The sequence below is a fragment of the Tinamus guttatus genome, unplaced genomic scaffold (assembly GCF_059628265.1).
Source record: "Tinamus guttatus ecotype Peru unplaced genomic scaffold, ASM5962826v1 Tinamus_guttatus_pri_ptg000281l, whole genome shotgun sequence".
Classification (NCBI taxonomy): Eukaryota; Metazoa; Chordata; class Aves; order Tinamiformes; family Tinamidae; genus Tinamus; species Tinamus guttatus.
In genome coordinates this window covers 671,323-815,501 of record NW_028288815.1, presented here as the reverse complement: position 1 = coordinate 815,501, position 144,179 = coordinate 671,323, and the positions used below count along the sequence as shown (strand labels likewise).

Genomic DNA, 144,179 nt, shown 5'->3' with positions numbered 1-144,179 from the left:
ACCAGGTAAGAAGTTTTGGCTTGATTTCCAGACTTATGCAGTGTTTAGAATGGTTACTTAAATCCCAGCTCTTTGGGGCAAAGCTGCACACTAAATGCAGTCTCACACTATGCCCTATTTTGAAGCAACACAGAATTATGTCCCATCATCAGAGCTTTCCACAATTGCTTTTACTGTGGTAATGCAAACACAAAACCTCTTTTCTTCTTAATTGCAACATTATTCTTTGTTCCAGATTAAGTAACGATACTTCTTTTTTTCTGGATGTGTAATTTGTAAAGGAACACTTATGCTACAGCGTTTTCCGTGAATTCATGAAAGAAGAAGTCTGCAGGGCTTAAATTCAACCAGAATTTAGCATTAAATGCAAGAGTAAACTTATCCCTTGCATCCTCTGAGAAAAGAATTAAGAGATTGCAAATGAGCTATAAATGGCTTTTTTTTCCCCAAACCATTTCAAAGTGGAAGTAAAATAAAACCTAGCCTACAGGTTTCTTAGTCTGTCAGACTAAACCAGATCTTTTTAATTCACAGACCATCCTCAGATTTAACCTGAATATACCTAACATAATGCAAATATATGAAGCATCAGTAATACATAAAAATTGTTCTTTACCCTCACTCCCCACAACTGCATAAAGGAGGAGAGGAATTAGTGGCAGTGCAGGAGAAATATATGCCCTTTCGCTAAAAGGAAGACCAAGTAGCATGTACAGCAACCTAGGCTGGTTGCCTGAGAAGTCCCAGCAAATGAGACCTAAGTGCTGTGAAACAACTGGTTACTCACTGGGCAACAGTGCTGACCAGCCAAGAGTCAGACTCGAAGCTGGATATTCCCCTCTTTCTCCACCACCAGCTTTTCATGGGTTTAACCATGCGTGTAAAGTGCTTTTCTAGGTGCTCTTTCCTCATTGGATTCACTTATCCCTTCTGCAGTGTCTCTAGTACTTTCTTTGCTTGGTTGGGATGGGGTCATATCCTGTTGGTAGCCTAGGTGCATTGCCATTCCAAGGCTGGAGGGTACAAGTTATTTTCCCTATAAGTAGAAATCCCCCTAATTTTCCTCAGGGAGATGAAAAGGGCTTTCCTGGTCCTTTTTTGGCTAAATAGAAGAAGCACTAGGTCCATAATCACTTTGCAAGCCAAGTACCAAACCACTTTGGGCCACTTCTGCCATCTCTCTGCTAGCCAACTTTCCTGGGGAGGATGTAAACTGCAAGGAAGGTGGATATAAGCCAGCCAGTCCCATTTGGCTTTGGATCAATCTCTGGCCCTTTTTAATTAAGCAATATAAATTCACTCCAAGGTTCGTGACAAGCATGGAAGACTAAGGTGGGGAAAGGTTTATTAATGCCAGACTCTCCACTCCTACTTGCCCTGTGTCAGAGAGGAGGAAAAGAGACTCTTCCCACTTCAAAGTTTCTTTCCAAGCTGCAGGGTAACCATCATGGTGGTTGACCAGCCCTGCATGACACCCAGCACTCCCAGCACTCTTGGCTTACTCAACTGTGCTCTGGAATATCCTACTGCAATAAAACCAGAAATGAATAGTGAACCTCTACTACCCCCTTCACACAGCCTAATGCTTACAGGTGTGCCAAAATGTCTGTGAAAGATTTAACCTGATGATAAAGATTAAAAGTCACTTGCTTCCAGTCGGTTATCTCTATAGTTTAAAAGCATTATTTCCTGAAGCTGGTTATTGCCTACAGCACAAGAGTACAATAAAAAAAAGTCTACAAAGCTTAAGATCAGTCGAAATGGATACAACACATGTTAAAATTTGCACTGTAAATCAATTTGGAGGGAGTACTAGTGGTACTGTGGCACCTACACTGCCAATCACTTGACAACCATCTTCATGACCACACTTGTGTAGCTTCGCCACTGGTAGCCTGTTGGCTTTAACCGGGAGCACACGTTGGGCTCCAGATGCTCCCATGGAGTACCTAAGCCCAGCCCACGACCGCAGGCAGGTGGGCAGGAGACACGAGACACTGAGCTGCAGGTCACACACAGGGCCGTCCCTTCAGAGCTGTGTGCCAATGGCTGGTTGACTCGGGAGAGTGTGGGAGCACCTTTGTTTATGAAAGCAAAGTGGTGCATGCAAGTGTATTTCATCTCTAGTGAGATAGCTCCCGCGGTAGAAATCGTGAGGAGCTACAATCTACCAAATGTAACTCTCTCAGATGTCTCTGATAAAGAGACATTCCTAGAAATAGATGCTTTCCATAAAAACTATCCATAAATTTCAAGAACATATCTGCTCTTCAGCTGTTAAGTAGCTTAAAGATTTTCTAAATCTATAGAATTCTATACCACTAACCTTTCTAAATGACTTCAGATACTTGAATCTTCTTATTATTTATTTTATAATTCCCTTTGTCATTCTGTTTTTTTTTCCATCTCCCTCTGAGAATAAGTGGGAGAAAGAGCGTCCCACACTATTCACGTATGATCCACACAGCACTGGAAAACATCTCACCTAATATATTAACATCACAGTCTGACTGACTTCTATTTGAACTTCATCAAGATCCACCCCCAAATTCTTATGCCCTATATGACTGCAAAAGATTAGTATTTATCTTTTCCTCATCTTCCATCTTAAATCTATTCACAGGAATACTTTTGGCAAGCAACCTAGACCATAATAACTTCAGCTGAAAGCCAAAGGCCTTTGCATACCTAATGAGTGCTCATACGACTGTTTTTTCCTGATATTATATTGAAAGGTTTCAACCTAGTCTGCACAACTAATAGTCTACTTCTGCTTTGGTTATAAGGTCTTAAGCTGATGTATTTTCATTCACTGGTACATCTGGGATAAAATAATTCTATTCTAGGATCTAAGAGGACATAAAGCTAAGTAATTATACAATGGAAATGCCACAATATTCATCACATATTCTTAGGTCCAGTTTAATTATCCTCATGCTTAAAGGCTTTTTTTTTTTTTTTTAACTCAGAGCCTCGTAACTACTTAGGCATCCTTCTCTGGAATTCCTTAAATAGTATTTATTTCCCTCATTGGTTTGTGGCAATTCTCAAAACTGGTGCATACTGTCAAAGGGCTAAATAAGCTAATGTCTTCCAAAATGTCTAATGTCTTAGACATTAGCTAAATAAGCTAATGTCTTCACTGAAAATGAGGCACAGCATCTTCTGACCCACAAATCACAGGATTCATCTCCATTTCACATCAGTGATACTCCTGATACGTCATCCCTTGTAAGCTGTAAAGACAAAACTGAAACAAGGCACTGGAACATAAAATCACAGTGAATCCATTCCTATAACCTTGACTCACAGTTCATCTACCATGTTGAAATTCATTGATCACACCCAGGTAAGATATAATCCTGGAAACTGCAAAAGCTTATTTTTTGCTTGTGTTACACTTCTACAACTCCACACACGTTATCAAGATTTGAAGTCTAAGACTAAAATAAAACAAGTCCTTTCAAAACGTGGAACTTCAACTCAAACCCCTACATAATGATCTCTTTGCTATAAACCACGCAATAGTTCTAGTAGGTGCTGTTCCACAGCAAAGAGTTAATGCCGTGAGTTTCAAAGGTAAGAGAATTAATTTTCAACATGTTTCAAAACTTTGCACTAACTGTCAGAGCTCAGGACTTCAGAATACAGCAAGAATCAGCAAAAGCCCTAGAGTATGTCACACCAAAATAGCACCTTACAATTCTCTCATCAGCAGCGAGCTCCCGTCAAGATCCAGACCACACACATGTTCCGTCTGTCCCTTGATGAAGGAAACTCCAGAGGCAGCTTCAGCAGGGTACTGTGGTCACAAGCTCTGAGGAGGCAGGTGGCCCGAGGCAAAGCTAGGACCTGGAACCAATTCTCTGGTCAAGACTGGTCAAGAAAGAAGAGCTCAACGATGTTATCTGGAAACTTTCCTGTAAGATGAAGTGTCCTGAATAACAGCAGAATCTTGTGTAAAGCATTTCATTCTCAAGCCACTAATATCCTCAAAAAATCCTCAAAACAATTGGAAGAGGCAGGATTTGTTCTTTGATCTTCAGAATCTTCATGCACGTTTTGTCTTTTCCTAATCAGTCACAGCTGCTTTACTACCTCTACAATTACATACTTCTACAGCTATTCTAAATTAGCAGAAAGTGGGAAAAGAATAATTCATACAGCTCGTGCCCAGTAAAACAGAGGACAACCCATCAGCCTGCCCTTCATCATCTTAAATATCTATTATATAATAATAATCTGTAAGGTAGCTCTGTTCACTGCCATTTGTTAATTATTCAAAGAAGTGGGCAGAACTTAAAAATATTGGAAAGAAATATAATTAAGGCTTAATTGTCCTCACATATTATGACCCAAAGTACAAAAGACAAATGTCTGCAGCAGCAGCAGGTGAAAGAATGTAAAGAAATATAAGCATACACACACACTACAATGTATGGGACAGGTCAAAGTTATGTGCATGGCAATAAAAGGGGTCTGAATAAAGCCAGGAAATCAACAAATTCTGGTACCGAAAGTTTGTGTAACCCTGTTTTTGAGGCAGATAGTCTTTTTTACATGGAGACAAAAAAAATGTAAAAAAAAGATTAACTCAGGCAGGGGGCTAGGAGGGTATTTCTAGGGGTCACAAAGTTCTCCAAATTCTAATCCACCTGTGAAAGGCATTTAAATATATGGATTTTATTAAAAGTTGACAGAGTCCAAGCAACAAAATCACACTGGAATTTTAAATAGCCTCAAGGTCAATCACACCTAAGATTTTGGGCTGATGCCTTAATGGGATAATCTGCCTAAATCACATTTAAGTTTTGTTTCTCAAGGACTGGTTGCCATATCTAGTTGCAGGAATATTTAAGGTTTTTTTATACCTTAAGTACTATATATTAATATGCCGTACTATTAATTTAACCCTTATTAAAATATTCCTGATAGGACACTATTTCATAGGATGCTTATGTCCTGATGATATCCCTGATTTTTTTTTAAAGTATTTCCCTATTCTCTGAGTTTTCCATGTATTTTGTCAGACTTTCTACTAAGTTTTGTCCTGTTAGTTCCTGTTCATTTTATTCGAAGTCAGTAAATTTACTTATATTAGCAATGAGTGATACACCTGGACATTACTGGGCAATGACAATCCTCCATAACACACTTCTCTAATGAAAAACATGAACTGGAAGCCCTTAATCTGGACATCATGTTCAAAGGTAGTAGGACATGCCTAGAAATACATTTACGGAAAGCGTAATAAGTCTGGCAAACTTGTTTTCTTTAAATTAACATTTTTGTCTCGAAAGCTCATTAAAAGACCATGAAAATCTTCTGTATTTTCTTTGCTAGCATGGGTGAGAATCAAGAGATTTATATGCAAACAGAAGCCTTTGCTATTATATGCAAGCTCACTCTCCTGTTTGAACCATTCCACAGCAGTACAAAATCCTCGTTTTCAGGTGACAGTAGAGTTCAGTTCTTCAAAAACTTGCTCAGGGGAGAAATATCCCCTCTTTTCCCTCATGAGAAGGGACTTTGTGATAAGATGTCCTTTGTAGGAGATACTTCCTTATCCCAATGACCAGAAAATCCATAGGAATGAGCCCCCTTCAGCAGGGTGGAAGCAGAGACAACCTGACAAGATGGGACTCGCTCCTCCCTATGGTACTACAGCTCTGTCAGCTTTTGAGCTATGGGGAAACTGTGGCAACAGTCCATGCACACTCCTCACACAACCAAACCCTCCTATGACTCCAGCATGCCCACAGCAGCAGATCCCTATGCACAGCTGCTCCTTCATCTTTGCTCTCCAAAGCCTGAAATGTCCTACGTACCTGGCAAAGGCAAGCTGAACTACATAGGACCACAGATGCTAGAACTACTACGTATTTTTGACAGTTTAAGGATGGAGAAGACATAATGTAGCAAATGCTCCTCACTTTATCTAATAGATGATAAATCCCCATAATGAGTAATCACAAATAAGGGGAAAGACCCAAGAACAAGGGAAGACCCAGTCAACACAAAGGCCTCCACACATCTTTTCTACACAGCACACAGCTAAGCTGCTGTCACATGAAGTTTTAGGTGCCAAAAATGGAAATTGTACATGACAAACTAAAGGGATATATCCCCTTGAGAGGTTACTAAGTATAGTATTCTGAAAGAGAACTCCTGTTTAAAACATTCCAATGATTGCTGAATACTGATAGGTAAGAAGAAAGAAAAAAAAAATGGAGTTGCCCGTTTCCTAATTTTTCTTATGCCACCTACTGCCCACTGATGGAGGCAGGATTTATTCAAGACCATAAGGCACAGGTCCTGTGCATTCTGCATCCTTAGTGTGTTCTGATCTTTCCAAATGACAAAGCTGCATGAAAAAGAAATGGGGATGGCATGATGCATCTTAAGAGAACAGCAAAGTTTATCCCCCAATGAGTTCATTGAAATATAGACCTTTCTGGAGTCTCCTTACAACAAAGTCTTCACAGAGGATTATGGCTTATTTCTACCGCTGTCTGATAGCTAAAGCAAGAAGCAGTACCAGCAGGATCAAAATATTTAACATTCGTATTCTGCTGTCAAATGGGATGTTTAATTTTAGTACCAAAAGAGTGATTGAACCAAATAATTTCCAAGATATTGCCTTCTATGTACAAGCATAAAAATGTTCAGCACGACTCCTCTTATTGTTTCTAGTTAAAAGTAAAATATTGTTTCTAGTTAAAAGTAAAACTACTTTTCTAGTAAAAAAGTAAAATACAAAAGTAAAACTTCGTCAGAATCAAAACTCCAAGTACGGACATTAAAATTGCACCATCAACTGTTTTCAACAAACAAGATATCATTTGCTGTCATTTACCATCACCAGCCGATATGAACAATCAAACTATTAACAACACAACATGTAACTAGAACTAGTGTATTTAATTTTACCACAGGAGATATTATACTGAATTCTCAATGCAGACTCATCAGCAACTACTTACTTCCACTGCTAGTATTTGATATGAGTGTTTTTAACAGGGTATGCTTCAGATACACAAAATAAAAGCATTCCATTTATCCATTAAAAAGATGTTCACTTAATGCTTTTGGAGGTTTTGCCCTCAAAGAGATCCTCTTCAAAGACATCATGTTCCTGATTTGGATAACAGCTTTGTTTGCTCTTCATATACCTTTGGTGCAGCGTAACTTAAAAAGAACATTATTTGCATATATTTTGTTCACTGTGGATTCAATCCATCATGGTGCCAAGCACCATCAGTTCCCTCTGCAATTATAATTTTCTGAGCACTTCTGAGTGGCTCAGAACCTCTCAGGATCCACTTTGAAAACATGATAAATAATTATTTTAGTATCCAGTCTGAAGATGAATATACTCATTTGAGCACTTCATCACATGGTCTCAGATAAAAATATTTTCTTCCCACTCACTTCATTTGTTCTGACAGTTGAAACACACTCTGTGCAAGAAGCAGGAGCTCTCTGAGCTAAACCTGGGCCCAGTCCTGCAAAGTTCCTTCCCAGGTACACTGCTTTACTACAGTATACAGTCCCGATGAACAGCAAGTAGCTTTCAGGCACATTATTTGTTCAAGTCTTGTGCTACACCACAAAAATATATTTTGCACAGCTCAGGTTTCAAAATTTTGAAATCAGTCTACATTTTATTACTCAGTGAGATGTTTAGTAAGCTAGCAAGTTGTCTTTGCAAAGCTATCGTTCACTGAAATGCAAAAAGCAGCTAAAACAGCTCATTTGTGCAATGCGCAGACATTGGCTGCAATTTCTAATGTGCAGGAGAGCAAGGCATGGGGAATTAAGAGCTTGTTCAAAATCACAACAGGGTTCTTAAACAGAATTAGGTAGGGAAACAAACCATTGCTCCCTAAGTAACAAGATCATCCTCGACTACATGAACCCTGCCCCTGTGCTCATAAGCATGTTTGGCTAATGTCTGCAGATAGCCAGCATAGTTTAATTTGCACATAGCCACCGCATTTACCCAACCACATTCCAGGATTGCCATGTTTCATTCTGCACCTTGAGTAATTATACAAAAAAAATCAGTAGAACAATTATACCAAAACCTTAATAGCAAGCTACAAAATGCCACCACAATGTTGGTGGAATGCACTGTTTTTATTTCTTCAAGTTTGCAAAGACCTTATGGAGAAAAAAAAAAAAAAAACTCATTTCCAGTTTCAAGCAGCTCCCCCTTTTCCAGATTTTGTTTTGACACACACTTAATTGGATAGAAAATCTCTGCAGAGGGCCAAATCTGAACTTCTAACTCCTCAGATTTCAAGTTAATGGAAGTTTAGCTCCACTGTATAGGAGTTTAGTTCCATTATATAGTTTGTATATCCAAACTGATATACTTAACATAAGTTGGCAAGTGGAATTAACATCGCCCTCAAATGAAAACTGCATAAACATAAATATTTAAGCCAATGATCTCTATAAATGTACTTTCCATATTTTCCCTCAGCATAAGATATCCTTTGCATACTTGAATTCATTTATAAATGGCCTGTCATTAGCTGACATTGAACTAGGTGTAAGCATTTTATCACAGTAGGGAGATTCATGAGCAGGAATAAATTTCACCCCTTAACAAGCAAAATATGCAATTTAATTTGATCAAGAATAATTAAATTTGTATAAATTCGGGCAGTGTATTCCACTGAGCACAAGACTTCAGTAGGTGAGATCCATGTAAACTGGCCATTTTAGTGCTGTCAGAGACAAATACACGGTGCCTCTAATAACAGTGTAGGAGGCTACGGTATTTAAGCAGTTCAAGCTGCTTTTCAGACCTGCAGGAAAAAACTTCACGGACCTGATCCTGCCGCTGTTACTGAAGCAAAACATCTTTGATCTTTTTGTGGGAGGTTTGTTTTCTGGGAGCAAGGAGCACAGCAGGTGACCCCAGGTCGGAATTCAAGTAGTGCTGCACAATATGTATTTTAGGGCAGAACCAAAGGCTCTGTTTTAAATGAATCCATTCTCACGTGCCAATGCTTGGAAACTTGCTCTGAATGATAAGCAACCATTAGGGAGCCACCTGACTGTTTTATGCAGAAGGAGTTTAGCAAGGCATGATACAGCGAGCCCAGTTTAGACCTGGACCTCATTTCAGATGTTCTTCTTTTTAAATAGACTTTGGGCCGGAGATTGATGCGGGATCGCTACTAACGGAAACTAAATTCCTCTATCAGCAACATATTAATAGTAATGCCAATTTCCATCTCTGCTCCTGTCAACACTCTTGCCTAAGTTGGAGAGATGCCTCAGTGGAGGTAAATGGAGAGGGAAATGTGATACATCCTCGGTCTGCTGGGCTGCCACCAGCAGTGAAATGTGACTGCAATCCCAGCCACGGGGGCACCCAGCATGCCGGCCAGCTAACTCATCTCCCACGGGCAACCAAACAGCTGCTATTTGGTAAAAAGTGCAGTCATTTCCTGTACTTGCTTCACAAAATACCTAGAGGTACTTCCCCATCCCCAGGTCCCCTCAAAGCTAAAATTGTCCCCAGGACTTAGCCCTTCCCTAACCGCACACACAGTTCTCTTCAGCGGGAAGCCACCAGGATGCCACCTTCCACCTTCCTGCCTCCTGCAGGCCCTGGTCCAGCCTGAGGCAATTTTTAACTCTTTGTGGCACTCAAAGTTCCTCACTTGGTGAAACCCTTTCCACAGGGACACCTGGCTGGAATGGTAGAGCTCAATAGAAATGACCATGTGCAACAGGGATCCCAACACACTGGCAGTATTTTCATGCTGGACCAGGGTGCCGAAGCTATATTATTCTGTTAATTCTTGTGTTATTCAATCAGGAAAATTTGAACAATTAAAATAACGTCAGCAAAACCACCCTGACTGAGCCTTAGAGTTTCTCTCCTCATGAAGAAATGTGAAGCAGGCACTTCGTTTGAGCAAGGAACAACAGCTCTTTCCAGGATCCCAAATTTGAAACTGAAAGGTTTTCTCAGCCAGACGCATTTCTGTCTGTGACAGAGAAAACTAAAGCCCATGACGCAACGTTGCCCATGACTCGTACGGCTCCCACCCGGCTCCCTGTCCTTCCTTGCCCTCCTCGCCCCCAGCTCTGGCCCTGCTCCATGCTCGTAGCCCTGGTAAGGCCACCCAGGACAGCAGAGGAGCCCTGGGAGGAAGGAGGAAAGCACAAGCGAGGGCTGCGGCCAGCACCGGAGCAGAAATGCAAAGCAGGGACTACCTGGAAACAAGCCACCCAGTCCCATTTCTGGAAGAAGACCAACTATTGAAAAAGACTTAGGAAAAAAAAAAAAAAGTGCGTCAGGCCAAGAATAACTAGCCACACTGAAATCAAAGGCAGTGCCTAACCTGCGCGGTTCCCTGCACTGTGCCGGCAGCCGCAGCTGCTTGTTTGTCTGGCACCTTTGCAAAGCCAAAGCTTCAGCTGCTCCCCAGAAGTCTTGCGGGGCGCCAGGGCAAGGGTAGAGCAGGGTGCCAGGGCTGGGCCTGGGCCACGCGGAGGGCCGTGGCACCCTGGCCCTTTGCCGTGTCGCAGAAGGGGTAAATATGGAAAAGCATGAGATCTTTTGCCCCCGAGCAACAAGCGCCCGTTATCGGCATCTCAGCTAATCCCGCCAAGCAGATTAGTGCTTATTAGCCTTTCCAAATAGTTAATCAGCGCTTAGGCGCCGCTCCGGAGAGGGGTTTTGGAAACGAGGGGAGTGCTCTGCCCCTGCGCCCGCTCCCCGGACCCCGCGACGCGGCGGCCGCGGGGGATCCGCTCCGTCCTTGCGGGGGGGACACGCTCCCCACGCGGGGCCGAAGGGGCCGAGGGGCGGGCCGGGCCTCCGAGGTCCCCACCGAGGCCTCCCCAAACGGGCCTGCGGCAGGATGCAAAGTGAAAGGTCTAGAAGCTTTCGCCGGCACCAGCCCCCGCGGGGAAAGGCATCTCGGAGCCTCCGCGCTGGCCCGAGGGTGGAGAGAGGCCGCCCGGGCCCATCCCGGTTTCACGAGCTGTTTCCCCCCAGAGGGGGGTCGCGAGGAGGCCGCTCGCTGCAGCGCCCAAGGGGGCAGTTTGCGAGAGGCATTTCGGCCTCTTCGGTATGCGGAGAAGTGGCCGCTGTTTTGCTGCAGCGGCAGCGACGAGGGGGAAAGGAGCCAAATGGAAACGGGAGAGGGGGGAGGAAGAAATAAATATATAAAACAAATCCGCCGAGGGGGGTGACCACCTGCACCCCGCGCGCTGAGCTGCGAGAAGCAGCAGCCGCTCGCTGGAGCCCGGGCCGAATCGGGGCTGCTGCTTGTTGGTGTTGGGGTGTCAGGGAGGCGACGGGAGCTTATGATCTACTACACTGCAGTGCCAGCGTCAGGAGCCTCCTGCTCCGGAGCTGCCACTGCAGGGCAGCCGCGCTCGCTCGCACACGGACACGCTCACACTCACACTCACGCACCGAGCATCCCCTCCGCACGGCCCCGGCTTGCGGACAACCGCGGGAGCCTGGGGGGTGGACGGGACACACAGCACGACGGCCAAAGCCCGCTACGCGGGGGCGGGCAGGGCCGGTATTTCCCCGCAAAGCTGCCGGGGAGCATCGCTTCCCTCCCGCCGGCTTCTGCAACGGCCGGGACCCCCGTCCCCGTCCCCGCCGGGGGCCGGGCGGCCCGGAGGAGCCGCATTTGCATTTCTTATGTAATGCAGCGCAAGTTTCCCCGCCGGAGCCCGGCGCATGGTGCCTGCTGCACGGCAGACAAGGAGACACTCGCAGGGACCCCGCCGTGGCCGCAGAGCGGACACCGGGCAGGGGGGCGGCTGCTGCTGCTGCTGGGCCATCTCCAGTGTCGCTGCCATCTAGGCACAAGCCCCCGAGGAAGGTGCCCACCCCCTTTCCTCAGCCCCCCTCGGCCCTCCCCACCTAGAGCAGGGGGGCGTGAGCGCTAACGGGGAGCCCCGGCCCGGCGGGTGCCGGCCTCGGCTCGCAGAAGCCCAACGAGACGCCCGTGTGTGCGGCGCGGAGGGGACGTCGGTTTTGCCAGCTAACCACAAAGTGCTGTGCAGGAGCGCGGCTCCGGCGCTCGGCACCGCAGCCGGGGCTCGCGGGGACCCGGGGGGCCCGCGGGGGCCCGGGGGGCCCGGGCTGCCCTGCCCCGAACCGACGGCCCCTCTGGGGGTGGGCACGGAGGGCTCGGCTCAGGGGCGGCAGAGGGTGGGCTCGGCACAGCCCTCCCGGCTTCCCCTTCTAAAGGCTAGCGATATAAAAGTTTTTTTTTTTCTCCTTGGAAATATCACGTAGAAACTAGGAGATGCAGACGGGGCTGGGGTCGCTTTTAATTACTGGTATTTTCTTTTTCCCCCGGTAGTGACAGTGGCCGAAGCTAATCCAAACTGCTCTTTGCTTATTAATACATGTACATACATGCATGTCCGTGTTGGCCTCGTTACACGTCCCCCCTTCTCCCCACGGTAGGATTGCAGATCTACCTCGGCGAGCAACAGACAGGGTAGCATAAAGGAAAAACAGCGCAATGCAATGGATTGCTTACCAGTTTGGTTCTTGTTTTTCTTAAGACTCTTGCCACAAAGACACTGCAGCATATGCGATCCTTTGCTGAAAATGTTCCAAAGAAACCACATTGATTTGGGCGAAAAGCAATCCAGCAGCTTATACACCCTGAGAAAGAAGAGATCCTTGTGGTTGCATAATAATAAATTGAGACCAGTTCTCCTGAAGAGGGGCACCAGTTTTATCATAGAAAAAGCAATTATATTCCGATCTTCTCCCAGTTTTTTTTCCTCACGTGGTATATTTCTTTGAGACTTTTCAATGGATGCCTTTTTTTCAGCCAGGCTGAACGGTTATTCCCCCCTAGATCAACATTGGATTATAACCAAAACCGTGGAGAGAGGAAGGGGAAAAAATCCTTTTTTTTTTTTTTCCTTTCTCTTGTTCTTTTTTTTTCCTCAGCAGCACGAAGCCAAACGAAAAGTAAGGTAGCGAAATCCCAGCCGAGGCCGCCAAAACCTCCTCAGAGACACCCCCGGCAAAACACGGACGATCCCCGGAGAGAAAACCATAGCCCGCTACTTGGCTGCTTAGGAGGATGGGTGGATCTGCAGAACAAAAGCCACGGCAGGATCCATCCTACTGCGCGACTGCCATTGTGCAGCCCCCGGGGCGGGAGAGCGCAACACCAGCAGCACCGGCGGCACCGGCGGCACCGGCACCAGCAGCGGCGGCGGCGGCACCGGCAGCGGCGGCGGCTCCCGCAGCGCGGCCAGGCGCAGGTCGCAGCGGTGCCGGCCGCGGGCGCGCACCCCCCCGCAGCCCTGCGGAGTCCCCGCCGCCCGCGCGGGCCGCTCGCCTCCCGGCCCGGCTGCCGCTGCGCCCCGCGCCGCCCGCTCCGCTCCGCGCCGCTCCGCGCCGGAGGCTGCCGCCCCCCCGCGCCGCCCGCCGCAGCCTCGGCGCCCAGTGGCCGGCGGGCGCCGGCGGAGGAGGAGCCGCCGGCCCCGGCCCTCACGTAGCCACGTGCGGCCCGGCTCGGCACGGCCCGGCCCGGCCCGGGGGCGGCGGGTGCCGCCGCGCACCCCCTGCCCACCTCGCCCCCCGCAGCCGCCCCTCGGCCGCCGGCCCCAGGGAGATGGCGGGCCCACACGCCGCGCAAATCAGCCTCAATGCGCTGTCCCTGTACCGAAAAAATACCCCAAAAGTATTTCGGCTGTGGCCCCTGGACGCTGGTTTGTGCCAGGACGGTTGGCGATGCGCTGGGGTTATTCACACCTGGGCTTCCCACACCCTGCAAATTGCCACCAAGACCATGCCAGGGCAGAATGTGGCAGAGCTCAGGAGCTGCCCTGTCCACCCATGGACACCACATCCCGCTGCAAATTCCCACCAGGGCCGTGTCAAGGTGGCCCTGAGCCTGTGCTCCGCTGCGCTGGGTGGACAGGGATGGACAGGGCAGCTCGTGAGCTCCACCAGGCTCTGCGCTGCGCAGTCCCGCGGAGGGAGCGCGGTCCCTTGCTCTGTCCTGGGTCACCACCGCACAGCCCCTCGAGGCCCATCAGCGCCAAGGCAGCCCCACGGATCCACGCGTGTGCACCCAAGTCTGGCTGGAGCCTGAGGCCCCTGTTCCCCGCTCCCCTTTTTGGTGCTCTGCTAGACAGGGCAGATGTTGGAAGGGGTTGGAAATGACAGGGCAGACAGTATGAGGAAATGACGGAAGAGATGATGAGGGGGCAGAAGGAAAACTGGAAAGAGGGTGTCAGGGGAAAACAGAAATACTGGAAGTGGGATAGGGAGCAGCTTTCTCTCCTCTCTTGCTCTGGCTCCCATAGCCAAAGTCTTCTACATCCCTCCTTCATCACCTTTAGCTTTCTGGACAAAGTTCTAGTCTTTCCCCATTGACTTTTTTCCTCTAACACTTTAAATTTGAAGTATAAAAGACTGAGAGAAGATTTGAGCAACATGTTCCAAGTACCTGAGGGGTTAATGGGGCCACATCCTTCTCCGTGGTGGCAGGTGACAGGATAAGGAGTAACAGGTGTAAGTAGAAACACAGGAAGTTCCACCTCCATGTGAGGAAGAACTTCTTTTCTGTGGGGGTGACACAGCCCTGGAACAGGCTGCCCAGAGAGGCTGTGGAGTCTCCTTCTCTGGAGATCTTCCAAACCCGCCTGGATGCCACCCTGTGCCACGTGCTCTAGGTGTCCCTGCTGGAGCAGGGGGGCTGGACTAGATGATCTCTAGAGGTCCCTTCCAATCTCAACCATTCTGGGATTCTGTGGTTTTTTTCACCTGTGACATTTTTCTTCACATTGGAGTTCATGCAGGCACAGTCAGAGGTTGTGTTTTCTCCGGAAGCCACGGCAGCTACCGCTGCTCCAAGAAATTTAAGGTTAGAGCATGAAAAAAAGCAGGGTTGGAGTAGTCACTTCCTTCCCCATGAGGATTTTTGTCTGGTTACCAACATTTGGGAAACTGTCGCAACTAATATTTAGCCAGCACACTAACAGAAGTGCTGGAAACTGAAAATTTACTGGTAATTTTGTGTTGATTCCAATGAGATTTTGTGTTTATACATACAGATTAACAGTTTTGGCTGCCAGATCTCTGTCTACATAATATTTAAATATTGTTACCCTATTTTATGGAGATGAAGAACAATGCACAGAAAAGAAGGACAATATTGTGAGAAGTGGTCTATGGAGTTTGCGGTACATTATATGTGTGCAGTAGGTGTCTTATCTCTAGGTAACCAAGCTCGGAAAAAGGAATCAAAGAAAATTTGAGTGATAAAATTTAAGAAAAATAAGAAGGTCACAGAACAAATCGGTGGTGAGGAGGGGCCTGATCCGTGTTCTTGTCTTCTTGCTTCTGCTGCCTGTTGAGCTCCTGAGCTGCCCTTCCCGGTGCCCCAAAGTTGCGCAGGCTGTTGGGAAGCAGAGCTGGCTCGGCCACCTGCAGCCAGCTGGCTGGGAGTTTGCAGCAGCCCTCGTGCTATTCATGGTTGCTCATATGTCACTGCTCCCTACAAACATAAAATTGATCTAGAGCCTTCCCAAAATATCAGAGATCTCTGTCTATCTTCCCTTGACCAAACCCGCCAACATTATGTGGCTCGGAACAATCTGTGTTCTGTACCAAACAAAAAGTCATCAGCAAGCCTTCTGCCCATGTAATTGGTTTATATACCTCCCTCGGGCTTGCATGTGACTCCCGACTCTTTAAATGAAAGCAAAACTTAACATCTCATCATCATTCAGAGATCAGGGATTGTGGCTACCGATCCAAAGGGGATGATTCTGATGGTATTATGTGATTTAAGGTTAACCAGAGTTTGAACAGAAGCAGAAATGCCGTATCTCTAATAACGCTGACCTTACATACCAGGTAATGTGCTCTGAGCCATGCGTATTTGAGCCTATCTGGTAACTGGCTTTCAGCAGGTCCCCAAAACAAGTCAGGTCTGCAGGGGAATGCTGCAATGCAAATACCTGAAAGGGCAAAAATTTGTTCAGAATCCCCTTTTATGCAAACTCAAAGTCATGAAAAGATTAGCCTTTGGAAAGTAGAGTTGACCTAATATGAATAAACAGAGCAAGTCTTTTTTTCTCTGGTGAAATGTGTTAACAACTCTAAAAAGTCTAAAACATATACTTAGCCCTATTTAGCCTAAGTATAAATTATCCTTTTCAACACCTTAATTAATTTATAAATGGTCTGCCATTAACTGACACTGAACTAGATATAGGCATTTTATCACAGTAGGAAGAATCATGAGCAAAAGTATGTTTTATACTTTATTATGTAGAATGTGCAAACAATCAAAAAAAAAAAAGACCTCAACAATAAGAAGAAAGCATCTCCTCAAGTGTTCCCATCTTTTTGGACCATGGAATAAGAAGAATTTACTTGGAAAAAAAATGAAGATGGAGGGAGCTGTTCTGTGAAAGAATTTCACGTTCCTCTTTTGGGGAAAGAGGGAAAGCACTGATGAAGTACTGTGGTTGTGCAGTTAGTACCAAGAAGGCTTCTGATTGCAGATTTCAGGAGAGAGGCCCCTTTCTTACTGTAAATTAAACAGCACAGCACCAAGAACCCTTGTCTTTTAGATCAAAGAAGAGGAGTCCCTACCTAGAGACTCCCATCTGGGAGGCCAGGGTGCTGGTGTGGACGGGATTCAAATATCATGTAATGCATCTTCATGTGGTGGTGGTGACAAGGACTCCATTTTATGAAGGAAAAAATTAGTAAAACCTTGTTTGGAAGTCCTTTTTTCCCAAATGTCAAAATACACCTACCATATAGGCAGCTTGTATATTAGTCAGTAAGAGGACTGAGGACAAAATATCGCCCTATACTTGAAGTTTCTGTGTACAGTGGTTACAACAGTAAGTTAGACAAGATTAGCTATTAAGACATACTCTATGAACTCCTGTGTCTTCTAAGCGAGTCTGTGTAATTCCTGTATAGTCCTGAAAGTGAAAAGTCTGTAGCTATTACTTAATGATTAAGGATGAGCTTTGGCTTGCAGCATAACACACCTATATTTAGATGTCTGCCTGTGAACTAGATGTTTATACTCCATAGAGATCTTGATTTGACTCCTGAAACTGAGATGTCGAAAGCCATTGAAGACTTCCTAGGTTATCCTGCTGCATGAGGCGTGGAAGCTATGATACTAAACCTATGGGAGACCCAAGTGTGCCTGGAGCTGCAGGTGGAAGCCATGCAATATATCTTAGAGTATTGTAAATCACAGATGTCTGGACTTTCTACATATCCATTGATTACCAAAAAGCCTATATACTCAACCTGCAGGTTAACATTACATGCAGATTCTTCAGTTTAGGCATCTTATCGAAAAGCTGTATCCACAAACTGCACATTTACAACTGTGGGCTGTTGCCACTCTACGAGGCAGCTAGTTCTGAAATCCTCTTCTCTTTCTCTTCTATTCTGGGAGTGGTTTCTGGACCATTAGACTGGTCTCAATTCTTTATTATACCTTCTTGTAGATTTTTGGACTAATAACTTGGAATGGGCATGAGAAGGAATTGCCCATGTATCAGAGCAATGCTCCTAGTAGGAAAGGGAAGGGGAAGGACTTGTCTTTCTCAAGCGATTCAGGATATGGGCATGCATCCAGAGAAGATGAAAGAGGTGAGTGTGAACGTGGGATGATTTTGCAGATCAGAACATGCTGATCCACCTATTCTAGTCCAGTGCCAGTTTCCGTAGGACCCCTTACGGGTCACATTTCTCATCTGAGAAAGGAAGGGAAGGAATGGTAAACAGACATGAGACCTGAATTGCTATGAGAGTGAAGGTGGACTAGGCAAGAAATAGTACTCCCTAAACTCCCCATGAGCAGATGCTCTCCAAACGCCCAAATATTAATTTTCTAAAAGAGGTAGAATATCTACAGGTTTTCCCTGTTGTTCCGAGGAGACGAAAAAGCTGCAGGGAGCTCCTGAGGCAACTAAGATGAATAGTACCCTGAACTCATGGTGCCTTGGTGCCCAGTACTGGTGTGTATATGGAGGTCCTGAGATTCTTTTGGTTTGCTAAATCAAGTGGATATTTTCATGTACATGAGTGGAGACACCCCTAATCTGGGCCCTGTTTTGAGCCTGCTATTCCATAGCAATACTGCATGTATGGGAAAGAAGGACTGAGTCAAATGGGAGGAAAAGGGTCCCTGAGCTCCCTGCTCTGCAGGGGTCTAAATAGGTCCTGATGTTTGGGAGGAGCAATTGTGGAATCTGTTTGTCTCCATACAACACAATAAGATTTCATGAGACACTACTCGGGTGGTGGGAGGCATGTGGGAATGGTGTGGACTTAGTGTTATATAAGCGGTCTGATACTAGGAAACCCTGATAAGTTGCTCCATTTTTGGACTGGATGCACATTGAAATGCTTTGTGGGGAGGTGCCAACATCACTTTACTGAACAATTTGTTATTGTTACTGTAATAATGCCATAAAGCTTGAGTTATGGATCAAGACCTCAGGATACTGGGGTCTGTAAAACACAAAGACTGTTCCTGGACTAATTCTACCTTTGCAGAAAATAATAATAATAATAATAATAATAATAATAATAATAATAATAATAATAATAAACAACTAACTTGGAAGTAACAGCTGGACTAGGACACCTCAGATAGATATTGTCCTGTGCTTGACAACACTGAATTCATTCACCAATCTGTAATAAGCATAATGTTCATAGAAGCACAGAAATTCTCCCAAGTGTCTTAACTATTTGAATATCCCCCCGACACATATGAAGTCCAATAACTATGTATCAATCCTTCGAGGTATGTATAACCTCCACTTTTTCCAAGTGAGAGACTGAGCACACTGTCCAGCAGAGCAGAGTCTGACTAATGCCATGATATAGGATGCAGGAGGAATCTCCCTAGGCTCCCACATAGGATCTGTCTTCAGGAAGCCTATTAAAATTCCCTGTGACAGATATGCCCAAGCAGGCAACTGCAGCCTGATTTATTTCTACCTAACCTGTGGCAATCAGATGACAGCAACTACCCTTAAGACACTCTGCAGGGGTCAGGGACAAGTGAGGGATACACGAGTTGCACTTTTGTGCCTGCAGCCATCTCCTGGCTGTGCCGGTGGGAGCTGCCCAGGTGCAGACTCCAGCCAGACTTCAGCACAAATCCTCTCTCTGCCAAGCAAAACTTTGGAGAGCAGAGCCCTGGCCACTCCACAACATGCAGACAGCTGTAAAACAGTTGTGATATGAGACTAGGCAGCATGCTTTATGAAATCACTGGACTAATGCTGCTGTGTTTTGCTCTGTGGAAACCGCAAGCCAGTCATTGCAAAGACCATAATTCATAGCAAGTGTGAGATCATTGCTGTAATACAAAAAAAAAAAAAAAAGGCAAAAGAAAAAAGAAGAAGATACAGCCACGAGTACTAGAGCACAAGGCATTCATTTTTAAAGAGACCTGATTCCAGCACTGCACGGCTTGCAAATGCATATTGCACCTTCTTTCCTTACTTTCAATAATAGAAGTTTCATAAAGTGCAAGAATGTATTACAGGGCAAAGAGTAGTAGTCTGAGAAGCATAAAAAATGAAGGCCATTACAGTTAAAATAAATGCACTGCAAGATGTGTCTCAAGGACTTAAAGACAATGGCATTGAGGAGCAATTAACTTTGATTCTAAGCAAATATTACAGATTTTAGGACAGAGGAGGGATTTGAAATAGTTTAGTTTAAGTTGCTTAGGTGATAAAAAAGTTTCGCATCTGTAGCTGCTTGATTTAATTCCAGATGCATGCATAGTCTAATTGCTATGAAGACTAGCCAGTGAAAATTTTGTAGTTCTTAAAGGGCAAAACATTTGAGCTAGAGCTCTTGTGGTTAAATTAAAAATTGTGTCAGTGAAGGACAGCAAAATGCTTCAAGTGGCTTAAGTGGAACAAAATAATTCTGCTTCAGCAGAGCTTCTGAATAGCTTTTATGCTTGTGTCTCAGCTTATATTTATTGTATTTGAAAGATGTGAAGAAATCAAATTATTAGAGAAAGCAGATAGCATACTGTTTTGTCACTGACCTGAGCAATAGGAGTAACAATGTTTCTGAAAGATGCTTGCAGTAGATAACCAGCATCTGCTGATGACAGTATAAATAAAGCATGATATCTTATATTTCATGCTACGATGCAAGAAGGAAGGATAAAATATATGTTGACCTAAATGAGAACGTAATTGATACAGAGAGCGGAGAGTCAGCTCCTGACGAGATAAGGAGAAGCGTGGCAGTGACAAGCCCGAACACATGTTTACAAACTGTTTATATTTGCCTTAGCACCATTTAGCAGAGCACCCTAGGGCAGCAGCTGCACAAGTTAAAGCGAGGGGCACAGAGGTGGCACAGGGGCTGCCGGGCTCTTCAGACAAACTGCAGTGAAATGCACAAAGAGAGCAGCACTGGGAATGCGAGATAGCTGGAGATAAGAATTAACACACCTACTTAGTTTTGCCTGACATAGGAACCATCTCACCGAACCTGTAGGCAGTCTGCACAATAAGCACGTCGTTAAAGCAAGCAAGAGTCTTTCCTCAGACTATCTTGTCACTAGATCCTCTCCTTAGATCACTAGATTTGCTGTTACCTGTAATGACAGGCCATGGTTCAGACATTTGCATTTGGAGTCCCAGATATAGCCACACATTTGAAGCCCCAGGCTAGATTCAGGCTTTCTTTTTCCTGGCGTGCCCACAAAACCTGTCAAGCTCAGGAGAGAGCTGGAGCTGATTTCTAATTTGCCTTTTGTTTTTCTGGTACGCTGAAGAAGACAGAGAGATTCCCAAGCTAGGTGCAAATGAGAAGTAGTAGCCTGGTGGAGAACCATGCAGATGTGACTGTATTTCTCACTTGAACCCGGAAGTCATCTGTTCACTCTCTGTCCAGATGTGAGGGAGGGAAGAGCTAGGAAAAGAACAGGCAGAGGGCTGAACTATCAATGAGAAAATAGATCAGGACACTAAACATAATTAAAGTTTTTTCCTAAGTCGTGACAGAGCAGTTCCCTCAGCAGCAGAAATAGAAAACCTTAGCAGATCCCGTTATCCTTTCCTTTCCTTGCTAACTTGAGCCTACTGGGTAGCTACCCAGGACAATGCTTGAGCCATATGATGTTTGCAGAAGCAAAAATTTCAGAACCAAGTAAGAATTCCTCTTTTTTTTTTGTTTCACTCTGATAATATCTCTTATGATCTCTCTCTAGCCAGTGTTTCACTATACCCTACTAGTTATTCTGTGATATGGATCTTTCCACTTACTGCCTTTGCTCCTTTTCCCTCTTCATCTCAATAATTAATCATTCCCTTTCTTTAGGTTGATGGGCCTACTTAAAATGCTTTCTCTTCTATCCAAATTGCAAAGTTAGCCAAGATCAAAACCTACTTCATGGAGAGGTTTGCTGTTTCCCTCCTTCTGCTCATGCAATACAAGATCAGTAGGATAGCTGAGCAGCCCCATCTACACATGCAGAACTCTACTGGACAGCTGGTTAAGTTCCTCTTTAGAGAGAGGAAGCCACACAGATTGGAGTCAATGCTCTATGCTAGTTTGTCCTTGTCTTTCTCCCTGTCGTTCCCGGCTTGGCCCTAAAAAAACATGAGAAATTTCTATGAAGTTGTTTTCATGAATATTTGGACAAAATAAATAAATAAATAAATAAAATTAATTTAAAGAAACATCCACAGAATTGCATGCTGGAAGAAGCTGTTAAGCCACTTCCTTACTCTTCTCATGACTATGGTTAGGTGGTAAGCCTAACCTGAAGGCTAAGCCTGAAGATATTTAGGTATTTTCTGCTGAGATCAATACTGTGAGGACTTCAACCAAGGTCACAATGCTAAGGTCAGGGACTGGAGCTTTTTCTCTGTGGTATACTATGCATATTTCAGATGCTATAAAATAAGTTTGTGAGTTACCCAGATGAATGAGGTGAGAACAGAAAGGACAAAATGATTTCAAAAGGTTACTAAGCAGAGACAGTGCCATTGGTGTTTTTTTTTTTTTTTCCAGTGAGAGCTCTGTATGTGCCAAATTTGATTATCACTAACCATTTCCACTGTAGTAATGACCTGGAAGAACAAGATTTTTTTTTTTTTCTAAACATTAAACTAACCAAGGGCTACCCAAGACAGAACTCATTCACATTTTGCTTGACATGCAACTACACTATGCGACTGAAGCAAAAATGAGATTTGGAAATCTGCCCTCCCAGGTGACCCACTTTGCTTTGTGTTCCTGCCTATGTAAAGGAAAGATCTTTTATTGGCACCAAGAAAACTGTTCATTCTTTAGTTCTGAAGTGGTCTTTTTTGCTTTAGCTGCAGTGTGAAAGTTTTCTTTATGCTCTGTTCTGAGATCTTATTAACAGATGATGCTAAAGACAATTGTAATAACATTCATTTTTTTTTTAACTTGGAATGTAATTACTCTACAATGGATGTATAAAGTGACTATTCAAGCCTAAATTCAAATGTTGGTGTCTCATGGTAGACAAAGTGAGCAGATTCTATTTCCCGCTTTGAGCAGCCTAAATATGTATGTGTACCTACACACAGCCTATTTGTGTCTACATGTGAGACAGGTGTCTCTGCTCCTATTATAATCAGTGAAGATTTCCTCAACATAGTCAATGAACACTAAAAACAACTACACTTTTTCAGCTCACCCTAAATCGGATAGCTGCGTCAAGCATCTGTAAAACACTCTTGATTTCACTGTCCTTATTGACTAGGTCTCCATAATGGGAATTACATTTTAAAATCTTAAAATCAACCTGAATTCCATTCTTTATTACATATGTATAATATGGCAATAAGGGGAAAGTGAATACTAGTTTAGTTATGTTTAAATTAAGATACTGGCAGGAAAGTGAGTAAAATAGTTTGTGGGTTAGACATCTACGGATCCTAAGTGTGAACATGCAGGTTTCTGCACATGCAAGTTAAGCTACATTGATCCAACTTTCTACTATGATCACCACCCACATAAACAGCTTGAACTTCAGAGGTTCTGTCTATTCATAGATTCTGGGGCCAAAAAAAGCTGCAACAGTACAGCAGTCTGAAAATTGGGTCATTTATTTAAATTGCTATGTGACAATGATGATTTAAATACCCAGCTGACATGGCTGTTGAGGAACAAAAGGAGGAGCTTAGCACAGCTTGTGTAAGGGCTCTTTATCCACTCCTGTGATTGCTATTCCACGTTTTTTTTTTTTTCCACTTAGCATACTTGTTCCCTCCAAGTTCAGCTGTAGTATTGTACTGATTGATACTAGTGATTGTCCCTCTGACATATGTCATTTCCAGCTCTTTTCTCAGTACCGCCGTTGCTGAAGGTAGAGATTTGAACCATGCAGAAGTCATATTCTCACAGGCCTCTCTCCTTGTGTTGTCATTTCTACAAAGAGTTGGAAGTGACTGGGTGCACAGAATGACAGAATGGTTGAGGGTGGAAGCCACCTCTAGAGATCATCTAGTCCAACGTCCCTGCTCCAGCAAGGACACGTAGAGCACGTTGCACAGGGTGGCATCCAGGCAGGTTTGGAAGATCTCCAAAGAAGGAGACTCCATGACCTGTCTGGGCAGCCTGTTCCAGGACTCTGTCACCCTCACAGGAAAGAAGTTCTTCCTCACATGGAGATGGAACTTCCTGTGTTTCAGTTTGTACCCATTATCCCTTGTCCTGTCACTGACCACCACAGAGAAGAGTTTGGCCCCATCCTCTTTACATCCTCCCTTCAGGTATTTGTACCTGTTGATCACATCTCTCAGTCTTCTCTTCTCCAGGCTAAACAGGCCCAGCTTGCTTAGGCTATCCTCAAAACATAAATGTCCAAGTCCCTCAAACATCTTTGTTGCTGTGCGCTGGTCCCTCCCTCTCCGGAAGCTCCATGTCCCTCTTGCTCTGGAGAGCCCACAACTGCACACAGTGCTCCAGCTGAGGCCTTGCCAGAGCTGAGTAGAGAGGCAGGATCCCCTCCCTTCTCCTGCTGGCAACACTCCTCCTCATGCAGGCCGGGATGCCATTGGCCTTCTTGGACAATTATATGTTTCTTTAGTTCTTCATATCAGTTTCGAGTAGATAGCTGTGCTGGACAAAGTAATACTCTGTAAAAGTCATTGAAGTGCTTTTTTAATGAAAGAAAAAGATTTTCTGTGAGTTCACACCTTTTTTTATTCTTTTCCCACCCAAATGATTCAGATCTGATTTGGACAGTTCACTAACTCTTCAACTACACGGACATGTTAATTTATAAACAGTTACTTGTACTTCACAGGGCTTGCACAGTTATCAACAACCATATTTCAATCAAAGACTTTACGCTGCATTTGGAGCGTGGACCCCAGAGGTAACTGTCTAGTATTTAATAAATTAAAACACATAGTGATCTACTTTTGTACTGCAGATGAGTGAAAATACGCTGTCAATAATAAATAACAAGAGATACTGACTGTATATCTACTGCACATTTTAAATCTTGCATTTCTAATACATTGAATCATTCTGTGCCTTGTCACGGAAGTGCAGAACAAAACAGAGAGAGGTATATTAGATGAGAATCACTCTGAAGAACAAAATCTAAGTTTTTCTCCCATCTACACTCTTGATAATCTGAAATATCAACTCACTAGAGTTGTTATTCATTATTATAAATATTAATAAGAGCACAATATGACTTACAGTAATGGTCTGATCTTTCTGTTTGGAGATATTTGAGTCATCTTGTTATTGTTATATTGTTTTTATATATTTGCTCAGGGACAGTATTCAGTAGGTTTCCATTTATTTGCTCTAACTGTCTGCTAAAAAGGTTTTTTTTAGGCCCCACTTTTGTGCCTATTTCAGCACCAAAACTAAGTCTCAGTGTGTTATTTTCAAGTTAACTGCCACCAGCTACAATGAAAATTGGAAGGTTTTAGGGCTTTTCTGCAGTTATGCCCATTTAGGAGGCATCAGATGTCAAATACAGCCAAATACATATAGATGATGAAAAACAGAACTAAACTTGAGTTCTTCGCTCACACCACATTCAAATCTAGATGTACTGCTTTTTGTCATTGGCAGGAGAAGAAGATAATGTTCCACACAGCATTAAAAAAAAAGGAGACTGTCAACCTAGCTTTAATAAATTAAATCAAAATCTAATAAAGCTATTTTCTCCAAAGGGCACCTGCTTCTGAGATCATCTCCTCTATATTCTTCCTTGTTATTTAAACTAATTTTATCTAATTTAATTTTTTACTGCTTTTCCATTCTCTGCTGCTGGAGAGGGAGGACCATTTCTTCCCCCTACACACACACACAAGCTGCTTCCAAAGATTCCCGTGAGGATGCCTAGGAGCAGCATTAAGATCTCAGAGACCCTTGAAGTGTAGCCATATCACACTGGGACAGCTTTATTCATCCACATGCATATCCACCTATGTCTCTTCTTTGCTTCTTCTCTTAGAGTCAAGAAGAATGAGCGGAAATGGGAAAAGCAATGAAGTTTGATGTTGCAGTTCCTCACTTTTCTTGCTTAGTTTCTGCTTGATATTAAGACATATGATATTTAAAACTTTACAATTATTACTTTAAACTGTAAAACTTTCAAGGATCCTCTATTTCTGCTTCTGTTGAGATTTCGTCTAGCCTGACACCAGTATGGCCACACCTAAGTCATACCTAAGACCAAGCAGGCTCTTTTCCTCCTAGGCTGTCTTTGATGGACTGTTCTTGGGTAAATTTGGTCACCACATGCCAAGGATGTACCTGCTGATTCTGGACTGTTACAGCTCACCGTGTAGAAACTCTTACAGGCCAGCTGGAATTTTGCATGGACGTGGGTGGGCATGCTGTCTTTGGAGAATTGAGACCTTAATTTTGGTCCTCACTCTGTAAATAGTTAATACTTTTTATTTAGTCACTGCAAAGCACAAACTTTCCCCCTACTCCCATCCAACCAGAAAAAAAAAGAGATATGTCCCCTTTTCCTGGCCAGTGAATCTTGAAATTCCTTCTTCATGGCAGTACAGCTTCAGCAGATGAATTGGAGGGTATCTGCTGTATGCACATACCCTCCACCTACCATAGCCTATACCTACCCATAGCCTACTAGTAAGAAATTTTCCAAAGAGGTAGGAAATGGGTATTTGAAAGCCCCTAGGAAGAGAGAATATTGCATCCTGTGCCATTGTTCTGGTCACTACCTTAGCATGCAGAAAGGCAACAGCAGCAGGAACTCTTTTTAAAGGTTAGAGTAAGCTCTGCCTAGTTTTAAAGACAGACTGAAGGACTATTCGGTAAGGACATAATCATAAGCTGATAGGAGAACTGTTGTGAGATACTTATGTCTGATGTGTGGATGTTGAGACTTAAGATGCATTTGAGCATACTGCATTTCCATCTTGACTAACATCTCGCAACCTTATACTCAGTATTTTGACTTCAGGCATCCTTCTGCTTAACATGCTAATTATTTAGATGCCATTCAGAGGTCTGTGCCTTTCCATGTCCTGTGCATATGATACTTTTGGGTCAATTACAGTCATATTACAATGTCTAAGGTTGTTTACGGTTTTGTCCTTAAAGTTTTTCTTAACTTTATTCTCATTGACTCTTCGTTAAATCCTTGAGGTTCTCATATCTCCATAACAAATCTATGGTTTCTCTTATGAGTTTCTTCATGTTTATCAGCGACGAACCAAGGGAAGACTGAAAAGCCTCTTCTAAGGTCTACCTCATCTGCAACCTAGCACACTAAATAAAGCTGATGATAGTCCATTTTCCACAGAAGCCAACAGTTATTCTGGGTTCCCTTTAGTCTTTTGGGTATGTAGAGAAAGCAAGCTTCTTCTCATATGCCTTAGAGGACTGCAGAGTGTGAAGACAGCTGTTTGACTTCTCTAGAGTGATACTTCTGTCCCTGCTTCTTTCTCTAGATTTCATGAGAGATGACCGCATATTTCTGGGACAGGTGGGAGCTTCACAGATAATTAGTCCTTTCTCTGAAGTCAGCAGAGATTCAGATCAGAGAATCAGTATCGCTAACTAGCTATTGTGTGGATCCACCATTTTTCTGGTAAACATTTACAAATTAAGTAATCTTAGTAAGTAAATGTCACTTACCTGCTAGTAAATGAATGCCACTTCACCTACTAGCTGAACCTTGCAGCACCAGCCACAACCCAGGTGCTTTACATTTAAGTATTTACATTAATTGAATTCTCATTTCTCATTCCTTTAGACTAAGACTCATGTCTTAGTGGACCAAAGAGACATGCATTTATTATTCAAAGGAATACGCTGAAAATCATTTATTTCCGACTGAACATTTCTGTCAAGCTAGGTCAGATTTCCCCAGGGTAATATTTTAGGGAAAATAAACAGTACTTCACCAAAAGCTGGTTGGTGCCATGGATAGCAGTCCTTATCTTCAGATATAAACTGCATCAAAGAAAGTTAACTATCCTTAATATTTTTCCAGTATGTTGTTGCCATAAATTGCATGGATTTCAAATGAATGTAGGTGCTTTTTTAAGAAAGGAATCGCAGTGGCCCAAGCCTTAATATGAATATCCATGTTTCCTAATTCCTAGCACTTCTCATTTCTTATCTATTGTCTTATGCCTGAGTGTGGCCAGTTGGCTAAAATATGCTACGCAATTTGCACATACAAAGGCAGTTATACCACTGAAGAGATTAGTCTGAGTAAATCACTGTGCTGGCCCTGGCATACAACAGTCAACATGCAGACACCTTATTTCTTCTCCTATAGCAAAGACCAGTTTGCATGGGAGTGGACAGTATACACACCTCAATTTCCAATTCCAAAAAAGCAGGTGTTTAAAGTTTGGTCCATTCTTCAGTTTCTCTGGAAAATATGATAGGACTTGTTTTCCCAAAATAAATATGAATGTTTAAGCTTCTAAGATTCCTTCCTTTCCAGCTAAATACATAAGTATCGCACTTGAGCTTTTCTTTGCCTTCTACCTTCTTGTTCAGCAAGCCCTGGCCCAGGCTGATGTGATCCTTGCAGTTCAGGTACTGAGTCTCTGCATGGTGTGATTTGTGTGGACAGACTTTTCCTCCATGCAGTGTCTTGCTGACTTTGATGAGGTCTGTGTGAGCTTCACCCACTTCTGGACTATTGCAACAGAGATCAGGCGAAGTTACAGAGGAACAAGGTCTGTTATGTTCAATGGTGGTATCCAGGAACATCTACAGAAGCTCAGTGAAACTGAAACAAAATTTGTTGCTGATGATGATTGCATTCCAAACCAGGAATATGTATATAAATAATATAGCTTTTCCTCCAGCACTTGCATTTGCATAACTGACAATCACGATGTGATTGTAAATTGACAGATGTGAGCTGAAGCCATTGAGGAACAATAAAAATTAGAAGCGCATGAAACCAGTTTTACATGATGATCACTTATCAGAACATAGCTACATTTTAACATATGGCCCATAAAAAAACATTACTGTGTATATTTTTAAAGCTAAAAAATGCCTTTTTTAACTGCTGGCAAAATTGGCTTGCGCCACAGGCAATCTAATTTTGAAGATGCTTTAAAAATACACTCTTCTGTGGCAAAAATAAATAAGACATGGATTATATTCCCAGGAAATACCACTGAGTGCAAAAGAAATAGCAGAACATCTTTAGAAAAATGGTGAAACTTCTAATTGTTTACATATTTTTTAATTCATAATGGGAACTGTAAATCATTTTATGAGTCATCATTGTAAACTTTAATTCAACTGATTAAAAATGTTATAATTTATCAAATTTTAGTAATAGAATAATTGACTAGGCTTGATGAACAGATAATACAAGGATTTATCTGATGACACAAATAATTCATGTACAAAACATTTTATTTTTCACATTTATAGCAGATCCCTTCCTCTTCTTATGAAAAGGTTGAAAGATTTGATCTACAAAAGTATCTTAGGATGCCTCAGTATGGTTGGCAAAAATTCATCATGATAGCTATACAAGACATGTTGATTCATATCTCCATCTTATTTAAAACATGTTACTTTCCAAATAGTCAATTGTATAGCACAGCAGAGGGTCTAACACTGCCTTTTTAAAGCATTTTTCTTATGATAAATGCCATAAAAGCATTTTCTTGTGAAGAAGTCATAGCTTCTTTTACATCTTTCTTAGCAGCATTTATTTAACAACTTCACCACTTCAGAGTTACAGTTGGGACTGACTCATAAGATATTTATATAAAGGACTATTTTATCTTGTACTGTAGTTAAACTGCCATATACAGAAAAGCTGTAACCATAGATAGAGAAGGACCAAGCTATGTGAATTTATATTTAGGATTGCTGAAGTAAGACTTGATTCCTGAAGAAATCTCATTATTTACTCATTTCCTAATAGAGACTCATGTGAGTTTCTGTATAGGTAGGCAGTGCCTGCAAACCTAGAGGAAAGAAGACTTGCTTTTATAATCCTTTTGCTACCCTTGTTCTACCCAGAACATGCAGTAATTACAGAGTTGTATTGATTTGTTCCTATCACAGTATGTTCAAGGAAGTATCTCATACATCTCTCAGAAGAGTGCATTAAAATTGTTGGGTCTTCTTCAGAGACTTTTTTAAATGAATTTAAAATATTTTATTACTTTTCACTGAAACGAGTTTTTAATGCTTTGATAACACACATTCCCTTTCCCGCATCTACAATTTTGCCAGTGAAGTAAAAGATAAATTAGATTATAATATGATTTAAAAAGATTATGAACTACTAAAACCCGGAAATAGAAATTAAGAAACCTTTAAAAATGACAGGTTGAGACCAAGTATATGGTGGGGGGAAAAAAGATAGTCTTGATGTAGAAACAGAATGGAAAAACTTGGAAATTCTCTTTTCTCAGATAAGGAAACAAGTTGGGGGAGCCACCAATCATAACCAATATTTATTATAACATATTTTATTACTCTAGTTGCTATTTATATTAGCATCATGGTGGTGTTGATAGCAGGTAACTATTTGTTGATTTCCACACTCACCCCCAGTTCCTGCCTCTTAACTCTCCAGGAAGGTTTGGTTCCCCAGTGGTACATGGGACTGCAGTTTGCATAAACCAGCAATTTCCTTCTCAGCAATAGTACCAGTTATTCGATCTTATGCTGAGGACCATACTGGAGCATGCTCAAGGCCTTTTTTTTTTTCAAATTTGGACAACTCTTGGTGTTCTATCTTGTTTTTGTGGCTTTGAGGGGAGTAGCTGCCAATGGAGCTCATTAGTGGCGCTGATAAAAAGTGGTACATTTCTCCGTTGTGAAAATAACTTTTTGATCTGGGTCTCTAGTTTTGTTCTTTACTGAGCTACTGTGGAAAATGACTCTATAAAAACCTCAGGTGAGTACGATGGATATGTGCTTGCATTCCAGATAGTTGGTAAGACTTGAAAAAAGCCATTCGATAAACTTAGAGATAATGATTCCCTATAGAGTGGAAGACTCCTAAGGGTAAGTTAGTTATCTTAGATAGCCCAAGGGTTACATCAAAGCCTTCATTTTTATCCAAATCATATATTTTGGCAACTTATTTCTTACAACTCAGAAAACAAGTAGTCAAAATCATGTGACATATCTGTTATTTCTGGGAAAAGAAGAGGCGAAGTATATCAACATGATAGATTTCACCTTAAAAATGCCTAGATGCCAGTATCCAAAGCAAGAAACCCAATGTTTGTCCTTTTTCTCCTGGTAGTCTAACCTTCTCACCTCAGAAGAAATGGTAGGAATTTTCTTCCCTACCTAGTACACAAGAACAAAGTTGCTAGTATATTTTCCTGGGAAAGACTGAGGTAAACTTCCCTGGTTTTCAGGGGGTCCACTACCTAGGTTGCGCTACTGAGCAAGATTCTCATTACAATGTTAGTATGTACAAGATGGGAGAGTGGGACACCATAGTTATCATTTCCCCTTGTTAAAAATGAGCTAGTAGCACTTTATAAGGTCCCTGTCTTCAAAAAAGACTACACAGACTATATTCGAAATGGATGCAATCATCTAGCATTTCATATAAGGTATCTACAGTTAATTAAGAAAGATAAATATCTAACTTACTGGGGCTTCTAAGTGTCTTCAGAGACACCTACCACTCTATTAATTTTAAAAGAAATTCAGGAGCTTTCTTTTCCCTTGTGAGGTCCAGATACTTACAATTTCGGCAGATTTTGACATGACAGTTAGACATGCTGGATTTTACCTCATAGATTTTACCTTCCACAGGTAAATTCCTTGCAATTTAAAATTCTGTTTGTAAAACAATTTTAAGTCACATCAATTCCACTGGTATATATATTTAGTAGTCTCAAGATACAATGAAAGGATCAACTTACATCCAAAGGATCAAGGAACCAGCTTGACTCTCCACTTCTCAGATCTTCTTTGGTCTGTCTGTATACCACAAGGTACACCATCTGCCAGTCTTCTTAACCTTTTTTTAAGGTAGTGCTCAAAGAATTCTAAGTCTCCGTGACTTGACAATATTTTATTCTGTGCTGTATTCTGTCTAACTTAAAGGAACCTTGGGCAATGAGCTGAGTTTTGAGGTGCTGATGTAATTGTATGTGCAACTTTTTGTCTCAGATAGTCTTTTTGTTATTTTTCTTGCCAACAAAATCTATTCCAAATGGATTTTAATTAGAACTCGGAACTAGCTTTTGAAGGTGTGACTAAAAGAGACAGTGGGATTTTGCTCTTGGGGGAAAAGTGATGAGAGGCAATGTGCAAGGTGGAGGTGTGTGGAAGTTTATGGAGGTACAGTAGGTAACAGGAGAGGTGACTCTGAAGTGTTGGACAGCTATGTAAGTTCTGTGAAGATCCACAGACAGCTCTGTAGGAGAGGAGGGAGAAATCAGAGCTGGCAAAGATGGGCTTCCAGTCTGCACTGATGGACTGTGCGTGTCATTGCAGAGGCTGAAAGGAGCTGGGAGAAAGAAAGATGCAAAAGGCACTTCCTAAGTCTATGATTCTGGAGTAAGAAACAGTATCTGATGGGTGGATTCAATGCAGTTATATTTGTGAGAGAGGTCATTAAGAGAAGTGGTGATTTCATCTTTTTGCAGAATATGTCATCTTCACAGAGCAGAGCTGACTTAAATTGCTTAGACTTATTTCTTATGTATTAAAAGCATGTAAATGTCACCCACACATTCCTATACTAAACACAATGGCTTTAAGTAGACTTAAATCTTTCAATCTTCAGGCAACTAATCCTTTTTTTTTCTTTTTTTTCCACATAGAACAGAGAAGACTGAGGCATCAGTCTACAGTGGTTATACTTTAAACTGGCAGAGGGAATTTACTTCAACAGAAATGATCTGTTCCTCTTTTTCTTCAACTGTAGAAAGCATCATGAGTCCTTCTGCTATGGAAACGTGTTTCATCATGTAAACATTTCCTTACCACCTGAGATTTGAAGTGCAGTTGGACTTCAAGTAAATGTTGATCTTCAGTCAACTGACAGGACACATCTTCTGCACCTCAGCACATCAGTATGTTCACTATCCTACCTAAGTCCAGTTTCAGTCAACCTTTTCTACCTTAGTATAATTAAAAAATAAATTTAGCCAGTTGTTCATCATCTCAAAATGAGCAATTGGTAGGCGCCTCGAAGAAGGTGGGTGTCTTGGGAATTGATTGCAGGCATTTATTGCAGAGCTGCCAATTCTGTGGGACTGTGCAGGGAAGACTGTCTATCCTTTTTTTCCCTATAGATATATGGCTGAAAGTAGATTGCAAACATATTTAGAGTCACAAGATCCAAGGCAAGAAGGAACAACACAGTCACCCAGGCTTACTTATGTAACTGCCTTTGCAGCCTTCAGGCTCTCAGAAGCCAGGTCCAATCCTATTTTTAGGAAGGCTGCTACACTCACCTTCCAATTAGAGCGACTGCACCACTTTCCAAAATCAGTATTAATTAATCATGCCCTTTGCATCTTAATTCAGGGTGAATTTGTCCAAATTTTGTCCATCGGTTGGACCATGTAAGTCTTTCAATCTCACTTTCCTTCCAGGAAGCCAGAACCACACACTGCAGAGTTGTGCGTGTGTTTTTTGTTTTTGTTTTTGTTTTTTCCTTTACATATATGAGTAGCTATGCAAGATCTTATCTCATCTTCCTTTTTATAACCTGAGTAAGATCAGTTCCTCATCTTAAGAGTTATTTTTATGTCTCTTATTTTATGACTCTTCAGCTTGAAGTGTGAATATCAGAACTGCTCTGGTAGTCCAGCAACATATTACTGTAGCACAGTAGTAGAGCTATTCCAGAAGCAAAGCTATTGCAGTGGGTTGGTCCTGTGAACAGAGGCAACATTATATCTTCGCTTCACTTTAAACCTTTTTTTTTGTCCTTTATTGAAGATCATGCTGACAACCTTACGGTTAGGTGATGAAGGTTGTCGTTGAATAAGCCAAAAAATGGTGAACTGTTTTCAGAATTCTGCAAAACTTATGAAAAACAATTTTGAAAAAAATAAACCTTTTTAAACATTTGTGCATGTGAGGAACAAGAATGTTTGTATATTTTTTTTTAAAAAAAAAAGCAGGAATACACTAAGAATTATTCAACTGATGAATTTCTCATCATTATGGACACTGAACCATGTTGTTAGAGGTAAATATAGTTTTATTAATGATGAATTATATTACAAAGGAAAAGAGTAAAATGTTTAGAGATGCAGATGACCAAGTCAAACTTGTTTGCAGCTATCTTAAAAAAATAGATATATCTTATCCTTTGGGTAAATCCAGAAAGTAACCAGACATTGTGACTTGGAAAGAGAAAAAAATACTAAGAGAAACATTTATAACAGATATTTTAAATCGCACTTAATGGACAGCTATGTGAAGTTTCAGGAAGTCTTTTTCAATAAGTAGCAGCTGAAAAGTGAATGGATTTTTTCCTGTTTAGAAAAGTATATTATACTGAGGGTAAAAAAATAGCTACATAAATAGTTTACAACCATAAACTATTCAGGGTATAGTAAGATATGCTGGCCTAAGTAGATCATGAAAATTGTGCATTTATGCTTGCAAATTGAATAACTGAATATTCACTCAAGGAGAAAGTTTCATAAGATACGAATGTTATTAGGTACATGATTTCCACTGTCTCCCTGTGGCAGTTAGGTCCTTAACTGATTTCTGCCCATTTAAAAGTTTTTCCTGCAATCACTTGATATAAAAAGCACATTACTTTTTTTTTTTTTTTCTTTTAGAGGAAGGCAAATTAGTTTTACAAGCATTTGGTGGAGAGTTTAGCTCCTCTGCATTTTCAGCTTCTGATGATAGTTTATTTTCAGTTCTGAAGGAGGGATTCCTACCCCCTTCAAAAGGGGAAAAAACATAGCACCTTGAAAGATTTCACCTCAGAAACCAAATAAAAACAAAGCAAAATTATTTTTATATTATTATAGGGTTGCTTGGTGTTGCCCTTATAGGGTCTGAATGTATAACTGAGGAGTGGCATGTGTATTCGAGCTTTATTGAGGAGGTATAAGCAGGAGCACTGGAAATAGAATAACTCAGGTGATGAATATTGCAGAGAAGATATCAAGTTTTGGGTGCTGAGGGTTTAAACACCCAGAGTTTCAGAGTTGGCAGTGGTGAAGCTGAACATGGATGGTGTTCAAGAACACAGTTCCTTTGACTTCAGTGTTTGGAGTACATTGAATTTAAGTTTGAAAATGGTATATTTCTTGTTGAAAGAGTATATTACAAAACCATTTCTGATTATTTTTGTTTTACTCCCACAGGGACACCTTTCACAATTCTCTGAGAATCTCCCAACACTACGACATTTATGTAAATGACATTTCTCAATATTTTTTGTAGAAAGCAAAGCATTGGTGGAGATTTTGGTTGTACAGTTAAAATAAACTTGCTCTTATGACAAGTGAGAACATTATTCAGCCCTACATTTTCCCACTCATACAAGTTTTGTGCATGTCTGTTTCAGAGGAAAAAAAAATAGCATTTTTCTTCATGGTTGCTTGGGCAAGCACTGAAAAGCCATACCACGACAGGCCTTGTTTTTGCCATGGGAGCAATCTGCTGCGATATCAGCAACCTTGACAAGCTGAACCCTGAATGTTACTCCTGTCCCAGCAGACCCTGGATAAGGTCAATATTCTATCTTTGGCCTCCAGCTAGCACCAGGAAGACAAGCTATACTTACTGTTTACTAATCTGGTATCCTACAAAAGAAAATATAAGTCAGAATTTTCCCTTTTTCAGTCCGTGCTCCTTTCCTGTCTCTTCTGAACAACTGAAAATAAATATGTTAAGTCTTCCCTGAGCTGCAAAATTCTCCTGTTCACTTTGCTGGAAGTTGCAAGATGATGTAAAATTGACTTTGATGTTTTAAAAATTTAAAAAGTTTAAAAAGAATACATCTGTGGAATGTTCCATTAGAAGAGGCTGAGCTCAGATGCAAAGCCAGACACAAGCCTTCCTTTCCTCTAGTCTTCTCCACAGCATCGGGGCACTGTTTGACCCCTCGCATTTCTAGCTTCTCTGACAGCCAGTCCAACAAGAATCAACATCAGTAGGATGTAAAATAACTTGCACCAGAATTATTAATATTCTTCATGGTTACATGTCTTTTTACATTTAAATAGTACTTGAACTGACAAAAATATTGATTTAAGAAGACTGGAGCTTAAACAAAACGCAACAAATAAGTTACAAATGGCTTGAGTGAAGCCACTTCACTTATGTGAAATTAATGCCATTCAAGAACAATAGGAAATCACTTTTTCTAATGAATGAATTACTTTTGATTGCTTCACAATTTTTGCCTTTACACTCTGTGTGCATGTGTATGTGGGAATGAGACCATCTTCTCTCTTGTGCTTACCCGCAGGAGCACTAAAATCTTGCCTCTTCGTGAGTTTAACCGGATTGGAAACAGAAATGTTATGTGACCTTTGGAAGGTGGATAGTGGAGGGGAGAGAGCAAACCAATATAACGCTTTGCTTTATTTTACTTATTAAAGCTATTTTTTCTGCTTCATGAAACCAGTTTCTCTAGGGGAGGCAGACACAACGTTCAAATGTGATTGTTTCTCCTGAATTAACGTTGTGAATTGAGTCTTCTAGTCACTGTGACCAATATTAAAACCTTTCTAATATATTCTTAGATTGAGTATTCATTTACACTCCTTTTTTTTTAATTCTTTAAAAAATAAACAACCTATAAATGCTTGAGTCAGATTGATATTGATGTTGGGTCAGGATTCAGGTTTTGATATTTATCATTTGTTCAGTGAAATGGAACTTTTTAAAGACAATTAATAAATCAGTTGTTTGTCAGTTGAAAAGTGAACCACTAGGAAAAACGATAAAGGTGGTAAAAAGACTCTTAGAATTATCTTATACATATTCTGTGTCTTTCATGAAAACTGAGAACATTTTCAGTCACTCTCCTTCAATCCATCCCTGCTTCTTCTCTGAAACTTCTGTGCAAGTGCAGGGTCTGGCATGAAAAATATGTGCACATGCCAAAATAAAAGCTAAATGGCGCTCTGGTTTTGCTGGTGCATTTGGGTTAGTACATTACAACGGAAATACCTGCAGACCCTACAGGCTTATATTAAAATATGTTTGTATGTAGATATGTATATAGGTATGAATAAATATATATGTGTATGAACATATGCATGTGTGTGTGTTTGCACATGCATGGTTGTATATTTATGGAACTATCAGAACCAACTGCATCTCCAGCAGCAGATCAACACTGTTAATTAATGAGTGAAGCTTCCAGTGAGGTAACCAAATGACCATTTCACATGACCATTTCTCCCAAACAGAAAGTTCAAAGCTTTAAGTTACAGGACTCTTGCTATATGAGCAGAGAGGATATCACTTTGATGGTCATGAGGAGCTCATCTGGGGCAATGGGCACCAGGGATATCAGCAGAGATCCCTGCTGAGCCCCTGAGCTTGGCAATGCTCCTGTGTCCTACTGTGTGGGTTGACACACGCACTGTCTCACAAGGTCTACTCCACAGATTTCTGCCCTAGCAAACCCAAACCCAAACTGGATCTTTGCCTATGGCTTAAATATAAGCTCCAGTCCCTAAGCCTAGCCCAGATGTGAGCCTGAATGCTATTGCAGGATTTCTTTTAATAATATTATTATGTATATTGTTGTATGTCATGAAAGCCTTGGGAACTTGGAAAGTCCTAAATTTGCATCTCTTCCTCATGTAAAAGAACCTGTGAGAGGAAGCCATTCAGTATGAATTCAATATTATTAGTTAAATTTCCTTATATGGCCCTAAAAATGCAAATTCAACAAACACAAATACTTCAGAAAAAGCCTGGAATTTCCTTCATATGCATTTATTCGTGTAAGCAATTACATCTTGTCGTGAAGTCTTTTTATTCAAAATATACTTTGTTGGACAATAGCTGTTCTTTTGTATATGATTGCAGGTAACAAGGGGTAGCAACTTCAGTAATCTAACATTTTACATTAATGACTGTTTTCAAGTATGTGATTGAGTGAGTAATTTTCACGGTCTCGTATTCAGTAATTTTACCCCAAATCTGGTAGTTGTTATTTTTTAACAGCTGAAAAAGCAGTTTTACTTTACTAGAATTTGTCATTGGACTGCTTTGACAATTACAGAGTATCCAACACATGCAGGACAAAGACAGGCCAAAATTAGAATTGCAGTCCTTTTTGGGGACAATGTGGTTCTTTCAGTTGCCTGGTCATCAATATTCAGTATTTCAGGTAGTGGACGTTACAGTTTGTTTGCTTGATATATTTTGAAGACTTCATAAAAATAAAACTGCATTTGAAGCTCTCGTAAAACCAAGACCGCACATTCAAAAATTTTAAAAGAGATATAATGCAGAGCCAGTGTGAGAAACCTCCTGAGGTTTTATCAATACACTTTTGATGACTGGTGTGTTAGAGCCAGGTAGCTCAGCTTGTTTCTGTTAGTCCAAGTAGCTATTTCCGATTCAAGCAGTAGTGGGCCAGGTATGCTTCTGAAATGTGGGGCCTAAAGCCATTCCTGTAAGACTTGCACGTATCCTTGAAGAAAGTGCTGGATAAGAACATCTAATAGTCTAATTATAGTCTAACTCACATTTACAGTAAAGGTCTCTTGCTGTCAATACAGGGACTTCAGTGCATGAATAAAATACTCTTGCACTTATTTATATGGTGTTACGCTGTGAAAGCTTAATCTTCCAGTCCTTATTATGATGGGTCAATAGGGCCAAACAGTGTTCACCTCACTTGTGTGACTGGCCTTATCATCTTCATAAATACTCATCCTTTGAATAAAAAGGAAAGGATTGATTTTAAATGCTATTGAACTCAGCTGAAAGAACTCTGCTGAGCTTGAAACTCCAAGGATCTACATATATATATGTATATTTCCTTGTTTTGGGCAGTTTACTTCATTTTTCATCCAGGTTTCCTCATCTATCACACTTGCTTCTTGTGGGGGTTTTGTCATATATCTCTCTCATGTGAAGCGCAGCATCCCTTCTGGGCCTTTTGTTTTTGAGGATGCTCAGCACAAGCTCTCTCATCATCGTACATGAATTTTATGTCCTTTTTGTCTGGACTTTCTCTGAAGTCATTTGAAACTAAAATGTTTCTGGAGAGAAAAGAATTGAGGATTCCTGCTCAGTTATATGTGCGTTGCCTTTCTTTTTTTATCTGTATTCTTTTTCTCCATGTTCCCTCCAATTTATTGCCAATGTAGTTCATTGATTTGATTAGATGTAACCTCTTTCAAGCAGAGACTGCTGTCTTTTGGGCTTTGATGCTGAATATTGGGTGCCCAGTACAATGAATCCCAAATCTACCCCGGGGCTACTCACAGATGTTGCTGCATTACACATGATAATATTACTAGCAATAGCCATAGGAATGTGTGAATAGTTATGCATTTTTTATCTGCACAACTGTAAACTGCATATTTTTTTCTATATAAAAAGAAATTCTTGCAATTTCTGCAGCGTATCTCATGAAAATATAGGAAACGAGAAGAAATACAAGAGGAGTTTTACCCCAGGGTCCCTATCAGCCATCAAAACTTTTGATTTGGTTTGTGAGGATATGAAATACCTGAATACTTATTTTTAAGGAGTAGTTCTTTTACAGGAGCAGAGATTATGCCTGTGAAAATAATATTATGCAAACGCAAAGCTTCAGAGTTATGTTTTCAACAGCATGACCTAAGTTTGAATGTCAGTTATTTCAGCTCATTCCATTTTTTCCTGAAACTATCTTCTCCAGAATACTTCCTCCACCTAAAGAAACAAGAATAAAAACATTTCCTTCTGGTGCTATTCTGTTTATTTTTGGAAAAGAACGGTGGTGTTGCTGATGTTCATGCTCTGGTAATATGGGCTAAGAAACCTTTTTTTTTTTTTTTCAGACAATGCCTTCATTTCACATTTCCCAGGGCAGATAATGTCATGTCGCAACACATCAAGTCCTGGCACACCAGGCACACATTGCATTATCCCAGGTCAAGGGACAGTACGCAACAAGCCTGAAATGAAGTCTTGAAGCACAGTGTTGGTTACCAGGGATGAATATTTGACATGCAGAACTTTTATGCAAAGTTCAATGTAATGAAAGAGAGCTTCTTTTAACTCTCCGGTTTCTAAAGGCAACAAAGATGCAAAAACACATAGAGCTCCAGACCTTTTTAACTTGTCCCTTTTAAATATCTTCTAAACAGAAACAATTACTTAGTTAATGTTGCCATCAAAAATGCCTCAGAGAATAATAGAATCCAGATAATAGGAGTCTCTTCCCGCTTCTCATCACTTTGATAGGACCCAGGCTATTTAATCTATGAAAACAGGATCCCTCTCTTTCTGGAAATCTTCAAAGGCATCATCAGAGACTATATAGGAAAGTTTGACTCTTTCTTCAGGGTGATTGCTTTGTTAGGCACCTAAAATGTAAGCACAGCTAAACCATTAAATTAGACAGACTTGATCCAATCCTATTTTTTCTGTCTTGTGTTGGAAATACATTCAGATTTTTAATGACAAGCTTATTTTATGAACAGAAACAGGTGAAAAAATAAACGCAACCTCTAAAAAAAATTACTACATATAACCCAATGATTTCAGTAAACTAATCAAGATATCTGGGTCAATCATTTATAAATAATGTAGCTAGAACTTCCTGTAATCTGAAAAGAGCAGGAATTAATTTTGCAGCCAGAATCCATTTTAAGCACTTAAACATCCTGTAGCCATTAGGGGCAGGGTGCGCATAACAAGGGGATTGAACTGTAATAAATGAAAATAGCTTATTCCTCAGTAAAATAAAGAAAAAGCTATCAGCTTTTCCAGGGGGAAAAAAAGAAAAAGCAGGGCACCTCCATTTCGTGTCCTATTCATCAATCTTTCATCACCTCTGGCATTCTTGGGGCATATTTCTATGGTGTTGTCTTCAGGCTTGAAGTGCATTGTAATATTTTGATGACAAGCAAAGTGTTCTGACTCGCATAAGTAGCATCCATTCTCCAGGTGATGAGGCTTGGATGCAGCAGGCTTTGCTATTTGTAACAACACAACTGAGGAAGAAAAGGATCGCTCAGAGCAGACTCCTCTGAGTGCAAAACTATTATGTGCAAGAGCCCCCCAAAATCAGGCAGTTTCAGCTTGGATGGACCTGCATTTTTAAAAACTTTGTGTTTCACTGATGCCTGAAGTACGCAGATGGAAAGAAATTTTAAAACACTTTTAGCTTCATGGCATTTTTGTAGCTATTACATGAATTATTTAAATCCGTCAGATAAAATGGAGGAGAGTGCAGTGGGTTCACTTGCTGTTTAGTGCTCTTTATGGAAGGGAGCTGAAACTCTTTCCTAAAAGGAACATGCAACCTTTTTGCAGACGTGCAACAGGCAAGTGTAAAGCTCAGTAAATGCTGCTGTTATGAGCCCGTTTGCACACTGATTTGTCCTGGAACAACCATTTGCACTACAGTTCTCTTCTCTAAGCCTGCTTCACCCTGTGCAGGCAGAGGCCACCTGGCCATCAGAAGCGAGCATAGTCCTACACGTGCAAAACACTGTGCCAGCTCCAATGCTGCCTTCATCTCTAGTGATCTTCTTCATCCAGACAGGGTAAACTCCTTGCTAGGCTGACCCGAATTAAGAGAGCCATGAAGAAGATCCCTGAGCACTACCATGATCCTGAGCAGCCCTGAACACTCTGTTCATGCAGGAGTGAGTCAGGCATTTGGGGATTACAAAGTATTATATCAATAAAGAGGAACTGCAAGCACACAATATGACTCTGTTTGTCATCCCTAAAATTTACTAGAGTGACTCACAACTGGATTTCTCTGTGCTATTAATGGGGTAATAGAAATATTTTTTCAATGGTCAATTTAACATACTTTATACCCAACAGTAAGATGACAGGAATGGTAATTACACTCCCACTCACATTTTATGATTTTTAATCTCCACAGCCTGGGCAGAAAATTTGCTTGTATGTATGTGTAATGGTATGGCAGTTTGTGAGCAGCAATGTGCACCACACAGCCACCTTTCCCCCAGCACATCTTAGATTTCAGTGGGCTAACATCTGCGGATGGAATATAGTCACAGCTATACTGGCACGTTGTTCAAGCCCAGATGACAGAAGGGTAAGGTAAGGTAAGGAAAGCAAGGTCATAGCAATAGCGGAAGTGATGTGAAGAGAAATATTCTTATATAGAGGAAGAAAATGTTACTGATGATAGAGCAAAAGAAAAAAATACTTAGTAATGTTTAGGGTTATATTCAACGGATAGCTGAGGAGAGCTGTCCCTGAGCAGAAGAACCAGTGAGAAGGAGAGACAGAAGTGAGCAACAGCAGTAAGTTTTGTTCCTGCTGTATTGCAGGCTGAGAGGATGCAAACTTTATTTAGGATGGCACAAAGAAGGGATAAACAAGAGTTGTGAAGTATTTGAAGTATAGAAATGAGATGCTGAAGCTGTCCTGCCTTTTTTTCTTTCACTATGTGACAGCATCTGCTGGTTATACAGGAGGAGCCCGACAGAAGACACAATTCTGCCATCAGCAAGCAACAGGCCTCACTGCATCTTGCTACCACAGAGTAAGAAGCAGCATAGTACCAGCCAGTCCCCAGAGAGATACAGGTATCTTGCATAGCAGGGAAGTATTCCTTACCTTTGAGAGAGGACTCAGCAGCCAGATCTGTGGTGGCAAGTGCACACCCTGGGGTCAGCCAGACTCATCATATAAGCAATGCTTCTGGTAGTTAACTGAGTTTTTGCTCCAGGTCCTTTTAGTACATGCCTGGAAAATATCCAATGTGGGTGTTCCAACAGTGTATGTAGGAGAGAGACATTAGGTTTCACAGAAAACACCTATATAGAAAAGAGTACTTTGGTATTGGACTAAATTATGGAGGCTACTGCTCAAGCATGCTTGGACTCCGAATGGTTGCCCCTTGGTAGACAAGGACGGTGAGCAGAGATACTGCTGAAATAACATCTAGGAAGGAGGCAAGCTAGCTGGGGAGCAGCAGCACACTTTTCTTTTTCGTTCAGGCTTCATTGGACAAAGAGCATAAGGCTGGTGCCTGAAGCAGGCATTTCATACTCCGGGCTGCTAATCTGAGTGACTGTCTGTTGCAAGCTACTGCATCAATAGCCTAAAAAAAATTGACTCTTTTTCATTTAGGAAATAATCTGTCTGGAATCTGCTGCCTCTGGACATACAGCGATAAGTATTTGTGCTCTGGGTGCTCTACGTGGGCTGGGAAGCCAGGAGCCTCCGAAGGCTGTGGGGTTGCAATGAGGACCCTCACCCGCCAGGGTGCAGACCCTGGCACCCAGCAAGGGAAGCAGAGTGGGTCTGGGGGCCATCACCAGGTCTAAAAGAACGTGTGGTGGCTGAAGTGGCCAAGGCCGGGCTCCAGACCAAGAGGTTCACAGGCGAGCACAGACACAGCTATGACAGAATATTTTTAGAAGAAAAGTCTTTCTGGGATAAATTCTCTCAGTCAGAGTGCTACACTTGAAGTTGCAAACACTAAAGTGTGTAAAAGATTACCCTGATACAATAATGTTGGTCAAAGCCTGCAAAATGGAAAAGTGGAATTGAGTTTGACCTGATTCTTTCAGATTGCTGGTAGAAGAATAAAATCTCTGCTTCCCTTTTTCTGCAGTTATTCAACATGGACCAGTGCAAGGGCATGAGCAGGCACTTGAGACACCTCTGAATGCTGTCACTTAGGTGCAAGAAACAGCAGTTCACCATAGCAGAGCGAGTGCTGGCATAGCTGCAGAGCTTTGTTTTACATGCTAGCCCATTCACACCCAGATCCAGGCTCTGTGTAGAACAGCTTTCTGCCGGGTTTTACTCCCAAGAAAAGATCTGACCTGTGTCAGCATGATTCACGCTCAGCATGGATGTTGAAGAGAAACTTTGCAAGGGTGAAGTAGTTTACCCCCAAGGACAGTATGGCAGCTTCCTGGTTTTGTGTTAAAGTAACGACAGAGGATTTTATTTTATTTTATTTTATTTTATTTTATTTTATTTTATTTTATTTTATGTAGTGAATATTAATATTCTTGAAAAGCCTTACTGGAAAATATTTTTTTTAAAGTTAGATGGGGTGATTATAGCACTTTAGAAATCAATCACTGTTCTCCATTTAAAAGGTTCTTTGCATTTACCAAGCTGATGAATAGCCTAATTAAATTCAAGGGAGTTAAAAAAAAAAAAAAACAAGTTCAGAACTGAAGCATGCTGAAGTGCTATTTTGGGGAACACAAAATATGACTATGTCAAAAGCCTGTTTGGTGAAGCGACATGTTATGAACACTTTTTTAGTCAATTGAGTCTGTTCCCTTTCCATCTCTATCAAAGATTTTGAATGAAGAATAGCAGCGCTGTTTTTTCTCTTTTTAGTCTCACTTTTTTCGCTTCCAATAGTGATGTAAATCAGGAGGAAATTACTAGTGTAGTAATGTAAATCATTGGTCTTTTTTATGCTTTTTTGGAATTATGGATCCAGGCTCACATTTATGGCTTACCTTACTGCCTAGGCAGAGCAGCAATGTCATTATTCTAGGTGCCATGCAGAGCACAAGCAGGGATTAATTATTTTAGTGTAACAAACAGAGGCATGAGAAAAAGAAAAAAAATGTTTTTTTTTCTTGAATTGGGGGATTTAAGGAATACTTCTGTAGTGTTAGAAGTAATATATGACTATGGCTCAAATTATATATTTAGCTTATATCTGTTTATTCTCTCTTTATATCTAAATAATATTTATATATATTATCTATATCTAATTTACATCCCCTTTCTTTCTTGCACTTCAGTCCAATGCCACATTAGAAGCAGGCTACAGAACTTTGCTTATCTGAAACATCTAGTAAAGCCTTCTCGTGCTTTCTCAGACTTTATTAGTTTTCAAATATGGCAGCAGAAATTAGTATTTCTTAAAGATGATCAGCAGATCTTATAAATGAGAAGCAATTTAATTCGACCTCTTAAGATGCTTAAGATGCTTAAGAACTGAACTCTCTTTTTCTGCAAACAGATCCATTTTTGAGCATCTTCCATTACCTGGTTGTAGGGACCAGATGTACTCCAACATATTGAACCATTATCTTAATTCAATGGAACTGAAAGAAGCAGAAGGGAAAGAAGTATTAGGGCTATTATTTGACTCAAAATTTGAAACGGCTGAAGGTAAAAGAAGAGTCTGAAGTAGAGGAAATGATAGAGGATGATACATTTGTGATCAGAGAAAACACACGTACCTTGTGGGAGAACAGAGATAAGGTCCAGAAACTCAGTGGGTAGGTGAGAGACAGAACTGATCTAGGACTGAGTGGCAAGTGAGAAGGGAAGAGAAACAGGAGGCAGATGAGACAGACATTTTCAGCATAAAAGTTAAAGTGGGCTAAGGGAGGGAAGCCAGAGAATTTAGAGGGAAAAGCAGACAGACACAAAGCACAATGTCTGCGAAATATGGAGCAAAAAGCTTGTTAGAGAAATTCCGTGCAAGAAAAAGAGAAGAAATAGTAGGGATGGGATGGTAAAAGCCAGGTCTATCCTGGCTTTAAGTACAGAAGTAGCACAGTTCAAAGTGTAGCTGTAGAAATAACATTGCAGAAGACAGGTTTCAGTAAATACATGAAAAAGGGCAAAGCAATGATGGACAGCATTCTGAGCTGTAGAGATGGATCTATGTTTTTTAAGGACTGTGTTCAGTGGAATGTAGATTGATTTTTTTGATACCTTCAGGTGTCGAGGTATGTTCAAGATTACTTTTTGCCTTCATCTAACTTTTGGGAATCTGATTTGAAATTTAGCATAATCTGTCAGACAGCTCCAATCGTAGTCTAGTTTGCAGTTAAAAGAAGCAAAATAATCATGGAGGAGCGAGAGTCAGAGATTCAGATTACTCTGATTTTCTAGTTGTAGAGTTGTAGCTTTAGAAAAGTAAATAGAAGATTTTCAAGTGAAAATGCAGCTGTCATCAGCTCCTTTTGTTGTTTGGATTTCTTTTTGCTGACATGTATTGGAGTTTGATATTACTTTCTGTTTGCTTCCAAATGCATTAGGGCACACTTTCCTACAAGAATTGGGTCACGGGCAGTTTTAGATTGCCTTCTGCTACTGACTGACTTAGAAAGTGAGGCCTTCTGCAGGGAGATAAGCTTTAAGTAGCTCCATAAAATTTCTTCTTGCCTCTTCTTTTACATTGTGCAAAGGTTATCAGACAGACAAAGTTCGGGCACTCTCAAATGCAGTTCAGGGCTCAGGACTATACAGGCGCCATGAGAATTTATTGCAGAGTGGCACAACCTGACTTCAGTGTGAGAATGGTCTACTCAAATGGAAAATTCATAGCAGCTAAAATATTTATTGAGCATTTTATTTGGACATTACATTGGGTAGTAAAAACTCATTTTTTCTTGTTTCTCTTGAACTTTTTTTACCTCCTGCATCTCTGCAGACAATGACCGTGCACCCATACTAGCAACACAACCTTTTAGCAGTAAATTCTGGCAAACTGTTGATATGTCTGCATTTGAAGAGCACGTGTAGTTGTATATGTCTGGCTGTGCTTTCGGACATGCTTTTGTCCCTTGGTGCTGAGGGAGGTTTGCAAAGCCAAGCAAGGATAACCAAGCTAACAGGTTGCTTATCTTCACCTGGTATTGTCATATGCTGAGCTCACATGGTGCTTGGATTATTTGCATGTACAAACCAGGTCTATGTAGTGCTTGTCTAGACACCAAAAATGAGGTTTCTGCTGGATAAAAATTGATCCATATTCCCATATTCTATTCTTATTTTGATTTGGTGCATTTGTAAAACCTATATGCTGTGTATGGAAGGCGTAAGTGATCTCTACCTTTCACTTTCAACATATAAAGCAATTGTCAAAGGCGTCCAATATTATCATAGTACTTTCATCACTTAGCTCATGAATGGAAACAGCATCATATTTCCTGACTCCCCTAAACTTTGTATGCTCTGGAAACAGCATCAGATAACTGTAAGACCATCAAGCAATGGACCAGCCCATGCACCATGGTGCTGTACAGACACATCTGGGATAGGGATCTGAATCTGGGAACAGGGAGAGATTTAGACACAGAAGTCAGGCAGAAATCTTTTGGAAGTGTCCATTAATTGTGGTATCTCATCTGAGACAAGCAACTTCTGATATTTCCAAGTTGTTACTGCTTTGCAGCCCATGCCATGCAGACATGAGGGCCAGTTTGTAAAAGTGCACATGAGAGATTATTGGAAAGAGTTTGAAAAGACACTTTTGTGATAGGATGACTGTGCTTGGCTTGGCATTTCAGTCCAGCAACCAGTCATTTCTAAAATTAAGCTGGCATGTCCATTTTGGGACGTGCACAGAACCCTGCAATGCCACCTAACCAGGGCTCAGCATGGCTAATACCTGCAGCCACTCAAATGATCAAACCTTATTGTCCCTACTGCCAAGCTGAGCATGTTTGGTATCTAAATCACTTAAATCTAGACGATCTTGATCCATGCAGACAGGGAGAAAATGCACAGCCTGCCAGTAAGCTTCAGGGGTCTTCTTTAAAGTGTGAAAGCATTAGTGATTCTCAAGAAAATGGTTTTAATGGCAGAAAGACAAAGAGCTTGTCCCCATTCTCACTTTTAGATGAAATTTGGAGAGAAATTACAAATTCGCAGCCTGGGAAAAATATAGCCCAGAACTTTGGTTAATTTTTGGTGACATTTTAAACAACTGAAAACAGCGTTTTCTAATGGAATGTGTCAGGCAAATTGAACTGTAGGTGGGACTGTCAGCCGTGTCTACAATCTCTTACACTCACCTACTATTGGAGATATCACTATATAAAAACCTTAAAATACAATTAGCACAAGCAGTTTTCCTTATTTGAGCCTGATAATTGTCCATTACATCACCATTACTGCAATTAATCATGCCTACATTTCTCTTTTTTTTTTTTCTTAGCAGTTAAATTTTACCTCAAGTAACACCTCTTTTTCAGCATTGATGGTCTAGGATCATTCTTATTTCAGGTCTCTTTGGGTATACAGTAGATGTAAATGTTTAACACTAAGTTCAGGAGGATATGTGATACTGTACCTTATACACTATTCTTGAGTGGCTCTTTTGCACAGTGTGTACATCATTTCCAGAATCCAGGGCTGGGATTCATCTTGTCTACCTTGAACTGTTTAAAAGTGAGATATCTAAGTCTACAATAATTAGCTTAGCCTCCTTTTACAAGCAATAGCGAAAAACAGGCATATCCAGATGGCGGTTGATCTTACTCTAAAATAAGCATCTAAGTGAGATAAATGGCTCTCCTGTGACGTCTCATTCTCTCCACTGACGAGGGAGGGAGCCAAGGGTGGCTACCTCAGTGCAGGACATCTAGAATTGGATATCTAGCATTTAAATGTGTAAACTAGATTAAATGAACACTAACCTAACACGAGCTATTAACTCCTGCCCTATCAGTTGAATCACAATGAAATGTGAGGAATTTCCTAAATCTTCTTCACCTTCATTTGCAGAAGTGTCGTTTAACATTTTCTTGACGTTCTCCAAGAGCATTGAGGATATTATGCTAGACCTGAATTCACAGTAGGATGATTCAAATCTTGAAGCTGAATAGTCCAGTTACATCTGTCAGCTCTGAGGACTAACCAAGTCTAAGAGTTATGTTCTCATAACAATCTAAATGAAGAAGGAGCTATAAAATTATCTTTAATCATAACATTGTCAAATATTTACTTAAAATGTTCTTTAAAATTGATGTTGCAATTTCCTTTTAATTCAGTCCAAAACCTCTCTTTTTGTATCACTTCCCAGAAGACTAATACAAAATGAAAGTCCTCATCTCAGTGCATAGCACATGGATTCTTAAGAAGCTCTTGGCTTTTGTTCCTGCTGGAGAAACCCATCACTTGCATTTTGAGATGTAAGAGTTTGATAAGTAACTGAAAATCCTTCTTTCTTGCTGCTCTTCCAATTGTTTCAAGCCAGATGGAGCATTCTTTTTCTGTTTCACCCACCTTTGGGTCTGGAACCATTGAACTATTTATTGTTCACTGAGAACAACAACTCATCCTTCTCTTCTCATTCTAGTTTGTATCTATCTCGTGCTGCTGAGAATAGTTCCAGAGAAACACTGTGACTCTTCCTCAGACCTTTTACAAGCTACGGGAGGAAGACTCTGACCAAAGCCTTGCCAGTTGCTCAGCTGACCCCAGGGATCCCAACATTTCCATGGTCTGCAGAGAGTCCAGGGTTACCAGAGAAAGTGCCAATGGCCTCAGCACTCTTGGGAAAGCTGAACCAACAGGAGAAGCACTGGCAGCTCTTTGCCCATAACCTTGAGGAAGGCAGCATTGCACTGGTCACTCCTGCTTCATGATCCCAAATATTTACATCTCAACTGCACAAGCTCAAACTCATTTACCTTCATATTGGCATTTAAATAAAGCTAAAATTTTACAGAATTGGATAACACTTGTTTAGGAGAATTGAGGTTAGAAAGGATCTGTTTTGTTAAGTCTTACATATTTAGCAGCTGACAGCTACTATATTTAGCATGTGTACTGTAGAGTAGATTGATTATGCAACAAATTGAACTTTTTTGGTCTCTTTGCATGGGCAGGGCATTCGGTGCTCTGATTACAACTGTAAATAGTTAATAATTATTGTAATAATGACTGTTATTATTAATTCGGCATTAAATCAGAACCCTTCTTATGAGCTTTTCAAAGCATTATACAAAATAATGAATACTTGTAACAGTAGTGTGGATTAATTTAGGAATTGCCATTCTTTTTTGGGTAGGAGAGAATGAGGGGTCTGATCTAGAAAGGAATGTAGTTGATAAAGTCTCAGATTTCTGTTTTTGCGTTAAGGAAATTCATAATATTTAATTGTTTAGCCCTGTGTAACTTACGTGCTCTAATACTGTAACCCTGAAGTTACGCGAAGGTGTTCTTGACCAGGCTTCACTTGTTATTCATAATGAAGGCACAGTTAACTTGGGTGCTAATGAACTCATAATTTTTGCTACTGTAACATTTGTTAAATCTGTGAGGAAAGAGGAAAGTTGGAAGAAAATTTGTGCAACAGAAAGGGTCATTCAGTTTTAGTAATCCCTGTTTACTGGGGAACCAACCATATAGGCATCAGATGTAAGGAATTTTTTTAAGAATGGTGTGTTTGTTAGTGTTTTGCTTTGTGTAGTTAGTGCTTTCCAAACATTACTCAGGAAATGAATTGCATCAGGTTTTAGAGACGTAAATAAATTTCCTCAAATACCCAGGCCTTTCCTCTCCTAACACTTCCCTCTAAAAATAAACTGCACTGTTCAATGAAAGAAAGAAACAGATTTCTGAAGCATCAGTACCGAGCTTTATAAATCCATAAGTAAATCAGGAAAGATGCTGACTAAGAAAAATATTTCTTATGCACTTTGCTTTCTCCCAAAGGGTCAATTATTATTGCTATGCTTAAATTAAATTATTACTGCTTTGCTTTTGGTGACCAATCTTATAATCATTTAATAAACTACTCCAGTAAAAGAATAACTTTGACTCATTGTGTACTAGATTGCTTGTTATTAGCCAGCAATATTGCTTAATACTCTGTTTGTATATTTATGTGAATTGTCCAAAGTAAAACAATAAGTCAAAAGAAAAACCTATAGTTCTTTACAATTTCATCAAAAAAAAGCAGTTCTCATACTTGGAGAGAGAAAAAATAAAAACAATTATCTCTAGCAGATCCCATTGACTAATTTTTAATTGTTTGATTCATTCATGCTTACTGAACATGTGGGCATAGCCAAGGAGAACTTCCAGTGTGCATCCATTTAAAACCTGCTAAGAATTACTGTTAATTAATTAATGTATGTACTGACAAATGTGTGAGCCTTTGGGAGACAGATAGATGAAATTATATTCCTTATTCCTTAATGACCTAAAAGGAATAGCACATATTGGACACAACAAAGCAGGTTTGTTTTATCTAAGACAAATTGCATATCTCAAGACAGCAGCATTTTGCATTTGACATAATGTCATATGTAAATATTTCTGCATATGCAATTAACTGCTCACATTTATTGTTCTACTGCTACAGATAAAAGGTGCTCCACTTCTTTGATTTATCGACCTTTTAATACAACTTTTAATAAGATGTCATGTATGTTATTATCTCTTTCAGTAAACCAGCTGTCATTGTCACATTTTTGACGTTCTTTTTAACCATGACAAACAATAGCTTCATATTTAGTAGAATTTCAATTTTGGTTTCTGTTTAACATCGATATTTTGTTATTTTGATGCAAGCCTCTGCTTCAAAGGAACACAGTTCATATCAGAGCTATAGAGCACTCAGAAGACTTGCCTAGTTTCCCTATTTTCCTGTCTTACCTTAGCTGATAATCTAAGATCACAACTGTGGAAGTAAGGACGCAAGAGGATTGCCTATCAAATGAATGTAAAAACAGCACAATACTCACTTCCCTTCAGCTTAGCAGGCTCATTCAGCCTTGAAGAAAAATAATTTTTCCTCTTTTCTTGTATTCTGTTGCTCTTTATATGTTTTTTTGTGTGTGTATGTGTTTATTTTCCCAATAGCAACACTGAGGATTTGGAGGGTGAGGAACTAGTTGGCTAATTAGTTTCTTGAACTTTAATATCTACGATTTCTATTATCAAACAAGAGAAGGCAGCAGATGAAGGCTGAAATTCTGATGTTTTTGACATTAATTGGGAAGTTTACACAGACATCAGTTCTGACAAGAAGTAGCTGCAGAAATGTCAATCTTAGAGGTTAGACACATATAGCCAAGATGCTGCAGTAACTGCGCGATGGCTGAGCCGCAATGACTTTCTGCAGACATAGCCCAGCTCCTGAGAAATTGTGAGGCAGCGTGATTTAACTTAGCCTGCTGTGAAGAAGGATATCTGTAAGTTTCTTTGCATATATTTGTCATGGTCTAAGAACGCGTACACAAATAGTTCTTGCTTCTCAGCAGATATGCAGCTATGTTTTGCTCTGCAGCAATTTGTTCATGTATCTGAGCCTCCAGTCTGTGCCCACATGAGTGAAGAAAGTGCTAAAGCAGAAAGGCTCAGCCAAGGGGAGCTTGGGAGGGAAGAGAGAATTTTGTGCTGTAATATTATATTTTTAACATTGTTAGAGATGTTTGCCACGCCACCTTTGGTTCCTGATATTCATCTTCCCAAATGTACTCAAAAGCCTAAAAGTGTTAATTAAAAACCTGTATATAAATTACTGACTACAGAATTTTAGGAATTTTGGGGGTGAAAACTGTTTTGAAGATGTTGGGCTGGTAAGGTACCAGTTAATAATAATGCCATATTTATATGACACCAGTATATAAATTAGCTATAAAACCATATGAATAACATATGTTGAAATTTGGAAAATCACTACCGCAGATGCTCGCTAAGATTATAACTCATTTTTGAATGCCCATATGATATGCAAGTCCTAACTGATGTCTTATTCGTTTTTAGATTATTATGATTGGTCAACTTTTAGTCTGTTGGGAATATCCCAACACGTATCACCATGGTTTAGTATCTTCTTACTCATCCTTAAATTTTTTTAACCATATTTTTTTTTTCAGTCAGTAGACCTATTATAAAAAACACTACCTTGCGTTTAATCTTTTGTTCTATTTTAACCCAGCACATCCCACTGCATTTTGTTCACATATGTGGCAAAATGTCACTATGGTAATAATTGTGCTATTTTTTTCAAGTATTTTAATGGTATGCTAACATTTGTTGGAAGCTCAAGCTTTTGCTCTGAGTCTGTTTTTCACATGTGGAACATATTGCCCACTGAGGTTTGTATCACTAATTTCAATTCTGATTATAAATCTAGACTTAAATTTTATTTGTTCTCCTTGGCTTTCCCTGAATGAACTAAATTTGTGGTTTTGTATTCTTCATGTGTAATTTTCCTTAAGACACTCTGTGAAAATCACTATGTAAGCACAATTTGTGTTGCATGGTATTATTAAGTATTCTCTTTTAAGTTGTACAGTGAAAGAACTGTATAATTCACTTTGTTGTATCTTCCCTAAACAAATATAATTTGCTAAAATTTTTTTGATTAAAAATTGATATGTCATGTAGCTCACTACTTCCCACTGATTTTAAATTGAACACAAATAGGATAGGCTGGAATATTTTCAAAATACATGTTCACCTCATATTTTCTTTCAGTTGCATCTAGAAAGGTTTCCACTGGTAAAACACTGTTTCAGAGCTACTACATGTAATTTTCTACCTCAGTAATCCTACGCATGACAAGATGTTACACTCAGGTCATCAGTAACAGAAACATATATTTCATAGATGAAATTGATATGGGAATTAATCTCCTGCCTTACTCTCTAAATTTTAACATTACAGATCATAGTATGGGGTACCATGGTACGCAATACTGCCTAAGATGTTCTGCTAGGGAGAAGGCAATGTGAGAACTGCTCTTTAAAATAAAAACTCCCATTTTTCTGTCATACCAGGAGATGATTATGCACTGCTACTTTGCAGTTCACCAGAACAGCAGCGAATAGTGAATGACTCTGCCTCCAACATGTTGTGGTTGGCTGAGTTTCTGAAATATATTTTAACCAAATTGCACATCCACAGTAATCAGCTCTGGTGCATTTGACATAAATCATTTTTTGTTGTTGTTGTTCTACCATATTCTGTAACATGAAAAAAATAGTTTCATACGGAAGAAACTTTTTACAGAAGTTACCTCTAACGCTTTCTAGATAGACAGCTTTGTTTATGGAGTCACAGCCAAATTTCACTCCCAGATATACATGATTAGCTTCCATTTACCTTCACAGTATTGACAAATGTATATACAATCTGATGTAATTTAACCATTTCATAGCTTGCATTGACAAAAAGTTACAATTCAAATAGACCCTATGCGCTGAATTATGCGTGGAATTTGAATTCAAACACCTCTGAAACTAAGGAATATCCCCAGATTTCAATTTATTTCAGAATTTTATCAAATACAGCAAAGGTACTAATTCAAAACCCAAATACAAACACTCTTCAAAGTGGGCAAGTGAAATTTAGAATCAGGTCTGAGTTTATGTGACTTGAAATGGCCTTGAACAGTTAAAATACTGAGTTACCACTGATTCTTGATTTATGGACGTATTCAGAGCATGGTGAAACTCTGCTATTGTTCAATTTTGTCTTATTCTTGAAGGAATCAACATCCTGAGGTACAGGAGGCCTTGCATCTTCTCTTTACTTTTATCACTGGTTCTTTCCATCAGCTTCTTTCTGGCTCAATCTTGTTTTCAACTTCCTATTCCTGCTTGCCCTTCAGTCATTCATTCTTCAGTCAGCACAAAACTGGCATATATTTTTTTTTCTTGCTTTTCTGGAATCCCATCTCCTGAATGACCTCTAATACCTCACAATTTCTGTCAACAGTCCATGACATGCTTTTAACTTCTTAAACCTTCATCTGATTCTCTGTCCAAATGTCTTTTTGGGTGGGATCAAAACTGACATACTTAAAAACCAAACTTGTAGCTCAGTTTTACGTTCCTAGTTCACCAGTCCTTGCAAGTGATGTCATGAATTTCTCCCACAATTAATGAAGAGTGTGTTTCTGAAAGCCTTCAGAAGGAGGTCCCACCTGTCCAAATTTTAAATACAAGTTAGAAGCCTAAATCACTGTGTCATATTCTGTGAATGTCTGGAAGCAAAGATGGGATCAGTCTTTAGGTCTGCATTTCCTCTGCCTAAGACCATTAAAATTGAATTTTATTTCTCCCTATCCCTTATTTGTGTTATTGTAGCTGACATTTCAGATGTGCTTTCACTAACCCAAATTTCCAACAGTGTAGTTCTCTGACCCTTCTTATAAATCTCTTTGGCACCTTCACTTTTCTAACATCTTTTTAAATCCATCTCTTTCTTTACATTTCCACCAACAAAACTTCATGTCTTTATATATATATATTTTTCTGTTTTTCCAAGTTACCATATCCTTCTCTTTCCCCGGCCTCCCTTGCTATACATTTCCTTTTTACAATTGTTCTTACAGTTATGCTGTAAATTACACCTGAGGTGATTTCTGAGATCCTCAGTCAGGCCCTTATCACTTGCAGAATAAAGTGTTAACTTTCTGTTCTCTCCTGTAGAGAGAAACCATGACGAGCTGCTGCAAAATCCCAGTTTTTCTCATGTGACCATCCTTTTGCCTTTGCACACCCTCTCGGTTGTTTTCTGTCCATTTTTCTGCTTTGCTTCTGCCTTTACTCTTTTTCATATAACTCTTGCTTAAAGTGGCTGAATCAGGGGCAGTGAAGAACACAATGATGTGAGGTTTCTCTTCTCAGCAGGTTTGGAAGGACCTTCCCCTGCTCTCCCCTGAATTTGGCAGGAGCCAAAGACAGCAAGTCTTCCTTGAGCAAGCCATCCACTATGCATTTTCACATGATTTCTTGTAGTTTCTTGCAATTTTCTTGTAATATGTAATTAAGTAATATGTCTCTAAATCCTTCCTGTCCTTCCAAAATCTATTGTTCTGAGCTCATCCTTCCAACCCAGCATTGGGCATTGCCCAGTGGAGGGGGTATCTTCATGTTGGATAGTTATCAAGGACTTGGAAATCAGAGAAATTTATCCTTTTATAGCTGAAGAATATTGGCAATTCTAGCACACATACAGGATGTTCTCATGTTTAGGGAGTATTTACTTCGGATTGTATTTTTTGGACAGCTTCTATTTCTAGAAATAAGATTTATATTTAAAATTGAAGAATTCATGTTTTCCTTGGTTTTATGTCTAAATGCATTGAGGATAATTACAATATTTGTCTTAGACTCAAATGACAAAGCAGATATTGGTGAAGATTGCTGTGATACAGGAGCTGTAAAGAATGAAGCAATCTTTACAAAATACATTTTTTTGTCCTAGTCACTTGAACAGTGACTGATTATGGTACCTGTCTCTGAACTGCACTTTTTGTCCTAGTTGTACTTTGAGCTCCTGAGGGGGACAGTCACACAGGACAGAGGAGCCTGATTAATTCTAGAATCTGTCATTTCTAGTGGACTTACTTACAGTCCATGTGAAATACTGTGAGCTGATCACTAATTTTCCCTCGGAAATCCTTTGCATTTCCATTGACTACGATGTATCACTGACCAATAATTCTGGCCTCAGGTAACCTGCATTCTTTCCAGAATATGATTTACAGGGAAAAGCAATACAAAAATTTAGTTGGCTGTGTCTTCATTCATGAAAGCCACCACTGGCCCCTCACTGACAGGTATTGCTGGTTCAGTATGGAAAGAGGAGCCAATTCAGTGTTTATTTTAAAGATTAAAGATGAAGAAAGAAAAAGGATAAGGAGACTTGATGTATGATCTTTCTAGCTTATCCCACTTTTACTACAGAACTTTCTTCTTCCCATACAAAACTCTGTAATGCTTGCCTCGTCTGACTTCAGATGATAGATTACTTAAAGCTAAAAATTATTCCAAGATTATTCAACATCTCACATCATTCCAGCTAGCTCTCTCACATGAAGATAAATTCTTAGTGTTCTAAGCCAGATTCACAGAAGGTTGAGTTTGAGGAAGCTCAATAAAAATGAAAACCAACATGAAAGGGCACAGAAAGATGAGAATGGAAAGCCTTACATAGATAGCTTCAAAAAGAGATTTCTGCTGTTTAGCTTCACTGGGTTTATGGCTTCTCTTCTGCAAAGCTGGCATCAGAGGTGTTGGCCAAGAATCTAACCTTAAGATTTATAGTGTCTCCTACGGTTCCTTTGCTTCTTCTGCTGTGGGAGACGTCTCAATGATAGAAGTGACACAGGTGCTAAATCTGGCTCAACTTTCTGCAGTGTTTCCACAGTGGTCTAGCAAGGGCGTGGGACGTGGCAGGAGTCAGCAACACCAATTTCAGAGATGGCCTAGCAGTGTCTTTCAGAAGCATAGAAATAAAGGTGGGAAAACAGTATGGTGCAGGGGCAGGAAACTCTCTGCCTCCCCCAGCTGTCTCTGAGCTAACAGTCACAAGTGGCTCCCTCTCTAACCATCTTTTTGCACACATCAGAAGTATCCTAGACACGGCCACTTTGTGTGTTCCTAAAATGAACAGGAATTTGGCACAGCCCCTGAGCACTAAGAGACACAAAGGCATTGAATACACCACTAGCATGAGAGTTTTGCATAGGCACCAGTACCAGCTCAGGCAAGAGCCACACCTGACTTCATGTATGAAATATTTTACTCAGCCGTGCATGAAGAGGTGAGGAGGGCTTTTAAGACATTCTGGAAGGGAGGAGGGGAATTCATGGCTTTTAAGACATTCTGGAAGGGGAGAGGGGAACTCTTGGTGTTCAGTAAGTGCTCTGCTTTTCAGTGCCTTTCTGCCAGAACTGATCCAGCAGGTGATCCTTGCTGTTCCTTGACATATAAAAGCAATTATGAAGCTAACAGAGAAAAATTCCTGACATGACAATCAAGGTTAAGATAGCTTCTTCAAGGTTTCCTCTCCAGCTACACTGAGGAGGCTCCACTCTGACCCCACACCAAGCACCTAACTCCTTTCTCTATCTGAAGAAGGTGCTATTGGGGCATCATTGCCTCCTGAGACTTGGCCTTTGCAGATGTTGAGGTACATACAGAAGCTGCATTGTGGGATTAGAGGGGCCTGTGTTTCTGGCAGAGATCTGGATGTAGTGAGGGCTGCCCAGGATGAGGAGGACTTCTTCCATGATAGCAGGAGGTTTGTGCTTGGTCAGGCCTGTGCCATCCAGCCTGCACTGAACAGTGTTTCAGACACATTTGACCTGACCTGTTGTATGTCAGGATTAACATCATTGTCACTTGGGACTTAATTCAGCTCCTTACACATATGCATCTAGCATCATTTCAGATGCCCTGGAGTGCCCAGCTTGGACTTAACTGCCACCCCCAAAAGGGCATAGGTACCTGGCAGGACTGACATTGTTATCAGGCTCCCCTATAGAGAAGTTTCAGACATGCCATGACATTGCAAATGACTTAAAAAGCCCTTGTGTGAGCAACTAAATTTAGCACCTGGAGCCTGCAGTGACACTAGCAGATCTGGCTTGGATGACAAGGGCTGCAGCAGTATTTAGTTAGTGATTTTGAGGTTCCCTTGGTGGAGGGCAGGGACTCCTCTGGTGCTTTCCAGCTACCATGGGGCAGGCAGTGCTTCCTATGGGAATATAGGTTGTCCAGCACCCATATTTTCGTGCAGCAGGGAAGGCAGTCCCTCTTGGCAGTTAGCCCTGTCACTAGCATCATTAGCACCATGATGAAAAAGCTGCACCATGCACTTTGGAGCTGCTAAAAGGAGAGCTATGTGAGAGGATGTGGAACTGTCTATAGCAGGGAGCATGTGGTCAGCCTGCGGGTAAGGTGGGCTCCAAGGTGTGAGGTTAGTGAGATATCTTGACGGAGGGCCAGGTGTAAAGAAATACAAAATCAGTGAAATTTCAACATTCCTTCCTCCCAGCAAGAGTGCTTTGAAGCCAACACAAGTTGCACATGCAAGGAAAATGTCCTGAAGATGCTACTAGAAATTCTCCTATAAAATGGCACAGCCATAGCTCACCTGGTCAGTCCACTTTCAGAATTTCTTTGAATAAGTGTCTTTCTGCTCCACAGTAAAATCTGGTAACAGCTATTTATTTTGAATTTTGATGCTATGGTAAGATATCTGAAAGCTTTTTCCATACTTGCAGCTCAATGCTTAGCAGATGATCTCTAATGTCTCTAAAGGAACAGTGTTTCTTTGTCTTAAGTCAGTCAAGAAAGAGGAAAGGAAAGGCAATAATCAATTACCTTTCTACCACACAGCATCATTCCAGATGTCAGCAAGCAATCAGTTATCTCTCTCAAGTTAGGAGCATTTGAGGTTGAAGAAGGTTCAATCTTATATTTTACAATTAAAGGAAATTAAACTTTCTTACCCAATTTTTATTTTAAAGTAGGTAGTTTTACTATATCCAAACTGACAGTTAAATTTTGTTATATACAAAACTTATGCCAGATCCAGCTGTAGTCAAAACCTAAGACTGTCAGAGAAGTTTTGTTATACTTGGATTTTATGACATGCTAGAGTAAATAGGGTTTTGACTGGCAGCTTCTCAGGGGGACAATCTTACCATCTTTGTATTGTAGAAAGCATGTCATCTGTAGAGCGCGTTAAATGTACAACAAAAGCTGTTCAGAATTTTGAATCCTACTTAAACACAGATGATGTAAAGATATTTTGATGTAAAGACAGTTTTTGGTTTTCCTTTATATGATATATTTACAAGAACATTAGCAAAACCAGATAAACTAATTTGAAGTATCTAAATTCCTTTAAAATAGAAGCACTTTTTTCATGAAATCGTATGCTTTAATTATTTTCTTCTGATTTTTAGATCAACACATCTTTGGTTTTGCAATGTTTTGCATTACATAAGCCTCATCTTTCTTCTATTTCATTGTCCCTTTTTGGACTGCTCATATTTCAGCTATATCTAACAATATATCTTAATTATAATGAAGAAACCAAAATTTGGCATAGTACACTCATGATAAGGACTTACTAATATTCAGCCTAATTCAATTTTAAATTTATTTGCAGTCTTTTCTTACAGAGTAACCTTTATAGCTTTACAAAAGCAAGCCAAGCTTTTCCCAGTACTGTACTTTGCAAAATGACATATTCACAGACCTCTCTGTTCATCACTGAAGGGGCACTACTCTAACACATAGGTTCTGTAGTTTGAATGTAATTAAGATATGCATTATTGATGTGCCTCTGGCAGAAGAAAAAGTAGCAAAAATGTATCTTTTTTTTATGCTCAGCATAAATCTGAGCATGATGGCATCTGTGGAGATCAGTTTTCCATGGTATCATCCTGTTTTAATTAATGGTCTTGGATAGTTTCAGGTTATCATGGAACCATTTTAAAAGTGTTGTGGCATCCAGCATGATTTCCAAAAATCCCTAAATAACTCAGGTGTCTTAATTCCAATTTTGAATCCCACCATGTGCTCATATGGTTATTCTGTAGCATTTGTGACCTCGGTGTCTCCCAGGGCACACAGTCAGAACTTGCAGCATTTGGTGTGGGTTTTGCAGCCTTTGATTTGCAGCCTTTGATTGCTTGGTTCTTCTACCAGGATTTCTTCATTCATTTCTAGCAATAATCACTCTCCCTGTATAATCTGATAGCAACTCTATCTTTCCTTAAATGGCATTAGACTTTTCTCTCTTCTCTTAAATTCCCTAATTTTTCTCCTTTCTTTTATCCATTCTTTTTCCTGTGAACTCTCAACTAGTTTCCTTAAAACTATTCATCTCCTTTCCCATCAGTTATAATTTGTCCATTTTCAAAATTTCTTCACTATGAAGCTTCTGGGAAGGTAGATCATTCTGTATTAGAGGGTTCCCAGCTACAAACACTTTGTTTTTTTCCCTCTCTCAGACACTCAGGAGTACCTAGAAGACTCTGCTGTGCTCAAGGTTCAATTAAATGGATAACTCATTCCAGGAGTACCATAAAAAACACATTCCCAAGATACAAGGTCTTTCAATGAAGAGCTGAGATGTAATGATGACAGTCCACCCATGCAAGTCCATGCTCACTGTTCAATGCATTTACCACTAGCAAATCACCCGACCATTGTAGCTGGAAATACTGAGTCACAGTATCAGTCACAGAGGAGTACAAATGATTCATAGGTTGATTAATGTAGCATTCACTGGTGTAGCTGAAGGCGGTACTAATTACCTTCTGAGATATTGCTGCAAGATTCAAGAATCACATTGCTTTCCCTTCCTTGCAATTGCTATTCTACATTACAGCAAGCTTCCATACAAAGAGATTTATTTCTAGTTGATACAGTGTATCATACCACCCTATAATGTAACTCTGGGTAAATTTTTAAATGATTCATATGCTTTTTATATGCCCCAACTTATTTTTATATGGAGACATAGACCTGAAAAATCTTAAAAGATACAAACTCCCTGTTCTTCCCCTTGTTATTCTCACCCTGCATTCTCACCTTATTTGCAAATAAAGTCACTAAAATTCTTAAATGAGTACTAACCTGATTTTTAAGAGACTTATAAAATGTGAAAAAAGAAAAAGAGGAGAGCAAAGCAGCTTTCAATAACTGAATTCAGAGCTTAGCTCTGATTTATGTATCATTTTCTGCAGTCACTGAATGACAGTTTCTATAGGAAAAGAGTTATAGTTCATATAGATAAATAATGGTAGGAAAAGCAACACAGGGGAAAACAAAATTCATGGTATATTTAGTGCTAAAATAGTACCATCTCTATGTTAGGAAAACCAACACCTAAGGACTTCTGATTCTTAGACAAGAAATCTGGTGAGAGTTTTATAATCTTAGAATAATACTGAGATTGCACAGAGAGCAAGTCAAATGATGATATGATTAAATCATGGAGGCATAAATCAGGCTTCTTATCCAGGTGACTTCCAAGAGAAACTTTAATTAAAATTTGATTAGGTGTAGATTCAAGAGGAGAAGTACTTTGGTCTTGCTCATCCACCTCTGTGTTCACCTCTCCATCTAACACTGTTTGAACTTCCTGGCCAAGTTCAACCACATTTGACAGGCAGGCAGAGGTCTAAAATATACCAGGCTTCAGGGAAAGCAGCAGCTGGTTAGAAAAGAGTCCCACATGAATAGAGAGATGAAAAGTGGTGATATCTCAGTCTGTCAATTGTGAGAGCGAGCTGCCCGCTGGCCAAAGAACAAGTGCCTATGGGACACCACAGTGTAGTTACGCAGAGGACTGGGTGAGTGGGAGCTGGGAACACTGGCTGGAGCGCTGGGACATGGTCAGTATTTGAGTTCTGGCAGGGGACTTCACACAATATATTGAAAACTAGAATTTATTACTTATTCTGCTCATAGCACTATTTGTGTTTTTTGTTTCATTTTGTTTATTTTTATGTGTTATGTTGCACAAGGATGGAAACTTACCCATTCTTTCTGATCAGCCCACAGAATCAGTTATTAACCCATTTCCTACTTTCAGGAGTGGTTGGAACAAAGAATAATCAATTGTACAAGTACAGAAGTGCCTGTCCACAATGGGACTCCTTATTCCCATATTGTCTTAGTTAATAGCTATAGCTTGGCCTGGAACATGACATTTTTTTATCCCTTCTCTTTTCTAAATTAATTTTCAGAGAAAAGAAATGTATGTGATTGCTCTGCTGCCCTGCTTGCACGTCCAGATGTCTGTCACTCCCATCACTAACCGTTACTCCCACTGGCTGTTTCCAACAAAAGATGAAAAAATAAGATAAGTCTAGAAAGACAATTATGTGATATATCATAACAAAGTTGGTCGTTTGTAGAGGAAAGGGGATTACATCGATGTTCCCTCTAAGGGAAAGGCTGTCAGAAATGTGCTCTAACACATTCATTTTGGCAATAGCGTCTGCATATACAGAGCTACAGTAGATCTCTTGCAAATAAATGTCACAGACTGAGGAGTTAGGGCTACAGCATATTGGGAAAGGAGGTTAGGGAGCAAAGGGATAGAGTAAATCAGATTGGTAACTATTTGCAGACAATTTGCTTAGAGACTCTTGCTTCCATGATTTAAAAACACACAAAAGACTCATAATTTTAGTGTTATGCTAGTTCCCCATCATCGCGCAAACACAGAAATACACAGAATCATGTGCTTACTTAGAGTGGTTCCATTGTAGCCGAAGTTTTAACCAAAATGACTGAAGTGTTCATGAATTTTTTAATCTGTGTAGATTGGACTAGTTTAATTACATCTAAAAGAGGTTTGCATAACCTCTATCAGGTGCTGAATATTTTATCTCAGACTAGGAATGCTAGAATGCTCCATTAGTTGAAAAAGCCCTTGAGGATGTCTGAACATGATGTATGAGAATATTGGACCAGGAATGGATGAATTCACATATATATGCAGATATATGGAGGGAAGAGAAAAGCGCGATAGACATTGTAATATTGAGAGAGGTAGATTATATATTATTAAAAGGAAACAGATATTTGTAGAGGAAGGTATAATCATCTTTCACTACAAAATTCTATTTTAACTGTGCAATAATTTTGACTCCAGACATTGCTTTGGCCAGAGTCTTGTCTCTCGTTTCCTTTAAAGATAGAAAAGTGAGCTTATCTAAAGTTTGAACACTATTCACAAACAGTTTTTTGGGTGTCAGAATATTAAACAATATCCTAGTTTTAGTATTTCACATTTAAGATGCCTTTGTTTCTATCCAGTCAGCTTGTTGCTGCGTGTGTAAGCTTCTTGTAGCTATGAAGAAAACAAGATATAATTTAGTGAAAGTACTCGGTGTTAGATAATTTGGTCTTCACATGTATAAAGAGAATTTATTCATTCAGTCATTAATTTATTTTTCTGCTCACTTCAGCAGAGGTTAGATTGCACACTATACAATCTGTGGATTCTCTTATTCGCAATGCAGATAAAGTGTAGGATTTGAAAACCATTGCATATGACATCTATACTACATTTCCTGTAGTTCGGGATTAAAGTTCTGTACCTTCTGAAGAGCTGGCTTGTGATACGAGTTCAGGATCTGTGTTGGGTTTACTCTCAAGAAGATAGGCTGCACCATGAGGCTAATGCTCTTCTACCTCACAAGAAAAGAAACTCTTTTTGCTTTCACACATCTTGGTAGAACAGCCGCTAAACTGAGAGAAGTTTGATGATGTTTCTACATATATTATATAATGTTATATCATTACATTTTACATATACTATTTTACATATGTTATTAATAGAAATATCTGGATAAAGAAGATTTGGGTATAGCCCCTGAAGCACTGAATGTATGAAGCTAACCGCAGCATTCGAGCTGTTGTGCTGTGCAGTATGTGAGCACAGGTAAGTTAGGCCATGCTTGATCAACTAAGAATATTCCTATCCTAATGTATTTGTTTTATTCATCTGGCCTTGCTGGCATTACTAACATCTCCTAGATTAACTCATTAATAGCATGCAGGAATTTTATTATTTAAAGCTATTCCATATTAAAGCTATTCCAGATTTAGCTCTTGCAACACTTGGCTTTGCTAGTAGAGATCCGACATCATCTGTGTGTATTTCCCACTGGGTCAGGTTCTTTCTTTCCTGATGCAGACTGAGAGCACAGGTGTGCTCTGACTTATGTCAGCACTGTTTTAACAAAATCCAGGAACACAGGGAGTGACACTCGTCTGTAGGCAGCCTGATCCCGAAGAGGATACAGGCCCGCTCAGGCATAAGGATGGGATGAGATAACTGCTGCGGCGCGGCAGAGAAGGGTAGGTGAGGAAAAGCAGTAAACACTGCTGACACTTAGAAGGCAATCTAAAATCCTCCTCTGTGTGACTGCCTCCCTAAAAGCCCATCTCACTTCCAGTGCTTCCTCCCTATAGGAGAAAGCCACTCGTGGACTGCGAGTCTGGGACAAACTTCACAGTATGGGCACTAAAAGATCTCTCTTCCAGGCTCATGTGACAGAAGAGATAGTTCTACTAAAAAAAAAAAATGTATAAAGGTATGTAAACAACCAGAAAGAGAGTTAAAGCAACAAACAACAGGTCTTTTCACTTTCTCTGCAAATTTAAAGAGGTCTAATTAGTAGTCAATCTTTCCCTCTCTGCTGCAGAACTAGATGCAGCTTCTCTTTGATTATGTCCACATTGCACACAGTAGTCCGTGGACCACGTTTTATTCCTGTGTCACAGAACGGAGGTCATCCAGAGACTCTCACCAAGAAGGACTTCAACTGACCTGTTTGCCTTCTGCTGGCATGTGATATTTCCCCCAGGACAGTCAGGAGACACAATGGCAGATCAAGCTGAGTATATCCCGTTCGGGCTCTGGGAAAGGCAAAGCAACAGAGTAGGCCCAAGCTTTCTCCTTTAGTTTGTCCCAAAACTCCTCAGAAGTCTGAGCTTTCAGGTAGTATTGAGTCAGTATAAACATGACAGAATCAGATTCAAAAATAATTCAGGCTCATGTTTAAAACACAGCGTAGACCTACCCTTGGCCTAGTATGAGCTTGGGGTTATGTTCCATTTGACAAATTTAAACGAGTTTTCTAACAACCATTAGCAGGAATATCAATCATAGAGGCAAGTTTTAATAAGGTAAACAAAGGTGATGACATCACTGTATCTGTGCAACAGAAATCCTCTTTTGCCTATAAGCACGGGATCGGGAGCTGCAGTTCTCATGGCTCTTGGTCACCAAACACCTTGTGCCTCAGCGTACATCCTCTCACCAACAGCTGTGGCTCACTTGGCTTCATGGCATCATCCCTTATATTAGGCTGTGGTTTCAGACAGTTGCTCTGGTTTAATGACTTGCCACTACCAAGAAGGAGCAAATCCACTTCCCTCTGTCCTGCTCCTTCCCACAGTAAAAAATACCTGATTAGAGTTGACTGGATTCGGCAAACTGAATTTCTAAAATCTCAGCAGCAGGTGTACGTATGCAAGAGAAGGGAGCAGAGGAGACAGAAAAGGAAAGAAGAACTCTCAGTCTTGCTTCTTTTTCTTTTAAAACCCTCCATTTCTCCTTAAAAATTTAGTAGTGGAATTTAAATCCAGTATCCCCAACCTGCAAAAGAGGCCTAGTGACTTTAAAATGCATCATACCTAGCTGCTATTCAAGGCATTTTAAACAGCAATTCACTACATTCATTTAAAAAAATAACTGTAGAGAACTAAACTTGTACTAAACTTGAGATTGTACAAGACAAAGTTGGCTGGTGCTTTAGGATTGTTCTGCCAGCTTTAGGATTGTAATGCCATAACCACATGATGAAACCCCTTTCTCCTAGAAGGGCACCTTTAACTCTTATTTTTTGGAGGGAGAGGTGCTTTTAAAAAATATCTGTATCTATTCTGGTCAAACTGAAACACATAATTTAATTTAATGGATTTTATTTTTTCCCACAACTCTTTTAAGTATTTTATCAAAAGATAACTCATCTTTGCTTCATTCACTTTGCTCTTTCCCCTAGGCCTTTTCTTTATTTCTGTATGTTAACACAGAATATTATCAGTCAAATTACAGTGCAGGTGACACTCCATCAGTTGGGAAGAAGAAGAGGAATTACACATGTTGGTCTGTAAATATGCCAGTACTTAAAGAGATGAAAGTCTGTGAAAATCTGAGAGATTTGGGGAGAGTGGAGGTAGGAAAAAAAGAAAAAAAGGTTCTAACAGGTATTTGTGATCCAATACCCAACAGTCTCCAAGAGATGTGGATGTTGCCACAGTCCTTGAATCCTTTGGAAACTGCCATGGGTAGAGCATTTTTCCATCACTAAGTATTTTCCATCTCTACTTTCTGTGATGCTGACAGAGAATACTTCAAAGTTAATCAAAGAATATTTGTAAAGCACTTTGAAAGTGCAAGTGCTGTGCAAGGACCTATTATTCAGATGAATTGGGGAAGAATTCTAGCATCCTATAAAAATAGTCAGGCAGGTGTGCTAGGCTAACTTGGAGAAGAATAGAGTTGGGTGGGGAGAAAATAATGCAGAAATAGTAAATACATTTGAGACAGATGAGGAGCTGGCTATGCTAGACATGCTAAATCACCAGCTGCTGAAATGGCTCATAGGTATAATTTTCTGTTACCGCAGGTTCCTATAGAAACCTGCACAGCAAAAATTAGTAGTTACTAGTTCCTAATTGTGAAGGAACATCCAAGAGCTTCCTCTTTGCCATGCTGTTCCCATTCTTTTTCCTGTAGTGGATGAACAGCCAAGGCCCCTTGCCGTATCACCAATTTTTGTGTTGATTCTTTGATGTTATATGTGGAGTACTTCACTCGCTACTGACGCAAAGGGAACAGTTCTTCTCCGTGGGGTTTCTGCTGAGCTTTTCAGCTGGATCTAGTGTCTCATACATCTGAGAACAAGAGAGTAGAAGTGACAAGAACTCTGTGACTCTTTTGATTTTTTAACTTATTACCCTGTTGATTTATGCAAGTAAAAGTCAGAACTGGGCTGCAGCTAACTCACAGAAAGAATCTAGAAAGTTTAGAAGTATATGAATTCCCAGTACTGTTCCTCACCAGTTGTTTTGGCAACCTGTGCTGAGAAAGCTTGAGGGAGGAGAACTTGAGAGCACATAAAAAGCACTTTCTTGTAGCAGTCTGCTGCTCCATAAACGCTACAAAACTTTGCCCCTTTCAATAGACTTGGTTGCCTTGAAGTGTCTCCAGGTGTGGGTTGGACTAGAGGTATGGTGACTTGCAATATTGAATTTTGAAGAACAGTCAGTTACTGTAGTTCTTTGGATTCATGGAGGCACAGGTACCCTACTGTTAGCCCTGTTGTTGAGCATCAGGAAGGTCCTCATGGGATGGCTTCTTCTTTCCCTCAGAACGAACATGAATATATTGGCAGCTAACATTTCACACCCAAATAAACTGGGTAACTGGGTAAAAATAAACTGGGAGTAAACACACACACACACACACACATAAATCTGATGTCTTTCATGTCTCCCATTTATTTGTTTTTTGAGCAAAAGACCACTTCTGATTCATGTAACTGTGTCTTATGCAGAACTGAGCACAATGACCTCTTGATCCATGGGAGCTTTGATTAGCTAGAACCTCTTAAAATCAAGCCTGCTATGTTTAATGAGCAAAAGTACCTAAATTTAGCTACTCAATAAAAGTACCTAGAAATCCATTTTTGTATACAGTCTTTTGTTATTTTCTGGCCTTGCTTATACTCTGCTATTGCTCTCACCACTTTCTGAGAAATTAGAAGAATGGAATAATCAGGTTAATCGGAAAAGAAAAGAAACTTATTTTAAAGCACATTCAAGACATTAAAATGATAGAAGCAACTAAATATTGTATTTAAACAATGAGACAAGAGGAATATGATGGGCAGGTCTCTGAATACTATTAATATCAGTACAATTGTCATTAATTTTAATGGCATGTGAAAGTAGAGCCTTGCAGGAAGTTGCAAGAATTTTCATACTTTGATTTTAAAAGAAAACAAACTGAATTTTGCATATTTCTGCCTGACTGGAAAAGCATCATGTCTCAAGTCTCATGGTTAGGAATAGTGCATTTATACCTATTACATTCCATAATACCATACCTGTTACATTCATTATTCATCTTTTCTTAGAGAATAGGCAAGCAGTATGCCCACAGACTAAACCTTACTAAGGTCTGTCATACCTGCATGGTGCGAATTGGAAACTTGCCATGCTCCTGTCCCTGTGCCTCAGCTTCAAGACATGAGACAGCAGGCTTAGATTTAAGCTTAATCATACTGGAAGGATATAGTTCACAACCTCTGTAATGTAGCTTCACTTCTTTTTTATTTCTTTTTCTGAGCCAGCCCAACCAATTGCTTAAGTTCTACTGCTCCAGGTGATAAGCCCTGGGTGTTTTAAATGGCCAGCAGTGCTTAAATAATTCATTCAGGGCTTTTAGCACTGCTCACAGATGGAAGGTTGCCTTGGGTTGTGAGTCATTTCAGTAGTAGTAAAGCTTCAAAAGGCCTGGTCACAGAGTTGAGAGATATTATGGGAAGTGCTGGGATTATAGTTATTTCTCTTACTATCAGAAAAGGAAAAAAGTCTCAACCTGATGATTATAGAAGACTCCTCTGCACTACATTGGAAGGTCCTCACTGAGATACATGAAAAGGCAGTTTTAAGAGAGCCCATAAAATGGAAAAGGTAACGATTTATTTTGTCAGTGCGTAAATAACAGGAGCTTTTCTCTTCACTTCCATCTCTAAATGGCAGCGAACACTTGAGTTTATCGGACATGGATAGGGGTGACTCCTATGTCTTTTTAGTATGATTGCTGTGATGCAACTATTTGTATCTCTCCTGCAGTACATGAAGTTAAAACCATATGATGCTCAGGGTTTCATTTTAGACATCTTCTAGGAAACCGAAGTAACAGTAGCTCAAGCTACTGTTTAGCCAGAAACCTGGCTAATTGAATTGTACCATCTGGGCATACACAATGAGCAGTAACTTGTCTATGCACAGGAATGAGTTCAAACAAAGGGTTTTATGCGACAGTATTTATTTGGGAGCAGGTATGCTGAGAAGAAAACATTGGGAAACCTACAGAGGCACCAATCCAGGAAATGCACATACCTAGGGGATGGAATTATATGGACTCTCTTTGTGCCATGTCACCTTCAAGACCACAGCCACTAACTGGGGGGGCCTCTTCCCCAAGGCACTTTTGCCATGATTCTCCTGTCCAAATATTTTCAAGTTACAGCACAAATATCAGACTTGCTGCAATTTATTTGTTACTTACGTACTTGTAAGTGTCTTGCAAGTGAGTCCTAGATGGCTTTGTCAACAAAACTTCTCCAGGAAAAGCTGAACCTTCCTTTCTCCTCCACTTGAAGTTCATCTGGAACTTACAAGGATGGGTTGGACTCTTCTTTCTCTTCATGAAAGAATGTGGACTATATGCTCTCCTCCTCTGCAAGGTCAATACAGGCTTGCATTGCTGGAGAAAAAAAAAAAAAAGAGAGAGAGAGAGAGATATTAGCTTGATATTAGCCTGTCTAGGTGACCCTGAATGTGCAGCGGGGTTGGACTAGATGACCTCTAATGGTCCCTTCCAACCTAAAGGATTCCACAATTCTGTGATTCTGTGATTCTGTCTGAAGCTTAGGGTCAGCTATTGAAGCCTAAGGTTTGCATTGAAGCTGCAGTGAGATTTGTACTGAAAATGCTGAGCCACTAAAGCAGAGAGGAAAAGTGAGACCTGCTTCTACTGTGTTTATCTCCCTGTTTTCACTAATACACTCACCTGCCACAATCTGATTTCAGTAAGCTTTATCTGAAATACACTGAGCAGCATGCATGTATTATTATTTGCATTATGGTATTATGGCACAGCTACTGTATGGCACAAATTGTTTATATTATTGGTATTATGGTACAACTACCATAATGACTCAAATAATTACCGCATACCAATAATGGTTTTGTCATTTGATTGCACTTCACTTCCTATCAAGAACATTTATATTTATATGTAATATCTTCATATTGGTTAAAGTCATAAGTTACACAAGAAGTAGAAGTAGGAAGTAGTAACTTCCTTGGAAGTAACTGGAAGAGGATTCACAAGGAAATATGTAAGCATAGGGCAAACAAAAGATGTCCTGCCATGTACTCTCTATCTTTTTACAGCCTGGAAATGTAATAAACCAGAGTGATTTTTAGGCATTTAATAACTGTCACTTGATGGAGCGCTCTCTGAACCTATGATTTTTTAGCCACAACATCCTGAAAAAAAAAAAATATACAGCTTATTTATGCCTAATGTGAAGATATACCCCTGCTTTCTTTTGCTATCTGCTAGGTTTTGTACTGGAAGATGCAAAGAGGAGCTGTTCCTACTCACCTTCAGCATGCAACTCATGCATATTTAGACATCTGTATTTCCTTCCTTATTTCTCTCTTTTCCATGCTTCTTTTAGAGTTCTTGTTTAATGAGGAATCCATGGATTTGATTGTCCTTGGAGGTCTTCTCTTAACTATTCCCAGTTCCATTTTCTTATTTCTCTTCTCTGAATATTTCTGTATTCTTTCCTTTTTGAGATGAAGTGACTTGAATTGCATGGAGTTGACAAAATGACATTCTGTCTTTCATTCTCTGCTCCTTTTACTAATAATTATTCATGTTTAATTTGCTTTTTGACCACTACCAGACACTGATTTGAAATTTTCACAGAAGTATCTACAATAATTCCAGCGTTTCTCAGCGGTAATGGTAAATTTACAGTCCACCTATGTGCATATATACATATGCATGTAAATATTTAAAAGTTAGATTTTTTCCCCTTCATTTGCATAATTTACATATAGGAGCATTGAATGTGTCCACCATCCTAGTCACAGATTCTCACAAAATCCTACTGGAATTCTTCCCAATCTTCCTTTGGACTCACTTGCCTGAATAGCTTGGTATCATCAGAATACTCTTAACTTGCTTGCTCACCTCGGCGACCCCCTTCTCCATGCACATGTATATGTCCCATGTGTTTGCAAGCATCTCCATGTGACCGTATACATCCCCAGTTCGGCACAGATCTGTGCAGAACTTGCTTCCAACTTTCTGACATTTAAAAAGCTTAAATTGTATTGTATTTCATATTTCAACCAACTGTTTGAACATAAGCCAGCAGTGTGCCCTGTCAGGGTAAAGGGCAGCAGCATCCACGGTGGTATCAGCAGGGCACAGCGGTAGGTCGAGGGCAGTGATTATCCCTCTACGCTGCACTCACTAGACCTCATCTAGATACTGGATGCAGTTTAGGGCCTCCCAATACAAGATATTCTTGCATTCCTCATGGACTCATGGTCATGACGAATGAGAGTTTGACTCCAAGATACCCTTTTGGCTAGTTATCTGCATGGAACAGATAGCAGGCATCTCATTTCTGTGATCGGAAAAATATTAATTTAAATTAGGCTTAAGGGTTATTTCTTTAGCTGGAGAATAAGAAGTTGTTAATTGAAAAGGCATGTAATCTATTTTCCCGTAAGATTCTATCTGAACTGTAAAATATTTTGAATATTAAATCAAAGAGCATCTAGCAGATGTTCCATGCAGTGATGTGGCCATTTGCTTTTTTAGCGATTTTTTTTCCTTCTGAGAAGAAATTTTTGGACTACAGAATGATAAATCATATATTTTCATTGCACAAAAACTTCTGAAGTGTGACTTTTTAAAGGAAATAGTGAAAAATCCAATTACAGAATCACATAACAACACTAAAAAGCTATAGAGTTAGCCCAGGTAGTTTTTTTAAGGGGCTACAACTTACAGTGATGAGTTATGCTTCAACTATATTTACATAGAGCAATAGTCACATCTAGTGGCCAAACAAGTTCATTATTTTTAAATATTTCGCACAGCTCATCTGAAAATTAGCATTTGTATCAGATCAGTGTCAGTTCAGTATCAAGATGCTGTTTTCTATTTGAACTGAAGAGCAGGCATCTTAATGAGATTTGAAATATCCTTTTAAGCAAGATGCACATATACCCACATATGAATATGCTTATATATACTTCCATATATATACTTAAATATACTTATATATACTTCTTAATTCTGAATAATGTAAAAGCAATAAAAAAAACACTAAAGGAGGGAAGAAAAAATTCAACAGTCATCCAAAGTTGCATACAGGTATAGGTTCAGTACAGAACTTTTTTATTTTGGCAGGGGGCCAGCAGACAATGAATACTATATATGCTCATGAACACTAGTCAAATTTGATATATAAAATGGAAAGATATTCAGAAAGACAAAGAGTTTGTTCTTTTTATGTCCTTGTAAACAGAAATACCATCCAGAGATTTGCTGTGTATATCATATGCACAGAATACTTTAAATAACTAGTACTTCTGGGCACATCGAGCTTATGGATCAGAATGTTTCTTTCTTGGCTAGCCAGCATAAGTTGTTCTTCTGGTGAAAGGGAGGCCTACCTGAAAAAAAAAAAAAAAAAAGAAGAGGAATCCTTTCCATAGACAGGGGCCCCAAGCCTACCGCTCCACAGAACTTCAGGGAAGTGAGGCTAATTTCTCTGATTCCCATAGTGCCAGAACCTGATCAGCAGCATCTGGTCCTTCAGCCCCCCAGCCAGAAGGCAGGAGGTGGAGCTAACTATGGATGAGCTGTGACTCTGCTCCCAGTCTGGCCATACACATGACGGATCAAGAATTTGCCTGACCCTGCTCTTGTTCTTTGGGCTCTCTCTGAGGGATGAGACAGGCGGGATGGGTTTTCAGATGGTCCAAAAACAAAGCCTCACAGATAGGCCAGGAACAAGTTGCAAACAACAGTCTACTGTTCCAGAAAGTGATCTAAGTCCAACCAGCTACATGGAGGGTTGAATCATATCATCTTTCACTAATCCGAGCACAGTTTACACCTGCTAGGTACTACAGGGTTCACCACACAGAACTATCCTGCACAGCCAGGTCTCCCTCTTAAGTCCAGGATCCCTACCAGGATACAAAGGCATGCAACACTCACTGCCTTTCACATCAGCCTGACATTCACTCTTTCAATCATGTCTACACTGTATTCCTTGAGGACCAGTCCTCCCAAATTTCTCTGTCTCATGGTGAATGGGTCTACTAAGAGTGTGTATCTAAATATATGTAAGCTATTTGGAAATCTGAGATACAGGATTTGGATAGCATGTCCACAGAATATCTCCTAATCGTAGGGCTTCAAGTTCTTCTATACTGGGTAATCCAGAACAAAATTGCTACAGCACATTGTGAATAATATCCTCCTTCTGTGGGAGCTGGAAATAAGTCATACTATAACCACAGGGCAAAATCTTTCCATTGTTCCTGTTCCTGTATTGCATGAGGCTCCAAGTTTGAGGGTATTCTGGTTTCTAGTACATGACATAAATTCAAGGGAACGCGTCATTCCTGGGTCAGGCTTACTTTCTGGGTTAAAAGCAAAGAGAGAAGTTCTGAATCACAGAGCTTCTATTAATAATATCAATGTGAAAATACAATGAGGCACACCAATGTACATTTGTAGCATTGCCAGCTTGAAAATCTAATCGCTTGGACTTGATCTAGCTAATCTACTCTTTATCTAGCTTTATTCAGACTGTACAAAGAAATCTCAATTACCACCAGTAGCATATATCGCACTCAAACATTTCTTGACAGCTGTTTTCTTAATGCATGAAAGAGAAAGAAAAGATGGTGCTTTTAGGCTTGAATTGAATCTGATATGACAGTTAAAGCAGTTTGCTCACCACTGGTGTAGCACATGGCACTAACTGATGTAAGAAGCAGCCACAGCAGGTTTTGCTCTGAGGCACAGAAATACTTCCTGCAACTTGTCACAGGCTTATTGATCACTACAAGCATTTGCATTTGCTTATTCTGCAGCAAGAAACTGCACTGGAATGAAGCCGCGCGGCAGACATGCAAACAAGACACAGTCAGACCCAGCATGTATGTTGGTAGTTTTGTTCCCTTGTTTGTTCTGTTTTCTCTATTTTAAGGCACTGCATTATGTTCATGATAAAAGACACAGTAGAATGCAGCCATTTGTCTTGGGTGGTTATGTCTGCAAACGCTCCCAGAACAGCAGTCTGTCAAAGGCTGGTCCCTAAAACAGCCAACACCACTTGTGATTGAGTGCCATTATTACGAAGACTTAGTAAAAAGCACACTTATTTTTTTTTATCATACACAACTTGAATTAGTTCAACAATGCACAGAAAACTGCTTAACTCTTAGCACTGGTTCACGTTTTTCGCCTGGTGCCACTCACAGTGGAAAGACTGTGCAATCTAGGATATATTTCTGAGCTTAGTTTATAAATGAAGCCCTGGTTTTACACTAAAAAAAGATGAACAATTTTTAGTTTTGAATGTTTGCTGCCCTCAAGAGGAGAACTTTAAAAAATACTGACTTTGTTACATTGCTCTATTGAATGTAATGATTGAAGGGTGCTGGTTTTATATTTTACAAGACAAAAACACATCCAAGCCTTTATATTTATTTCTGGCTCAATGTGACTTAAGAGCTTGCACCATCTGAACCACACAGCTTTAGAGTTATTTTTATATCAGATAAAAAGAAAAAAAGAAAAAAAAAAAAAAAAAGAGCTGTAACCTCACCCTGCCACCACTAACTTTCAGTCTTGAATTTCAGTGTTCCACGATTGCTATGAAGTCACAAGAGATACACAGTAAGGTATTTATCATTTGAAGGGGATGTCAAAAGGTGCTTTTTTGGACAATATATACTATATACAAGCACAGAGATGGATCAGTTCTCAAATCAAAATAAATCTCTAGGGTAAACTTTAATCACAAGATTTCTGAGTGTTCAGAAAAAAAAGAGGTAAAACAGTTCTCATGCACATTTATGAGACAGTTGGAAACATGATTCACAAAGCCTGGTAGCATAATCAGGAATCTACAAATCCTGGTTTTAACTATCTGCTGTCCCCCTCCCAGTGTCACGTTTTTCATTATGCCCCAATTAAGTACTTCTCATTCTGACACTGAAAACCTAAGAAACCTTTTCCATGTGGAATACAGACACATTAAAGAGGCATATATTAAAAATATGTAAAATCTTTAGCAATATGTAGGGCTCTAGAGTATGTAGACCAACCTTTCAGGGTCCCTTTCAATACAAGAACTAGCAGCAAATTCAAAACAGATTCAGATGGCTCATCATATACTGAGCAATGAATCTACAGTATTTCCTGACAAAGGGTTTTCGATGGAACAAGTTTTCATGGGTTCAGATGGAGACTAAACAAGAATTTGTAAGCAGTAACCCATTTAGGGTTGCTAAATACACAACCTCATCATGTTCAGGAACCTGAGCTGAAAATAGGAGTTTAGAAGAGTATTCTGAAATATTGTTTATGTTTGCCCAGGGCTGGCTCCTCTCTTGATGTCTGCTAATGGCCTTTACTGAGAGACAGGATACCAGAACAAATAGATCCATCAATGATTCTTATTTTTCTGAAATATATTCTTCAAGCACAGGTAAGTAACCTGAGGAATTAGCGTGGCAGTTGGTGCAGGCAGGGTGCAGGGAGCCTCCTGCCGGCTCAGGAAGAGAGCCCTCCCCACAGTCTCTTCCGTCAGTGGGAATCCAGGCGAAGCCATGGTCTCTACTCGGCAGAGAGCCTCTGCCAGGAAGACTGTGGCGATGCAGACCGAACCACCACAGAAACATGTGGCTATCCGGATCTCTGGCTGCGAGGACTGTCTGAGACCAGACTATCAGGGAGTAGCAAAAATAACACCTGCCTTAGGTGTGAGCAGGTGGATAACCTACTTAGCCTGGTGGTGGAGCTGAATGAGGAGCATTAGAGAGCATGAGAAAGAAATAGACTGGTGAAGCCACACTCTGCAGTCTTCCCAGGCAGTGAACCCAGAGGACCCCCGATTTGGTCTGAGAATCCACTACCCCCTTACCATAGAGCAGAGGGGGCAGAATTAACAGTATCAAGTCATGAACAGGAATGGAAACAGATCCCTGTTTGAGGTGGCAGGAGAACCCTTTCCTGTTACTGTTTCACGTGGGCACTAATGATGCCATGGGGAAACTGAGTAACATCAAATGATTTCAGAGCCCTAGGAAAGGCAGTCAAAGGTCTGGGTGCCCAGGTTGTGTTCTCCTCTGTACTGCCAATGAGGGGAATGTGTATGAGGAGGAAAAGGCGGATATTACAGGTTAAAAACTGCCGCTGGTCTCAGCAAAAGGGTTTCGGTTTCTATGACCATGGGACTGTGTTTGAGGATCACCAGCTGCTGGGGAACGATGAGAGCCACCTCAACAAGAGGAGCACACATGTCTTTTCCAAAAGGTTGGCCAGCCTGGTTAGGAGATCTTTAAACTGAACAAGGAGAAGGACGGGGAGTGTTACATGGACAGGGCAATCAGTGTCAGTGGCAGCCAAAGCCAGAAGGTGTCCAGAAGGAGTATGGTAGTGGGGAAGTGAGGATAGGAGATGGTTATAGAGGGTCCTCTTTCACCCCTCCTGGGAAACCCGAAGGCTCAATTACTTCCCTTAAATGCCTGTATACCATTGCACGTAGCATGGGGAATAAACAGGAGTTAACTGGAGATCTGTGTGCGGTCCCGGCATCATGATGTCATTGGAATTACAGAGACCTGGTGGGACAGCTCACATGACTGGAGTGCTGCCACGGAAGGCTATGTGCTCTTTAGGAAGGACAGGCTGGGAAGGCGAGGTGGTGGAGTTGCTGTTTATGTGAGAGAGCAACAGGAATGCATGGAGCTCAACCTGGGGGTGGATGATAAGCGAGCTGAGAGCCTGTGGGTAAGGATTAGAGGGCAGACTAATGTGAGAGACACTGTGGTAGGCGTTTGCTACAGGCCACCTGATCAGGATGAGGAAGTTGATGAGGCCTTCTACAGACAGCTAGAAGTAGCCTCACGGTCACAGGCCCTGGTTCTCATGGGAGACTTCAACCACCCTGACATGAACTGGAAAAACAACACAGCCAGGCACAACCAGTCCTGTAGGTTTCTGCAGAGCATTGATGATAACTTTTTAGCACAGACTGTGGAGGAGCCAACGAGGAGAGGTGGGCTACTGGACCTCATACTAACAAATAGAGAGGGACTTGTTGGAGATGTGAAGGTGGGGGGTAGCCTCGGTTGCAGCGACCATGAGCTGGTTCAGTTTAGGGCTGTAAGTAGCCTTGCAACCATGGACTTCAGGAGGGCCAAATTTGGCCTGTTTAGAGACCTCCTCAGAAGACTCCCATGGGCTAAAGCTCTAGGAGGAATGGAGGCCCAAGAGAGCTGGTCAGTATTCAAACAGCACTTCCTCCACGCTCAGGAGCAGTGCATCCCTTTGAGTGAGAAGTCAGGTGGGGGGGCAGGAGGCCTGCATGGATGAGCAAGGAGCTGCTGGCAAAACTCAAACAGAAAAAGTGGAAAAAGAAAGTGGAAAAAAAGGACAGGCTCCTTAGGAGGAATATAGTAATATTGTCAGGGAATGCAGGGATGTGGAGGAAAGCCGAGGCACATTTAGAACTAAATCTGGCAAGGGATGTTAAAAATAACAAGAAGAGCTTTTCCAGATGTATAAATGGTAAAAGGAAGATTAGGCAAAATGTTAGGCACGCTGGTGAACAGCATGGGTGCCTCAGTTACGAAAGACACTGAAAAAGCAGAGTTACTGAATGCCTTCTTCGCTTCAGTGTTTACCAAGGGCAGCCCTCTGGAATCCTAGACTCTAGAAACCAGAGTTCACAAATGTTCAGAAATGTTCAGAAATGAACAAAATGAACTTTCCTGGAAGCATCCAATAATTTCCTGGTGATGCTGTGTTTTTGTTTGTTTGTTTGTTTGTTTTTAGTGAAACTACCAATAGATTTACAAAATTCTTTGAAACACCTGCTTAGTCCATACTTTGTTTTCAGAAAACTGAGGAGTCATAAAAAATAGAATTGGGGAGCAACTTAAGCAACCCCTCAGACAAACAAACAAACAAAAAGAATAACCTCAAGCTTTACTTTCAAGGCATAATCTAAATATTTTCAGGTATCATTCCATCTTTCTACTATAGAGTACTTTCTTTAATTTTAGATGTTCTTTTAGTCTTATGTTGCTCAAGAATTCATGCTAAGGGTTCATATATCATACAGTTAGCAAAGAGCAGGCCTGCAACAAGCCATTCATTTTCTAGTTTATTAAGAGTTGCAGACAGTGATAGGTCTTATGTTATTTAGCTGATGCAGATTTCAACAGCACATTTTGTACCAAATACATGTGTATGTGTATAACACATTGGGGAAAAACAGAACAGTACCATGCAGATCAAGAACAGCATAGACTATAGACTATGCATTATTAAACAAACAGTAGCAAGATGAGAACATTATTTGTTTCATGTTGGGGAAAAAAGAAAAGGAAGGGAAGGGAAGGGAAGGGAAGGGAAGGGAAGGGAAGGGAAGGGAAGGGAAGGGAAGGGAAGGGAAGGGAAGGGAAGGGAAGGGAAGGGAAAGGAAGGGGAAAAAAAAACAGTCAGATACTGGACCTTATAATTTCTTCTTATACCTTCCCTTCTCTAGTCCATGTTGCTACATGTCTGTCTCTGTGACCTTGGAAACAGACAGTGAAGTCCCCACTGAGGGCTACTTTACCTAAATATACAAAACCTTTGTAATGTCTTTAAACTTTGGAATACTTTGTAATGTCTTCAAACTTTGTAATGTCAAAAGAGGTGAACTCCTAACACAACCAAAGAAGTTTCTACAGGTTGGTCTGAGGTTTGTAGTTTTCTGTGTCTTAAAACAGAGATAAATTTCCATTGAGTATTTCTGCATGATGATATATAGAACAACAGAGATAGGTTTAAATGAGGTTTATAATGTTCTGGGGCATATGGAGGCTGCTGTGACCACATTAAGAACCATTCATTGTTGAAGAGATTTCTCACAAAAAAAAAGAAAAAAAAAACTTTTATGCTTATGTTGCAACCCTCAGAGTTTTAGCAGATATGGCAAACCTTCAGAAACAGCTTGTAAGGATGTGTAATCTGCATTCCACAGCAAAAAAATTAGAACTGCCGTATGCAAATCTGTAATAGTCTTCAAGATACTTGCAAAAGACTCTTGCATTCATAAACTTAAAAAGAAACACAGTTGCAGTGCCTGACAAAAAACTGATTAATCAAAAGCTTAAGAACTCCCTAATGTCTTTCATCCAACAAAGTAAACACTGTTGCAACGCTAACTACTTTAACAGACACTATTAATATAGTACTCCTGTACTTGCAGGAATTTAATATAACAAAAATCAATGTGAAACTATATTGAAGAGATGATATTTATATTAAACAAAAGTAAGCAAAAAAGGGGCAATTTACCCTCATTATCTCATAGATTTTACTTGCTAACACCCCCATATTGACATGCATCTGGGTGTGTGTGTCCTAATGGACACGACACAGGGGACAAGAAACAGGAATAGTCACATCCTAACTACACCTCTATAGATTTCCCCAGAGACAATAATTTTGGGGCTTAGCTCTTATGCCCTTTCGAAACCAGTAATTTTGGCATGACCTTTCACCTCACAGTTGTGCTTGCTTCATCTTCCATAAAACTTTGGCAAGGTTGCTACTCACCGGGTGTGTTTCCCCATATGTGTATCTTCACAACTAGAGTCTGTCTTCCTGTTGGCACAAAAGGGATGACACATGCAGCGTGGCTGCCACACTCCTGTCATTACAGCTCTGGTCTTCTGGTGACAACTCATCCTGTGGTGGCCTTCTGGTCTTCAAGTCAACAACACATTCCTATGTGTTTACCACTTTGACTACTGTCAATCAGGTCTTTGTCTATCGGTAGAGGTTGTTCTTTAATTTGCTTAGTATTGTTCCAGTGCTTTCACATCCATACCTTTCCATCCATGATTCATTCTATCTATTTTAATATTGCTGTCACTAATCTCTATGTGCCATGCAAGACCAAGTCTGGGGAGAAGGTTCAGCTCTGTTTCAAGATTTGGAAAAACCTGAAAAGTTAGTGAATCTGCACACTCAGATGTGAGAGTATGTTTTTACATTCAGCAATTTCTTCACTCACTCCTGCAGCAAAGTTAAAGAAGTTCTAACTACCTTTCTGGTATCTGTCCTCCCCTGAGGAAAGCATGGTTGTGTCATATTCATTTATGCTATTATAAAAAACATATGTTGGCTTTGAATGCTGTCCAGTTAGAAATCATGAAGGTCATACGTGTCTGCTAAATCTCCTCCTCGTTTTGTGTATATCTCAGCCGTAAGTTAACCTTGCAGTTCCCACTGATTTCTTTGACAGTCTCTCTTATTTCCCAGCTGTGGAGCAAACATAGCATTTTCATAGGGAAAGTAAGTTTCAAAAAAGTAACTTTGCTATTGAATGCCACTTCCAATAACTCAGGTAATTTCTGAGAAAGCAGGTTCCTTATAGGGACAGCTGCCAACTGCACTTGAAGGTGGTCTTCAAGGCTCCTTGGACTGGAGGTACAATTCTCTTTCTCTCTTTTTACACTGAAGTGGAAAAAATGAAATGTAAAAATGACTTTTTAGATACACTGTGGAGAAAAAGGTGACTATGTAGTTTGGTTTTCTGCTTTTATCCTTAGATAAAAAAAAAGAACCATAAGAGTAATTTCATCACACCTAGCACCTAGAAAGACCACTAGATGTACAGTATAAGGTTGAATTGGTACTGAGCTTATCCACAGTTTTTTTGCTGAGGCCAGTTTCTTGCTAAATGAACACTACCTTCTTACTTTTTCAGCTTAAACAAATTTTAAATAGCATTATTGAGAAAATGTTTAAACACACAATGAGTTCTCCATATGGATATAATTTTAGACTATTTTTAACAATTTAGTAAATGAGAACATGGCCTAAAACCTTTAGCTGGGGCCCAAGAGTCTGTATACAGAGAATCATAGGAATTGATTAATTTTTCTTCAGATACCTCCCAAGGGCATATTTGAAATATGTTTATGTGGGATAATAATAAAAGCCAGTTGACTAATGATCTTGCTATCCCGTATTTAGCAAAGAATGAATATGGTTAAAAGACCCAAACTGATTAAAAAAAAAAAGAAAGAAAGAAATGAAAGCTGAGAATACAATGCTAGGAAGGAAAGAAGGGAAAGAGGAAAAAAATATCAAAAGTAAGATGGATATATAATTCTCTCTGTGAAGGACTGTTGAAGTGCTCACTGTGTAAGTCTGATACTTTTATTCATGCTGAAATAATCCACTCTAATCGCTGAACAAAAGTAGTAAAACTGAACTATGCCCCAAAATCTTTATCAACTAGAGACACAGAAAAGCTTCCAGGATTGTACACACTTGGGCACTTTCTGGATCACAGCACAGAGTCTAGTAACTAAAATCCAGATGGGCTGGCTGCCAGAGCGCACCCCAAACCCTCGGCCGAGTGACCAGGGCTCCTATGCAATGCCATAGCTCAACAGTCTGTTTAAGATAAAGCTGTGCTGCCCCTGCAAGGGATGACCCATCTCCACTTGTGCACCCCCGCACGCTTTCAGGACAAAACCAGCCCTGGAGCCTGTACCAGGCTCCTGGAAATGAATGTCTTCTGTGGGATAGTTTTCATCTAGATTTATTCCTTGATCTGGTCCATGATGCAGACACTCAAGCACAAGGGACTGTGGAAGGAGGAGAAGAGTGACTGGCCAAGGGCAGAGCCTGCAGGGAGTAGGGAAACCGGTCCTTCTGGAGGACCTGTGTTGACTCACACTTGCCTTGGACCAAGGAGAGGCCATGTGAGTGAACAGGTAGCCACATAAGCCAAAAGGATGTGGCAGGAATTAGGTACATCTTGACATTCATGTCTTTCAAGGATCAACTATCCCGAGAAAAAAATGGAAATTATATACCAGAGTAAATCCTTTCCCATAAAGCATGACGGAGAAGGAATTTTCACTGAACACCACAGTAATTAATGAACTCGCTCACATTACGGAAGTCCTTCTCCTTCCTAAGGCCATTTGGTCAAACATCTCAACTCCCAATCTCTCAGGCTCAGCACAGCTGGTGTCAACAACTGGGTTCCATTTTCTATGACCATGTCACCCTCTTCAAGGACCAACCACTACTTGGTAGAGCTGGGATCAACCTGACAAAATGGAGTAAAGGTATCGTTGCTAATAGTATGGCCAACCCAAAGGCGGCTGATCTTTAAGAGAAATAAGCAGCTATGGGGCTTTCATTGTATTCAAAGATTGCTGCAAATATTGTGCATCTTTGATAACCAGAGTCCCAAGTTGTGATAGTAGTTGCTTAACTTCTTCACCTTGGCTTAGCCCTGAGATTCAAATACAAACAGCTGAAATGGTCCTTAATAACGAGATGTGAATCTATACAGTACAGCAAATCTAGAGAGAAGCTAAGTCATTATTTTAATGATAAAACCATATTGACTCGAGAAACTACAACAAACTCTTCTTTTGGATTTTCAACATGGCAGCTTTGCTTTTGTCTTTATTTTTACTGGGCTAGTAACGGTATTACTCAGAACAAAATAAAGCTCTATTTACAACAGTTCAGAAACTTATATGCGTTAAAGTGCATCAGTGCTGATAGTGCATATTACCAGTAGGAGGAAATATATTGCAAAATCATAGCAATCTGTATATCTAATTAAGCATTAGAAATTCAAGAAGCTCAGAATTAAATGATCCTAAGTGGAAAACTAGTGCAAACTAGCAATGAGCTAGCGACCCACCTGGCAGCTAACCCGAGCGGGCAGCAGCCTGTGCTGCGCTGTGCTGTGTTACGCTGCAGGCAGAGCTTGGCCCTCAGGCCTGCCTGCCTTTAGGCTGCACATGTCCTTTGGCCACAGGATAAACGTAGGTGGCTAATCCTAATGGAGGAGCTCCCACTTGGTACTGGGGCTTGCAGCTCCTGCAGGTCCTTGTCTTTATCTTAAAGTGAAGCAGTGAGTTCTCGTGGGAATATCCTTTTGTTTGACAGTGGAAATGAGGAATAGAATTATTTTCTGCTAATAAGATCCTGTAAGAACTCTAAAAACCAAAATGCCAATGAACCTCTGCATGGATGGGATCTGTACCACATGCTGTCTTGTGCTGTGCCCTGACTGATGTCTGATGCTGCACCACTCAGAGTTCCTGGCATCTGATGGGACATAAGATTATCTATCCTTCTTGTGTAAGCTCCAATAAATGATATTTTAAGCTCTACCTTAAAGAGTCTGAGTGCCTTTCTAACTGGGATCATTATGAACATTAGCTCTGGCGCACAAATCACAGAATCCCAGAACAGTTGAGGTTGGAAGGAACCTCTAGAGATCATCTAGTCCAAACCCCTGCTCCAGCAGGGACACCCAAAGCACGTGGCACAGGGTGGCATCCAGGTGGGTTTGGAAGATCTCCAGAGAAGGAGACTCCACAGCCTCTCTGGACAGCCTGTTCCAGGGCTCTGTCACCCTAACAGGAAAGAAGTTCTTCCTCATATGGAGATGCTGTACACTCAAAAAATATTACCATCTGCAAATGCTCAGTAAGGTGTACGGTCACGCTTCCACATAGGCAATTGAACTAATACATAAGTTCTAAAGATTGCAACAGAAATTAGGTTTTCTTCCTTCTCTCAAAGTATTGCCCTAAAGTGCTTTAAAAGATGTTTGGGTTATTTTCCTCAAATTATGTGATTGCTCCTGCAAAGCCTCCCCTCCTACTTAGAAATGCACATCATATATATATTTCTACAATTAACATAACTGTTAATTAGAAATGTTTCTGTAGTATAATTCTGACACCATGCAACAGAAAAGAACAAAAACTTTCAGTAACAGATGTCTTTCCAGATTATAACATACAGATTGTTTATTAAAACATAGATGAAACATTTTGAGAATCCGATGTAGCTTAATGTCTCAAAATACACTAGAAATAGACATATTAGACTTTTGTTGATCTAAATGTGCTGCCAGAAATAAAAGCATCTCCCATTATGACATATGCATTAGCAATGACACACAAAAGGAAAACTCAACTCAATTTTTGAGTGATAAATTAGACATTGTGTGTGTGAATAATGGCCTTGTCAGAATAATTATCTCCCTTAAGTAAGAGCAAAGTTTTATGTTATTTTAGAAAATCTGAATATGGCCAACAGACCCCAGCAGTACTCTTGGAGATTCAAGCATATCATATCTAGACTTCAAAATGTAAAATTGTCACTCATGATTGAAAGCCAAACGGGGAAGCAGATTGAGTTCGTGCAGCAAGTACTGCACAGCTTTGACTTTTCTTTTCTTTTCTTTTCTTTTCTTTTCTTTTCTTTTCTTTTCTTTTCTTTTCTTTTCTTTTCTTTTTTTTCTTTTCTCTTTTTTTCTTTTCTTTTCTTTTATGTGTTTTTAACTGTCTGCTCATCACGTTATCTTTGATAATTTAACTGTATAAAAGTGCTCGAGACCTCTAAAAACCATTTATGGGTAAGAGGTGGCAATGATAGGCAAAAAAAGAGGAAACTGCATGACGTACCACTGTTGATATTAAAAAAAAAAAAAAAGCCACCAAGATGGAACTAATGCCTGATTTAGTTGCAGGAAGATTAATTAAGTCTGACACACATCCAGTAATAAAGAAATCTCACCGGACAAAGGAAACAAAGAAGCATCAGACAAATGGAAAAGAAGTCTCAAAAGCCCTTCCTTCGCCTTGCAGACAATGATGAACAGATAACACGTCCATCCACACAAATTTATTCTCCTCAGAACCTCTCTGAACATAAACTTGCCCAAGGAAAGTACACTGATGCTGAAGCAGCCAACAGGGAACAGCACCTTTACTGCCAGCTTGTTTATTACTAAAGTTGTGAGTCACCCCCTAAGAACAAAATTAAAAAAAAAAAACTTTTGTTTTCTGAGATTCTAGAGTTCAGTTTTTGCTTGCAAACTTTTCTGCAGCCGAGAGGTCTGCTTAGAACTGAAGAGCCCGGCAGTTGTGCGGGCGTCAAGCGCACCCCGACGCGCTGTGAACACCACGCAGCTCCCGCCGTAACGGCGGTAACGGGGCGGCGGGTGGGAGGGGCAGTTAAAGCACATAAGGTGTTTTTCTCGTGCACACGAACCAGCCGAAGAGGCGGTATTTGGATATTTACATTCTGTATTTTATTTTATTTATTTCATTTCCGTCCCCGCGCCCCATCACCACGGCTCCCCGCGCGATGGCGGCGGCGGGAGCCGCCCCCCCTGCCCGGCCCCGCCTCCCTCCCGCCCGCTCCGTCTTTCCCATTGGCCGCCGCAGCCGCGCGCGGCGCCGGGGGTAGTCCCCCACCGCGCGCATGCGCCGCGCGCCGCTCTGCCACCTCCCCGCGCTCAGTGGCGGCGCGCGCGGCCCGGCTTGGCGCTCGCATCATGGCGGCCGCCGTGGAGGAGCCGTTCCCGTTCCAGGGCCTCCTGCCCAAGAAGGAGACCGGCGCCGCCGCCTTTCTCGCTCGATACCCCGACTTCGATGGCCGGGGGGTGCTGCTGGCCGTGCTGGACACCGGCGTGGACCCGGGCGCGCCGGGCATGCAGGTAACGGGCGGGCGCGTGCGGGAGGCGCCGCCTCGGGGCAGCGGCCCCTGAGTCACGGCCGGGAGCGGCGCCGCGAGGCGCTTTCTGCTGCCGCCGCTCCTGGTGCGTTTTCCCCTGTGTGTTTTTGTGCGTTTGGTTGTTTTTCCTTTCCAAGTGTTCATCCCTGTGCTGCCTTAGCACGAGCTTCGCGGAGGTTCGTTGTGAGAGAGCAGAAAAAACGCTGTCGTCCCCGTTGTTTATGCGAGGATTCTCCCTTTGCGCCTTTCCCGGCGCTCGCAGAGCCCTTGGTCTCCTCAGCCGCCTTCTGCAGAACGGGCTCTTCGAAGATTGCTGTCTGTTTTTCCTAAACGTTAGGTTTTATTTTATTTTATTTTATTGCTCTTTTGTTTGTTTTTCCTTCTCCTCGGGGGTAGCAAGCTGCTTTGAACAGCTGCATAAATGTCTTCTGTGCAAAGTGCATTTCAAGCAAACTTTGCGAGCCTTTTGATCTCACTGTTATTTTCTTGCTTTGTATTGCAGCCACGTTCAGATTTGAGTGTGCTGGCACCATGTTTGTCATTATGGTCTTGATCTCAGGTTTTGTAAAATTCGGTGTAAGTGATTTTTAGTTCTGGAATTTTGCATGGGTTGTTTTTGGTGTTTTTTTTAAAGGTATTTGTAACAATATACATTTATATGGCGTTTTATGTCACTATTGCTTCTAATTTCTTGTCAGCACATATTTTTTGTCAGAGACTTCAGAGTTGTATGCACCGTATATAGAAGTTGCATCATTTATTTAAATGGGGCCTGTAGTATCTGTGGGCTTTTTGTTTGGTTGGTTGGTTTTTTGGTATTAGTGCAGATTTGATTCCTCCATGATTTAGTCCAGGGACCTAACTTCAATTTTTTAGTTCAGTCTTCTGAAGTGACTCATTATGGCATTTGGGTAGATGAAAAGACAAAGGAAAGGACAGATAGTGGGAAGGTGGGACTGGGTACCTTTAATTTAGATTCAGTTAAACTGATGAGAAACTGGTTCCTGGCAGAAATAAAGCTATGGGTAAGGTAAAGATGAATAAGGAATGGAGATAGCAAGCAAGCAGACAGGATAGTGTCATGGCAGACCAGACGTTAGTAAAAAGGCAGTTCAGAAGATAAGCGAGAAGTTCGTAATTCTGAAGGGATTCCTGTGTGAAAGCAATGAGGCTGAATCCCTAGAGGTTGCATACATGAGGAACAAAGAAAGCATGAGTTTGCATGATCAGGGCTGAGATTGTGAGGGCTCGTAGTCATCCTCTAGTATCCCTGTTTTCCTGAAGTGAAGGCTAAAATTTCAGGTAGAGGTGTAGGCATTTTATAGAGAACTTTGGAAAAAAGAAACTCACCTTGCCCTTGGTGAAAGTGAGTTTGAGGAGATGCTGGAAGAAACATATAAAATTAGTGTTTATGTGCTTTTTTCATGATTGCCCACCTACAAGGTGTTAAGCTAGCTTGTACATACATTTTCCTTCTGGATCTTTTGTGATAATGCTGTGTAGAGAAGCCCTCTCACCTTGCTTTCCACTGCACCTGTTGATGCCGACGATGGTAAAGCTGGCTGGTCTGCTTTTGGCATGCTAATTTCTTCCCCTCCCAGCCCTTTTGGAGAACATGTATCCTGACTGCTGGTCATGGCTCTTAATGAAATTCCTCATTCAGGCATGTGTCCTGAGGAATTGCTATGTAGGCAAGTATTTTTTAATTGAGAGATTTGGTTGTGCAAGTATTGTTTTTCTTCATCCCCACCCTGCCCTTTTTCTGTTGATGCTGTTCATTGCCTACTGTATTTCAAGACAAACAAGTTGGTAGTTCTGCTTCTTTCAGTCTGACACTTTTTGTGTGTGTGTGTGTGAATCGCCTTTTAAGATTTCAATAACTTTTAACTTTTATTTTTCTGAAGAAGCCTTTTAGCAGTAGCAGTTATGTTAATTTCACTTGCTTTTAACACTGAGTAAAAAAGGCTTTTGTTGCTTGACAGTTATTTTGTGATGACTGGCTATCAGCAAGGCATTAATGAACTTTTTCTCTTGTTGCTGCAATAGTCATCAGTTAAAATCAATGATATCGTATATGCCGAGTATGCTTAAGTGTGTCTGGTTTTGCCTTTTTAGTTCAGTTTTCCAGTGGTTTAGAGTGTCTCATATAGTGATTCTCTCCTGCTTCTAAAGGTCAGCTGGCACAGTTCTACAGGTAGATTATTTTGAAGTATTTAATTTACTAACAGTCAGAGGTAATGTGAAAGCATGTCTTTCTGAAACTTCCCACTAAAATGTACAAAACTTCAAATGGTTTTGATTTATAAACTGATAGTGTGTTATTTTTCCACATGACTGTACACAAGCCATGATATTAAATGTAGAATTGTTGTTTTTTAAATCAATACTCTATAAAATATTTTCAGTATATAGGAGTTCTTTTTTTTTCTAAAGTTAATGTTAAAGCATACTTTTTGACTATAACAAATTCATTAATTATATTAGTGGGATAAGACAATTTATAATTAATAATACTTAATTCTCCCCATGTCCCTCAGAATTACAGGATTTGAAAGGGGAGAGAGGACAAAAAACAAAACAGTTGAACTCTTTAAATTTCATTGTAGTGTTACTGTTGGTGGGCAATGTGCCATACAGCTACATTTGGCACCAGGAACCCTATCACTGACTTTGCTCTGAAGGGCCATGGGTCTGGCTGGGTCACTGCCATTAGGATATGAACCTTAGACCTTTGCACCTGGAACTCTGCAGTTTCTCGTGTCTGTCCTGAAACGTGAGGATTTCTTGTTTGGGGTTGCACAAACTCATATGCACGTGCGGACCTGCTCTGCAGCTAGAGGGTGAGGAGCTGTGCGGTCTGGGAGGTGCACCGAGAATTTGTGGCCAGGCAGCAACATGTAAAACTACCCAAGTTCACTGGAGCATCAATCTGTGTTCTGGCCACCTGTTGTGTTATGACTTGCAAGTGTCAGAGAGGCAGTCTTGGGTTACAGCTTTTTTTTTTTTTTTTTTTTTTTTGTGTGCTCAATCACTGATTAATCTACCTTGTTTAGAGGTGAACTGAAAAATGTTCAATCCCGATAACCTTGGGTTGAGCTTGCAGATGAGTTGTTGGTGGAAACATCTTTTAGGCATAACTTCTGTTCAAGGCCACCTGGTGACTTCTCTGTGAGTGGAGACTGGCATCTGAGGAGATTAATTACAGATGCTAGAAAATTCTCTGGTGTAAATGCATATGCGTGGATTTTTCTCAAGTGAATTTTCCCGACTGCATAACTGTTGTTCAGTAACTGTATTACCAGATTGTTGCTTTAACAAATCTCCTAACTGAGCATGGATATCTGAACAGAGTTAACAGTACTGGTTTCTGCAATGAGAAGTGTTCCGTAGCAAACTTCTTCAAAGCAGTATTTCTTACTTTCGGGAAAATAAGAATCTGTGTCCTGCTTATAGCTATTGCAGTATTTTCTCTTTGTAGTTTTTTATATTTGTGTTTTTTCCCTAAATCTTGGAATTTTAAACCTTGGAGGTATTCATGCATATTTGCTGAGTTCAAGAAAAGCTTGACAATTGTTTTGTCTTTTTTGGCATCAGCAGAGTAAGCTTTATAAAATAATGTATTATGTTGTCTATTTTCTGTAGCTGAACTAATACTTTCAGAATACGATTTGAGCAAAACTACCTGCTGTGTGTTATTTGCAGCGTCAGCATTAATGTTAGGGCATAAAGACAAGAATACCAGACATTGAAATGCTAGAAAACAGCTACATTTGCAGTTTTTTTGAACAGGAATGTTTTTTGTTTGCTTTTTTTGTTTGTTTGCTTGATATTCAGTGTATTTTTTTTGTATAGGTTGTGTTGAAAAGATTGTGGGAAGCCAATTTGTGTTGCTCTTCAAGCATCTCCTACTGTTTAGGAAATGTAGTCTCTTTGCTAAGTAAGCTGATACGATATAACCCCAATGTGATGATAAGAAGAAAATAACATTGCATATTTTTTAATACATGTGCCAAGAGAGTCTTATGTTTTTGGTGATTGTGTGGAAGGTGCTTCTCTCCAAGAGACTTTTTTCTTCTGTTTCTTCTTTCTAGGACATTTTTAGTATGTTCCTTTGGGATTTCACTAGTTGTCATATATGTACCATGACATAAATGTAGCCTTGCAGTTTATATAACAGTTTTATTTGGCAGTTTAGATTACTATTACAGGATAATATTAAATTTCGGTGACATATTTGTCTTTTGGTGTGTTTCTTGTAGTTTGTTTTTTCCCTTAAATTCTTTTAAAATGATATGGTATGTCATTCTGCAAGATTGTGTGTTTTTTATTATTATTTTATTGTTTTCTTTCTCTTTTGAAGTCCTCTAATATGATTTATATTTCTCATTCTTGCCTTTAAAAATACTGTTATTGTCTGTGATTGGGAAGGTTCTTCCCAGTAGGCCAGTGACTGTTGTCAAGTCCATTTAGGGCTGTTTTTCATTCAATTTGAGGAGGTTTTAAAACTGCTCTTCCTAGACAGGTAGTTTTCCTGTCTTTTCACCTCTGTAGAAATATTCTATAGGAGTATTAGATGTGTATAACAGTAGCTGCTAACATTTTGCAGTTTAAAATTTGAAGCAGAATCCTCGTAATGAGAAAATAAGATAATGGTATTTTGTGTACCTTTTGACGTTTAAACTCAGTTAGAAGGCTCAAGCATGTAACTTTGTGCACTGCAGCAGCTTTCGTCTTTCTGGGATTTCGGCATCGTTACTGTGAAGTTTGGCTGGAGCAGTAGGATGAAAGCAATGCTGTAAATGTCTTGAAAGAAAACTAATTTTGCGAGTTTAGGAAAAACTTAACTAGACAGTCTAGTTCTAAATATGGGTTTCTGAGCTTTATTAATGTAACTTTTCTTTCTTTCTCTGATAAGTATATTTTAGAAATGACTTACTAGATTTATTTAAGGTGAGGAAGATATGCAAATTCATTTAAAAAATAATAACTTCAAATAGCTTTATATGCCCTTCAGTTAAAGGTAGGGTGCTTAAGAAAGTTGATTTCTTTGTTTTCCACAAAATGAAAAATTTCCTGGTTTGTATGTTGAAGAATATTCAACTGCATTTTCATTTCACAATATTCTGTGCTCATATTTTCAGATTACAACTCATGGGAAACCCAAGATAATTGATATAATTGATACAACAGGCAGTGGTGATGTAACTACATGTACTGTAGTAGAACCTAAAGATGGGGAAATTATTGGTCTTTCTGGAAGAACTTTAAAGGTAAGACCCTATTTAGTGGCCACTGAGCATTTTTTTCCTCCAGCAACAGATTTAGTATCAATTTTTGATACACCTAGAGGTGTGCTTTTTTCTTTTCCCCTCTCCTTTTAACAAGAACCTATCCAAACCTAATTCAGCATTCCCTTGTCTTCAAGCAGGTTGCTCAGTTTAATTGATTTCTTTTACTTTTCATATGTCTGTACTTTGCAGGTTCTTTAGACCAAATTATGTAGCTACCGAGCTTTGTTGAAGACTCAGTAATCATTTAATTTGATGCTCTTTTATTTAAATTAGCTTCTGATATAGTTTTCAAAGTTGTTGGAAGAAAGCAGGCTAACTTAAAAAGGTCTAAAGGCACATTTCTGAATGTGCTGGAATATTTTACGTTTGTGTGAATTACGGCAGGAATCATTCCGTTGAAGTCACGGAAAATAGTTGTGGAGACTGAAGAGACTGTAAGATACAGATATCTTAGGTGTGTTTACTCTCACTCTTAATAGAATAAGAAGAGAAATTTTAGAAAGCACATCCTGAAACCTTTTGGAGGCTTCAGCTGCACAGGACTGTTGATATTACTGCCAGGTTCTCATTTGGGTGCTCATGTTAATGAAATGTTGAGAGAGCATCAACTCTTGGATCTTTCCATGCTACAACGTTTTCTGAATTTTGTTGTGGATGATTGTAAAGATGAATCTTTAGCTCCTTTTTTCCTATTGCTGTTAGCACTAGTGGATCTGATCTTCTGAGAACCAAACCTGCAACAAGAATGAAGTTGAACATTTGGATGTTTATCAGTGGCTAACCATAAGATTCTTCCTTCCCTGTTACCCCCCTGCTCCTCTGCGCCCCTTTCCTTCCCCCGCCCCCCCAAAGTCTCATTTCACTTATAATACTGTTTCCTGCCATCTTTACTCAGAAAGGTCTCAAGTGAGGCTGTATGTTTCCAGAGCAGGAGGGACAACAAATGCTTCAAGACATTCAGCTGCAGTGCCACATGAACTGAGAGTGATTCTTTAGTGACAGAGTTGCAACTGCTGTATCATGTTGTTAAAAGTTAGTGTAGTAATTACTGTCATAGAGCTATGTAATTAAATAATGGTATTTGCAAGTTTCGTGGTGTGGGGATTTTTTTTTTTTTTGAGGAAATTAATTAACTAGTTTCTGAATATATTCTCTAGATTCCATCAACCTGGATAAATCCTTCAGGAAAATATCATATTGGCATTAAAAATGGCTATGACATCTATCCTAAAGCTCTTAAAGAGAGGATTCAGGTAATGAATTGTACTTTGCCTATGGCGTATTTATTTTAGTTCAGGGTTATTTGTTTTGTTTGTTTTTCTTTGTCTTGGAGAGGTGGGGTTAAAAAACGTATGTGTGTGACTTGCTAACGTATGTAGGCTACTGGCCAGAGCTCTGGAGCCATTATTTGATTTTGTATAGCTTGGTGTAAGAAATATGTATTTTCATAACTTCAGAATTTCAGGAGGTGAGAGCGTGCAGTGGTACATTGCTGCAAAAATTCTTTAATGATACTGGTTGCTCTTTTGTGTGTAACAGTTGTTTTGTGTTATGCTTTATAGTCGCTGTGTAATTAGAATTTTGAAATGATTTCGTAATCCTCATATACGGACAAATGTTTTTCACCTTACTGAGGAACTTTGGTTTTGTGCTACAGAAGGAGCGCAAGGAAAAACTCTGGGATCCTGTTCACAGGCTGGCTCTGGCAGAGGCCTGTAGGAAACAAGAAGAATTTGATGCTGTCCACAGCTCTCCCTCCCAAGTTGGTATAATTCTAAATAAACATCACAGCAAGTAACTTAACAAGCTTAAAGTACTTCATTGGATGAGTCATGGAAAGATGGTTATGACTACTTTGGCAGATAATTTTGACTGTATCTGCTTTTTGATTAAAACATCTTAATATGGATGCTTACCTGGTTTATTTCATGTTGGTAACATGCTCAACTTGCTACTGAGTATGAAAATGGTATTGTATGTAATACTTAGTATATATTTTCAGTAAGTTTTATTTTTAATGTGCTTAGTTTTGAAGTTATTGCTATGCTCAGTTTAGAAATTAAGGAAAACTATCTTTTTTTTTTGTAAATAAGTCTAACTTCAACAAATTATTTAAGGTACTTCCATATCACTTGCCAATCAGTGTAAAAATGTAAGGGCCTTAAGACTTCCATTTCAGAAATAGTTATACATAATAGGCCAAGAATAAGTTCTGCACTATTTAAAACCATTCAGCTTCTAGACTTTTATGTATTCTGTAATAATTTTAACTGTTGATGGAGTAATGTAACAATTGTATATTATCTGTAAGGAATATGACTCATAGTGGTAGTAACTTATACTCACCTGATGATAGTTTTAGAAATACTCTAACTGTATTTTATTGCCTTACTAGGTAAATAAATTAATAAAGGAGGAACTTCAAAATCAAGTAGAACTGTTGAATTCTTTTGAGAAAAAGTATAGTGACCCTGGTCCTGTCTATGATTGTCTAGTATGGAATGATGGTGAAACCTGGAGGTAAATGCCCAAACCTGTTTAAAATGTTATTTTACACATAAAAATATCAGTTTGCTTCCAGAAGCATGTTCATTTTTATATCTACCTTTTATATCTACCAAGCAAAAAATATTTGAGAGAACTACTAAAATAATTGTGCTGTATCATTTGAACTCTATGAAAGAAAGAACCTGAAGGAAGATGGGGTACAGTGATGTCTTGGAGACTTCACTGAGAGGGGTGAAGAAAACGTATAGAGAAAAAGAATATAATGTAAAATGTAAGCTTGTGGGTTTTTTAAATTTTTCCTGAAGCAAAAAGTAAAATCTCTTTTATTATCTACCAGTGGTGGGGGGAAAGTAAAGGAAGAAGCCTTTATTTGCACTAAGTTCGAGAAGTAATGTGATAAAATTATCATTCATAAATCATGCAAAACAGTTGTTGAGACTTAGCATGTTAGAATAGCAACACTGCTGCTAGCTTTAGTACGAACTTCTTCCCTGAGGAAATTGCCTGGATTTTCTTATACTTGCTTTACAAAGACAGATTTATTTAAGTTTAGTGGTGTTTGAGAAGTAGTTTATTTAGAGGTTTCTGTAACTGTAGAAGTTTAAAAATACTGCTTGATTTACAGAAGTAAGACATAAACACAAAACCAGGTCTTTTGAGACCTTTATCGTTCTTCTGTGTGTGGAAAAAATAGTTAGAAGTTGTTACTTTTCTTTTCCTTTTTTTTTTTTTTTTTTGTCAACAGAGCCTGCATAGATACAAGTGAGAGTGGTGATTTAACTAGCTGTACAGTGTTGAGAACCTACAAAGAGGCTCAGGAATATGGATCTTTTGGAACATCTGAGATGCTGAATTACTCTGTCAATATATATGATGATGGGAACCTTCTTTCCATTGTGACAAGTGGAGGTAAATGAAATTCATTTCAACAAAATTTACTATTTGGCATGTATCCTGAGAAGCAGCTGCCCAAATAGTGTATTGGGGCATGATTCTGGTGCCTGGGATGGCCCAAGGCAATTTGTTTATACAGCGATTGTCAGTATGGCATTAAAGGCCAATATACACATTTCCTAGTAGTCACTATGGGTTATACACTTACTTAGTGACGAAACTTACTTGCATTTTTGCTGGAAATATTGTGAGCTTTGTGTGTGCATATGCATATATAGATAGTATATTTTTCTTTTGCTGATGTTACTCTTGCAGATGCTCCTTCTTTCAAAGTGTATGTGGGTTGTTTTTTTTTTTTGTTCGTTTGTTTTGTTTTAATTTTAACAATCATTTTTCAAATGATTGTAACAATCATTTTTCAAATGATTTAAATTTTTAGTTGTCCTTGGCAGCTTTTATGATTAGAAGGTGATTTATGGACATCTTAAGACATCCATGAACAAAAGGGAGTTCGCTCTTTTGATTTATCTAAGCTTTCTTACGATGGCTGGTGTCACTGTAGCTGTAGGTGCAACAAGCCTAATCATGTTTGTGTGTCTATATATAATCACTTTTTATTTTGGAAGCAGAGAGTTCAGATGGTATGTCTTTGATAAAGAACACTCTTGATTTCTTATGAAATATCCATATTTCAGAAATATGAAAAAGTCTTCTAATTCCTAAATTGATAGTGTATGATGGTACGCTTTTTTGATTCATTCTACCATGCGGTTTTATTTTTGAACATTTAGTGTCAGGGAGGTCTTATTTATTGTTTTTCCTCCTTGTTCCCTTCCCAGCTATTCTGTTTTGTAAACTGCTCTTGCTCGATGGCTTTTTGTTTACACAAATGCTCTACTGTACTAAAACAAAGTGATCTTGAAATCTGGGCTTCATTTATATACTGGTTGCTCAATAAATGAAAATGATTTGATCTGTATTGTATTAAATTAGTATAAAAGAAGCTTGCTAAGCATATAGCAATGTGTGTTTTGTTTGTTCAGGAGCCCATGGAACACACGTGGCTAGTATAGCAGCTGGATATTTTCCAGAGGAACCTGAACGAAATGGTGTGGCTCCTGGAGCTCAAATTCTCGCCATCAAGATTGGAGATACAAGACTAAGTACAATGGAAACTGGCACTGGTCTAATAAGAGCTGTGAGTATTTCACTAAATAGTTAATCTACTGTTTTCACAGTAGATTATTCTGGATCATTTTCTGCTCTTGTTCCTTGTCTTTTTTATGTAGTTTTGGAATATGCTCCACTCTTAAAACTGTAGTACCTTTTCAAGCATTGCTAGTGCTTTGCTATAAAAGGCTTCTTTTGCGGAGAGGTCTAATGAGGCTTTTCAGACTGATAGAACTTCAGGGTTTCTGCTAGCTTAACATGTGGGCTAAATGACTTGTATGGTTATTTTACTTTCCTTATTCTGTGCTGTCAGTATACTTTTTATAGTTACTTAGGTAATTATAGAATAGATAAATATTGAATATTTAAATAAATCTGGAATAGAGGCCAACATCTAACGATGTTGCTAAGTTGATTTTTCAGCATATTAAGAGGGAGGGAAATGCCATTCCGATCAGTGAAGGGCTCAAGAACTCTGCCACATAGCAAGTGAATGAGGAAAGTTTTACACAGTAAAAGGAGCAGAAAATAGAAAATTATATTTGTGATCCATAAAAAGATCTTGCTATGGTAACACAAATATGTATGATAGTGTCTTCATGACTGTTTTGAATCTGACCAAACTGCCTATTAAAGGGGAGTTTTGTGTTATTGAGGACAGGCATTTGAAACAAATTTAATGATCTCTGATTTTTCTCTTAGGTTAATGTCTTAATTTATAATCTAGAACATGGCAAGCTGATAAGCTGTTTGGGAACTCGGGCTTTGTTCTGTTTGGTGGTCACTAGGAAAATACCATCTAGATAAAGGTTTTAATTTACTTGTGTGTTTGGTAAAATCCGGGGAAACTTGTGCCTTGTCCTTTGTGTGATTGTAGCAGATGTTCTGTGATTTTTTTTTTTTTTTTATATATAAGTGACTTATCCTATGACTAGTGTGCATTTTGGCTTTTTTTCAACTTTACCAGATGATAGAAGCAATAAAATATAAATGTGATCTTGTCAACTATAGCTATGGAGAAGCAACACATTGGCCAAATTCTGGGTGAGTGTTACTGTGGTTAATATAAGCTATTTTAATATTAAACTGTAATTAAATCTTTTTGCATAAATAGAAGTAAGAAAATAATTAAGGCCAGGCCAAAATATTCATAGATATTAAAATGTCACAGTTTAATTTGCATTTTAAAATATATCTTTAACCTGTTGAAATTGACGGTAATTTACAATGCTTTTTTTTTTTTTTTTTTAGAATATTAAGCAAGAATTCTTTTAGTTAGAATACTACATAATCTGAAGGACTTAATTTCCCTATGTGATCATTGCTGCTCTTTAGAAGCTATATTTTGTGGTCAGGTTAAGTATTGGCAATGCTAGGTGTGGGAAGTGGAATGGATAATGTTCCATATGCTCTGACTGGGCACAGCTTCTGCTGGAACTGGGAGTTTTGCCCCGATGTCTGTGGGAGGCAAGCAGCATTGTTGATTAAATGAATTATTTTCCTCTTTTTCTTTAGGAGAATTTGTGAAGTAATTAATGAAGCTGTGTGGAAACACAACGTAATCTATGTTTCAAGTGCAGGCAATAATGGCCCTTGTCTTTCTACAGTAGGATGTCCTGGTGGTACTACATCTAGTGTAATAGGTAAATAACTTGTTTTGGAAAAAAAAAAATACTTAGATTCACAGTATTCAACTGCTATCTCTTTAAGTTGTGTCTTGGTGTTACATGCTGGAGATCAAAGCAATTGTTAATCAAGGTGTTTTTTTTCAAGACTTATTAGGCAACAAGGTTAATTCCCTGGAAAGCACTTACTGTATGTTTAGGTGTAGAAGCTGAGATTGTTATCTAACAATCCACAGAATTACCTGTGGAGAAAAGAGAGGTGGCATATGTAGGCGGTCTTAATTTGCTGTGACACTGTATAAAATTTGTAAAATAAATCTTACTCAAAGATAATTCTAGTTAACATAACTGTGTAAGTGTGCAATTTCTTTCAGATGATGGTTAATAAATGCAACTTGGAAATTAAGCTTAAAATTTATGATATTTATCTCATATAAAATCATAAAGAAAACCTAAAATGCTAATTCTGTCAATTTAGGGCAATCTAAATTGTTTTCTCTCTAGGTTTCATGGTGAAACCTAGTTTTATAGCCTGAGTAGAAGATATTCCCATTATACTCCCTGGAGATGTCTCTGAGGGAACTATTCTTTAAGCTATGGTGCCATGTCAGTGCAAATGTATTACTGGGGTAAGAATTAGTACTTCTGATAAGCAGTATGTGTTTTTGTTGTTTCAGTGAAAGATTGACATACAAGAGTTTAAAAAATGTTTAGCACTTAGGGTTAATTTTCCTATTTTTTGTATAAATTCTCTGTTTCCACTGTAAGAATTTTGTTTACTACAGAAATCCTCAGGCTGGCACTGCAGCCTGTACACTGGAAGGCCTGAGAGAGACTATTTCAGGGTAACTAATAGAACTAACAGTGATTACTTTCTGAAAGTTAATTTGCAATTACTCTGTCGGTGAGTGAGATTGGGGGAACGGAACTGGAACTAACAGTCTCTTTTTAAGGTCTGCATTGGCCTCATTCTGGCAATGCAGCTGCCCTGTTAACTCAGCAGACTCATTGTATTACTCCAGAGACTGGGTTTCTTTATCATCCCCTCTCTGAATAAAATAGCTTTACCCTGTCTTCCACCTGGAGTGAACCAGGTAGTTTTCTTTGAGGGGAAAACCAAAATACAGTTGACAGGTTACCTTAGTTCAGCCAGGCAGTTTGGCCCAAGTTTGGTTCACCCCCTGTGCATGGTAGCATAAGGGCATGAGACTTTCCCCTGTAGAGTCGGCAGTGCACGTCCTTGGCATTATGCTCCAAAGCCACAGCTCTAGCAGCTTTGGCAGAGTCATTTTCATTCTTGGGGCACTTTGGAGTAATGACTCCCTCATCACGATAGCGTTTGAGCTGAATGAATGTGGCCATCTGCTCCAGATGGTATAGCTCTGAGCCACGTGAACATGAGCCAATTTAAACTGATTGCTTTGAGGTGAGGGTGGTGTAGTTTGTAACAGCCTCAACTAAGCCAAAATACTCTTTCAAAAAAAAAAAGTATAAAAATAATCTGTGCTGGCAGGGAATGTGTAATACCCCAGCTAAAATGAAGCTTTAAAAGCTTTAATTCATGGTAGCCCTATTGTATGATACTAAAATATCATAAAATTAAACAGAGAATGTATTAATATATTAATTATTATTGTTACTGTATGGCATGCTGCATTAATCTTTGCTTTAAAAGAAGATGACTGAGGTAGAAAATTGTGTGTATTTGTCCATTGTAAAGGTGAAGAATTTCTTCCACAATTACTTAAAAACACTTTTTTTTGTAGGTGTTGGTGCCTATGTATCACCAGATATGATGGTTGCTGAATATTCTTTGAGAGAAAAACTGCCAGCAAATCAATATACTTGGTCATCTAGAGGACCTAGGTAGGCTGTTCTAAAAAAGAACATACACTTTAGTTTTGCAGTCAGATTACATGATTCAAAGTCTAAAAATCGGTCATCAATATGGAAAAATAGTTTTCTTTCCATGGGAGGAGCTGAAGTAGCCTGTTGGTCTTGGAGTATCTTTGTTTTATAGAGCTCTTGGGGGAGAGGAAATAACCACTGAATTGCTTCGTCACGACCTATACCTTTCAGAGAAATGCATTTGAGTGAAAACCTAATCTCTAATGGTTTTCTCAGCAGAGACAAAAGTTGTTGAAACTAATGTTTATTTTCTTTGGGAACTTTTTGTACAAATGTATATTTTAAGAGTCTTCAGTACCTTTTGTTTCAAAAAGTGAGTGGTAAACATAAGCATTCCGTTCCTGTTGATCATAAGAAATACTGTTATGATTTTCAAGATTGGCTTCAGTGACATAGCTATCATGCCACAATCTGTTTGAGCTAGTGGAGGTGAGTAGGGAGAATTGCAAAAAGAGAAAAATTGTCACACTATGAAAGATCACAAACATTAGGAAAAGCACACTTGCGAACAGTGAAAATTTGGGCTTTTATTTCATGTCCTGTCTCAGAGACAGTAATATCATAGTTGAGAGGAGGAAAAAAAAAAAACATTCCTTCCTGAGTTCTTATCTGTGTTTATAATTTTAAATTGTCCTTGTAAATCATGAATCATGTATATATACTTTTAAAAAGTAAGTTAGCCTATATTTTACTGAGGAAAGCAAAAATAGAAACTATAATTGGTCCTTGATTTATCGGCTGGTTGCACAGCATCTGCCTCCCTAATAGCATTTCTCTTTGAGGTGATCTATCAGTGTCTGCATATTGACAGGCAGATACATTGCTCCAAGAACCTTACTGTGCAACATCATCATGGTCCACATACAGAAATGTGGCTGTCTCCCTCAACCTCAGAACAGAAGGGCTTCTTGGTTATTCAAAAGTTTGATTATTCTGCTCCAAAGCAGATCTGTGAAAGATCAATCTACTTTGGAGCAGGAGACCTTTCTCCTACAGCGTGAAATTGACTGTTTATGAACGGAAAGGCCCAAATCTGGCCAAAGGAGGTTTCCCCTTGCATTAGTGTGTTGTGCACAGGTGGCTGTGGGGTCCCTAAAGCTTTCCTGCAGTTTGCTTGGGATAGAGATTAGTCTCTCTGAGTAAACGCTGGAGCTTTTTGGGTAGATCTGCTCTGAACTGCTTAGCCAGAAGTATAATGGTTCAAAACCTGTTGTTTATACTGCTGTCATAAAATGGGTCTAAGCTCTGAATTGCAGAAGTGTGCAGACCGTACTTTGACTTAAGACTGAACTTAACTCCTACCCTAACAGCTTCATATGCTTAAGTCAAACAAATATACCCTGTTTCTCAGCAGGACTTCCTAGCTGAGGGGCAGCAGTGTGGTTGTTCAAGGGGTGTCTTTTTCTTCTCTCCAGAACAAGGGAGATAGGGCAAGTCTAGCTCTTAACAATAAAAATCTAAGTACATCTTTAACTGTGCCATACACATCCACTACTCTTTTGAATCTCTCCTTTTTTTCTCCTCCTTCCTGTTATTAACCTTACTTAAAAAATAATAAAGGCCAAGTAAACTCAAAGTCCTCAATTGTGTATTTAAGTGTGCCTAATAGGCTTGTTTGTATGCCTTTTTTGGTTCAGATCCCAGAAGATATTCTGACTAAACTGAAGCCTGATTGATATGTAAAAACTGTTTAAAAAGTTCAAAAGTATTGGAGTATTACTCCTCTAAAAGTTTAGAAAACAGGCATAGCTGATGATTAATGACATTTGAAGTTATCATTTAGTGGAATGCTTTCTTAGGAGTAAGGGATTTAATAAAATAACATACTCGAGAACATACATTTGGAAAGGTAGCTTTACTAACAGGTACAGTAGCACCTTCACTAAAAAGTGGGTAGGAGCAAATGCTTGATTTTTCAATAATTCTGTCTTTTACCAGCACTGATGGAGCTCTTGGAGTAAGTATCAGTGCACCGGGAGGTGCTATTGCTTCTGTCCCAAACTGGACTCTGCGAGGAACGCAGCTCATGAACGGCACGTCCATGTCTTCACCCAATGCCTGCGGGGGCATTGCGTTGGTGCTGTCAGGTAAGAATAGGCTTTAATATTAAATATTGCCGACTAGTGTGAAAGATACTGGTTTCTTTTTGTCAAATTAAGAAAAAAAAAGTTTGCTGTGATAACATAACTTTCTCGGGTTTTCTGTTGTCTTCAATTATAGCTTTATTTTTAATTTCAGGACTCAAAGCTAATGACATTCATTACACTGTTCATTCTGTCAGAAGAGCATTAGAAAATACTGCAGTGAAAGCTGAAAATATAGAAGTATTTGCACAAGGACATGGTATTATTCAGGTACTTGCTAACAGTGAAAACAGCCCACCAGAAAGTGCCGACTTCTGGATGAGTTAATTCAGCTTGTTCTTATGGCATTTGATCTTTAGATCTGATTCTGGGAAAACAAGGGAATGTAGTAGGAGGGGAGGAGGAATTAATGTTTCTTGTTGTTTTCCAGCTTCAGCATGGAATTACAATAGAATAAATTTGTTAACAAGCCATGTTCTCAGACTGACCAAAAAAGTGTATGGGTATATGAAGTAGGAGGGTGTTGGCGTCCGCATGTTCTATTTATTCTGTCAAAATCCAAAATCTTAGTGTCTAACTCTCTTTTTTATATTGTTACCAGAGAGAGATGATTATGTGAATAAGTGCTGGAGCTGTAATTTCTGGGGAATGAAGTTAGAGACACCCACTCTGGTTCAGAGTAGTACAGCTGAACTTCTATGAGGTCTTGGGTCTGGGCCTGCACTGCTAAGTCAGAGCTTTCATTGAATCTTGTGGATTTTTAAGTAGCTTGGAAATCTGTGTTTTGATCCTTTGTGTGATGAAAACCTGGACAATCTCCCTGTGCTTAAGTTTTGACTAATCAGTTTGCTCAGCCCTAAGCTCAGAGTTCTTAAGGTGCTTGGAATGAGTAGGTGATTTTTCTCTAAACTCATCTTTAACACTGAGTTTGTTGAAGAAGACAACAAAAGTGGCCATAGTAAATAGGAACATTGCCATAGAAAAATCATAAGATTGGTGTAATTTAATAGTCCAATTAAAACATTTACCATGACCTGGAGGATAGAGGCTGTTGGGTGTCCAGTTGTCTCAGAGAGTGGCCTAATCCTCTGTAGGGTTTTTGGAGTCAGTAGAAAGGAGGATGGCTGGACTTCTGTTTTTTTTTGGTTTTTTTTGTTTTTTTTTTAACAAAAAAAGAGTTTTCTGATTTTTATAATTGTTGCTCTTTTGCTTAAACTCAAAACAGGATGCTTAATAAGTTTTGCTGCAGATATGAGAAAGAGTCTCTGAGGCCATTAGTCTCTGAATTCATCTCTAAAAACTTCTGTTGTGCATCCTCTAATGAATGCATAGCAAAGGAGAGGTGTTATACGATGTTTTTAAATGGTCTTCAGTATTTTTGTGCTTTGTGCAGCAGCTGCAAACTGAAAGTGTTCACCTATGTCTTATACTTAGTATCATCGGAAGTAAGGTGCAGTTTCTATGGCTCAAATGACTTGTAAATTACCTTGCCGTTTATTGCTGTGCTTGCTTCATATAGAAGAATGTATATAAATGACTCTAAACCTGAAATTGGTTAATCTGGAGTATGTTCTTTCTAATAGGTTGATAAAGCCTATGACTACCTCATTCAGAACTCATCATTTGCAAGTAACATAGGCTATACAGTTACTGTTGGAAGCAACCGTGGAATCTACCTCAGAGATCCTGCCCAGATAACAGCACCTTCTGATCATGGGGTTGGCATAGAACCTGTGTTTCCTGAGAATACAGGTGGGAAAGGACTTGATTTGTATGAGGAAAAATCTTTAATTTTTTAATTGCAAAAGCTATTGTGATGAGAAATGATAGAACTTTTTAGAGAGAGAGGAGAGGTTTTCCAAGAAGAAAGTGTGCAGCTCTTCTAACTTCATTCATAAATGAAGGCACGTGGTTAAATGACTTTTCCATTCTAACCGCACATATTTAATTTTAGTACTTCTGTATTCTTGGTGACTCTCTCACTTCATGTTTTCTCTCACCAAACTAAAAATCATAGAATGATGGAATCTTAGAATGCTTAAGGTTGGAAGGGACCTGTAGAGGTCAAACTTTGTTCTGTAGAAGCTAAAATGAGATTGGAGGGGGGACAGAGGAAACATAAGAAAAAATATGTTTCACATATCACAAAATTTTAGAACTTCTCTTTTTTTGTATGACAATGTGTGGATATTGTTCTGAACATGGAAGAATTGTTTCAGAGTATTTAAAAGTGCCATTCTAGCTTTAGGCTTTGCATTTTCACAATGTCAGAAAACAAAAATGGACTTGGTACTAATGGATAAGCATAAATACATCTAAAGCAGACCAGAAAGGGACTGAAAGATTTTGACTGCTTTCACATGAGTAACTGATACCCATCAAAATGGGTTTGACAAGAACTATTTTTTACCGTAAAGCATTTTGCTGGCTTTGCTTTGCTAAATATAAATTTGGACTCGCTGAGCAGCTAAATTAAGGTGCATTCAGAAATATCTGTGTGAGACCTTGTTACTGAGATTAATTTATTTCTTGAAACCGATGACCCAGAACAAAGTTGGCCCATGAAAAATGGTGAGAGTGTTCAGGAGAAGAGTTGATATGGATGAGGATGGGTTACTGATTCAGAGTAATCCTGTTGTTTCATAGGTTACGTTGCAATCAATGTGGTGTTTAGCTTGACAACATGACAGTAAAAAAATAAAATAATCCTTCATATATAGGACTCTATTTTGGCAGGAAGCAAACAGTTTAAAAACAGTTTTATAATAAATAAAATTAGTTTGCAACATTATGTTGTTTCTGTAGCACCTGCCCAGTTGTTGTGGCTGTGCTCTGCCTGGTATCTTCAAAACACCAGAGTTTGAGAGATTTTGTGAGATCGTGGGAGGCCGATCTGCTCGGTTGGTCCCTTGAAGTTCCCTTTGAGCTGACTGCTTGTGTTGTAGCTGTGAGGAAAGAACATCTGGTAGCAGAGACCTCTCCTGGCAAAGACGTAACGAATTTAAATGTGTGAAAATTAGACTAAGGCCAAGTCAGAATAGAAATAATGGATTTTTATTTTCTTTAAAGTGGCTCTTGTTTTTAGAGCAGCATAAGAATGATAGATGACTTTTAATCACTGAACAATTGCAGAGTTAGGTGCTTTGTAAAAGACATGCCTAATTTGGGTGTACTTTGTGGGAATTCTGTAAAAGGAAATAGGAAATTATCACAGTAGTCCTTTTTAATTTTGAGAGCTTAACCTTTACTAAGGTTGCTATAATGCAATTTGGTAATAAGTTTCAGGATCAGCCTAGTTGTTTTCTATTTTATTTCTCTCTGGGAAAGCCTCTGGCTCTGTACAGGAATGTGTACATTTATTTTCAGATTATGGCATGAGCAACTGAGGCATTGGCTGCCTGTGACTTTCAACTTTGTCAAGTTTGGTTGTTTTATGAGACATAATTTCAAAGCAGGATGTCAACTTTTGTTATATTCTGCTATTTCTATTTTAAAAGAGATAAGAGATAATACAGAATGCTCAATGTTTGTGAAGAAATTACCATTTGGGGACTATTTTGTCTCTGTTAGTTTTCTTTGAGGTAAGTCCATCTTAATAGCAAATATTGGGCTATGGTAGAATCCAAGCACTTATTATTGTGTTTTGTTGCTGTTTTTTTGACAGAAAACACTGAAAGAATCTCTCTTCAGCTGCATTTAGCTTTAACTTCAAATGCCCCGTGGGTTCAGTGCCCTACTCACCTAGAGCTTATGAACCAGTGTCGACATATAAACATTCGTGTGGATCCACGTGGTCTGAGAGAAGGACTGCATTACACAGAGGTATAAAAGTGCTCGCGTTTGAAGCAGGACTGTGTTCATGTGGTCTCTATCACCTACTTCAAGAAGTAGTGTTCAAAGAAGTAAAAGCTGTTCTGTGCAGACTACAGAACATTGCTGCCCTCTCTTTTGCTTTATTGGCTGAATCCAGGGTTCAACAGTAGTTACGGGGTGTTTTCTGTAGCACATACCTTTGAGACTTTGATAAATAGTTGCATTTATGTTTTAATGTTTTTTTTTTTTAAATCAAATATGTTGTACAGATATGCAGGGATAAAATACTGTTACTGAGGATAGAGACCTTTCTCATCCCGAACTTCATACTAATGTTAAAATGCTTGCATTACACTTGATTGTTTTAAGGATAAGCAGGTCTTTTCTAATACCAAGCTGCTAAGATGCTTAGAGTTATTAGACTTTTGCAGTACCAATGAGAACATTTTAGCAAAATCATGACAGAGCAGAACAAGTGTCAAAGAGACTTGGATGTGAAAAGCCTGGTTAATTAAACTGTTTTTTTATGAAACATAAACCTGAAACTCAGAGGAAAAGATTTTTTTAATGCAACAACAAAAAAAGTTAAAATATGTATGTTTGGAGCAGATTGTGAGTTTGAAATTAGGTCTAGTTTTTGATATGGGGACTATCAGTTGTCAGTTGAAACCGTAAACAAAACATGAAAAGCCCTTAAGTCTCCTTTCCTATTTCTAAGATTTTAGTGGTTGAAGTGACGGTCTCTGATTACAAACATTCAAAGTTATCTGCAACTAGTTTGAATATAATGGTATCTCTTACATTTGACTATAATCAAAACTGTATTTTATTTTGTCAGGTGTGTGGATATGATATAGCTATGCCTAATGCAGGCCCTCTGTTCAGAGTTCCAATAACTGTTGTTATACCAACAAGGTCAGTAAACTTTGTTCGCTTTTTCTAAGTTTAGTTAATTTGCTTTACCCAGTTTACCTATAGGGACCCCATAGTACCCCATAGCACCCCATACCTGACATGCCCCATAAGAACTGTTCTCTTGGAGTTAAGCCATTGAGAATAGTAAGAAGTATAGTGAAGCAGAGAAATAAATTAGTTGGTTCCTTCTGCATTGCATATGACCTAGGATCTCTACAGCAAATAACATCTATTTTAAAATATATTGGAAAAAATTTTATTTGATTGACCTTTTGAATTTCCTTTTTTGATTTACAGAGTAGATGAATCATCAAGCTACGACCTTACATATAAGGATGTTCATTTTAAACCTGGTCAGATCCGAAGGCACTTCATTGATGTTCCACAGGGAGCTACGTGGGCTGGTAAGGAAAATGATCACACTGGCAAACTTACCTTGGAATCTGTGTTGAAAGAATTTCAGCTTGAGTAAGAACTTGGTAATATTGACTTATACCATGGAATAGTTATTTGAGTTTTAGCCATTAGGGAATTACTTTAAATTGTCTTAGGATTTCTGGTGTGGTGGGATCCTCACTCAGTCTGCTAGAAACTATCAAATACAATCTGAAGTGATTGTACATTGCTGGAGGGATTTTCCTGTACATACATATATATATATAAAAGAGTATTTTTGTCAGAGGTTTGCCTTTTGAGATGATAGATGTATTAACCAAAGACAATATGATTTGTATTATGTCAAGTAGTTCCTAATTCTGTAATGAGGAGGTTTGATTTCTATGAGAGGGTGCCAAAAAGATTTTTATTTACTAGCCTTTCATTTGTCTGAAGCTAGTGTTAAAACTCTTAATTTGGAATTCAGCAGCAGTTTGTGCTGTAATTGGTACTATCTGATTAATTTTCACCATTCAGTAAAGAGTCAGTTTTTAGTTTTGCTCATCTTTAAACTTAGGTGGTTTTCCTTACTTACAAAGACACTTTCAGATTATCTGATACGTAAGTATTATTCACATGTGGAACCACTTGCATACAGTGTAACTTCCTAGATTGCAAGTAACTTTTGAAACTAGAGTCTTTTGCTGGTGAATTTGCTTCCCTTTCTTCCATTTTTTTGTCCCTTGAAACTAAACCTTTTTTTTGCTTTATTCTAGAAGTGACAGTATGTTCATGTTCATCTGATGTGACTGCCAAGTTTGTTCTTCATGCTGTTCAGTTAGTGAAACAAAAAGCATATAGAAGCCATGAGTTCTATAAATTTTCATCATTACCAGAAAAAGGATCAGTAACTGAAGCATTTCCAGTCTTAGTAAGTTTCTTTGGGGTAGGGGATGGAATGGGAAGAAAGACAGAAAAAAAATAGTGTATTAGCACAAAAAAAAAACCCTTTATTCACTTTGATTACAACATTTTATTCACCTTTTTAAAAAAAAAAAAAACAATTGTGTGGTTGGAAGTGTTTTTTATGTTTTGTTCTTTTTTGTTCTTTTTTTTTTATATATATATAATAGTCTGTCTATTTTGAAAAGGTCTTTATAACTTTATAACATTCCTCCCTCCATAATAGCCCTAAAGCCTGGGAGGGGTTGTGGTTTCTGTGCTGTTCAGTCTTTCTTACTTTTCAGTACCCTCTTTGAAAATGGAGATAGGCAGCCCAAAACTAAGTCTGCCCCAAACAATAGATTGTGAATTTTATCATTTCACACTTAAAAAATCTTCCAAAGCTTATTTTCCTATTGAAGCAAGAGTGGTGATTTCTTCTCTAATATTCATTTTCTAAGGTGCACACACAGTTAAAATCATCTATGAACTAACCAGCCTGCATAGTGTGAAGGGCAGAGAGGGGCATGTAACACATGGAAGTCAGACCTTTCCCAGCAGCGTGTACTTCTGGCATTCTTTGTTTTTGGTGGAATAATGAAATGTCCTGTTTTGCTGGAACTGTCCTGTCTCTTCTGGACAATCCCAATGTCATTTGATTCTGTGTAAACCTAGATTTTTGAGGTAGACTAGACATAACCAGGTGTTTTTGAGCTCTATTCTTTTTTCATTTGTTTATTTTTTGTTTGGGTGAGAGAAAGGTGGGGTGAATAGAAGGAAAAGATGGGAGCTTGTGCCTAAATGTTGTCTTTTTTTTATCCAGGCTGGAAAAACCCTTGAATTCTGTGTGGCCCGGTGGTGGGCAAGCCTTAGCGATGTCAGCATCAATTACACCATTTCTTTTCATGGTGTGCTGTGTGCTTCTCCTCAGCTGAACATGGTAAACCCCTCTGAGATCTTATTTTGAATTGCTAGTCTTGATAGTCTTATGATTCATAGTCTTATGACATATCCCAGAATAAAAATAGCTTTTACCTCTGTTCGTATTTAGGAAGACTGAAGGCATACTTATATGTTACGTATATATATAAATATATGCCTATATTTATATGATGTTAATCTTTTTCCATTAAATGTCGGTAAATTACATGTCAATAAATGCCTTCAGGTGTGTGTTCAGACTTGTGTTCTGTTGAGATATGCTTTTGAGGCTCACAGTTCAGGACAGCTGAAGGCACAGTATTGATGGTGATATTCACTCTGTGCCACGTGCTCATGCTGTGCCAGGGGCTCTAGGTTGTCCCTGTTTGAGCAGAGGGATTGAAAGAGATGATCTCCAGGGGTCTCTTCCAACCTCAACCGTTCTGTGATTCTGTGATATCATGACTCTGAAGAGCCTTTGATGCCAAAGAAGTCAAATGTTACTAGAAACATTAGGGTAAAATTCAGAGTCTGCCTTGCTCCTGCGTTTTTGTAGTGTTCAGCCTGGCTTGGCTTCCTCTTGCTTAGGAGAGGGCACTTTACTAGACTGAGAGGGCACTACCTGCAGCATTGACCACAGGACACTGTGCCAGCTGCCAGCTTCTCTTGGCTTCTCTCTCTTTTTCAGTCAAGGGCCAGAGCAAATCCAAGTTCTTATGTGTGAAGTCAGATTTATTTCAACTTTAAGAGCAGAATTAAGCAGGAGTTGGGTTGCAGGGGCAGGCGGTGAGAGGCAGAGAAGAGGAAGCAGAGGTGGTGTTTTGCTGAGGTAACCAGTCCTGAACTGGTGAAAGAGGAAAAGAGGAGGTAGTTGAGGAGATGGACATTGCAGTCTCTACTAAAGCATGTCCAAACTCCCACACTAGGTTAAGTACTTAAATTATCTTCCAGAACAGTAGATGGTTTTATTTTTTTCCAAGATTATCTGCTAATAAGGCTTTATTTAAGCTTGTGCAGTCTAGTGACTGACTGCTGAAGTTTCAGAAGTCGTAGCGTATCTGTTACACAGATAAGAGCTTGAGACATTTCCAAAATCAAGTGGTACTTGTTCTTTTAATACAGAAAAACACAGCTTGCATTGGATTATTGAAAGGCACATCAGATTGACATAAATTAGGTCCTAAATGCATAAAAACGTAATTGTTATACTTTTTTTTTTTTTTTTTTTTTTTTTCCAGCATGCTTCAGAAGGTATCGTGCGATTTGATGTTCAGTCTCTTTTGAAGTACGAAGACATTGCTCCATGCATAAATCTGAAAAGCTGGGTTCAAACACTCAGGTAGAGATTTTGGGAAACTGATGTGGGAAAGCGGACTAGTTACTCGTATGTGGCTGAAAGAGTACCAAACTAACAGCAAAATGCAGGGTAGCATCAGTGTTCTTGAGGAATACCAAGTAGATTTAGAAGTATCATGCAGAAAAATTTTGCAATTTTTTCTTTATTGTTCCTTTTTAATCTTGTTAAAACTGCATAATTAAGGTGACTTCTTCCATGCAATTTACTTTTCTTGGGCTGTTTCTTTTTTTCGAAACACAAAAGTATTTCATTGTTTTCCAGGGAGATTACTAGAGGTAAAACACATTATAATAATTAAAGAAATAAATTTTGGTAAGTTATTTGATGCCACTGTATTTTTGAAGCAGTCTTGCAAGCATAAAAATTGGTAGGTCGTATGCCTTTTGAGAAGAATGTATTGTTTACCATCACCATGGAAAAATTATCTAAGCTTGACCTGATAATTAGCTTTAAAGCTGCTACCTCTTTAGTAGAAATTTCTCAGAGTTATAACAACTAAATATTAAGAATTTCCAGCCTGATTTAAAATGTTGTGGATACTGCAGTTGTTCAGAATATAGTAAAGCACTTGAGATCAGACAGGAACCGATTGTCTTTTCTTTTGAATGACACTTCAAAAAAACCTGCTGTCAAATTTCTTGGGAAAAGTTGCATTTGTTTGACGCATGCTGGTTCAGAGGGAAAGCTTCGTTGGAAATTTCCTAACCAGAGCAATAATTTAGAAGACTGGGAGCTTCAAGGGAAGAGAGAAATGCCAAACAGCTTACGCAGTAGTTCTAGGGCTTGGGCCAAGAATCCTGGTCAGACAATTGGCCAGGATTAATGAAGAATTTAACATTTCCCATTACTTAAGCCCCTCATTTGGTGCCTGACTGAGACTTTTGGACTCTTGTTCAAAAGCTAGAGTCAAGATCACTTGGAGCTTGGAGTTGAAAGTACAGGCTACCTAATGCTAAATTCAGAAAAACCTGATTTCATATGCCTTAAGTGAACAAATGAAGCAATCCCCTAATGTGTATTTGCTTCCTTCTTGAGTGCTGTTATTTCCTTGTAGTATTTGGGAGGTGCTGATCTTGACAGCAAATGAACTCCATTTAAGAAAGCTAATGAGGAATATTTATGTATTTGAATTAAAGTTTGAATAGTGACTCAAATGCAGTATGAGTCATAATGCAGAGAAAAATAAGTCCTGAATGGCTTCTCTTTAGGTCTTTGAATTTCAAGTGCTTGGAGATGGGATGAGATCAGGGGGACATACCATGTTGTTGCTTTCTCCTTACAATTTTGTCAGCGGTTCCTACTTGATCCCTGTTAAGAGTAGGAATCCTGGGCTGAAAGGACATGTGCTCTGACCCAGTACAGACACCCCGGCCCCTATTCCAGCCTTGGTGCTCTTTGTACCGAAGGAGGTGATGGGGAAAAATCATGGTCATAAAACGAAGATTATCATAATGCACGTGTGAAATGTAACCTTGTGTTACACTAGTCACTAATTCTGCTTTTACTTTATTTCCATTAATTGTGGGTTTTTCCCCATCTTGATATTATTTGGCCTATAGTTTTTGATGTATAAGTTTTAAGAGTTTAAGAGTTGTGTTACTCTGAAGAATGGCTTCTTCCAACTCTATTTGAGTTTCCAGATGAGTAATTTTGGTTGAGCTTCTTCCTTTGCATTAGGGACTTATTACTCTGCTTTCTGCAAAGTCTCTTACTCTTCTGAAAGAACCTTTCTGTATCAAACAGATATCAACTAAACTACTTTTTCTGTCCTGAAGATTACTTGCCATTTATTCAGCCTGTGAGAAGTGCTGATGGCAACACAGACACTGGAGATGTAAAGTAACCTGCTGTATTTTTCCCCTAATCCTGAAGTCTGTTGATCTTTCCAGTATATCATGGCCTTTAATTTTGAGCATTAGGTGTGTTTGCTAAGTTCTGCTGGCTTCTGTATATGGCAATATCTGATGTCAGTAAGCCTTTTAAGCCTTTTTCTTTAAACCTGACTTCCATTGTAATTGAAGTTTGTTTGATTGTTTGTTTTTTACAGTGTTTGGATAGCTACAGTATTTTAAGAGAAACGGTTGCACATTCTAAATTGAGCAGTATTTCAGAATATGCTTCTGGTTTTGGTACAGCATGAATGTGTCTTAGTGATGCCTTTTTTTTTTTTTTTTTTTTTTTTAACTGCAGACCAGTGAGTGCAAAAATAAAACCTTTGGGATCCAGAGATATTTTACCAAATAATCGTCAACTATATGAGATGATTTTGACTTACAACTTCCATCAGGTAAAGGGATATTTTGGTGACTGTTTGTCATTAATGAATACAATAAGAGTATAGCTACAGTATACATAAAGCTATAGCTTCAGCTTTAAGTAGATTCCTGTCAGAAATGGAGTCTAGAGTCAGACGAGCTCTCTAGATTCAGTACCGACTTGGTGCTTTTTAGGAGCTGCTGTTGCTTGAAATCGTGTGAATTCAGATCTTCTTGTGAATGCATACATCAGAATTGTGCTTGTTTCACTCAGCAGTGGAATAAATGTTTTGACCTTTCTTTTTATAGCCTAAGAGTGGAGAAGTAACTCCAAGCTGTCCACTTCTTTGTGAACTGCTGTATGAATCTGAATTTGATAGTCAACTGTGGATTATTTTTGACCAGAACAAAAGACAAATGGGGTCAGGAGATGCTTATCCACACCAGGTACAGAGCAATATGTTTGTTACTTAACTACTTCCTGATATATGAGTTTCATTTCTCTTTGACCTCCCAAGCCTGCTTTTAACTCCCAGCAGGTCCTGATACATAGGTATAATATGAAGAACTGCAGTACAGGGGCAGTATCTTTCAGGGATGTGTTTCAGCTACCACCTTTATTTTGATGAATTTTTTTGATGGAACACCTTCTTCTCCCAAGGGAGGTGTTTTATGGCTTTATTTCTATGAGAAGCTGTTAACTTCTGGTTTCTTGCCATTTTGACCCATGCTGCTCAAGAATGAACTCAAATTCATGTTTACTAGGATGGCTTTTTTGTTTTCTTTATTACAAAGATACATTGAACGTTTCTGTTTAAGATGAAAAGCATCTGTTGAATTGTGGAGTTTATTATTATTACTTTTTTTTATTTTATTTCAAGTTGTCTTGTCACAGATTTGTGTCCATGAAGGCTGTTCTTCATAAATGTCTTTGAACAGCCTTTTTTAAATGTTGCAGCTTGTTTACTTTCTATTGTTGTCTTTCAAGGGCTGCTTTTAGACCAGACTAGTAAATATTGTACCCTTTGTAGGGGTCTCTTTCCGTTGGAAAGACAGTGGATCTGGATCTTATGCAGGAGAAGAAAAAGGCAAAAGGGGAAAAATTTTACTTAGTTCATGTTTTTTATCAACTATTTTTGCTAACCTGAGATCACACTTGGACTTCATCAATCTGGTGTTAATTTTGCTAGATTGATGATTCTGGAATCATAAATATTAAGATCCACTTTAATTCATGTCTTCTGAGCCTTATAAATTAGGTTCGCAATTTAAAATGTTTAAACTTAACCTGCATGTTTAATGTACTATAATATCTAAAAATGCTGCAGTAGTCTGGTACTTATGGTTAGCGGACTGCTGTGTGCGCCTCGTTCTGCGTCATAGAAAAAGATCTAAAACAATTCAAAATTTGTAAATCCAGGAAGAAATATCAACAGGAAGCATGACTCTATTACCCGTTAAACTGATTCTGGGAGAAGGAGTTATCAACCAATGTCTCTTTCCACAGTTGTTTGATCCTTTCCTCCTTCTATATGTGGCTTCTCTTATCCTGAGAACAAAGTCTTAGTGGGGGACATATGAGATGCTTGGAGAATTATCCCTTGCATCAGAGGATGAGCTTTTAAAGGTGTTTCCATGTGATTTTTTGGCTTAGATCTGACCGAGACAGCTTGTGTCTTTTAATTCTTTAGCTTAAAGGAAAACATCTTAACTTTATGCTCTTCCAGGCTCACTGGCCATTGAGCGAGAGTGATCAGGATTTTGTTCTGAATTTAAGTTATGTCTGCTGTTACGTTGATAGATTGCCCTGAAACGAATGGAGCAAAAGTCTGAGACCTTTGGTATTGATGCAAAAAGTACAGAAAAGTTCTGATAACTCTGAACCTTAGTTATTACTATAGTGTGGGAAGATGAATATAGTGTGAGTACAGGCACAGCAGTTGTATTGCATTTATTGCTATACAGGCAAAAATTGCGCAAGAAGAAACAACTGCTGAATTGCTATGTCTGGTTGAACAACAACAATGAAAAAGTCTTGGTGTCATTGTGGATTATTAGTTAAATAAGGCTTACTCATCAAAGCCTGCTGCTCTTGACTCTACCTTGTGTATTTCAGAAGCAGCAGCAAAGTCCAACCTAGCATACTACTGCCCAAAACATTCATATAGGCCCATTTAGGTTGGGAGAAATAACATTTTCAAAACTAAGAATCTGATCTTTTACTTTTTTAAGTAAGGATAGTGTTATCTGTGTATGCCTCCATACATATATGGAAGCCCTGTGGAATCAGGGCAAAGTATCTGTCAGGTCTTCAAAGAATAGTCTAAAACCCAAAGGAAATATTGTGTCCTTTTGTGGAATTTTTGTGGAATATTTGTGGAAGTTGTGTCCCTATTTTGATTTGGTCTCAGAAATTTTGAAGTACATGATTTTCATAAGATTTTAAAGGCCAAGAAACCTAGCATTTTAAAGATGTTTTTAAAAGATTGAGATGCATACATTATGGAAGACAAGATGTTTGTTTCAGAGTTTCTCGGTGCATGGTATGTTTAATCTTGACACTTACAAGAACTTCTTTCTTTCAGTACTCTGTGAAACTGGAAAAAGGAGATTACACTATTCGGTTACAAATTCGTCATGAACAGAACAGTGAGCTGGATCGCATCAAAGACCTTCCATTTATTGTTTCTCACAGGTTGTCTAATGCCTTGAGCTTAGATATTTATGAAAACCATAGCCTTGCTCTCTTAGGAAAGAAGAAATCCAACAGTTTGACACTACCACCAAAACACAGTCAGCCATTCTTTGTTACATCTCTGCCAGATGACAAGTAAGTTGTTGGAGTCCTTCTGTGGGGGGTGTGTATATATATACACACACACGTATATATAATCTTAATGAGCTGCCTATTAACCAAACTAAAATGTTACTTTGTAGTTTATGTCTGTTGAGGCTTGGTAATTCCTCCTGTGTTGCTCGATCAGGGTTTGGGTTCAGTATTGTAGTCTCAGTGGAGCATTAATGAACCTGTTTTTTATATTGAATTTCTTTATTTAAATAGAATACCTAAAGGAGCAGGACCAGGGTGCTACCTCGCAGGAGCTCTTACACTGTCTAAAACAGAACTTGGAAAGAAAGCTGTGAGTATTTGAAACAAACGATATTTTCTTTTTTCTAAAAGCTTCAGAGCAGGAGAATGGCATGCGAGGAAATGTTGTAATTTCTTGCTTTAATACTTTAAAGAACACTCAGTTTGTTAACACACTTTAGAAGCAGTTGTTTGTTTTTAAATTTGAGTAACTTCTAGCAGTTTTATTTTCATCCTCTAATTACATTTGAAATATTATTTTTAAAAATTTGAATTCTAACTATTCCTTGGCTTACGGTGAATCTGTAAAATTTGTTCAAACAACTGCTTTTTCGTTTGTGTGGCAGCCTTCAAAAATGGTTTGATATAATTGCTTAGTTTAATATCATTTTTGAATGGATAAAAGTATAAAACTCCACATATTTTGTTCTGTGCATGCTGACTTTCTAGTAGATGTATATACTCTTCCTTGCATGTGTACAGCTCTCGGCAAAAATAAGTGCTTTCTTAATACCTGCATACTATTTTTACAAAGTATGAGGCATTTGGTTGACTCAAAATGCCTAAGCAAATGTTCTTACCTGCTGCACACTGTGATGTTGTCAACCACTAGTACAATAGTAAGCTCCGACAGAATGTATTTCATGGTGGAAAAAAGCTTAAGGTTTTTTTGTGCCTTTTTTTGTTCTTGTTTTACTCATAATGCAACATTCTGTAGAAACTGCTTTTTAACTTGAATTAACTTGTAGTGCAACAGCGTTTGAAGTAGCCAGGTAACTCTTTGTGTGGATCTGGTGCTAAGGTATCTTGAAGATTCTCTTAGCCATTCCAGCCTATTTATATAGAAGATAACTGAGAGTACATTTAAATTACTGCCAATCATGAGTATTTAGAGGCAGTCCATCTGTGAGACTGTATATTTCTAAATGTGGCTGCACAACTTGTATCCGAGCACTTGTTTTCAAATAATGTGCTTTTGTGAGAAGATGGGAATATATTGCCATTTATATGTCATTGAAGAGACAAGTTTAGTTCATTAAATCTGATCTAGTTGTAATCAATAGGGAAAGTTAATTCTAGGTGAAATTGCAAGTTAGCTAATGTTTGCTGAGAGATGTATATGTAGGAGGCTGTATTTCTAATGAGGGAAGAAAACTAGTAGCTAGCTAAAAATTCTTTGTTATTTGATTCCTGCAAGGTTGCAATATACTCTTATAAAATGCATGGAAAATTCATTGCAGTAGCAGAGTTTAGTTTGCCTAACTTGAATACCGGAATTTCTTGAACATTTAGTTGCAATTCTTGTTTGTCTTTATTTAAACAGTAAAGTTGTATACAGTGATTTCTTGGATAGAAAGCAGTAGTTAGCAGGTATTACTTGTTAAATTTCATTTATTGACAATGGAGAGAACTATAGAGCTTATACTGAGAGAAATTTTTGATGAGGCCTGTCTCGCATTGTACTGCAAAGCATTATTGGGATGATCATATTTCACTGGAAGAAGATTGATATTAAGTAGTGCTCTATTCTGCTGCCTTCAGTGAACTTCAGTATATACCTGTAGACCAAAAGAAGAAATAAGGAGCAAAGCTGTCCCCAGTTCACCAAGTGCAGTGTGGGAAAAGTATATCTAATTTCAATGTGGTGGTTATGAGATAGAATGGTGCCACTAAACAGTCTGAATCTAAAATCTGTGGTTTTGAAACTGGATTTCTATATTTTCATTAATTTGAGCTAAGTGGTTAACAACACTTGCTTGTTTTACAGGAACAAGAGACTGTATACACCATAATGCATTGTTTTATTGACTTAAAATCTGAAAGAGCATGCTTTAAGAGCATGTTTGATCATAACAGTTTAATTTAAAAACCTGTAGGTTGGAAATATAACCGTAACTGTACGGAGAAGGTGTCTCCATCCTGTGGTGTGTGCATGTTTTCTTACAGTATGTTATTCTAACTCCCAGGGGCAGTCTGCAGCAAAGCGACAAGGAAAATTTAAAAAGGTACTGAATTGCCAGTTTTTGAAAAAGATATACTTAAGTCTTTTTTTGCATATGATTTAAATTTGTCTACCGGTATTAATGTCTGCCTCATCTATCTCCCTAGTCTTGGGTTATTTGCTTCAGCACCTTAAGCGTGTCTACTGGTAGAATGACAAAACACTTCTGTAATATAAAGTTAATTCAGAAACATAAACATTTGAGTACTTGTGCAATAGCTTCATAAAAATGCATGTGGTGATTAGTGCTCTGTAACTTTTCTTTTTATAAAATACTTGAGAATCTCCACTGTCTCTTGTCAGAGCTTCTGTAGGGAATGTTTCTAGCTGTTTCATTCTTCTGCAAATGAAGAACTGAAACTGAACCTGACATTTTGGTATATACCTAGATATTTGATTCTATATCAAAACTGCTGAATTGGGAATTGGCTGCCATCATAGTAATAGAAAATATATTGTCATAAACTCTCATTTTATCACTCATTTTTAGGAGTGATGGAGTTGACGGGAAAGCCTCTTAGATCCTGCTTTAACTCTTACTTGAACTGAATATAGCTCACTGCAAGCTATTGTGGACTAAATGTATCTGTTCATACTGGTGGTAGAATTCACAAAAAATATCTTGTAGTGTGTGTAAAATTACGTCAATTTTGTGGGGGGAGAAAAGTGAGCGACCTTAACACAGTAATGTTTAATGTTTTCTCAGATTCTTACATTAGCTATTATAGTATGCTGCTCTGAGATGGAGACTGAAAACGTCTGTGCGCGTTTTTTTTTTTTTTTTCTTTCTTCTTTTGGTGTCTTTGTTTTTGTTTGGTTAGAACTATTTCTATAGGCTGCCATTTATTGGGCTGCTATTTTGTTTTTTCTGGCTTTCTTCATTTGAGGTTATTTTTACATTCTTTTATTTCCAAGATGTGTTTTTTTGGATTGGCAAGCAAACTGAGTCATGATTTGCGTTAGAAATACAACACAGGAATCATGAATAACAAAATAAGAGATTAGTGCAATAAAATAGTAAGTAAGCTGGTAACTGAGGCTTTGTTTGCTACCTTTGTTTGATCTTGATGTAATATCTAAATGGGAGCATAGTTGTGCATTAAAACCCTTTTTATATAGCCTGTTTCCTCTATTTTATTTTTATACCGTGTATAAAGTAGTGCAGATCACTTTCAGAAACTTTCAGAAATATTTTAAAACGTTTTCTGGGCAGGGTATAATGTTTTCACTAAGTGAACCTGTGATAAGGGAGGTAATGTTAACATTTGAATATTTTAATTTAATCTGCAGATGAAAAACCTCTTGCATACATCCAGAAGGTCAGATTTCCTCCAGTTTTTAGATCAGAACCTTTTGAGATCTGAGCACTATGCTTGCTTAAGTCAAAATAAAAGTTCCTTTTCTGAATACTTCCACCTTTTTAAGAGACATCATCCTATTAAGCAATGGATAAATAAAACATGCTATCTCAGAACATTGATCCATAAGAACTTAATTATGGTTCTTTCTAAGACTGCAAATCTGCAGGCTTCATAGTTGACAGGTTTTGAACATTCACCCTGTTCTCTTAAAATATGCATGCATTGCAGAATTATATTTTCATGCTGGAAAACATTTAGCCCTCTGTGAGCTGTTCAGTCAAGATGCACACAGATCTTTCTTCTCTCATTTTGCGGACACGTCCTGCTCCTCTTGCAAGGGATGTTTTAGGGATGGGCTTTGCTGTGATATTGGCGACTCACCTAGGGAAAATGCCTGCCTCCCTCATCCCCCAGATAGGTTACATCTACATGCATGACACCATCAAAAAATGAGGGTGGTCTTTTCTGGCAGTTTGAAAATACTTTTTATTTTGTATAAAAGCAGAGTTATGCTAGGAAATAGCAGCCTAGCTTTTCCAAAAGAAGACTTTTAATGGTTTTTATAACCAAACAAGAAAGTTAATTGGCTTTTTTCCGCAGGTTAAGTGGGGTCTTTATCTCACTAACCACATAGAGCAGGGTTGTCCACCCAAGAGCTACTGATAGCTCTTTTTGCCTTCTCTGCTCTGCCTGAAGCAAGGAATGGACTGTGTAGATATTAGACCCCATTCCAAGCTCCAAGAGGAAACGCATTGGGTGACTTCCTTTAGGCATTAGCTAGTCTTATGCTCCCCTTTTTAAGCAGTGACCTTTAAAATGAGGATGACCTGTGTGTGTCTGATTAAATTTTGTATAAAGTTTGCAGGTGACTTTGAGGAGTTGTATTATTTTCAATTAAATAAGGTTAGTGCCATAGAAATAGTGTTAAACAAATTGTTTGCAAGGTAAAGTAGTTGCAATTCTCTTAACCACAGTCTGCCATGGGCATACATGGTATTTAGTAAATGGAAAATGGGGTAAGGGAAGCATTCCTTTAAGGAGCTTATTGCTGTGCTTAGTTTTGCTGTGGAATTCTTTAAAGAAGGAATAAAGATGGTTCATATGTTTTTTCTACATAAAGTATCAGAGATTGAATTATAGGACAAAAATTCACATCTAAATATTTAAGGAAATGTAAGAGAGTATTTAAGCTTTTAATGAAGCTCTTTTAAGAGCTGACTGTTTTGAGGGCTCCTGGTGTGTGTCGAGTCTGTAGTTCTGGTAAAAGCAAAGCTACTGAGGCAACAGCAGAGCGCTAGCAGGGTCGTTGCCATGATACAAGCAGACTGAATTTGAATTAAAAACTGCCTAAACTGCAGTAAACGGCTTTACTGAGTTGTAAATAGTAGCCTTTTTTTCCCCTATGTTTAATGTTCAGTGTAAACAGTGCAGCTTACTGAGCACAGTATGTTGACATTCACTCAGGCCTAGCCATCTCTGCCCATGAGAGTGGCAGTTCCCGTTGCCAGTCCACGTTAGAAGAGGTTTCCATCACCTGCTGGATGTTGCTTAGCGTAGCCTCGTGCTCAGGCTTGCTGGAACAGCTGTGCTGGCAAACATGAAGTGATTTCGGTAACTGACCGCACGTCAATTCATACAGTCTAGTGAAAGTATTGTCATTAGGCATTGCAGCAGGGAACTTGCTGCTGTCATTAGCTCACTGAAATTTTAATCAGTGGTATTTTAGCCATCTCGAATAGCAGGCACAGCACTACTTTTAAGAAAAAAAGCTGGCTTTAAGTTATGTGTTAAAGCCAACTAGCTACCTTAGCTTGCGGAAGGGATGTATAGGAAACTGATGGCCCCTAGTCTTTCCTATAAATCCGGGAATATAAGTATACTGAGGAACAGACCTTTCTTTGTCATGTGAATACTCTTCAGAAATCCTTGGTGTCTGCAAGCATTTCACATTTTCGAGGTGTTTGAGCCTCTTATTTTCCTGCTCAAGGAAATTTCTTCAGGTTATTTCAGAAGAGACTTTTCAGAAAAAGGCTTGAGGAGGGGATGGTGCAGAAATTGGTATCTTGATACTCTTTTGCCTCTTTGTCATTTGAAAAGCAGTGGAATTCATTACTACGGGAAGAGAAATTCTGTTTTACTGTAAAGGCAATGACAGTGTCCTTCTGGGATCTTCTGGTGGCTAAGGAATTGCAAGGACTTACATAACTAATGCTAGTGATCACATATGGAGTGATGAAAATAATGCAGAAGCCTGATGTCTGTTTTACAGTCTTGTGGTAGTTTAGTAAAATGCATGTGGGCAATTATTTCTCTTTAAAATTGATGCCTTTGGAGAAGGGAATGGCTACTGGAACCCATTCTGTACGGTGCTTTTTCTGGTGGGATGCAGGAAGAGGCTGCATTTCTACGGTTTTCAATGAACTCCTTTGGAGAAAGAAAGGTGCCAGAATTTGAAGTTCATGGTTGTCCTTTTAATGATCATTGCTTGCACTGCTTGCAGAACCTCATGGGAACGTATCTGGCTGGGAGAACTGTGATGTGTTACTGCTTGTTGATGACCTAGGTGTGCAGCATAAGTGTCTTGAATGTAAATGCTCATCCACATAGTTCTTTTTGAGAAAGACACTGATATCAGTAAAGGAGTTATTTAAAACCCGCCTTAAACTGCTCATTCAGAGTTTCTTACCTAAACATGTTTGATTTGCCCTTACAAACTGCATCTTGCTTTGTACTTCTCTAATGGCCATGGCAAGCGCCTGTGCCATTTTCCTGACTTCTGCATTTTCCACTGCCTGCCTCAGTGACCCCTTTTGTCATACACTGGCCTAGCTGTTGCCAAAGTCTTATTTAGATGTCCTCATTGGTCGTGTGCTTCTTCACATGCACACCTAAAAAGTCGTTCCTGTGATGGCTGTGTTTTAAGTTCCATTACTTCTACACTGAACTGTTTTAAAAAAATAGCTGTTAACCAAAACCCATGATATTTAAAGGTACACTTGTAACTACATGTTAAATAACTGGAAGAATTGTTCAAAGGAAAAGTGATGTCACTTTGTCTTAACCAATATATTCAGTAGTCTTTGGCAAGCTGCTGTTCAACTTGAACTGTCAGTTCAAATAAAGATTTTGGGCATCACTGTTCTCGAGTAGGTTCCGAGTTGTGGTGGTAGGGATTATTGTTTCAAGATTATGTTGAGAAGTTACTAATCACCTTTTTACTCACTACTTAAGTATCTAAAATATCATGTACAAGATCTCATTTTAGTACAACGCTAAATTGATTTATGGGAAATACATTCATGCATATAATACAGATTTGAATTGTTGACATGAAGAATTAGATTACTGCATAAGTTGAGCAGCAAACACTAGTTTTGAGTGTTATAACGGACATATGCTATAAGGAGAATTTAAGTGCAAGAAATCTTTTCTGTGAAATAGCTTATATAAAATAATAGGGCATGTTCCCTGAGTATTTGTAGAGGACTTTGTTGAAAAATCACAAAATTGACCGCAAGGAATAACAAAAAATTGCCCAGCAGTTGTTTATATTAGAAACAATGAGTGAAAAGGAATGCTGGCTAAATTCCAAGTTTATATGTAAATTATCTTAGGAAATGGGATTTAGAGCACAAACTGAGATCAATTAAATTTTTTATTCCAAACATAACTTTTTCATGCTAATTGCTGGATAGTGTAGCATGAAGTCAAATTATAGTAGTATTCCTGTATAGAGTTTTCAAAAAAAAACCCACTGTTATTCTGTGTACTTAATTTAAATACAAATGATGTTGGAAAGGGTGCAGCAGCAAACAGGGAAGCAGTTGCCTGGATGTGCCAGCTAATTCGGTAGGCTCGTGGAAGAAATAACTGTCTGAGTGGCAATGTACCTGTGTATCTTATGGCAAATTCGTGTTTATGTTACCATTACTTTATCTTTAGAATTCAGTCTACTTCATTCACTTGTTTATTTCCAGACTTCAAAGGATAGGGTCTTTAACTGATTTTATTCCTTCACCTCTTAACCAATTTTTTTGCTTTTCTTAGATCAACATCTCTCTCTCTGATGCCGTTAAGTATATTACATAAAATTATCTGAATACATAAACATCAAACTGGGATTTAATTTTTCTTCTCTTATACTGTAGTAATACAATTTCTGAATTCATAACACTAATGCTCTTCCTCTCAGAATCCTTATTCAGTGTCTTTGTAGTTCAGAGTAGTTGCCTGCCATAATTTAGCCTTTTTTTAAAGCATCAGAAAAGTATGCTGTATCCTGCTCAGCTGCTCAGTGTGTGTTTCTTCCCACTTCCAGGATGTTCTTACTGTTCATTATCATCTGATACCATCACCATCGAAGAGTAAAAATGGCAGCAAGGAGAAAGAAAGAGAACCAGAAAAAGAAAAAGATGTAAAAGAAGAATTTGCTGAAGCTTTAAGAGACCTAAAGATACAGTGGATGACTAAGTATGTCTCCTGCCATAGTTGTACAATTCTGAAGTAGTGGTAGAAAAAAAACATAATAGATGTCGTTGTTTAGTGTTAGGACAAAAATGTGAAACACTAACTTTAGAATCTGTACTTCCATGTTATGTCTTCTAGGCTGGATACCATTGATGTGTTCAATGAGTTGAAAGAAGCCTTTCCTAATCATCTTCCATTGTATGTTGCAAGACTTCATCAGCTGGATTCTGAAAAGGTTATTTACCTTTTTAACACTAAAGAATTGTCTAATTACATCTGTTCAGCCTGAACAACTGAATCTGAATATTTTTCCTTCATTTTTTTCATAAACATTTTGTCTTAAAGTGACAAAAAATTAATAAATAGATTGACAGTGATGTAGTTGGCTGCCTTCCTAACTGGCAGTGATTTGTTTTCCTGAGAGTATTTGGGGGGAAAAAAAAAAAAAAAAAAGAAAGTATTTCTGCATATAGTATTTCTGCATCTTTACTCCTTTTTCAGTTGAGCTATGCTGTGAGCTTCCTTAGTGCTTTAGACCACAGCAGTGCTGTTCAAAGGGGGGATACCCAAGGCACACACATGTCCTGTCCTGCTCCTCTGCTGGGGACTGCTTGTAGCATAACTGCTTGGACAGCTGAGGGCAGTAACTCCTTCTGCTGGCACAGCTCAGTACACCATCTGGCACTGTTCTCAAAAACGAGCATCATGAACCATTAAAACCAGCCTATCTCTGTGTGTGGTGCTGTTTTTTAAACTGGAGGATAAACAGCTTCATGTGTATGTCAGTAGTTTGATTTTTTTTTTTCTACGCTTGATTCTTTCTTGATTCTTTTGCACTCATTTCCAAAAAAACAGTGACTGCTACCAGTGTTTCTAAAGATAAATTCATCCTGAGGTGTTTTTTCTTTTTGTAAAATCTTTGTTTTACATGTTAACTTCTCATATTTTCAGTAAAACTCACCACAGATGTGAAATATTAATGTAGACTTCTAATCAGTTGTTTTCTGCCAGAAGTTGGAGGAAGTGAAGAAAAGGGCATGTTGGATTACCTTGTGTTGTTTCTGCCTACCTTTGCAGTTATCCTAGTAGAATTGAGTGTGGTGATTTTTTTCTATTGATAACACTTTTTTTTATCCCTTTTTCTTTTTGTAGGAACGAATGAAAAGACTTGAGGAAATTGTTGAAGCTGCAAATACTGTAATATCTCGTATAGATCAGACAGCGTTAGCAGTTTATTTTGCTATGAAGACTGATCCCAGACCCGATGCAACTACTATAAAAAAGTACCTACCCAGTAAATATTTTTTCTTGCATCCTATTTCTGTAATCTATACATTTTGTGTCAGCTTATAAAAATTTAAATGACTGTATCTTTCCGAATAACTTCTGTTAGTTTGGGCACAGGCAGTTTCAAACTTGATTACAGGACCATTTGGTTCTATTATGTATGCAGAATACAGGAACACAGAAAATTAGAAACCCTCTGGTGCTTTTTTCCTTTATTTGCTTAAAAACACCAAATAAAGTTAATAAGGATGACTTCAGAATTTAATATCCCACTTTGCTGATATATTTAAGTTTGTGTCTAACTTGATATTTAGTCAGAGGGATCACTAAAACTAAATAGAGCTGTTTATTCAGATTGCTACCTGCATCTTCAAAATAGTTTGTAACACTTTTAATATGGATTTGGAGATAAAATTGGCAGCTGTCTTGGAAGTAACTGCTTTAAAAAGTGTTTATTTGTGAAAGGTATGGTGACCATGCTTGCATTTTAGATTATTTTTCATACTTTCCCTCCCCCCGACCATGGTTCTAGATTTTTCCTCTGAAGTATCATCTTTAGAGCAATATATTTTGGTATTTTGAAGGTGATGACCTAGCCTGGAGAATGGATTGTGGACTTTGTGGCGTTTCATGTTGTACTGTTTTAGTCACAAAAACAAGCAAGAAATCAGATTAGGCACATAGAAGGGGAAATACACACTGGTTAATTACATTAGGTAAAACATTAGATTACAATTGTGTAACTAGTCTGTCTGTTCTAGCTATTCAGAATATTCATCTGCTTTTCAGTTAGTGGTTTAAAAATGAAGCTGTCACCTAATAAATTTCATTCTAAACATTTCTAAGTAAGTTGACCCATTAGATCATGTGGTTGAATTTAATATCTGAAATTGAAAACCAAATTAAATGGTGGTATAACTGTATGCAATTCCTTTGAAGTCAGCAGAATTGTATCTGCTTATGTTAGTGCTGGATTTGACTCTCTAATGCCAGGAACTGTAAAGCTGTATTGCTAGATGCTGGCCTATTCAGTTTTAGAATCTTGAGTTGCCCTTTCCTTAAGATAACAAAGGCATTTCAGACTTCTGAGAATCACTTCTCTAATTATAGCTTCTGCAATTAGTTCTTTACAATTAGTTTAAGCAATTATAAACAACTTTGTTCTGAAAATGATGTTCATGGGCTTATTTTCATTGTGTGTGATAACTACTGTTATCATTTTAATTAAAACTCAGTAAAGCAGAGTAAAACAAATTCTGTTCTTATTGATGTGTCTGCAGTAGGGCCTTAATTTTCATGATTTTTTTGCTTCCCTCTTTCCACCGCCCCCTTCCAGTGAAATGGAAAAACAGAAGACTACTTTAGTGGATGCTCTTTGTAGGAAAGGAAGTGCACTGGCTGACCAGCTGCTGCACCTGCAGGCCCAAGACGGGGCTGCTTCCAGTGACGCAGAAGGGAAAGAGGGGGATGAGACCTGCTCGGAGGCGCTGACGGAGACGTTCTGGGAAACAACAAAATGGACTGATCTTTTTGACAGCAAGGTAAGAAAGCAGATTGGTGTTTGCTTTCGTCCTTTGCATGGTGGGTTTTTTGATGGTCTCTCCCAGAATTATGCACTGCCTTCGTATGCACTGCCTCTTACATCCCTCCCTCTACTCTTTCATGCTCTCCCCATGTGTTGTGCTTCCTTAATGACCTTTCTCCACAGAGGTCTTGCCAAGCCTGTGGGAAACCCATCTCTGTGCATGTGAATGTAGAGGTAAAGGGAAGGGTATAGAACAGTACCAGACTTCTGTGGAAAAGCTGCTTGCTTTATTGAATTGCTTCTTTCTGTACCTTTCAGGAAATGTTTTTGATTAACCTCTGCGGTGTTCTTGCTGCACACAGAAATGTGCAGCATCCCCACTCTGTTCAGTCCTGCATTCTGTAGCCTCTTCTACACTATGGACAAGAGAAGTTTTGTGTTTTGCTGTCAGTAATGTCTGTAGAGGTAAAGGAAGAAATACTTGGCAATAACTGCAATTATAAATGTATTAGCACAGAGTTCCCTGTTATTTCAAGTTTCTGACTGCCTCATTCGTGATGAATGACTTTTTTTTTTTTTTTGGTCTACCATAACTTAAGTTTTTGATTTACAGTTGGTTACTTTGCTTGGTTAACACTGCGTATTGGTTGCATTTTTAGTGGAAGATAAAAGTGACCGATGTGTGTGTTTATTTCAGTTAAATTGCCAAAGTACTTCAGACTCTAAAAAAAATAAAAATGACTTAATTTTCTTGATAATATTCTTTCTGGTAATAACTGGTTCTTTAGCTAGAGGCCTGACGCAAGAATAGTGGTGGTTGCTACCCTCCTTATTTCTTTTAATGTATATAGTCTTGTACACATTTTTTGAGTGTTCCTCTCAATCTAAAATTGCCTATAGTAACCTGTGTAGCAGATTTTGTGCTCTAATCAGATAATGTGTCACATTCCTTCTATATCTGTCTGTAAATACAATATTGTGGTCCAGTAGAGTGTTTATGCGATGTTATGCTTCTGTCACCTTGTTTTTAAGGCTGATAGGAATGTTTTTGTTGGAAAAGCTGCCAGTATAGACATCCTGTATGAGATTTATCGCCCTTTGTTATGTCTGTCTTAAGAGTGCCAGGAATCACTATTTCTTATGTTTAAGTGCTGTGGGGCTGGAATGAGTAACTTGTTTGAATCAAACAGATTCAGAGGTTTTAACGTGTGCCTCTTTGGTGGCCTTAACTATAGATTTCTCTAGGAATGTGTTCAAGTTTGGCTACGAAATTGGATGCTCCTGTACTGGGAAACTGTTACATGACCTTATAACCTTACAGGGCTTATTGGCCTCTTAATGCTATTTAATAAGGAAACCACTTCCATCCTGTTCATGCCAGGTGTTTGTCTGCCTTTTTCTCTTGGGATTTTTCTTCTTAGTGAGGAGTATATGTTGTTAATCAAATTAAAAGCTAAACAGATTGAGAATGCTTTCTGTCAAAGAATGTTCTAGAGCATTTTTCGTTTGTTTTGGTAAGCTGAGGGCTCCTGAAACTAGAGCCATTCTTTATATTGCTGCATCCTCATGATCCCTGAGATATGTTTTCATTCTTTTTCTGCAACCTGTCTGACCTCTCCCCATCCATGGCTTCACACTTACTCTCCTGGCCCATGTACAGGTTCTCTTCCTGTGGTTTCTTGTTGCCATATTGCCCTATGTTGATACATTTGCAATTGTGAGTATCCCTGGGACCGTATGGGCCTCTAAACTGCTAAAGGGACTGAAGTCTCTGAGGAACAAGGAGCGGCTGAGAGACCTGGGTCCATCCAGCCTGTGGAAGAGAGGGCTCAAGGGGTTTGTGCCCGGGTGTTTAAACGCCTGGTGGAGACGCAAAGAAGATGGAGCCAGACTCTTCTTACTGGTGTCCAGTGACAGGCCATGGGCACACATTGAAGTTGGAAGCTCTCTCTGAAAACGAGGAAACACTTTTTTACTGTAAAGCAGTGGAACAGGTTGCCCCGAGAGTGAGTCCTGAGAACCCTCCCGGGCTCTGGCCTGAGCAGCCTGCTGTAGGCGACCCCGCTGCGAGCTGGGCCCTTGCACCAGGCTGCCCCAGGAGTCCCTTCCGAGCCCGACCCTGCTGCCTTCCTGTGGCGGCTCAGCAAGGAACCTGCGTGGAGCTCGTCCTTGTGCTCCCTGTGCAGGTAGCCAGCACATAGCCAGGTCAGGGAGCCTGGAGCGACAAGTTTGCTAAGTAAAGTAAAATAAAACAGCCTCATGTGGGTGAAGGTCACATGTTGAGCGTTCCTTCTCACCTGCCCAGGGGTATGTTCAGCACTCCCCAGCACCTGTATATAGGGTGAAATAGAAGTAGAAGTTGAAAGCTGCTTTTTACAATAGTCTTGTAACTGTTGGTGCTTAGCTTTTTAATTTTTCCCATTTGACTTTTAAGCTCTCCCATGATGTAAGCTCTTTGAAAATAGAATTTTGCTTTGAACTAAAATAATGTTGTATAAAGAAAGAGTTCCCTGGCAAACAGATTTAGTGAATTCCCCTGGCTCTAATCCTTTATTATTCTTCATTACTTCCTAGAAGTTTCATATATTTTATTCACTGTTTCTTTTCAATTACTTATGGATGTCAGGTCTATCTAGCAGTTTCCGTCACAAGAAGCTGCATTTAGCAATTCCACAATTCAGATCAGCTGTTTCAGGTGTTATATTACGATTTTCAGGCAGTGACAAGCTGTTTGTGTGCAGTTAGTCTCACAAGCACGTGCATATAGTGATGATCTGACAGGGCTTTATTGTAGCTTGTAAGAGAGCCACTCTAAAGTGGCCAAGACTACGATGTGCCCTAACACAGAAAAGTAGTGGGGAAAAAAAAATACAATTATATGCCTGCTCTGTTTGTTGTAAGCTGTGAGAACAGTGATGCCTGTGCGTCATGGGCTGTTTTTCTTAAAAAATGAAATATTTTGCAGTTTCTTCATTTCGTGAACCTCTTTCATACTCTATCTTGTGTTCAAGCATAGCCATGGCTGTCTGGTTGATACTCACCCATTCTTTTTTTTTAGAATGTTTCACAAATTTTGCAAGTGGATTTGTGCCTAGAACTTCGTCAGGCTTCTCTGTCAGTGGACATTAATGTCTTCTGCTATAGGGAGACTCATAGGACATTTTAAATAGCTGGTCTTCCTCCTTCATAACTTCATCTAGCTTGTTGAAAGCAACAGTTCTTGAAGTTTCCAGGCCAGTGTTAAATATAATAAGCTTTTTTGCTTTTTATTAAAAGCAAAAATTGAGTATCGTAGTACAAATGGTTGCATTTTCGAGATCTGTTAAGGAAAAATTTGAAGCTTTGAACTCGGGAGCCTCCTTCTTCAGATGATTGGGTTCCTTCAGCAGGAAGTTTAATGAACAATGTTGACCATCTTAATTTTGTAAAATACATTTAAAGTTTCTAAGGAGGTTATGTCTGAGCAATAACCAAGTCTTTTTGCTTAGGTAAAGGAACGAGCATTCATGCTGTTAATATTTTTTTTAGCCCAGCTGCATTGCGCTTGGCAAAAAAAAGAATTTGCTAAAAGGCAAAAAGAAAAAAAAAAAAATCTGCTCTAATCGTGTTTGTGTGATGATACTGGACTGTAGAGTAGACCACGTTGCCTGAATGTCCCTCAACCGAGAGCCCCCCGCGCGGCAGGGAGGGCCGCAGCGGCGCAGGTAAAGTTTGTCAGGTAACAGTAACTAAAAAGCTAAGTGAATTTTCGGAAGCAGAGATGGTGTTTTATTCCGTGCTTTTCCTGGTGATGCATTTTCCTAGTGATGCGGGGAAATCTGTCCCCGCTTTGCTTTTGCTCACCCTCTAGTAGACCCAACAGTATCCTGGGTTTCGTTGTCTGCTGCAGTCATGTTACCTGTTTTGCCACAGGACATTTCTTAAGGGGCTTTGAACTGCTCTTTTCCACTGAAGTACCAAGCCTGCTGTCACAGTGTAGCAAGCACATAGGGAAGTTGGTAGTGGCCCTCACAGAAAGTACATCTCTTCACAGTCCAGCTCTTCTATTTAAATCACTTGTGTCCGAAGGTTTGTTTTAAAGCATATAAAAGGAAATATTTACATCCCCTGTAAACTCTAGCCAACCCAGACTCTGTTCAGTAAATATTTCTTTGATTATGCTAACTCATTCATAATTGCACTTAGAAGTTTTAGTAATGGCATATAAATTGTACTTTCTTGTTGTTGTTTTAACCAGAATATAGCTTTAAAATTTGTAGGCTAAGATCTCCAATTTCATAGGAAACTTCTGTAGAAGAGAGTAGAAGGATGTTGTTTTAATTTTGTTACTGGGGGTGTTTCCTCTGTAGAGTTTAAAACTTTTTTTTTTTTTTTAAGCCCCTGATCTTTGAGATGGCTTAAATTGAGGTTGCAAAAATGCAAAAATCTGCATTTAAAAATAAGTAAACAAATGAAAGATATGGATCTTCCACTACTGTTGTTAGCCTAGTCTTCATATTACTGTCCACACTGTGTCAGATGCAGCTGTCAAATTCGGTCTATTCCAGCTGATCATACTCAGTCACTGCCAAAAACTGCAAGATATTTGATTCCCTTAGCTCCCTTCCCTCTCTTGATTTTTTTTTTTTTCCCTCCTCTTTAGGAATATTGCTCTATATAAACTAGTAGATAGAGGAGAGAGGCAGTGTAGATAGTTAAACTTTGGTTTATTGCCATAAATATCTATGAACCTGAAGAAATTCTCTTTTTGGTAAATACAAAAAAAAGTCCTTACCTAGTGACTTTATCTATAGATTATACAACATAACCTATTATTTTAGTTATCTGTAAATAAGGATGCATTTTAAGCAGCCGTTGAAATGATGATGTAATGATTATGCAAGTTTGTTTTCCTTTATATAGAAATCCTCTTGACTAGAATGCTGGAAGTGTTTTGTTGGATCTGTTGGATTAGTGTTGCTGGGTAAATGTTTTTTGAAGTGTTTTCAGACTTTAAAATATTTTAATTTTGTAGATATCTTAAGATATATCATTTAAGAACTTTATCATCATAAATAGATTATGTAGACACCTGAGTTATCAGTATCGTCAGTGACAAGTTGGATGGCTGAGTAGCGGCCAGCGTTGTGGTCTGGCTCTTGGTGTAGTTATTTTTACAAGTCTTTAGTGGGAAATTCACCATCTAGCAGCACTTACCTGGTGTCCTAGAAAGAGGTGTATATATATATTTTTAATACCTTTTACTTACAGAACTTTGGCCAACTTATAGTCCATATTGCTGTTCCTTTAAGGGACGGTTTATTTATTGAAATTAGGAACTATCATCATGTACTTAGAATATATTTCAGCTAATTCTTTCATCTATCAACTGCTTTTAGATGACACAGATTGTTTATCTGCTTTTGTTAAGTAATGAGAACAGCAGCTGTTTCTGTTGCATCTTAATAGAACTTCAGATCACTACTTGTTTATAAGTATCAAGGAATCACCATCTTCAGTGATATTGTAAAGCTTGTAACGTTTTAATTATAAGGCGTAATTTTACCAATATGTGCTCAAGTTAAACTATAATGTGATCTAAACCCTTTCTTTGATTGTAAACCTGTTCTGATCCTAAAGCATCTCAATCATTAGTTCTGTGAACTAATGAAATTTTAATGAACTAAAATAAATTTTAGTAGTTCTGTAGTAGTAGTTTACTACTAATGAACTAATAGTAGATAACGAGTTAACTAATGAGTTATTGAACTTTTAGTAGTTTTACTTAACATGTATATAGCTGATAGTTTTTCCAACATTAAAACAGAAATTATCATGTATTATTACGAACTCATGGAAAATTGAATCAACCTCTTTGGTCTGGCAAATTTTTTGTTTTTCTGTTAGAAGTACCCAGCTTTTTACTTAGCCAGAGCAAGGGTGTTTCGTAAAATGCTTTGTTTTTTTGCTACAAAAACTCTAGGGAGCCCTGTTACGAAAGACTTGGTGTCAAGTGGCTTTCCTGCTGCCCTTATCACTGATGTTCTGTAGCCATTCAAAACTTACAGGGTCAGGTAAGAGCTTTCTTCATAGAGCAGTGGCATTACTTCTGGTTAGCCTCCCGTATGTTGTATATGCTGAGAGCTCCAGTACATCTTCCATTTAATTTTTGTTTTGCTTTTGTGATTCTGTCATCTTTTACAGAAGGGATCATTTTAAGTATAGTTTAACCAGCTAAATCTGCTAATGGATCCACTGAGCAGTTGGTCAAAAGTGTTTGCTAATGGTTTTGTGTGTTGTCTTTTTTGTTTGTTTTTCCTGGAGAATATCCAAAATATTTGGATTCAGTGCAGCATGCAGAATATTTTTCCAATAGCAATACTTGGAAAATCTGTATGTGGATGGTGCTGTATGCTCATTGTTGCATATATGTGAGTGTGCTTAAACTAGCAAAATTCAGTATTCAAAACCTCTAGCAGCTTAAGTAAATACTTGAAAAGAACAAAGTAAGTACTCAAAGACAGAATGAGAATGGGGTGAGTGATTGGACTATATTTCAGAGATTGAAAATTACATCTTTTAGTTTTTGCAGCATCAGGATCTTAGTTTTCTTAATGTTTATATAGTTACAAAATGCTTACAGTTAATGCAAAATACTTATTTCTGGTTATCTTTGGGGTGTTTTTTGTTGGCTTTGACTAGTGGGGTGTTTTTACTGAGTGCCGTTGAAGATTTTGTTGTTATTTTTTATTGGAGGAGTCAGAAGGAAAAACATTGTACTGAGAGGAAGTAAATAGCAAACTAATGCCAGACTTCACGAAAGTTTGGCCAACAGAAACATTGTGAGCCATTTTGCCATATTTCATTATCTTTGACTTGCATCACTCTTCAGTTATTGCTTTTTGTGGTTGTATAAAAGAAGACTATATGAAACTTAATGCTTTGAGCACTAGTATTTAGTGCTTTTAACTGGTGAAGTAGCATAATTAAGTAAATTATCAAGTATCTCATAATACTTTGAACACTGGCAGTCTTCAGTTGTTTTATATTATCACTTACATTGCATATGAAAAAGTAGACACATTGATTCTGCATGTTAGTTATAACATTGACCTATGTGGTCTTTCCTAACTAATATTATCAAGAGGAAGTTTTTTTTTTTATAATCTGTTCTTAATGAATTATCAGGATTAAGAAAGTGACCAAACCTGAGGCTTCTCTTCGTGCATACCTCATGCTGGCTTCATTGCTTGTTTATACTTATGTGCGTATCTCCATGTGTGTGTCTGTATATACAATCATTCACTGTGTATTTTCACATTCATTTCTGCAGTAAGTTTGTGATTTCTTGCGAATCAAACCTTACAATCGTGTGTCTGATTTTGTGAGCCAAAGGTATAACTGCCTGCTTTCTGATTTTTATATACCAAACTAACTTCTAGAGATTAAAGTTCAAGGAAGCTAGAAATATATTTGAATGGGGACATATCTATTATATAAGATGTTCTGAAGTCAGATTTGTGAAGTCAGAAATAAGCTCTAGGATGTTCATGTTTATAGCTGCTACTGTGAGTCATCAGTTTTACTACAGAAATACCCTGCAAGCCAACTTGTGTAAATGTTTTGCTTTGTTTGAATTACTTCTGCTACCTAAACAGACTTTGTTACTGGTTAAGCCTTATAAGATTCAAATATTTTAAAGTCTAATTTGTTCTTGTTTACACATTGTAGGTTTTGACCTTTGCCTATAAGCATGCGTTGGTAAACAAAATGTATGGGAGAGGCCTCAAGTTTGCAACAAAACTTGCTGAAGAGAAGCCAACGAAGGACAACTTGAAAAACTGCATTCAGGTGAGGTTTATTTGTTCAAATGAAAGACCGGAGATTAGGTAGGGCTCTACGATTTGCCTTTGTGGGTTAAACGTATCAAAGATCTCTGGTCTGTTGTCTTTCTGATGATAGTTTTCTTTAAGGCAGTGACCTCAGTATGTTGTTCCTTAGGAGGCTTTGGATTAAGAGAGTAAGGCTTAAAGAAAGCTTCTAATGCTTTTTATGTTTTCTTTTTCCTCAGCTCATGAAGTTACTTGGATGGACTCACTGTGCAACTTTCACTGAAAACTGGCTTCCTGTCATGTATCCACCTGATTATTGTGTATTCTAGAAAACCAACAATTGTAAACTTCAAAGTGATTTTATATGGGCAGGATATGAAAAGCTAAGTTTGACTTTTTATTGGAACGCATGTTTTCATTACTGAATGCTGATTATTAAATTGTGTGTATTTATCGGTAAAGGCACCTGGGTACAGCTTAATACCTGTGAACTGAACTCCTGACATCAGGGAGTTTCCTTAGTGTGCATCCCATTGCTGGCAATGGATGTGCCAGAACTGCCAACACCAAGGATTTGAGATTAGGCTGAGAAGGCTTATTGCATGCAAGTTAGGTTCTTAACTGTTAATTTTAACTGTAAACCTGTAAAAGCTCTGTATTTTTTACAGTAAACAATTTTAACATGTTTAATCTTAATTTCATTTTCAATTGTATGAAGGCCTTAAAGCTACATCAAGCGTAGCTAAAATCTTATTTATTAGACTGTAGTAATGGGACATCATTACCTGAATTGTTTGCAACGGTTTACATTTTTTTTTTAACGAAAAATTCAACCTCTCAAATGGTCACAATGTGTAACTCAATTGCTGATGCATAGGTGCTCTTGTATATCTTCATTTTGGAGTGATTTCAGGCAGACTCAATCTGTGTGAAGTTGTGTATCAGGACAGGCTGATACGTGTATAAAAGTGCCAGACAGTTAAATCCTAATCAGGTATTGTAAAGCTATACATATATGTTTAATAATGTTTAAAATGTAAAACACGGCAGAATAAATGTGCAAAACTGAAGATCAAAAAACACCATGTGCACTCTGATACTTAAAAAAATTTTATAATTAATAAAAACAAATAATAAAGCTGAAAATTGTCTTGGTTTCTCCAAGAGTATGTGACACCTGTTGAAAGAAAATGCCTTACAAACACGAGAAGATTCAGTGCTTTCTGATAACGTCTTGCTACTAACTGTCTCTACCAACATTGTCCCTTCAGTGGTGTGAAATGGGTCTGTTTGAACACATTACATGTACAAACTCAAGGCATTGATATATCATTTGTCTTGCCTTTTTCATATTTTAGTGAAAAACTAAAAACTGTACAGACAAGAATGCGCTATAGTTGCATTGTAATGCTATAAAACATTCCAAACTGCAAGATGCTGCCAGTAAATTAAAATAAGCAGTTGTTTTTGCTTCAGTTCTTTCTCATAGTGGCTTTAAGCAGCTTGACATTTGATTCTGGAAATTCTGCCAGCAGGGTTGTGTCGAATATATTGCTAACCTTTTCCAAAAACTCGTAGTCTGTACTGAATCTGAACTTATTTGCCCATAACAAGACTGTTCCTGGCTGACAAAAATACGTCATTGTTGCTAGCAGGGCTTCCAGGGCTGTGTGGTGGTACACGACGTCGCTCGCCAGGACGAAATCGTAGCGGTAAGTTGATACAGGGAAGTCTTCGCTCAGGCCTTCTCCCCATACCAGCTTTCTCACTTCAGGTTTGTGCGTATTCATGTCTTTGGTGTTTTTTGAGATATTAAATGAAAGATTTTCAAGAACTTCAGGCAAATCAGTAGCTGTAACATAAGCGCCTGAAGAAGAAATGGACTTGTTTTAATTCATAGGTATGTATAGACGTAGGAATATCCACATATATAACTTACTGCTGCTTCCTTCCCCCCAGTTAATAATAAGGATAGTTACTTCCTTAACAGAATTTACTTTTTAAAATGAGAGTTGCTTTATAATAAAAGACGAAAGTCTTGATTACAACTGTTCATTCATTGTCTTAAAATGATAATATATGTAGTTCATCTTTCAGAAAAAATCCAAAAGGAATTGGAATTTACTAACCCAAGATGCAGGCCACAATAGAAACCAAGCCTGTTCCAGCACCAATTTCCAAAACTTTTTTGTCTTTGAGGTTGAATCGTTCTTGATTTGATTCCAGATACTGAGATAAAGCCAGTGCCTGAAAAGTTAACACACACCCAAAAAGGTATCAATTAGGTAAGTTGCACGAGAGTTCATGTAAGGGTGTTTGTATGTGTTTATGTATACAGTGAAAAACACCGAGGGCTGTAACATGTAACCAGCGTATGGGAAGAAAAAATGTCCTTTGAGGAGGGTTTTTTTTTTTTTTTTAATGTAACTTTTATTTTCTAGATTGGTGGGACTGGGGTTTTACTACTCTTGTCTGTGTACTTCTTGATTCCTCTGATAAACTGACTGTATTTGGATATGTACACAGTCAACACATTAGGCTTAATGCAAAAAGCAGTGTTGTGACAGTATTCTTTTATTAGATTTATTGATTATTATGTTCAGGAAACAGCAGAGACTTTCTGAAAACTGATTTTGGCAGGGGATGTTAATACATTTGAAAGGGGAATGTTAAATTGATATTTACTGAGATATTAAGGTAGTCAACACTACCTGTCTGTCAGTATTAGAATACACGTCACACATTTTTACCACAATGTGAAGGGAACAGGAGAAGTTCTTATAAGGTCTTTGTAAAGAACTTATCAGTAGAACATAAATTAGCTCTTCATAAACGATATAAACAGATGCTGAAGAAATTAAATTCCTGTTTTTGCTTCTCAAGAGTTGACATGCTGTTACTGCTTTAACTCTTGGGCTTTGCACTGAGCACCTGCTCTAAGAAAGCTGACAACTAATGAATCACCAGTCCAATTGTGCACCCTCTAGGTTTTCTTGGAAACATTTACTGTCCACATTCTGACACCTGATTAGTTTGAGAACTGATGATCTGACACTTCAAAATAAAACCACTCATACACTGTTTCTTTATTGTTTTGAAATAGTCTGCAATTTTCTGTGGCTTTTTTTCCCAGTGAGTATTGTGGATCTGAAAAAGTCTGAAATGCCAGTGTAAATGTTCTGAATCTTAAATCTGAAATGGTAATTTTTATAACTTCTGAGGGAAGAGAAGCTAAAATTACAGAAGTGTTTTTTGAGTCCACATAAAACTCTTCTTACAAGTTCTTACAAGTCTGTTTGCAAGTACAGTTTTCCATATAAAGACTTTAGATAACATGTTTATATGGGGGAACTCACATTCTCTTTTTGTAATCCTATGTCCAACTTCAGATATGTAAATTCCAGGTACTGAATTGCCTGTTCAGAAGTGTCCATCTTGCATAAAGGGACCCCAGGTCTTAGTTTAAATGCATAGATTAGAAGCCAAAAAAATCCTTCCTTAGGTTATCTTCAGCTATGGAAATAGGGTTGGTTTTTTGTTTGTGTTTTTTTTTTTTTTTCTCTTTTTTTGGGGGCGGGCGGGGATTGGATATTTAGCAAGGTTTATCCACTAACAAACTGATTATGGATCATCTAGGGTAACATAGCTGTCCTTATTCTGCTGCTTTCATATGGAAACTGCATACATAGAAACTATGGAATAAAAGCATAGAAGAAAACATTCTGTAAGGATCTTACAAACCTGAGGTTTGTTTTGGGATGTGCACAGTTTCATCCAACAGGGAAGGTAGTCCAGTAACATGTTTTTCACATGGCAAAATACCTAAGACCAGTGGTTGGACTCAATAAGCTGGACACTTCCTGATCTTTGCTTTCTTGGTATTAATTAAATTTACATGTTCAACAGCTAGCAAGTTTGTTTTTTGGGAGGGAGTAGGTCTTTAGGTGGAAAGGGGCACATAATTTTTGAAAGAATTTACCTTTTGCTCACTATAATATCCCAGACTTCTTTAGGCACAAAGGTCAAATTAGCATCAGTCAGCGCTTTCTGTCAAAGTACTTCACAAGTCCTTTCTGCATAGGGAAACCTTAGTCAGAAGTATTATCTAAAATAACTTCTAAAATACGTGTACACCGTAGTCAGGATGTATTCTTATATGGCATTAGCTTTCTGCATTGCCTTATCAAATACTTACACCCGGCCACACCACGGCTCCAAAGTGCTCTATCGATTCTTGAATGACGATCTGGTGGCCCGCGTAAGTGTAGTGTTCCTTATCAAAGTAGTGGGAAATTTTGGGAACCCAGTTCTGTAGTATTTTAAGAGTCACGGGTGAATCTGTGGGAGAAAGGAAGAAATCAGTTTTATATGCATAAACGTGTGTGTTTCATTATGCAACTTGTTAACAAGCTAAGACATATTTCTATGTAATTCACAAGTGTATGTACATGTCTATAATCCACAAATACAGGATATAGGAAGGGCCAGGGGAAAAGCTTGTTGGGTTGCTGGCCTCAGGGTGAGTTGCTGTTCAAGGGGGTCAGTGTGGCCTGGGGAGCCCAAGGAGCCGGGGTCCTTTCCTGCCCTGCTGAACATCTACATGGACAATCTGCAGGTGGAAGTAAGCCCGGGTCAAGGATCTGCCCATTCACATCTATAGCTCTGCTAGCGAGTCTTTCAGGCACAAGTTATCTTAGTTTAGGATATGCCATAGTTTATACTATGCTGTGGCATACCACAGGTGTACAGTAGTTCTCATTTGTGGGAAAATTAATCCCACTGGAAATTTTGGGTTGCCTGTTCAATATTGGAAAAAACTCTCCTTGTGTTTTGAATTTATAACTGAAGATGAGGATTTTCAAATTGCTGTCGTCAGCATGGTATCTTACTGTAGCTTCTTACGAACTCTGAAATGTGACTGCAGCATCCTGGGCAGAACAGCCACCAGCACTAACCCCAAATGTCCTTGGACCTTCTAACTGCAGGTAGTTCTGAAACCCTTCAGGATTATCCTCCTCAGAACAAATAACTGACGCTTCAACTCATGTAATGTATCAGTACGTCACAATATTAGGAAGTTCAGCTCTGGCTCGCATGGTTTTTAATCGATGCTGACCTAGGATCATTGATAGGCGTCCGAGCAACTTAGCTTGTGCTGAAACTTGTAGTGCTACAACTTCAGCAGTGCCAGCCCAGTAATCGCATACTGTAACGATAGCCGTGATTGTAATTGGGAAATAATCCTTAGATGGCTGCATAAAAAACGTCTCTTTAAAAGTAGTCTTAACTATGAAGATGGGATGCTTTTTAATCTAATTAATAAAAACATATGAAGAAATGGCGAAAAAATAGATTTCACCATAATGAAAATTTAAGATCGGTAAACTAAAGAGTAGGTACGAAAGACAGCATGACGTAGCAGTTGCAGTATTTAAATTGGATTAAACCTGAGTTGGCTTCTGCTGTTGATGCATGTTCAGAGCCACGAGTGCAGTTTTCAGGGTCATATTGGTCTTCACAGGTTTCTTCCTCCTCCGTTTGGCAGTCTGCTGCTCTCCCGGTTTTGTTGAGGAAGGGTGACTGCTGTGTGGAGATCATAGCAAGAGAGCTGAAATGGAAGGGGAAAAAGTTAATGAAGTAAATGCTTAAGGACAGTCAGTTTGCATAAGATGCCATTATCAGAAGGGAAAGTGATAGTTTTCTTTTTTTTTTTTTTTTTCTTTTTAGGTTGATAGCTTAAAAGAATAGGAAACCATCATAAGAGGGTAGCCTCCCTAATCCTGTGGAAACGATTGCAATTACTGTGTTGTTTATTTGAACTTCCAATTGTACTGCTGCATTTCCCCAGCTACGTGGACAATACAAACTTACCCCAATATCACTAAATCAATCGGAAAACTTTCTTGGGACTGAAGTAGCCCCTGAAAACTATTTTGTCTCTTTCCAGGTGGGGCTTTGTTTTGTTTTGTTAGTTTGTTTTGGTTTGGGCCATATAAACAACCATTTTTCCAAAACAGCCTCAGGACTCGGCTTTCCAGTGGTAAAGCGAGGTGACTGTCTGCAGCCAATATTTGCTGTGGTTTTGTCTTTTCCGAAGGTCCTTTCCACCCGTGATGATTCTGCGCTTGAGCCGATGGCGCAGCGCGGGCCGCGTCGCTCCTCGGGTTTGGCGCGGCGCAGGCCGCGTCGCTCCTCAGGTTTGGCGCGGCCTGGAGGTAGTTTTTTAAAGAGCTTAGTAACTGCTGACTTGTGCGGGTGATTTACGGGCGCGCGTGATCCCGACACTGTCGCGGTTCTGCTGCTACCCGATACGTTCCTCATTGCGGCCCCGTTTGAGGCAAGGGCCAGGCCTGCGCCCTGGCTCCGGCAGCGCGGAGCGCTGCCCCGCGCTCGCTCCCCAGTGCGGCGCAGCGCCTCGGCGCCGGCTCCTGCGGGGCTAACTTATAAAGTAAACTGGCCCCAGCGTTTTTCACACCCCCCACCCTGTGGCTATTACACTTTCTGTATAATTCAAGGAGTGATGAAGATAGAGACTGAACGCGATGTCACAGCTGCAGTATTTCCTGGCACATGGATGAAGGCATCTCTCTTATTTCTCCTTTTTTTTTTTTTTTTTCCTCCTGTTTGCGAAGAGTCCTGTCTTCTTAAAAGCAAAAGTAGTTTCCATGTCAATCTCTCATTTTCAAAAATATACCCTGACTTCTCAGCAGCAGTGCTGCTTTTTCATGCCTGAAGCTAGAACCACAGCCTGCCCTTGTTTTAATTATTTAGGAAATCTGGGAGGGGGAAAAAATATATTAACTTTTTTTGTATTTGACAACACACATAATAAGAAGAAAGAAATCTGCAAGAAATAGCGGTTTTTACAGCCAGAGGGGGGGGGGGAAAAAAAAAAAAAAAAACCTTGAGGCCTCAGTCTGCTGAAAATTTTCTCTTTATGCAAAAAACTACATTTTCAAAGGCTTTTTTTACTGTGGCAATAAGGCTCTTGTAGCTTGACATCTCTTACTTAAATGAAAGCCTAATCTTGAAAAAAGAGAGCAGACTGAAGCTTCACATTATCCAGTACTCTTATGTAGAAACTAGGAAGACTTGTTCAATTATTAAACTATTAAATTTGTCAGGATTAGTGACGAGTGATCCTTTCATGCTTAAATGAGTTATCACTGCAGCAGGTCACAATTTCAGTTGTCTGCGTGCAGCAGCAAGCACCACAAAATATCTTAGAAAACACCTTTCGTAAATATAAATTTGTTAAGGAGTGTTAAGGACTTGCAGTAAAAAAGTTTCTGTTGTCAGCAAAATACCTAATAAAATTGGTGTTCTGATGAGATCTACTGAATGAACGATAACAGTTTAGGTTGATTTATAGTTAAAATTAGCTATGTTACATTTTTCAAAATATTTTTTTTAATGCCTTCTCTTTGCTTTTTGACCTTTGAGGTCTTCTAAAGGAAGTTCCACGTAAATGTTCATAAGAACAGTCAGTTTTTATTAAAACCCTTTTGAAAGTGTCAGGAGGTCTAGGAAACACCTGCCGTGGCTGCACCGATGCTGGGGATCTGTGTGATTCTGTATCCATCAGCTGCCCGAGTTAGATGGGGAGGTAACGGTTACGTTTTCCTTCTGGGCTTGCACATCACTAGCACGCTGGGCTTCTTAAAAAAGTATAAAAGAAGCAAGTCTACTACAATAAATATTAATAAGATATTTCGTAAGCTGGTGTAAAAACAAGTGTTTCTTTCTAGTCGCGCAGTCTAGGACAGACTTAATCCTTGATGATTCAGGCGTATTAGCGTCTGCCTTGGTGATGCTCGCTCCCGTGCTGCTGAGTTCAGGCGGTACCGCGCAGCTGCAGCCGCACTGAGCAAAGCAGCTGCAGGTGGGCGGTGGTTTCGTCGTTGCGTATCCTGCGACCCACGCGGTGCAGCAGCTCCTGTGCCCTCGGGATCGCACACAGGCTAAGGGCTGGTTAGTCGGCAGCAAGCAGAGGCCGGGTTAGTGCAGCACTCGTGCAGCAGTTACCTGTTGTGGCCGAGGCCGCTGGGCATTCCCTGCCGGAGGATGCCCGCGCCAGAGGTTTTTATACGGGCTGCACCTGGAAGGAATAATTCTCCGCTCCAGCCAGTAGGATTGCAGGCTATTTAGAGCAGCATTACCAGGCAGCGCTCTAAGAACTTACTGTGTTACACTCAACTCTTTCACGTTTGCAGCGCGAAGCGAAGCTGCTCTTCGGCTTCCAAGTCCCGAGCGTAGCAGCCTTCTGCTTGCTCAATGGGTTTTGGGGAGATGGAGCGTTCCCTGCCTTGGTGCCGCCACCTGCGCTCCCGACCCAAAGGAGCTACTTAGAGTGGGCGCAGAAGCAACGCGTGTGGCCGCTTGGCAGCGGCCCAAGCTCAGAGGAAAGTTCACGGGGTGCCCAAGAGCCTCCTGCCAGCGAAAGGTCAGGTCACCCTGCGCCCTCTGATCTGAGCCTCCGGTGCTCGCCCGCGGTGACTCACAAAGAGTGCGGGGAACTGCCAGTACTGAGGAAGCGACGGCTTCCCCATGATCCTGAGGGCAGCCCATGCCGGCGGGAGCTACGTTATTCTCCACGAAAAGAGGCGCTATGCGCGCGACGAGCACGCTTCCCTGTGGGAATCCTGTTACCGACTTGCTTCAAAGCACCAACGGGTGTTCGGGAGGGGGAGCGGAGATTAAAAAAAGAAAGAAAAAGAAATGCATTTTAAAAGATTGCATTTTTTTGTATGCGTTTTAAGAATTTGAGAATTATGTGTATTAACCACTTTGCTGTGCTTCTCACCTCTGCTTTTATTCTTGAAAAAGATTTCTTAAAAAGAATTTCAGCCAGTTAGTGGAAAATTTTAGAGAGGACTTTTGAAGTTCAGAGCCCATTCCCGTCTTTCTATGCACATCATAGGTTACATATGCACAGCCCTGGTAATATATTGTCCGCAATGCTAAAGAAAAAAAAAAACTACACACCTCTCTCCTCTCATTACTGCTCCGTATTTCACTCAGTAGCCACTGGGTGTCTCCAGTAGTCATTCCAAGTATATGAAACAGCTGGGTTCTCATTCAAATGGCCAGTTTCTTTTTTCTCTGAAATTTAATGTTTAAAAGACCCTTTGTTGACGCTTAGGACCAAATACTGAGATATTACTGTGTTAAGTCGGTATCTTAAACATTGCTTGTGATTCCTCCGTGTTTCACAGACCCATCTGATTTCGCAAGCGGTCAATGAGCAGTCCCTGAGCTAGGTCAGTGGCCATAATTAGACGAGAGTAGATAGATTGCAGCATGAATGATTGTCCTAGTCCTTTTAACTTATTTGTATTTTTTGGCCTGAACTTTTCAGCAGGTATTGTCCAGATTTTCAAATTTTCTGGATTTGTCACTGGGAATGAATGTAGCTCAGACTACTACTATTGCTGCAGTCCTGTCTGAACTATGGCAATGTCATGGACAGTGAACATAAATGCTTTATTTTTCAAAAAATATAAGCAGATGAGAATTGGTCTAAATTTAAAACAAAAGTACCTCTAGTGTTAACAGTAACAAGTTAAATGAGTGCAGGATGTGAAATCCTTAAGACTTTAATTGGAGGGTTTTAAAGAATAGGTATGAAAATATTAGTAAGGTCTTTTCTGAGCACATAAGAAGCCTGCCAGATCTCTGCCAAAAGAAGGTAGAGGTAGAGCAAACAAGTTAAAGGAATTTCCCACCATGCAATATTCATACATCTGAATGCTTTTGGGGGGAAAAATCATATCAAAAGTCTCAAAGTGAAGAGTTAGAAGATCTTGGAAGAATAAAATGAAGAGTCACAAGTTCAGGGCCACTCATGGTAATTACCTGCTATGAACCAGGGTAGGGTACCCACTGCTTAAAGCAGCATCTATGCCAGAGCAGTGGAAATGGTGTGCATTTCTTTCTGCATAAACTGTATTTTTAGAGGGCTGCTGCAGGGATCTAGAGAACGATGGGCCCGTAAGTCTGACATTCGACCAGGGCTTGCCAGTGCTAGGGAAACTGATAGGAACAATAGTGTAGGTGCTAGTTAATAAACATGGCCCAGTGTGGAAAAGGAAAAAGAATCTTTCAAATCTTTCAAAAGCATCAACAAGTTTGTAGATCAGAGTCCTCTAGTTAATGTAACATATCTCATTTTTATACACTTTTGATAAGGTTGTACATGAAAGATTCTTAGTGAAACTATGAGCAGTGGAGGGTTTTTTATTAATAACAAACTGATGAAAGCAAAAAAGAACAAGTTAAAAGCAAAAGATAGGCAATGGTCAGGTTTACAATGTAATTAAGTCCCTTGGGGGCTGTGCTATCAAGCATATTCCCAAAAGATATGAAAGGTAGTGTGGTGGCAATGATGTATTCAGGATGGTGAAAATAAAATTAAGCTGGAGAGTTCCAAAAGGTTCCCTGAGGCTATGAGAAGTAATAATATGAAAAATGAAACTGGGAGTTGACGAGTATCATGTAATATACAGGACAGGCTCTAACTTAGGAAAGCAGTAACACTTAATATATAGCACTGGAGTCAGCTAAATAAAAATATCCTTCGAAAGCACGCCAGAAATCAAAAAAGGACTACAGGGTTTTGTAAGTAAAGAATAAAACAGGAAGGTGGTTGTGTCAGTGTAGGGATTTGCAGTGTGTCTCCTGTTTGTAGCGTGCCACTCCAGAAGTTCTTGACTCAACCATTCAGGGTCTCAGCCTTCCTGCAGGATTTGCTGGTCGTGTTTGGTGGCCTGTTGAATGACTGAGGAGGAGATGATGGACTTCCAGGTCTAGAACAGATGCTCTTCTTTTATTGCTCCGGGGACCTGTTGAACTTCTCTGGAAGTCGCAGGCGTGTTTGCATTCTCCAGATTGCAGGACTTCTTCGCTGCCATCAGCAGCCAGCTAAATGTTTTGAACATGGTGTTGACAGGGCCTGTGCTGTTTGTTGAAGCTGGACAACTGTAAGGTGAAAGTGGTGCCAGGTTAGCATCTTCTGGGTTGCTTTTCCATTCTTACAGCCCTGGGAATGGATCTGCATTCAGATGGGCCACATCTCCAGCTTATAGTCACCAATATTTAAAAAAACACCACTGGCCACCTTAATCGGTGCTGGCTAAAGATGCGGACTGTGACTCCCAAACCAAGCCTGTTGTTTTTAAAATGAAAAACTCTATCCTTGATACAGGCCTTTCACTCACTATC

At 39.3% G+C, this 144,179-nt stretch overlaps 2 protein-coding genes across 4 annotated transcripts; one reads left to right on the top strand and one right to left on the bottom strand.

Annotated features, from left to right (window-relative positions):
* Positions 1–85,160: 85,160 nt before the first annotated feature.
* Positions 85,161–134,105, top strand: TPP2 (tripeptidyl peptidase 2). Of its 3 annotated transcripts, XM_088527334.1 has the most exons (30): positions 85,161–85,343; positions 90,502–90,630; positions 91,809–91,904; positions 92,309–92,413; positions 93,047–93,171; positions 93,905–94,068; positions 95,097–95,251; positions 96,191–96,267; positions 96,739–96,866; positions 98,615–98,714; positions 100,695–100,843; positions 100,995–101,110; positions 102,424–102,592; positions 104,505–104,662; positions 105,492–105,568; positions 105,866–105,972; positions 106,720–106,874; positions 107,709–107,825; positions 109,045–109,145; positions 111,354–111,450; positions 111,728–111,865; positions 114,004–114,248; positions 114,480–114,558; positions 116,474–116,512; positions 122,188–122,339; positions 122,475–122,571; positions 123,489–123,619; positions 124,960–125,164; positions 132,859–132,978; positions 133,199–134,105. In XM_088527334.1, the coding sequence occupies exons 1-30, from the start codon at positions 85,182–85,184 to the stop codon at positions 133,286–133,288; spliced, it is 3,783 nt and encodes a 1,260-aa protein (XP_088383460.1). In that variant the 5' UTR covers positions 85,161–85,181; the 3' UTR covers positions 133,289–134,105. The 3 variants fall into 3 exon arrangements, with proteins under 3 accessions (XP_088383460.1, XP_088383461.1, XP_088383462.1); XM_088527335.1 differs by lacking the exon at positions 116,474–116,512; XM_088527336.1 differs by lacking the exons at positions 132,859–132,978; positions 133,199–134,105 and having other exon boundaries at positions 123,489–123,630; positions 124,960–125,115.
* A 326-nt stretch (positions 134,106–134,431) lies between these two features.
* On the bottom strand, positions 134,432–138,567 carry METTL21C (methyltransferase 21C, AARS1 lysine). Its single transcript, XM_010214112.2, has 4 exons — positions 138,407–138,567; positions 137,155–137,297; positions 135,089–135,206; positions 134,432–134,826 (listed from the first exon to the last, which is right to left on the bottom strand). The coding sequence occupies exons 1-4, from the start codon at positions 138,555–138,557 to the stop codon at positions 134,432–134,434; spliced, it is 807 nt and encodes a 268-aa protein (XP_010212414.2). The 5' UTR covers positions 138,558–138,567.
* Positions 138,568–144,179: the final 5,612 nt, after the last annotated feature.

Excerpts from the sequence above, each read along its gene's own strand:
- METTL21C (XM_010214112.2), bottom strand. The coding sequence starts at position 138,557 with ATGATCTCCACACAGCAGTCACCCTTCCTCAACAAAACCGGGAGAGCA. Across the intron at positions 135,207-137,154 it reads GAGCCGTGGTGTGGCCGGGT|GCACTGGCTTTATCTCAGTA; the intron begins GTAAGTATTTGA and ends TTAACTTTTCAG. Across the intron at positions 134,827-135,088 it reads TATTGTGGCCTGCATCTTGG|GCGCTTATGTTACAGCTACT; the intron begins GTTAGTAAATTC and ends TTTCTTCTTCAG.
- TPP2 (XM_088527334.1), top strand. The coding sequence starts at position 85,182 with ATGGCGGCCGCCGTGGAGGAGCCGTTCCCGTTCCAGGGCCTCCTGCCC. Across the intron at positions 109,146-111,353 it reads AGCTGGGTTCAAACACTCAG|ACCAGTGAGTGCAAAAATAA; the intron begins GTAGAGATTTTG and ends TTTTAACTGCAG. Across the intron at positions 116,513-122,187 it reads GACAAGGAAAATTTAAAAAG|GATGTTCTTACTGTTCATTA; the intron begins GTACTGAATTGC and ends TCCCACTTCCAG.